General features: G+C 45.6%; 1 protein-coding gene and 2 non-coding genes across 4 annotated transcripts; 2 read left to right on the top strand and 1 right to left on the bottom strand.

Annotated features, from left to right (window-relative positions):
* The first annotated feature begins 27,206 nt into the window (after window positions 1-27,206).
* LOC123389499 lies at window positions 27,207-27,314 on the top strand. Its single transcript, XR_006604094.1, has one exon. It is a non-coding gene; the product is annotated as a U6 spliceosomal RNA (small nuclear RNA).
* Window positions 27,315-41,416: 14,102 nt separating this feature from the next.
* On the top strand, window positions 41,417-102,839 carry IKBKB (inhibitor of nuclear factor kappa B kinase subunit beta). 2 transcript variants are annotated; one of them, XM_004775703.3, is made up of 22 exons: window positions 41,417-41,596; window positions 42,251-42,373; window positions 56,409-56,503; window positions 57,437-57,554; window positions 60,357-60,426; window positions 78,386-78,474; window positions 79,626-79,715; window positions 82,035-82,159; window positions 85,570-85,677; window positions 86,840-86,969; window positions 87,340-87,534; window positions 88,184-88,298; window positions 90,001-90,124; window positions 90,690-90,841; window positions 91,015-91,076; window positions 92,160-92,269; window positions 93,883-93,932; window positions 94,021-94,120; window positions 94,329-94,476; window positions 97,786-97,913; window positions 100,365-100,455; window positions 101,514-102,839. In XM_004775703.3, exons 2-22 carry the CDS (start codon window positions 42,269-42,271, stop codon window positions 101,577-101,579), a joined length of 2,271 nt encoding a protein of 756 aa, XP_004775760.1. In that variant the 5' UTR covers window positions 41,417-41,596; window positions 42,251-42,268; the 3' UTR covers window positions 101,580-102,839. The 2 variants fall into 2 exon arrangements, with proteins under 2 accessions (XP_004775760.1, XP_012902877.1); XM_013047423.2 differs by lacking the exon at window positions 41,417-41,596 and adding an exon at window positions 43,529-43,645 and having other exon boundaries at window positions 42,259-42,373.
* On the bottom strand, window positions 45,679-45,785 carry LOC123389498. The gene has a single exon (XR_006604093.1). It is a non-coding gene; the product is annotated as a U6 spliceosomal RNA (small nuclear RNA).
* Window positions 102,840-103,345: the final 506 nt, after the last annotated feature.

The following is a 103,345-nucleotide window of genomic DNA, read 5'->3' as shown; positions in this document are numbered from 1 at the left end:
GGCCAAGGGCCTCCCCCTACTAGCAGGAAGGGTTTGGAGAATGTCACTGATTTCTCAGAGTTGAACAGGACTTCATGGGGGACCAGGGGAACCCCTGGGTGGTGGGGGAGATCTCCTGAGGGGTGCGGGAAATGGGTTCTCGAGAAGCCCAGGCACAGGCCAGTCACCTTGGGGAGTCGGGTGGGGAGGGCAGCAGCTCCCTCCTGGCACCAAAGGGTTCCCACAAGGCTGGCCGGGAGCCAGCTGAAAGCCTGGTTTGGGGGTGGGGAGGGTGGGGAAAGGGCGTGCCTTCACTCCAGTGTCTGAGCCCTGGAAGGGGCGCAGAGCCCAGCTGCTGTTCTCTATTGCCTGAGGTCATGAAGTGAGAGGAATTCCAGAGATTCCTGCTGCGCCATCATCCCTGGCTCATCTCCTTCCTGTGCTGACTTTACTTGGTTGCTTGGTTGCTGAACATTTTGGTTCTTTGGGTCCGCTCTCTGAAAGTGAGGGTCATTCACCAGAGCAGGTCTCTTTTTCCTCCACCATATGTGCCAGGCATTTATTTGGTAGGTGTTCAGTAAATATGTGTTGAATTCAGCAATTAATATTAAAATATATCATTCGTACAAATGTCTTTTATTTGAGTTTTCCACGCTTGCTCCCCATAAGACCTTCTGAAGCCATTCACGGAGGTCTTTCCTTGAGAGAAGTCTGGCTTCTTCCAACCCCAAGAGGCATGGACACCAAGTGTGAGAACCTCAGGCCCTTCCCCAGACCTAATAAATCAGAATCTTTAGTCTAATGAGATCCCCAGGTGAGTCGTATGCACATTTGAGTTTGAGAAACAGCAGTACATGATTTGGCAACTGCACTTAAAAATGGTGTCTAATCCCAGACTTTAACCTCAAAAGCAATGTTCTTCATATATTCTGAATCCAGCTCTAGTTTGAGTCCAGAGACATTCTTAACCCCCACAAAACTCTCCCCCTTCACGGTTTTTCCCCTTGCCTGTATCTGTCCCCTTCCTGCTTCTAGTGACAATGAAGGGTGGCTAGTTAAGAAGGAAGTGAGAGTAGAAAATTTTAAAGTGACACATTTGAGAATCAGAGCCAAATACCTCACCACTGAAATTCCCATCTTTCATAGGCTACGTATATCCTGTGTCCTGTTTCTGGATTCCTTTGCCAAACCTTTAGAGGTTCAAAGTGAAGGTGAAGGGACTTGTCCAAGTTCACACGGCTAGTAAAGTGGCAAAGGCTGGGCAGGGGAAGAGAGTTTCTCTAGTGCCCCCCTGTCCCTGGAAAGACAGCAGAAGTCCTACGGCCCTTGGTCCTCAGCTCAGCTCCTAAGCACAGAAGGCAGGCTTTCCTCATGGCCATCGCCTGGGATAAAGGGAAGAACACCAGCCTCAGGGGCAACACACTTGTTTTGAATCTTAGTTTCCCAATTTGCCAGCACTGTTGCCTTGGGTGAAGTGTACGCTCTCTGTGGCTGTTCCTCGTTTGTGAATCGGGGACAATATTCACTTTGTAAAATGGCTGTGAGGTTCAGAGAAAGAATATCCACCAGGCCTACACAGAGCCTAGCACATCCAGGATGCCCCAAATGAGCTGCTGTCATTGCCCAGACAGTGGTTCTCGCTCATCTCCCAATAAAGCCTTCTTCAGACTATCACCTTCCCCCAGAACATTCATTGGCTCCCTGCTACCTATGGGAGACCGCCTGATCCCCAGCTCACCTTCAGCCTTCTAACCTACTTTTCTTTAATAAAGTTGTGCTTACAAATCCGATTTTCTTTCTTTTTCTTTTTTAAAGATTTTATCTATTTATTTGACAGACGGAGATCACAAGTTGGCAGAGAGGCAGGCGGGGGGTGCGGGGGGAAGCAAGTTCCCCGCTGAACAGAGAGCCCAACGCGGGGCTTGATCGCAGGACACCTGAGATCATGACCTGAGCCGAAGGCAGAGGCTTAACCCACTGAGATACCCAGGCGCCCCACAATTCCGATTTTTTTATTTCTAACTTACATAAGCATTATTTCTTCTACAAATGTATCCAATGATCTGTTAAGGAGTACTGGTTGATTATCAGAATTAAGCGACTAATTGATGCATGCTGTTATGTTTACTAGGAATTTTTGGCAGTTTTATTTATTAAAAAAGAATATATCCTATTTTGAAAGCCCTCCACCTTCTTTTTCTGTTAAATTAGACTTGAGGTCATTATTGCTGAAAGTGCATGTAAAGTTTAACCTGAATCCCTTACTAATAACCCTTCTCACTATATTGCGACATAGATGACTTCACGGTATTAATCGTTCATGAGTTGTTCACTTAGTTACGGGATTTCAAACCGGTAAGATTTGGGGTGTATGGTTCTGGTTAATTTTTTATGCCAAAGTTGCAAGTTTTAGCTTTTGTTTACCTTCATAATTCCTTTGCCATGTTCTTACAGCACTTTCTTAAAATCGTCCATCTTTTTTTTTTTTTTCATTTCTATGAGTGAACTTGAATGTTTGAGGAGATGTTAAGCACACTGTAATGCAACTTAGGAAAGGACAAGGGTAGTCTGGAGTAATTAGGAGTCCCCCAAATAAATAAGTTACAGCTGGGTTCATTCAAGTGTACCTTTCAGTCTCCTTACCGTGCTCTGACTCATCTCCTCTACAAGGCCAAATGGGATACATGATTTACGTTTGTATTGCCAAAAATTCCTAGTGAACATAACAGCAGACATCAATTAAGTGGCTCAATTCTGATAATCAACCAGTACTCTTTAACAAACACCTGACAGTAAGAAATAAGAAAATTAGATTTGTACATATTTTTCCTTGAGGAGAGAGTGAAGTGATGTATGAGTGCTTTATAGAGTTTTTCTTTTTCGTTTTTTAAATTTTATTTATTTATTTGACATAGAGAGTGAGCACAAGCAGAGGGAGGGGCAGAAGGAGAGGGAGAAGCAGTCCCCCACGAAATAGGGACATCAGCTCTCCCCCCCCCCCCCCCCCCCCCCCCCCCCCCCGCAACAAAGGGCTCTATCCCAGGACCCAGGGATCAGCTGAAGGCAGATGCTTAACCAACCGAGCGACCCAGATGCTCCTATAGAGTTTTCCTTAATTATTAGATCCTCCTTGGAGACTTTCATAAGTTCTGTGCTCTAGAGAACATAGCTGATTTATTCTTAACCCAAATGCTGCACGTTTTTTCTGAGAAAGCCCAGGAAGCCCATCTGGGCGTTTCCATTGTCCCACTTGAGTATAAGTTTAATTATAATGCTAACGTTTGCATGCTGTGTCTGTAGCAAAGCATAACTTCAGGTGATTTTATAGCTATGTTTTATGATTATACTTGTGCTTATTCTGCTGCTGAAAGAAAGCTTTGCTGATATGGGGGCAAAGAAACTCAGGAGTAGAAGATTACCAATTACAGAACAGACTCTCAAAGCGATATAAGAACCACACGTGATTTGAGTTTTAAGCCATTACTAGCAATTCTTCACCAAAAAATGCATTGTTTTTGTTAGTTTAGGATAAAGCATGGTAAAGTATTTAATTCTTTTTTTTTTTTTTTTTTTTTTTTTGATGGGCGGAGGGGAGGAAGGGAGGGAAAGAATAGAAGAGGGAGAAGCGGCTCACCACTGAACAAGGAACCCGATGTGGGGCTCGATCCCAGGACCCTGGGATCATGACCTGAGCTGAAGGCAGTTGCTTAACTGAGCCTCCCAGGTGCCCCAAAACATTTAATTCTAATGAGGGTCTTGGCTTATGTATTCTCTAATATTAAAGTCATTTTCTTAAAGTTACCAATTTGTACCCCCAAATGTAATCATTTATTCAGTCACTGATCATGATCATCAATAGTTGCTAAAACCATTAGGGGAAAGATTTTTTTAGTGAACAGAATATTTTCATGGCAGCAAAGTCCTGGTCACAGAATAATTCTGAATCATAAAGAGAAATGTACCTTTACAACAGAGAGATCTGGTGGGCACCACCTTATTATTATTATTATTATTATTATTATTTTATTTATTTGTTAGAGAGAGAGACAGAGCACGAGCACAGGCAGACAGAGTGGCAGGCTAGAAGCAGAGGGAGAAGCAGGCTCCCTGCCGAGCAAGGAGCCTGATGTGGGACTCGATCCCAGGATGGTGGGATCATGACCTGAGCCGAAGGCAGCCACTTAACCAACTGAGCCACCCCAGGTGTCCCCTTATTATTTTTTAAAAGATTTTATTTTAAGTAATCTTTGCACCCAACGTGAGGCTTGAACTTACAGTGCTTACAGATCAAGAGTCACATGCTCCACAGACTGAGCAGGCCAGGAGCTCCTGGTGATCACCACTTTAATCAAGTGGTTGAAATCACCCTCCCAAATTGTGTGACAGTCTGGGTATGTGCCTCCTAATTTAATGCAAAAAGCACACAAAAGCACCCACAAAATATTGCCTAGAATACTCAACCTGAGTATAATCCAGGTTGTAAACTTAACTTCCAGTTCACAGGAAGTCCAGGGAGGGGAAAAATTGTCAAGAAGCCAATTAGACAACCCTAGGCAAATCCAGACTATGGAACATTCCACAAGACAATTATATTGGGCTCATCAAAAGGTCTAGGTCACTGAGGAAAAAAATGGGGTAGGAGAACCGCTGGACTGAAAGAGACTGAAGTATACAGGACAAGTAAGTACAAGGCAACAAAAGCTATAAAAACATTCTTGGAACAATTTAGGAATTTGAATAAGGATTGTATAGAGATATCGGTATGGAATGATTACTAATTGTCCAGGTGTGATAACAGTACTGGTACTAGTAGTTATGTAGGACATTGTTTTTATTCTTAGAGGACTCATGCTGGAATATTTAGGGATGACGTCTCATCCCACCATAATGCCAATAACTAACTCACTTTCAAATGACATAACGAAATATAAACATAACATCTATCAATCCACTGACCTATCTGTTAATCTATCCGTTGATCTACCTATCTAGACAGAGACAGAAAGAGATTGAGAGAGAGAGGGTGCACGATATGGCAGGCGAAATACTAGCAGGTGTTTAATTCAGGTGGAAGGTTTGAGGATTTTCACTGCACAATGCAGTGTGTGTTTGAAATCCAACCCTCCAACCCCGTCCTTTCCTAAAAAAAAAAAAGGGAAAAAAACAAAATATCTTCATTTATATTTTAGTGGGAACTATCCAAGTCGGTTGAATTTTCACTTCACTTTTAAAATCTTAGACATGCTTGGCTTTCTGCTCAGCGGTGATCCTGCCCCACCCCCCCTACTCTGCCTGCCTCTCTGCCTACTTGTGATCTCTCTCTGTCAAATAAATAAATAAATAAATAAAATCTTTAAAAAAAAAAAAAATCTTAGACATGCTTTACACAAGGAAGTATTGGTTTAGTTCAAGGACATGAACTCAACGACTAGGATGGAATTTACCACTCTAAGGACAGCTGCGTCAAACCTTCATTTATCCTTTTTTTAAGATTTATTTATTTATTTTTGAGAGAGAGAGAGAGCACACAAGCGGGAGGGGCGGAGGGAGATGGAGACAGAAACCTCAAGCAGACTGCGCTAATCGAGGAGCCTAACATGGGGCTTGATCCCACAACCCCGAGATCACGACCCAACTGGAAACCAAGAGTTGGACACCTAACTGACTGTGCCAACAAGGTGCCTCTCAAATCCTCATTTATTGTTTGATTTAAAGAAAAAAAAATTACTTCTGATCTTGGGGACATGGTCAAATGCAATGCAGTGAGCGATCTAATGGTGTTCTTGGTGTTAGGGCCTTTAGGTTTCCAGTGAACTAGACCTGTTTCTCATTGGTGTGCTGGGGTTTGCTCATGCAATTCTAACAATACACAACTAACAACGAAGTCAGACCTGACCTCTATGTTTACGAGCCTATAGAAGCCCATCAGGGCATTTCCATTGTCCAGCTTTAGTAGAAGCCAAAGTAACTCAGAAGGTTTGTGCATGCTGTGTCTGTAGTGAAGCATAAAATCAGGTGATTTACATGAATGTCAAAGCAAGGTAATTATTCTATAAGATACATTAGTAATTTCAACAATATTTGTACTTTTTAGAAAAAGTATTTTCTTTATTGGGGTGCCTGCGTGGCTCAGTAGGTTAAGCATCTGTCTTCGGCTCAGTCCGGATCCTGAGGTTCTGGGATCAAGCCCCACCATGGGCCCCTTGATCAGCAGGATACCTGCTTCTATCTGTCCCTCCCCTACTCTTCCCCCCCAATAAATAAATAAATAATCTTTAAAAATATATATTTTATTTATTTACTTGAGAGGGAGTGCGAGTGAGATGAGGGTAGGGAGAGCAGAGGGAGAGGGAGAAAGAGACTCCCTGCTGAGCGGGGAGAGTCACCAGACTCGGGGCTCAATCCCAGCACCCTGGGATCAAGACTGAGTGGAAGGCAGACACTTAAGCAACTCAACCACCTAGGCACCCTACAACATTTATTTGTACTTAAAAATCAATCTTTGGAGGGGTGCCTGAGAGGCTCAGATGGTAAGGGATCTGTCTTTGGCTAAGGTCATGATGTCAGAGTCTTGGGATGACCCCAAACTATTTCTAGTTTATATTTAACTAACTCATGTGCATTTGTGCCCATGTACATATCTTCATTGTGCATTGATTTTCATGAAATGAATATTTATTTTATGTCTCACAAACATTAAGTAAATAGTATTTACAGATTATATGCTGCAAGTTCTTAGACTCTATTTAGGTTTTTATTTTTTTTTTTTTTAAGATTTTATTTATTTATTTGAGAGAGAGACAGTGAGAGAGAGCATGAGCGAGTCAGAGAGCGAAGCAGACTCCCCATGGAGCTGGGAGCCCGATGTGGGGACTCGATCCCGGGACTCCGGGACCATGACCTGAGCAAAGGCAGTCGTCCAACCAACTGAGCCACCCAGGCGTCCCATATTTAGGTTTTTATAACCATGTCTGGATTACAGCATCTCCCTCATTTGAAAAGATACCATGTAGGGGCACCTGGGTGGCTCAGTGGGTTAAAGTCTCTGCCTTTGGCTCAGGTCATGATCTCAGGGTCCTGGGATCAAGCCACAAATCCCGTTGTCTGCTCAGCAGGGAGCCTGCTTCCTCCTGTCTCTCTGCCTGCCTCTCTGTCTACTTATGATCTCTCTCTCTGTCAAATAAATAAATAAAATCTTTTAAAAAAACAGACCTTATTTTAAGAGCAGTTTTAGGTTCATAACAAAATTGAAAGGAAGGTATAGAGAAGTCCCATATATTCCCGATTCCCTCTCCCGCACCCTGCCCCCGCCGATGCAGCCTCCCTCCCCCAACATCCCCCTACAGGAGTGGTTTATGTCTTAAAACTGATGAAAGTCCATTGTTGTCCTTTTTTTTTTTTTTAAGATTTTATTTGAGAAAGAAAGAATGAGCAGTGGGGAGGGGCAGAGAGAGAAAGAGAGAGAGAGAGAGAAGCAGACTCTCTGCTGAGCAGGGAGCCTCAATGCAGGGCTCGATCCCAGGATCGTGGGATCTGACGTGAGCCTCAGGCAGATGCTTAACCAACTGAGCCACCCAGGCACCCCCCACCTTTTTGAAAAGATTTTATTTACTTATTTGAGAAAGAAAAAACGAGAAATGCAGAGGGGCGGGGTTGGGGGGCCTAAATTCCATTGTTTTCATTAGGATTCACTCTTGATGTACAGATGTAGCCACCATTACAATACACAGAATAGTTTCCCGGCTCTCAAAGCTCTCCTCTGCTCCAACTCTTCATCCCTCCCTGCCCGCCAACTGCTGGCAACCACTGATCTTTTCACTCTCTATAGTTCTGCCTTTTCTAGAATGCTATGTAGTTAGAAATGTACAGTATAAAGCATTTTCAGATTGCCTTCTTTCACTTCTTAATATACATTTTACGTTTCTCCATGTCTAATCACAGCGTGATAGCTCCTTCCTTTCTAGTGCTGATATTGGGGAAGGTCACCAAAAAGACATGACTGCCAATTGATCTGTGAGCTGGAGGTCAGGGGTCAGAGGTTCCTCAACCCCTTCCTCGTCTTTGAAATGTGGGTTCCTCCTTCCTTTCTTGCTCTCAGAAGCTGCTCCAACGACAAAGTGTTGAGATAGTGATGTGGTCTTGAAGACACCACCGCAGTGTACATGACTGAACCCAGTTATATGGAGATGTAAAATTTTAAGATGTGGTGGGGGACACTGTGGGGATCCATCTGTCTTGCTGCCATCCAAGGTTGGTCTTGTATGTAAGCTCCCTCTCCTATTAAAACTGCCGCCTACCAACTTGGAGGGCCTGCTTCTTCCTTCATCCTCTCCCTGTCTTTTGACTACAGGGACCAGTTTCAGATGATAGCTGGGAACTCCCAGGATGGTTGCAAACTAACAGTTGAATAAATTTCCATTGATTAGATGTACCACAGGTTATTTGTCCCTTTACCTATTGGAGGATATCTTGGTTGCTTCCAAGTTTGGGCTCTTATACATAAAGCTGATATAAAAGTCCAGATGTGGATTTTTGTGTGGATGTTAAGTTTTCAGCTCATTTGAGTGAATACCAAGGAGCAGGATCATTGGGTCATATGGTTAGAGTATGTTTAGTTTTCTAATAAATGGCTGGAATGTCTTCTAAAATGGCTGTACCTTTGCACTCCCACCAGCAAAGAAGGAGAGATTTCCTGTTGCCCTACATCTTTGCCAGCATTTGGTATTGCCAGGGTTTTAGATTGGGGACATTCTAATCAGTGTTTAGTGGTATCCTGTTGTTTCAATTTGTAATTCCTTAATGACATATGATGAGGAGCATCTTTTCATATGCTTATTTGCCATCCCTGCATCTTTTTTTTTTTTTTTAAGATTTTATTTATTTGTGTGGAAGAGAGAGAGAGAGTGAGCAGGAGGAGGGGAAGAGGAAGAGGGAGAGAATCTCAAGCAGACTCCACACTAAGCACAGAGAGCCTGATGTGGGGCTTGATCTCATGACTGAGATCATGACCTGAGCCAAAATCAAGAGTCAGATGCGTAATCGACTGAGCTACCCAGGCACCTGTTTACATCTTTTTCAGCAGATTGGATTAATTCCAGTTGGCATTATTATTACTCTAAATAAATCAAAAGTTGAAAGAGGACCTATTTTTAAAATATAATTTTTTCGTGGATTGCTGTAAGTAGTGTTGTCTGGGCTCCTAAACAGAGGTTTTAAGCATTTTGTTTTGACTTGTTTCCTTTTGTTTATTTTCTCTAAGGGATATTAGATTCAGATAGTGTAAACAAACCCTGTTCCTGCTCTTTTCCTGGAATGAGGTAAGGCTGTTAGTGGTGGAAGAATTCTACAGTAGAAGGCAGTCATGACCAGAGACCACACCAGGGTGATTTCTTAGGTACTTCAAGTTCCTAAAATGGATAGCCGCATACAGTTGATCGTAAAAATTAGCTAAAAGCTTATGAAGTAGGGTGCCTGATGGCTCAGTTTGTTAAGGGTCTGACTCTTGATTTTGGCTCAGGTCATGACCTGAGATGTGAGATCAAGCCCCACAATGGACTCTGCACAGGGCATGGAGTTTGCTTAAGATTCTCTAAATCCCTCTGTCTCCTTCCCCTCTAAACAAAAACAAAAACAAAACAAACTCTTATGAAGTAGAGTTAATTATAAATTTTTCAAACCATGATTCAAACCTGACTTTTTTTAAAAAACATTTTATTTATTTATTTGACAGAGAGAGATCACAAATGGGCAGAGAGGCAGGCAGAGAGAGAGGGGGAAGCAGGCTTCCCACTGAGCAGAGAGCCCGATTCGGGGCTCAATCCCAGGACCCTGGGATCATGGCCTGAGCTGAAGGCAGAGGCTTAACCTACTGAGCCACCCAGGCACCCCAAAGCTGACTTTTTCAACACAGTTACAGGGAACTACTTGGAGGAGATGATATATGTGCATCTGTTTGAATATAGTATTAACCAATCCAATTAATAACATGACATGACTTCTATGCTTTCTTACTCCATAAAAGGATTGATAATATTGTTTTTTGTTTTGTTTTGTTTCAAAGATTTTGTTTATTTATCAGAGAGAGAGAGAGCGCACAGGCGGGGGAGCTACAGAGGGAGAGGGAGAAGAAGGCTCCCCACTGAGCACGGAGCCCAAAGCAGGGCTCCTTCCCAGGACCCCGGGATCATGACCCGGGCCAAAGGCAGAAACTCAATTGCCTGAGCCACCCAGGTGTCCCAAACAGATTGATAATATTAAGAGTAATTAATTATAGTGATTACAAATGAGGGTAAATATTTAAAGTAATTGATTAATATTTAAGTAAGTACATAGTCATTTTTTCAAAATTTCAAAATTGACCACATCATTAAAAGGGCAGTAGGAATAAAGGTTACTGAACTATAATAAAATTTAACACTTTTCATTAGCCTAAATACTTGGTTATTGAGCAATGCAGGTTTGAAAGAGTGATCATCTATCCTGCATTTCTAAATGTAAGACCAGGGACAAGACTCATGATAAGGGCATGGAGAATAACTGATGGGGAGTCAAGCAGACTCCCTGTTGAGTGCGGGGCCTGACACTGCCCAAAACCATGACCCGAGCCAAAATCAAGAGTCAGACACCCAACCAGCTGAGCCACCCACGCATCTTGAGAATAACTATTTTAAGGTAAAGTGAGTATTGATATAATTTGTTCAAATGTGTGAATAATGTAGTAAAAGTGGTCATTGGGTTAATACAATTAAAATATTAAATATATGGGGCACCTGGGTGGCTCAGTGGGTTAAGCATCTGCCTTTGGCTCAGGTCCTGATCCCAGGGTCCTGGGATGAAGCCCCATGTCAGGCTCCCTGCTCAGCGGGGGGGTCTGCCTGTCCTTCTCCCTCTGCTCCTCCCCCTCCCACACCCTACTTGTGTTCTCCCATTCTGTCTCAAATAAATAAATAAAATCTTTAAAAAAAATAATTATAAATAAATATTCAAGATAATAACACTTTTTTATTTTTTTTTATTTTTTTTTTTTTATAATTTTTTATTTTTATAAACATATATTTTTATCCCCAGGGGTACAGGTCTGTGAATCACCAGGTTTACACACTTCACAGCACTCACCAAATCACATACCCTCCCCAATGTCCATAATCCCACCCCCTTCTCCCAAACCCCCTCCCCCCGGCAACCCTCAGTTTGTTTTGTGAGATTAAGAGTCACTTATGGTTTGTCTCCCTCCCAATCCCATCTTGTTTCATTTATTCTTCTTCTACCCACTTAAGCCTCCATGTTGCATCACCACTTCCTCATATCAGGGAGATCATATGATAGTTGTCTTTCTCTGCTTGACTTATTTCGCTAAGCATGATACGCTCTAGTTCCATCCATGTTGTTGCAAATGGCAAGATTTCATTTCTTTTGATGGCTGCATAGTATTCCATTGTGTATATATACCACATCTTCTTGATCCATTCATCTGTTGATGGACATCTAGGTTCTTTCCATAGTTTGGCTATTGTGGACATTGCTGCTATAAACATTCGGGTGCATGTGTCCCTTTGGATCACTACATTTGTATCTTTAGGGTAAATACCCAGTAGTGCAATTGCTGGGTCATAGGGCAGTTCTATTTTCAACATTTTGAGGAACCTCCATGCTGTTTTCCAGAGTGGCTGCACCAGCTTGCATTCCCACCAACAGTGTAGGAGGGTTCCCCTTTCTCCGCATCCTCGCCAGCATCTGTCATTTCCTGACTTGTTGATTTTAGCCATTCTGACTGGTGTGAGGTGATATCTCATTGTGGTTTTGATTTGTATTTCCCTGATGCCGAGTGATATGGAGCACTTTTTCATGTGTCTGTTGGCCATCTGGATGTCTTCTTTGCAGAAATGTCTGTTCATGTCTTCTGCCCATTTCTTGATTGGATTATTTGTTCTTTGGGTGTTGAGTTTGCTAAGTTCTTTATAGATTCTGGACACTAGTCCTTTATCTGATATGTCGTTTGCAAATATCTTCTCCCATTCTGTCAGTTGTCTTTTGATTTTGAATAACACTTTTTTAAAAAGATTTTATTTTTATTTATTTGACAGACAGAGATTACAAGTAGGCAGAGAGGCAGGCAGAGAGATTGGAAGGGAAGCAGGCTCCCCGCCAAGCAGAGAGCCCTATGCGGGGCTCGATCCCAGGACCCTGAGATCATGACCTGGGCCGAAGGCAGAGGCTTTAACCCACTGAGCCACCCAGGTGCCCCGATAATAATACTTTTTAATTTCGAGTATTATCTAAAACCAAAACATAGCTATCATTATCTAAAGCTGAAAAAACAAAACCACTGTTAAAAAAGTAACAGGGACTAGAAATTCTTAAAATCTTTTTTTATTTTTTGGGACGCCTGGGTGGCTCAGTTGGTTAAGCAGCTGCCTTCGGCTCGGGTCATGATCCCAGCGTCCTGGGATCGAGTCCCACATCGGGCTCTTTGCTCCACAGGGAGCCTGCTTCTCCCTCTGACTCTGCCTGCCACTCTCTCTGCCTGTGCTTGCATTCTCTCTCTCTCTGACAAATAAATAAAAATCTTTAAAAAAAATTTTTTTTAAATCTTTTTTTATTTTTTAATTTTTATTTGTTTAGTTTTTAAAGATTTTATTTATTTATTTGACAAACAGAGCTCACAAGTGGGGGGTAGGCAGGGAGCAGGCTCCCTGCTGAGCAGAGAGCCCGATGCAGGGCTGGATCCCTGGACTCTGGGATCATGACCTGAGCCGAAGGCAGAGGCTTTAACCCACTGAGCCACCCAAGCACCCCTTAAAATCTTTTTTTAGACAATAAGAAGTAATAAATTTCTACTAAGTTTGCATCACAATCCAAGGTTTAATTTAGATTATATTTATAGTACTTGAACCCAAGAATAATTTTAAGGTTAAGTTACAGAAGAGAGATTACATGTAAATTTACGTATGTTTATATATAAAAGATGGAGTGGGGGCCCCTGGGGCTCAGTCAGTTAAGTGTTTGCCTTTAGCTCAGGAAATGACCTCAGGGTCCTGGGATCCAGCCCCATGTTGGGTTCATCCGGGCTCCCTGCTCATCGGGGAGTCTACTTGTCCTTCTCTTCTGTTCTTCCCCCCACTCACTCTCTCTGTTTCTAAAATAAATAAAATCTTTAAAAAAAAAATCGTAAGAGAAAATGTATTTGCAGTACTGTACTGTATTTATTTTAAAAATCCACATGAGAGTGAATCCACGCAGTTCAAACCTGTATTGTTCAAGGATAGGCTGTACCCTTACTGTGGCGGTCATTTCACAATATATACACATATGTGATCATTATGTTGAACATCTGAAACTAGCATAATATTACATGTCAATTACCTTTTAATTAAAAAAAGAGAGAGAAAGGGGCGCCTGGGTGGCTCTGTGGGTTAAGCCGCTGCCACCGAGCAGCTCAGGTCATGATCTCAGGGTCCTAGGACCGAGTCCCGCATCGGGCTCTCTGCTCGGCAGGGAGTCTGCTTCCTCCTCTCTCTCTCTCTCTGCCTGCCTCTCTGCCTACTTGTGATCTCTCTCTGTCAAATAAATAAATAAAATCTTAAAAAAGAAAAAAATAAAAAGAGAGAAAGGACAGAGGAACAGGCTAAATGACCCAAGGAGTCAATCAGTCAAATCCATACAAAAGGAAAATCTATATTTAATATGCTGTTTTATTCAATAAACACATGGCCTGGGGAAAAGATGGGAATAGGAAAATGTAATCAAATTTTTAAAAACTTAAGAGACCTATCAACCACATACAATATGTGAACCTTGTTTGGATCTCAATTCAAACAAACCAACTGTAGGGTGCCTGGGTGGCTCAGTGGGTTGGGCCGCTGCCTTCGGCTCAGGTCATGATCTCAGGGTGCTGGGATCGAGTCCCGCATCGGGCTCTCTGCTCAGCAGGGAGCCTGCTTCCCTCTCTCTCTCTCCGCCTGCCTCTCTGTCTACTTGTGATTTCTCTCTGTCAAATAAATAAATAAAATCTTTAAAAAAAAAACAAAAAAACAAACAAAAAAAACCAAACCAACTGTAAAAAAAAATTTCAAGGACAATTGGGTAATATTAAACACAGATTGGGCTTTAGGAATATTAATAAATTATTGTTAATTTTGTTATAATGGTATTGTGATTATATTTTTTAAGGCTTTATCTAGATATATACATTCTGACTATTTTTGGGTAAAATCAAATGATATTTTGGAGTTGCTTTAAAATAATCCAGCTTTTAAATTTTTTTATTTTATTCTTAAAAGATTTATTTATTGGATGCCTGGGTGGTTCAGTGGGTTAAAGCCTCTGCTTTTGGCTCAGGTTATGATCCCAGGGTCCTAGGATCGAGCCCCACATTGGGCTCTCTGCTCCGAGGAGAGCCTTCTTCCTCCGATCTCTCCCTGCCTGCCTCTCTGCCTACTTGTAATCTCTGTCTGTCAATTCTGGATTCTTTAGTCTGGATGAATAAAATATTTTTTTAATTAATTTATTTATTTGAGAGAGAGAGGGAGAGTTTGAGAGCAGGGTTGAGGGGGGATGGGAAGTGGGTCCAGCAGAATCCACACTGAAGGTAGAGCTCCATGCAGGGCTCAATCTCAGGACCCTGAGATCGTGACTTGAGCCTAAATCAGGAGTTAAACGCTCTACCAACTGAGCCACTCAGGTGTCCCAAGCTTTTTTTTTTTTAAAGTGTGGGGAGCAGATGAATGAAGAATGGCCAGGTGTTCATAGTTTGATTTTCTCTGCCTTTGTGTATGGTTGAAAATTACCATAAAATACTTTTTTTTTTTTTTAACAAACGAAACAAAACAAAACAAAAATCAGCTGAGTGGGAAACCTGGACTCCTAGCCTCTCCTGACTGTAATGAGGCAGTACCCCCACCAACTCACATTAAGATCCTCTGTGAGAATTATATCAGAAGCAGGGAGCTAAAATACAAGGTTAAAAACATCCAGAGCCTCATAATGTAACACTCCAAATGCCCAGGTTTTGATTAAAAAAAAAAAAAAATCACTCATCATATCAAGTATCAGGAAGATCCCAAACTGAATGAAAAAAAGACAATCAATCAAGAAATGCCAAGACTAGGGCACCTGGGTGGCTCACTGGGTTAAGCCTCTGCTTTTGGCTCAGGTTATGATCCCAGGGTGTTGGGATCGAGCCCTGCATCAGGCTCTCTGCTCAGCAGGGAACCTGCTTCCCTCTCTCTCTCTCTGCCTACTCGTGATCTCCCTCTGTCAAAAAAAAAAAAAGACAAAGAAAAGAAATGCCAAGACTGAGATGACAGAGATGGCAGAATTATCTGTGGAAGATTTTGAAGCAGTTTCAGGGAGCAGGTAGAAACACAACCGGAAACAAGTGAAAACCAAGGAGAGTCTTAGCTATTTGTAGTAGAAAGCGGTGGGGTTAGTATGGAAGTGGACGCTCATCTGTTTGTGAGCCGAAGGTAAAGCCGTGTTGTTAATCTGGTGGAAGAGGAGGGAGGGGTGGGACTCCGCCTTAGCGCAGAGCTGTTCACTTGCATCAAGTAGAGGGGCTCCCGAAGGTGGCAAAATAAAGAGCATCAATTCGAAGTAAACATGGTTAAGGGCATCCTATGGTTGGGAGAAAAATGTCTAGCACTGAAAAATAGTTCAGAGGCGCCTGGGTGGCTCAAGTATTGGACAAATGCCTTCCAGTTGGGTCATGGTCCCGGGGTCCGGGGATCGAACCCCGCCTGGGGCTCCCCTCAGCGGGAAGTTCGCTTCCCTCTCCCACTCCCCCTGCTTGTGTTCCCTCTCTGTCTCTCTGTCAAATAAATAAATAAAATCTTTTAAAAAATAGTTAAGATTTTGAACAGACCCAATGTTGCAGGTATCTGGTGGTCTGATTAGACAGCCCCTCCCCCCACAGCAGCACTGTGTCCAGAAAGTAATAGAAAAATTAGAGATATTAAGGTAGAGGTTGCCAGGAGGATATGTAAAGGAGGTAGGGCCCCTAACAGCAATAAGAAAGGTAACATAAAAACTCCCTCTGTGTGCTTGGTCAATTAACAGCGGTCTAGTTTGTAGGGGTGGGGGAGCACTCTGGCCCAGGCTATTTTCTGCCACCTTCCAAAAAGATGTCAACCTATTCTGCCTTGTTACTGGTCATCGTCCTCACTCTGTCGCACCTGCTGCTGCCATCCACAGTCCTTCCATGGCCTTGAGTTTATAAAGCCAATGCCACGTCTGCTAATGGTGTCCCCTTTCCTCTCTAGTCCTCAGAGCCTCTCCCAGCTGCTTCTGGTACTTGCGATGCTCTCCAGGAGGGTTAAAGCACGCTGGGGACCAGAGACACCCTGTCGCCATGTTCACAAATGTCTGCTGTGGTAACAGGCTTGTTGACAACGGGCAGCTCACTTTGAACATAAGTCTGTGTCTTCTCTGTCCTGGGAGCCCTAACACATCTCCAGTCCTAACCATAACCCTACATCGTGATTAGGATTTTTTTTTTTTTTAAGATTTTATTTATTTATTTGACAGACAGAGATCACACGTAGGCAGAGAGGCAGGCGGAGAGAGAGGAGGGAGCAGGCTTCCTGCTAAGCAGAGAGCCCGATGCGGGTCTCGATCCCAGGACCCTGGGATCATGGCCTGAGCTGAAAGCAGAGGTTTAACCCACTGAGCCACCCAGGCGCCCCCGTGATTAGGATTAATAGCAATATTAACTGTTGATCAACATGAGAGCCGGCAGAATGTCAGGATGTCCGCGAGCCTCGTATGGGCTCCCTTGCGCTACTGCACGAGTGCTGCGTGAGGCTGAGTCAGATCCCGGGACAGGCCTGGTGGGAACCTGAAGATTGTAAGGACAAGTGAGTACAGTGAAGGACTGGTGTTCAGAACAGGAAAATAAGAATATATTACGCTGCTTCTGTGATAAATAATTTTAAGAACATTGGACACATAATATTGGCGCTTTTAAAATAGCCTGTGGTCTAGAATTTTGTTTATATTGGACAAATTAGAATATAGAGAGAAATTGGACCGAACTCCGTGTCGGACTTTAATTATTGAACATATCTTGCTTTATTAGCAGTTACCCTGTAGGGGTATTCTACTCTGACTTGAAGGCTATACTATCTTATATAAAATCCAAAACAGGTTTCCTCTTATTTTCGGGGGTAACTACTTCCAGTAATCAGGTTTTGGTCTCATGGATGATACAGAAACACTTTTCACTAAGTAATACTAATGATTTTATTCAACAGGTTTGTCATACGTTGAGGCCATCCAAACAAGACATGGAAATCCAGGCCCGTACATTTGTCACATGAGCAGGTAATTTTGTGATTACTTAAAGCATCATAGTTTTCTTTTCTTTTTAAAGATTTTGTTTATTTATTTGACAGAGCAAGAGCTGGATGCGAGACTCAATCCCAGGATCCCAGGATTATGACTTGAGCCAAAGATAGACACTTAACCGACTAAACTAACCCGGGCATCCTGAGCCTCATAGTTCTCTAGTCTGACCTCTACTCGACACAAGGTGGTTAATCACCCTATGGGGAGAAGAAGATGGTAAAACCGTCCATTCTGGGTTTCCCATCTGGAAAATAAGGGAGGATACCCGCTGCCCCAGCACTGTAAGATGTTATAAATGATGCTTTAGACAAACAGACCTGATGTAAGTGTGCCCAGTGCTTTTTGCTTCTTTTACTTATTTAGTTTTAAGATTTTATTATTTATTTATTTTAAAGATTTTATTTTATTTATTTACCAGAGAGAGAGCACAAACAGGGGGAGGAGCAGAGGGAGAAGCAGACTCCCCACTGAGCAAGTAGACCAATGTGTGACCCTGGGGTCACTACCGAGCCGAAGGCAGACACTTAACCAACTGAGTCACCCAGGCATCCCTAAGATTTCATTTCTAAGTAATCTCTATACCCAGTGTGAGGCTCCAACTCCCAACCCGGAGACCGAGAGCCACAGGCTCCACTTTAATCTTTGCTCCCTTTAATCTCCTTTACTGTGTGCCTGTGTTGGAATAACAATTATTCAAAAAAGGAATTTACAATTAATAGTGTATATTAAATTATCAGCTAGGAATGGATTATCCAGCCACACGGGACTGCTCTCTATAATCAGGCCAGGGATTGGAAGACTTTGAGGACTATTTCCTAAACTCTAGCAGGCCAGGCTGCACACCAGCTCTATCCCTGCACTCTACTTTATACCCTACAGAGGAAGGTCTCCTGTTGCATTCAAGAGATTGATCTGACAGTGTGTGGTTGCCAAAATGATTTATGTTCAGTACTCTATGATAATAATAATAACTATGATAGCAATAATAATAATATATTTGCTTACTACTTTAATGCATAATTTGTGTTTATTTCTCATTTCATCCTCATGCCAACCTAGTGGGACAGTTATGATCCCCCAACTTTATCAGGTTAGAGAGGCTGGCCTCATGTCAGAACCAGGCCTGACCCAGGGCAGCTGTGCACGAGGCCCAGCTGTGAGGCAGCATCCTGAACCTCTAGGTGAGGGTGTTGAAGACAGCAAGCAGGCTGCTGACGGACCGGGCCCATGCTGCAAAAACAAGATGTCTTTGCGATTTGTTTTTTGTTTCATTTTATTTTGAAGATTTTATGTATTTATTTTAAAGAGAAAGAGAGAGCGACATGAGCCGGGAGAGGAGCAGAGCGGAAGGGAAAGGGACAAACTGACTCTGTGTTGAATGTGGAACCCAACTTGGGGCTCGATCCCAGGACCCCAAGACCATGACCTGAGCCCAAACCAGGAATCGGGTGCTTGACTCACTGAGCCACCCAGGCACCCCCATTTTTAATTTTTTTTTTTTTAATTTTCAAGTAATCTCTATATCCAATGTGGGGCTTGAACTCACAACCCCAAGATCCAGTCTCGTGCTCCACTCACTGAGCCAGGTTGGCGCTGTGGCCCATTTGATTTTCAAAGTCCTGGCTTTCACTTTTCTCACACAGAGGACCACTTGGCTATTAAGTGGACTTAGGAATCATCTGAACCTGTCAAAAGGCAGATTCCTGGGGCGCCTGGGTGGCTCAGTGGGTTAAAGCCTCTGCCTTCGGCTCAGGTCATGATCCCAGGGTCCTGGGATGGAGCCTCATATCGGGCTCTCTGCTCAGCCGGGAGCCTGCTTCCCCCTCTCTCTGCCTGCTTGTGATCTCTGTCTGTTTTTTTAAAAAAAGGCAGATTCCTGGGCTCTTCTTCCTAGAGTGCTATCCCATAAGTCAGGGGCGAGGCCCAGGAATCTGAACTTCTAAGAGACTAAAGGTCTGTGGGGCACACTTTTGAGAAACAACGTAGGCTCGACATTGAAGGAGAGCTAACGTGGACTGTTAAAATTTTTAAGTGTTGGGACGCCTGGGTGGCTCAGTTGGTTGGACGACTGCCTTCGGCTCAGGTCATGATCCCGGAGTCCTGGGATCGAGTCCCGCATCGGGCTCCCAGCTCCATGGGGAGTCTGCTTCTCTCTCTGACCTTCTCCTTTCTCATGTTCTCTCTCACTGTCTCTCTCTCAAATAAATAAATAAAATCTTAGAAAAAAAAATTTTTTTAAGTGTAGTAAAATACACAAAATATAAAATTTGCCGTCTCAGCCATTTTCAGGTGTATAGCTCAGTGGCATTAAATATATTGACATCTTTGGACATCCATCACCAACACAAATCTCCAGGACTCTTCATCTTACAAAACAAAAACTGTACTCATTAAACAACAACTCCCCACGCTCCTGGGCAACCACCAATCTACACTATTTTTATGAGTTTGATCTGCTAGGAACCTCATACAAATGGAATCATACAGTCTTTGTCTTTTTGTGACAGGCTTGTTTCACTTAGCATAATGTCCTCAAGGTTCATCCATGTTGTAGCCTGGGTCGAATTCCCTTCCTTTTTAAAGGGTGAATAATTTTCCGCAATGTTTATGTACCACTTATGTTCATCCATTCATCTGTCAGTGGACACTTGGGTTGCTTTCACCTTCTGCATATTGTTAATAATGAACAAAGTTGTCCAAATATTCTTCAAGTCTCTGCTTTTGGCTACTCAGGGTTTGTATCCAGAAGTAGGTTTACTGGACTCACATGGTAATGCTGTTTTTAATTTTTTGAGGAACTGCCGCACTGTTTCCCACAGATGCTCTACTGTTTTACACTCCTACCAAGAGCTTACTAGGGTTCCAGTTTCTCCACGTCCTCACCAGTACTTGTTATTTCCCTTTTTTTTTTTTTAAATATAGCCATCCTAATGAATGTGAGGGGATATCTTATTGTGGTTTTGGTTTGCATTTCCCTAATAGTGATGTTGAGCACTTTTTCATGTACCTATTGGTCATTTGTATGTTTTCTTTAGAAAAATGTCTGTTCAGGTCCTTTGCTATTTATTATTTTATTTTATTTTATTTTATTTTATTTATCTGACAGAGACACAGCAAGAGAGGGAACACAAGCAGGGGGAATGGGAGAGGGAGAAGTGGGCTTCCCATAGACTGGTAAGCCTGATGTGGAACTTGATCTCAGGACCCTGAGATCATGACCTGAGCCAAAGGCAAACACTTAACGACTGAGCGACCCAGCACCCTCTTTGTCTATTTTTTAATAAAGATTTTTATTTTTAAGTAATCTCTACACCCATTGTGGGACTTGAACTTACAAACCTAAGATCAAAAGTTACATGCTCCCTGACTGAACCAGCCAGTCCCTTTGCCCATTTTTATTTATTTATTTATTTATTTATTTTTAAAGATTTTATTTATCCATTTGACAGACAGAGATCACAAGTAGGCAGAGAGTCAGGCAGAGAGAGAGGAGGAGGGAGCAGGCTCTCCGCTGAGCAGAGAGCCCGATGCGGGGCTCGATCCCAGGACCCTGGGATCATGACCTGAGCCGAAGGCAGAGGCTTTAACCCACTGAGCCACCCAGGCGCCCCCCTTTGCCCATTTTTAAATCAGATTATTTGGGTGTTTTTTTGTTTGTTTGTTTGTTTGTTTGTTTTTGCCATTGAGGTGTATATGATCCACTTTCAGTTAATTTTTGTGTGTGATATAAGGTAAGTGTTCAGTTTCATTCTTTTGTGTGTAGCTATCTGATTTTTGCAAGACCATTTGTTGAAAAGACTGTCTGTTCCCTAGAGTAAGTTTTAAATCAGTAAGACCTGGGTTCAGATACTGACTGCCATAATGGCCACTCCAGCAATATATAGGAAGTCTTCAGGAAAATCTCCTACAAATGAACTTGCCCTCTGAATGGAAGTCAGTGGGATACAAAGGCTGTGGTCTGTTTTCCTAATGCAGCTGCACCAAGGTCTGTGTGCCTTTTCCCAGACAGAAGGTACATTTGTACCCAGGGTGCGAGATCAAAGGACCTTGGGAAAACCATTGGCCTAATGGGGCTGTTAAGCCTTTGTTTGGAAATCACACTTTTTACAATTCTCTGCATGTGAAGAGTAGCTCTCTCTTTTCCTGTTGATCCCTCCCAGAAGTGAAAGCGTTGTGATCGATGACACCAGGGGTCCTCAACTTCTGATCTGAGGAAAGCGGCAGGTCTAAACGCCCCATCCCCTCAGGACCTCCACTGACTGTGTCCACGAAGGCTCATCGCTGGCCGCTGGCCACCTGTCAGCTGTGTCCAGGGGCCACCCAGCTCTGGGGCAGAGAACCTGTTGGGTGGTGGACAATCCCATGGGTAGGCAGAGAGCAGTGTGGGCTTTACCTGGACACCACTTAGTAAGCATCGGATAGAAAATAAAAGAAGAGTGAGACCCTGTCTCCAGGATCCCATAGTTTCATCTTATTGTGATCAAAAGAGAATTGCAGACTCTTCTGCAAGAGGCCAAGAGGGGAAAGGCATCCCTTAGTTTATCTGGCGCAAGAGCCTCATCTGGAAAATGCCGGAAAACATAAACATTTTTGGAAAGCAGTTTAGCAATAACTATTACAACATTTATAGCTGCATACTTTTTGAACTCGCAATTCCACTTCTAGGAACGTCTATGAAGTTCTTGACGTGTGTGCAAAGGTACACATTCTAGGATTTTTTTAGAATGATTTTTATTTATTTGTTTGAGAAAGTAAGCACAAGCAGGAAGAGGGGCAGAGGGAGAGGGAGCAAGAGACTCGCTGCTGAGCAGGGAGCCCTATGCGGGGCTCCATCCCAGGACCCTGGCATTGTGACCTGAGCCAAAGGCAGACACTTAACTGACTGAGCCACCCAGGTGTCCCATTACATATTCAAGAATGTTGGGGCACCAGGGTGGCTCAGTGGGTTAAAGCCTCTGCCTTCGGCTCTGGTCATGATCCCAAGGTCCTGGTATAGATCCCCACATCGGGCTGTCTGCTCAGCAGGGAGCCTACTTCCTTCTCTCTCTCACTGCCTGCCTCTCAGCCTACTTGTGATCTCTGTCTGTCAAATAAATAAATAAAATATTAAAAAAAAAAAAGAATGTTTATTGCTGCTTGTATAACGGCTGACATTTGGAAGAGCCATGAATGGGTAAGAAGTGATACATCTGGGGCACCTGGGTGGCTCAGTGGGTTAAAGCCTCTGCTTTCAGCTCAGATCACGATCCCAGGGTCCTGGGATCAAGCCCCGAATCAGGCTCCCTGGCCAGCTTCCGCCTCCTCCTCTGCCTGCCTACTTGTGATCTCTCTCTCTCTGTCAGATAAATAAATAAAATCTTAAAAAAAAAAAAAAGAATTGATACATTCATCCAACGGGCTATGAAGCTACTACTGAGAAGAATATGAATGGACAGAGATATATTTTCAAGATATTGATAGTATTAAGTAGAAAAAGATGGCAGAAAACGATCTCTGTGAGTGGCCTTCTGGGCGTTTTCACTTTCTGTACTAGACATTGCTGAACTGTTCTGATTATTCCCCCGGGGATACACCGCTTTACATTTTAAAAATGCATTTTAAAAAATTTATTTATTTGACAGAGATCACAAGCAGGCAGAGAGGCAAAGAGAGAGGAAGGGAAGCAGGCTCCCCGCTGAGCAGAGAGCCCAATGCGGGGCTGCATCCCAGGACTCTGGGATCATGACCTGAGCCGAAGGCAGAGGCTTTAACCCGCTGAGCCACCCAGGCGCCCCTACAAAATGCACTTAAACAGGAAAAGTGTATGTCTTAAAACTTATGTATGGTGATCTGATTTATGAATGTATGGATTTATATGAAGCCCCTTGCTCAGATCAGCCATGGATGGATGCTTACCAAATCCTAGCTCTGCAATACCAGGAAACATCTGGGAATAAGAGATATTTCTTGACCTTGTTGCAGAAAATCACAGCATCCCAGTAAAAGAGCCTGTTTCTCCAGCGGTTTTTCTGCCCTTTGACTGTCCCTCCACAGCAATTTCACGTTTAGTGACTAAGGAAGATGAACTAGCTGTTTAGACCGTTGATACCATCATTTGTCTGACTGCTTATTTCTGCCAGACGACTGTTCAGAGACTATCAGATGCTGGCAAAATAAGAAGATGTTCCCCAGGAGACTCTGATCTCTATCTTATTGCTTCTTTCACAGATATCTTTGATCTCACTGCATACTGACCATAGTAAGAGGACGGGTGTGCCTCTTTTTAAGAGGCCCTGATATCTTCTCCAAATACGAATTCCAGAACAGATAAGTGAAGTATAGAGACTGCTTTTAGGCACCAGCTTGAACCATGGAAAGCTGAGCATGATAGAAGGACCCACAGAGATCCCCGCCCCCCCGGCTGAATACAGAGAGACCCATCAGGTCACCCACTTCAAAATAGCCATAAGCCCGAGCTGACCAGTGGGTTACTTACTGCTGGACCCAGGTACCAAAGGAGGAAAATCCCATACGTTCCCATACCTCCTCCCCTTCCCCCTTTAAGGACAGCCCCTACACCGAAGCCTCGTGGGGACATTCTCTCCCTCGCTGTCCTGTCCACTGCTGCTTGCAGTGTATTCAGTAAACGTCTCTAGGGGCGCCTGGGTGGCTCAGTGGGTTAGGGCCTCTACCTTCAATTCGGGTCATAATCCCAGGGTCCTGGGATCGAGCCCTGCATCGGGCTCTCTGCTCAGCGGGGAGACTGCTTCCCTTCCTCTCTCTCTGCCTCTCTGCCTACTTGTGATCTCTCTCTGTCAGAAAAATAAATAAAATCTTTAAAAATAAAACAAAACAAAAGAAAATAAACATCTCTCTCCTTTGTTCTGCCTCCGTGAATTCTTTCAGGCTCGCATACTGCTGCTGGCCCCCGCCCGATCAGTCACCCCACATTCGGTGGCCCCATTCGATCCCCATAGGAAGGAGGCCCCACATTCGGTGGCCCCATTCGACCCCCATAGGAAGGAGCAAATCTAACAATCGCAAAAGGACTCTCCTTTATAGGAGATCTTTAAAGGGTTCTTTTCAACAGGGACTCTTTATCATTCATAGGAAAAGGATTCACTTTATAAAAATTGGTTAGCACAACATTTCAGAAACATCTATTACTATCTAAGATTAACTGCAAGACCTTTATTGTTGGAGGGAGCAGGGAGGGATGGGGCAGGCGGCCATGTTGATGTTCTCCTGAATCCTCATGAGACATCAGAACCTGCTAAGCCCTGTTACAAGGCAGGGCTTATCAAACAAGTCCTGAAGGGGAATGAGAAGCTGGCCTGAGTCTCCACATCCTACTAACTTCTCTGTAGCCTGGAGTCAGTCGCTTCACCTTTTCTCCTTTTTGTCACTAGCAGTGATGGATAACTATCTTCGTGTATTATCTTCCAGATATTAAAACATATTATGAAGCTATAATAATTAAGATAATACCCTTGACCCTGGAGAATAAGAGAAAGCTGAACTGAACAGAATAGAGTTCAGAAATAGACTCAAAACAAATGAGAATGATGTTTCTGTTAAAGGTGGCATCTCAATGAAGTGAGAAATAAGATGGATATTTAATTTTTAGAGATTTTATTTACATATTTGAGAAAGGGAGGCAGAGGGAGAAGGGGACTCCCTGCTGAGCAGGGAGACCAATGTAGGGCTTGATGTGGGGCTCAATGCCTGGACCCTGGGCTCATGACCTGAGCCGAAAGCAGACACTTAACCGACTAAGTCACCCAGGAGCCTCAGTAAGATGGATTTTTAAATAAATGGCTGGAACAATAAGCTAACTCCTTGCGGGGGGGAAAGTATTGAATCACTACCTTATGCCTCATACAAAAAGAAATTCTAAATGGATTACTAACCCTTTAAAAAAAAGAAGAAGAAAGAAACTATAAAAGTACAAAGAGAAAATTAGATTTTTTTTAAAAATAATCTTGTGTTAGGGAGGCTTGTCTAAACAGGATATAAAGCCCAGAGGCCACAAAGCATCAGTAAATGGGCTATCATAAATGTTTAAAAGTTTTTCATAACAAAACTAATCAGTGTCAGAAAATAAGTTGGGAAAAATTTTGTCAAAAGACTAATTTTCTCAGTTCACAGGGAAGGTATATATATATATATATATATATATATATATATCAATAAGAATAAAGAAAATATATACTAATGAGAAAAAAATGTGAAACACACAAGGCCAACCAATGAAATTTAGTCAGTATCACTTGTGACACAGGAAACCGCAGCCAAATTGACAACATTTTAAAATGTTGTAAGTATTTAGAGTTACTAAGATTTGGTCTAACAGACACTCCCATACCTCACTGATGGGAGTATATGGAAATCAGTACAATTTTCTATTCTTTTCAAGGAATAATTGGAAGCATATCATATTTTGAATGTATAAACTTGATCTAGCCTTTCACTGCTAGAAATTTGCTCTACGGACATATTCCCAAATGTAAGCCAAGATATACATTCAAGAACACTCATAGCAGCACAGTTTTGTATTAGCAAAAAACTGATAACGTTCCAAATATGTCCATGAGAGGGGACGGGTGATATAAATCATGTTACATACACACCATAGAATAATGCTCGGCTGATACGTCAATTAGGTGGAAATGTACAAGCTGCTGGCAGCCAGATTTCGGTTTCCAAATATCATCTCCACCAAAGGGAACCAGGACACCGGGGAGAAAAGGCTGATTCCAGGGCTGCTGTCGAGAAAGTATAAGATGATCCTAAAACATCTTTTCATGCCAGAATGTAAAAAAGTGCTCAAAGAATGATGGGGACAGATCAAAAGGACACTTAAATTTGAAGTGGCTTTCACTGGCCGTCCGGAGCAATTTGATTATCAAAACAAATAAAAATAATGGCATTGGATTCTAACACATTGAATAATATAAGAATCTAAGAGTTGGGGGCTCCTGGGTGACTCAGTCGTTAAGCGTCTGCCTTTGGCTAGCTTGGGTCATGATCCCAGGGTTCTGGGGTGGAGACACCCACCCCCTCACTTCCCCCCTACCTCCTACCCCCCCACTCCGCACTGGGCTCCCTGCTCAGTGGGGAGTCTGTTTATCCCTCTCCTTCTGCCTGCCACTCACCCTGTTTATGCTTTCTCTTAAAAAAAAAAAAAAAAAAAGAATCTAAGAGTTCACACTAATATAAACACACAAATATATAAATGTCAGAGAAAGAAAAGCTCTTTTTTAGAATGCCAGCTAAAAAAAAACACCTTCTTTACGTAGAATTCCATCTATAAGATGATAGTAGGAAAGTCATCAGTGGATGCTGAGTTGAATGGATGAAAGTCTGATGAGGAATTAGACATTTACACAAATCGCCTTAGTTACAGAAGGAAAATAATAACTTTACAAGCATGGAAATCTGGCAGACCTCCCCTTAGCCAAGTGAGCAAAGTCCAGGGCACCAGTAGTGGGTGAGATACAATGACATCCTGAACCCCCTGAGATTCTACTCTGATACGGGCACAACGTCACGTCAGACAAACCCATATTCTACAAAATAACTGGCATGTGCTTCCTAAAAATGTTAATGTCAAGGAGTACAAAGAAAGCCTGGGGAATTTTTCCAGATAAAAGGAGATGACGGGATAGGAAAATTAAATGCAATGTGTGATCCTGGATAAGGGGAAAATAGCTAAAAAGAATATTAGTGGAACAACTGACAGAATTTAAGTTCAGACTGTGAATCAGGGATCGGCATCAATGTTGTCTCCTGATTGTAATAATTAAACTGTGGTTACGTAAGAGAAGTTCCTATTCTTAGTAAATATACACTGGAAATGGGCAGGAGGGGTACAGTGTCCCCAACATGCTTTAAAATGTCTCGGGAAGGTGCTCGCTTCGGCAGCACATATACTAAAATTGGAACGATACAGAGAAGATTAGCATGGCCCCTGCGCAAGGATGACACGCATAAAATGTCTCGGGAAAAATAATATGTAAATGGAGAGATAGATACAGAGAAAATGATTAAATAAAAGGGGTAAAATGGGGGCACCTGGGTGGCTTAGTGGGTTAAGCCGCTGCCTTCGGCTCAGGTCATGATCCCAGGGTCCTGGGATGGAGTCCCACATCGGGCTCTCTGCTCAGCAGGGAGCCTGCTTCTCTCTCTCTCTCTCTCTCTGTCTGCCTCTCTGCCTACTTGTGATCTCTGTCTGTCAAATAAATAAATAAAATCTTTTTAAAAAAGGGGGGGGTAAAATGCAAATGATTAGTGACTCTGGGTCATGAGTTCTATTATTCTTGTAGGTTTTCCATAAGTTTGAAATTATATCAGAATTAATATATATGCTGGTGTGGAAAGCATTCCAAGATGAATTCTGGGGCGACAAAGGGTCGGTACAGAACCACATGTATATTATGTCGCTTTTAAACAATATCCCCTCTCTACGTTGTGCAAAGGACACACAAATGATGTTTGACAGTGTTGACTCTTGGGGGACAGGCTAGGAAAAATCAAGACCTGGAGAAAAGTTTTCACTTTTCATTTTGCATCTTCCGTCCTGTCGAATTTTTCCTTCCCTCTGGTAAAAGATGTTCCATACCTGTTAATTTACTTCCTTCTTCTCCTCCTTCCAATTAAAATTCAAATGCTCCAACAAAGGGCCCCACTTGGGCCTGAACTTGAAGATGGAGGCCCAGGGGAGAAAGGAGAAAGGGGTTGGGTGCCAAGCACTCAGATAGAGCCCCGGGGCTCCTAAGCCAGGAAGTTGGGGCAACCTGGGGACCAAGACCCAGTTTGCCTGTTTGGCGATCTGGTGGCCCTGAGCCTGGCTGGCAGCCTCCTGCAGAAAGGAGAAGCTGGGACTGGCAGGTCGGTGGGACCGAGGCCTGACAAGAGGAAGTGCTGAAGGCAGCCTGGGCTTGGGATGGATTTGGGTCTGACAGTTGAATTGCAACACAGCCTGGGTCGGTGATTAAATTTCCCATCTCAGAGGGCTGTGTGGCCTTCCTCCGTGCTCCCCACACCCCCACCCCCACCCCCGCCCCCTGCCCGGCCAGACTGTGTGCTGGCTTTTCCCTTTCCTCTCTGTTCCTCATTCTTGGCACAGGCTCTGCAGGCTCCGTGATTAGCCGTCCTTCCCGCCTCAGCAAGCTCAGCCCTGCGTTCTTCTGGAGCCCTACCCTGTTGGGTCAGTTTTTTTGGTCATTTCTGGCCTCTGACTCTTCAGCATGAGAAATCCAGCCCAACCCAGCATTCTGACCACAACTTAGCAGTTCTCTAGAAATTGCTAAGAAGTTAAGTGAAAATGGGCCAGACTGTTAAACTACTGTGACTGCATCAGTGATTGCCAGGGGTTGGGGTCAGGAGCGAGGGGAGGGGTTGATGGCAAGAGAGTCTGGGGGAATCTTCTGGGGTGATAGCCCTGTCTATAGAGTGATTTTCTCATGATAGTGACTAGGCTATATACACTTGTAAAATAACTCGTTAAATGGTACGCTTAAAGTTGGTAAATTTTATTATATGTAAGTTATACCTCTATAAGTCTAATTTTTTTAAAAGGACCAAAATAAAATGGAGCTATTATCTGTGTATTTAAATTATCTGACATCTCCTGATAATAAAATGAATGAAGGAATGAATTATCCCTCTGGGTCACGCTCTTTGCCCACTGGGCAGACCTGCCCACTGGACCAGTGTGAATTGATTCAGATTGGCATTTCTAGCTTCTAAGGGGAGGCATAATTCATAGCAAATCACTACAGGTCTCCTTTCCTTTCTTTTTAAAGAGTTTATTTATTTATTTGACAGAGAGAGACACAGTGAAAGAGGGAACACAAGCAAGGGGAGTGGGAGAGAGAGAAGCAGGCTTCCCTCCCGGCAGGGAGCCCGATGCGAGGCTCGATCCCAGGACCTTGGGATCATGACCTGAGTGGAGGGCAGACGCTTAACAGCTGAGCCACCCAGGTGCCCCCGAGTCCATTTTTCTTACCGAAAGTGGAGGCTGGGCTGGGACAGAGAGAGATATTAGATACCACATACATGGCCTGTTTAGCTCAGAACTTGCTCATGCCAAGGGGAAGATTTCCAGGGGTCACAGAGGGTCTGAGTATGTCATGTCAGCCCAAGAAGCTGCAGCTAGGAGCTGGTGGATGTGGCATCAGCAGCAACACAGGACAGGCTTTGGGCTAGAGCCTAAGGCATTGGGAATCAGAATGGAAGTTAGAAGCTGTGCTGGGCAACTCACAGTTCCTGGTTGCAGGCTCCTCTTTGGGACTGAGCTGAGGTTGGGGGTTGTTGATGAGGAGAGCTGACTGCTCAGGAACCAGAAAGGATCTGTTCTTGGTTCAAGAGCAGGAGGTCTGGAAGTTGGGGGAAGGGCTGGTGGGGGCTAAAATCCAGGTGGTAGAGATAGGAGCTTCTAAAGAGAAGTTGTCCGATGTTTAATTTCAAATTGCTGGGGCTCTGTGATGGACCTTCTTCCATCTCTCCCGACTTTTTGGTGAACTCTGTGAAATACCAACTCCTTCTGTGAATGATCACTTGGATGAATGGGAAGGAAAGGACTGACTTCCATGCCTGGGCAAAGAACAGGATCCACGAGCCCAGGATGGCAACCTGAGCCCGAAACTGATTCAACTTTTCCAATACAGAAAGAATTATAAATGCATTATTATTATTATTATTATTAATTAATACACGGAAGCCTGTACTTGGTGATGTTGGGCACCAAAGAGGCAGGCGAAAAGCTAACAGTATTGGAGGAGGCAGGTAATAACAAACTAATATTGTGTCAAAATTAGTGGGAACCCCCTTTCTGCAGCTGTGCTAAGGTGCTCAGACCTCCCGAGGAAGGCCGGGTTGGAGTAAGGCCCTCACTTCCTCTGGAAGCTAGCACCTTGCTCGGACCTGCTAGCCTAGCGCTCACCTGCTAACTATGGCCTCGCTGAGTTCACCTGCATCCGCTCAGCCCTTGACAGGGATTGGAATACGTGACCCCAAAGTACGCCACTTTGACTTTTGGATTATTTTGAGCTGAAGGCAATCAGGACCCAGCTGACTCAAGAAAAACGTTTACTGCCCCCTTAACTATTAAAAGAATTAAGATAGGAAACCTAGCTCAGTAAGAGAGAGAGAGCTATTACCAGAGAAAACTTCTCTGAATGACCTATCTGGATGGCAGTGTAAACCTCTTATTACCAAACATTTGATCTTCTTATTGCCTGGTGACTCACCCTGGCCAATGTCAATATCAGGCAGGTGAGGAGAAGGGCTGGTGCTTTACCCCAGCAGGAGATCCAACCACCTCTATGGCTGCCGCCTCAGTACCAGAGAAGAAACTGGAAGCAAGGAAAGAAGCAATCAAGGGGTCCAATAATAACAGAGACTTTGTTCTTTATGATTAGATCTCTTTGGTAACAGGTTCCACAAACAGATGAACTCTCTAAAAAAAAAATTAGCGGTGCCTAGAAGGACTGCACTAGACATGTAGGAACAAAATACCCAGTATTTATTTAAATACTATTTAAAAGGGGGACCTACTTAAAAAGGGGGATTAAGAATTTTGCTGGGTGCCTGGATGGCTCAGTTGGTAGAGCATACAACTCTTGATCTCGGGGTCATGATTTTGAACCCCACATTGGGCATAGAGATTAGTTAAAAATAATTTTTTTTAAAGATTTTATTTATTTATTTGACAGACAGATCACAAGTAGGCAGAGAGGCAGGCAGAGAGAGAGGAGGAAGCAGGCTCCCCACTAAGCAGAGAGCCGGATGCGGGGCTCGATCCCAGGACCCTGAGATCATGACCTGAGCCAAAGGCAGAGGCTTTAACCCACTGAGCCACCCAGGCGCCCCTAAAAATATTTTTTTAAAAAGATTTTATTTATTTATTAGAGAGAGAGCCCACAAACAGGGGGAGCAGCAGAAGCAGAGGGAGAAACAGGCTCCTTGCTGAGCAAGGAGTCCAATGTAGGACTCAATCCCAGGACCCCGGGATCATGGCCTGAGCTGAAGGCAGATGCTCAGATGACTGAGCCACAGAGGCATCCCTAAAAATAAAATCTTTAAAAAAAAAAAAAAGAATTTTATAAAAGTGGGAGGTCAGAATCAAAGGTTAACTAAGATACATGCCACCCACCTCACCCACCATCATACACCACCATCTCCTACACCAAATTCCTGGAGAAATGTGAAAGGTGAAACGACTGCCCTTTTACTGTAAGGGGCAGGGAAAGGTTTGAAACTCTTTCATTGTGAATCACAGAAGACAGGGATCTCAGCTGAAGTCAGGATGATTGCATTTTAAAGGTAACAGTATTAATAACTACCATTTAGAGAGGGCTTAACAAGCACCGGGCTCTCTGCTAGGCACCTCATGTATATAATCTCACTTATACCCGGGAACTGTGAGGAATAGGTTTTATTAGCCCCCATTTCACAGATGAGAAAACTGAGGCTCAGTGAGATTTTGTAAACTGTCTGAGTTCTCAACGCCAAGGAAATGCAGAGTCAGCATTAGAACTCATGTCTCTCTGACTCCACTCACCTCGGATAATCAAGTGCTGAAGAATACAGTGTCTTTGCATTGGCCAATTCATTCATTCATTCATTCATTCAGTAAATTTACATTGAGTTACATCTCTATCGTGTACCTTCTATGGAGTAAAAGCTCATAATGAAAATGAGATAAGAAAGACACCTACTAGGTATGTTTAATAGGTATAAACACTCAGGCCCAGCCTGCATTCCGTTTTTCCCTGCCACCATTGCCAAGGGTTGGGCAGCTGTCCTTTTGTTATTTCTTTCTCTTTCGTTTGATTTACTGGAAGAAAAACACGTGCGTGGAAAAATGAAGGGAGCATGGGGGATTTCCTCCTCCCAGCTCTCTTCCTCCAGAAAGGGTGACTCAAGGGCCCTAAATCCTCAGCTTTCTGTGTTTCACGTAATATTTGAGGCACGGTGGCCTGGCAGGCTCTGCTTCTGGCTTCTCTGAAGTTTCCCTATTGGCTCAGATCTCATTCACAGAGATGGAAATGAGCGGCTTTTTCTTCCTTCTTTTGCAGCGAGCTCTGTGCTGACACCCCCCCCCCCCAGGGCGCTGGCTGTTGAAGTTCACGACCACCCTCCTTCTCCACCAGCCCTTCTGCATCTCCTGTCAGCTCCCCTAGAAGAAAAGCCGTTTCTTCATGTCTTTCAACTAATGAGTTTTCCAACTTTTCTGGCAGAAAATTTTTGTTGGTTCAAGGAGCAAGATTGGACTTGCAGAGTCTTCTCTCTGCAGGGCTGGAGTATAACAAAATTGGAAAGATAATGAGAGTTGCTGAAATCACTGAACCAGAGCTGGCTCTCTGAGGGGCCGGCTGAGGGGGGAGGCGGTTGCTGGGGGTCTGTTTCATTGGCTTCCTATCTGTTAATCTGTCTTCTCTTACTTACTTTTTACTTCTCTTACTATGTATGACTCAGCTCCCAGATTGTTCAGAAAACAATTCTTTCTTCTCTCAAAAGAGCTCAGTGCTGCTTTGCCTGGCTGCTATTAGGGGAGAGAACAATTTTCTCAACTGATGACATGAAAAGATTGCGTAAGAAGATAGTTATCTTTGCTTTATCCTCAGAAGAAGATTTTATTTTAAAATAAACCCTTTCGAAAATGTATCCTTATCGCTAGTATGGTTCTGCCTCCACATTAATTAGGACAGATTTTTTTTATTGCCTCAGCCTTGTTACTCATCAGTTGATGGCTTTCCGTGTATCTTACGTCCTCAATACAATTCTGGGTATCTCTGATGAGTTACATTACTGGTATCTCCTGGGTTAGTGGTGCCCAGGACTGTGCCAGGCACTCAAGCTGCTTGGTGTTTTTTGATTAACCTAGAGTCATTGCTAAAAAGCACACTAAAAAGCAGCAAGGAAAGGGGTGATTTTTTTTGCTCTATCTGAAAATAATTTTTTGTAAATGGTCTGCTCATGTCTCTAGAACAGGATAGAGACCAGACGTAGGCAATGGACATGTCTTATCTTGAGGGAAAACAGGGCTTAAGATGATAAATATGGTGGGATATGATAAAATCTGGGGGCCTCTTCCTGGGCCATCACCAAAATTCAAACATCTAAATATATGTTACTTTATCAGGGAGATTGATGTTCCATTGAAAACCAAGTTATTTTGAGCTGGGTATTGAGAACTCTTAAATTATAATGGAGCAGAATAAGTCTTTGGCAGGGCTGTGGCTGTCTTGCTAAGTTTCTCAGGGATAGGGATTTGCAGAAGTGACAGGATTAAAGAGAAATTTTTTACTTTTTCTTTTTTAAAGATTTTATGTACTTATTTGATAGAGAGAGAGAGCACGTGCACATGAGCGAGTACAAGCAGGGGGAGTGGAGGTGGGGTGTGGGAAGCAGACACCCCCCCACCACCACCACCATTAGCAGGGGCGCCATCCCAGGGCTCGGAGATCATGACCTGAGACCTGAGCTAAAGGCAGAACACTTAACCCACTGAGCCACCCAGGCACCACCCAGGTGCCCCTAAAGAGAAATTTTTTGTGATTTCGTATGGCAAGCAGACTTTATATAGGGCCCAGAACATCTAGGTGCTCAATAAATACGTCTTAGTTTATTTGTTAAACAAGCACCTATGTTGTGCTTGGAATGTGTCGGGAATGATTCTAAGCACTTTACAAGGATTCATTCAGTCATGCTCCTTTCTCCTCCTGCTCTGAAACCGAGGGTGCTAATTAGCACAAAATGGTAAATACTGGGGTATGTAGGCCTGGCCACCTTTGACCTGATGCCTGATGACCCACCTGTTTGGTTTGACGTATTTATATGGAGAACAAATGTACAAGGAAATGTAGATAAAATTAAATTTCCTTGTAACCCATTGACAAACACTTGAAGCAAGCCAAGTGTGACATTCCTCCAGGAAGCTCTCAGCTGCCTTAATGATACTTTGCTAGAGGGAAAAGCAACCTTAGGTTGCGGATAGCAAGGCCTCCAGTATCCTGTGAGTCTTCTTTAGCATATGAATGGTTTTTTTGGTTTGTTTTTGTAAGCAAGGGAAGCAGCAGGGACTGGGAGAAGCAGGCTCCCAGCTGAGCACAGAGCCCAAAGCTGGGCTGCATCCCAGGACCCTGGGAACATGAGATGAGCCAAAGGCAGACTGAGCCACCCAGATGCCCCTGAGTTTTCAAATACATAAAGCTGTTTGCAGTATACTGAAAATTTTCTGAGCCACTCAGGTGTCCCAAAAGTCCTTTTGGAAACTTCCCTTGGTCTTTACTTCCCCAGCTCCCCAAAATATAATTGGCTGTGCCTCACAATCCTGGGACAGCATCTCTTTCCGCCTATGACTCCTATCCCCATGCTTTAATAAAACCTTTGCACCAAAGACGTCTCAAGAATTCTTTCTTGGCTGTGGACTCCGAACTCCACCACTTCAAACCATAGCACGCCGGCACCCTATGTGGGGCTTCGGGTCTTTTCATCTGGACTTGGAGCCTTGGTGAAAATTTAGTGAGTACTTCCTCTCCTCTTTCTTTACTTTCTTTTCAAGGAGTGTGGTCTTACTGGAACAGTTTCATGTCAATTTCTCAGGCTGAAATCCTCTAGCCTGTGGCTTCTCTATAGGGACGAGAAAGCCTACCTTTTGCCTGGATGTTAGTACCCTGGCCAGAATGGTAATAAGACCCAGAAACTTGATGCCCTCTCTTCGTTTCTGTCTTTATACACAATTGTCTGTCTTGGGCACAGGACAGTCACCTAAGTCATCAGGATGGCTGCCCATCTCAAGACTCCCGTGTGAAGTTTCCTCCTCATTGGTCTAATGTGATCCTCCCAACATCCCTGATCTAGCTGCTTCTGGCCGAGGGAACGCCACTCGGAACCAGCTGAAACCAGTACCCAATGTAATGAAAATCCAATCAGAGACTGTTAACTAGAGAATCTGGCTGCAATGACTACATGTTTTGGAGCGTCACTTAAACCATGGTGGATTTCTATCCTTACTGTTACTCTGGCCTGGCATGGACTACCTATTTGCACTTTGGTGGGAAGAAAAACATGGTGTCTGCTCATCTGCCTGAGCTGACAAGTGTTAGAACGGGAGCCCTTTTTCTCTGCCTTCTGGCAGCACTTCACCTCGCCCTCTTCCTCCTGTCTCTGCCCCATCTCAGGTGCAGCCTGCATACATGAACCACTTCCGATTTCCCCAGTGACATCCCAGGTAAAAACTGAAAATGGGGAACAAATTGATTGACTCTGAAGTGAAGGTTTGTTGAAGGTCAGATAAGCTCACGTTGTCTCTGTTGCAATTTGTCAGCAAAAAGAGGACTTAAATGATGGTTAATTTTGTCTGTCTCAAAGTTTTCATGGGTAAGTGATAAGAGAGCTTTCAAAGTCTTTGATAAACTGAAAATTTAAAGTTTTGCTTGGATAATAAATGGGATTGAATTCATAGGACATCTAGGCTTTTTCCAAATGGGATAAAATACTGAAGTATTGATTACCGGACTTAGGTTTGTGCTTTTGACTTCATATTGCTGAGGATACGTGGATCTGTTGGTAAATATGCTTTGTGCTTTATTAAAAGATTATGCTATTAAAAAAAAACTGATGTTTTTAAAATTGTAAAATGTATTTTTAAATTTGCTATTGAAAAAAATCTGGCATAACAGTTCACAATGGGTTACTATTTAGTTTTTACTGGAGACTAAGTTTTCCAAGAATGCAAAATTCTGCTAAGTGTAGTCAAGACTGATGGAAATAGAGGAACCAACTCTGAAAGAAAAAAGTTGTAGAAGTTTATATACACAAATCTTTAGAAAGGAAGTTTTTTTTTTTTTTTTTTTAAGATTTTATTTTTGGGGCGCCTGGGTGGCTCAGTGGGTTAAGCCGCTGCCTTCGGCTCAGGTCATGAACTCGGAGTCCTGGGATCGAGCCCCACATCCGGCTCTCTGCTCAGCAGGGAGCCTGCTTCCTCCTCTCTCTCTGCCTGCCTCTCTGCCTACTTGTGATCTCTGTCAATAAATCTGTCTCAAATAAATAAATAAAATCTTAAAAAAATAAAAAAAAAGATTTTATTTTTTATTTGAGAGAGAGAGTGAGCACAAGCAGGGGAAAGGCAGAGAGGGAGAGGGAGAAGGAGACTCCCTGCTGAGCAGGCAGCCCGATGCAGGACTCAGTCCCAGGACTGTGGGATCATGCCCTGAGCCGAAGGCAGAGGCTTAATAAACTGAGCCACCCAGGCACTAGTTAGCAGGTCTTTGATTACATAAATCTCAGTGTTAAAGGAGGTAAGTTTTGTTAACACGTATATAACACTATATATCTGCATTTTGACTCTCTTATTGTCCCTTGGTTAAAGGTTAAATAAATAAATAAGTTATAAGCTTTGTAATGATCTGTAATCCACTATTCAATCATGCGCTTTATAACTTTTTGAGTTTTTTTTTTTACATACTTCCTTAGGTTTAAATGATAAATGAAGTCTTATTTTTACCAATTAGGCTTGTTTATTTGGTATGTTAAGTTTCTCTGGAAGAAGTGTAAAACAAATAAAAAGACTTAAGTTGTATTGCTTGGGTAAATGCTATGTATTCTAGAGATTATATGCAATTCCCAAATTAATACGTTCTGGTATAAGGCCATCACTTTATATTCTGATAATTGATGTGCTATGTGTCCCAGAAATGATCAGATTTCCTTGTCAGTTCTTTTGTAACCTCTCGTCAGATCGTTAGTCATGTCCGTTTTTCAGTCTTTTATCACTGATAGTTATTATTCTTATTTCCTCGTGAAATGTGTTTCATCTTCAAGGAGATTCATAAAAAAGGTTTTTGACAAATACAAGTTTTTGATCTTTAAAATCCAAAAACTAAAATTGGCAAAAATGTACAGAACTAGCTAAAAACTGCCTTCACATGGAACCAAGAATTAGTAACATGAGACTAAATGAACTGAAGAAGATGATTATGGTTTTTGTGACTCCATTCCCGGTTCTGTACTTTTTGTTCTTCCAAATTAAGGAAACTTTCTCTTAAAAGATATCCATGACGTACAGAAATAGGATAAAATTGTTCACAGAGGAACAAATTGAAGCATTTAACTTTTCTCTCTAGTGGAACCCTCTAAAATTCAAAAGGTCTCAGTAAGATTCCATGGCAATCCTAGTCATTTGCATGGGTTCAATAAGAATCTGTTCTCCCACGGGGCACATGGGTGGCTCAGTGGGTTAAAGCCTCTGCCTTCAGCTCAGGTCATGATCTCAGGATCCTTGGATCAAGCCTCGTATCAGGCTCCCTGCTCAGAGGGGAGCCTGCTTCCTCCCTCTTTCTCTGCCTGTCTCTCTGCCTACTTGTGATCTCTGTCAAATAAATAAATAAAATCTTTAAAAAAAAAAAAGAATCTGTTCTCCTTGTATAGGACTTCATTAGAAACATTAGTTATTTGACCAAGGCTTTGACTGGAAGGTCACATTTGAGAGACCTGCATAGACTCAGATGTGACCCGACAGCTTTAAGGAACTAAGGCTGACTTTATGAAGCATGAAGCCAGTAGGGCTCCATGGAAATGTTGGCCCGATACCTTGCTTGCAGAATTTCCAGCAGCCTTACCAGGTGAGTAAAAAATGTCACTTCCTGGCTGGTGCAGGAACTGCAGGATACCTTGGGGACCTGAGCAAGAGGAATTTGCCCACATCTACAGGTACTGCATCTCTGAAGGCAAGCATTTGGCTTGGTTTCTGGCCTAGAGACACTACTAAAATTCAACCTGGAGATTCCTTACAAAAAGTTCCAGCAAAGCAGATTCTAAGAGATCTATATCACCAATCACTATTCTTTCTGAGCTTATGTAAATAATAAGGCCAAGTTTGTTGCAACTGGACTTGTTTTTCAAATGAATTAGTCTTGATTTGGCTATCTTTGATTTTAAAAAGGAGGGTGATTATAGACTACAGAGAAAATGTTTCAATAACACATCTTTGTAGATATTCTATTTTAAGCATTGTGATTCAAGAAAACTGGATTAATTTTTTTGGTTAGGGCTTCTCTGAGTGAGGATAGCCCCCAAACAACCACTAGGGTTAAGTTCCTTTGAGTTACTATATGAAAAACCGTTTCTCACTGAATACCTATCAATAGATGGGAAGTATGATGCTCTGTTAAGTTATTCACTTGAGGCCAGGTTAATTCATAATCTCTAAATGAATATGCAAACTATATCCTCCCTAAACCTGACCTGATCGTCACTAGGAACCAACTCCTTATAAACCCCAGAAAGATGGTTTATTTAAAGGATTGGAAGTCCAATACAGCAGGAAATTTAACTCCAAAATGGAAGGGCCCCTATCGGGTCATATTATGTACACCCACTTCAATACAATTAGAGGGGCACCTTCATGGGCTCCTAGATTTAGAATAAAACCTGTACCTCCTTCACTGGAAACCAATAAGCAAACTAACGTGTCTTCTTATTCCTGTGAACCTGTGGAAGATCTCAAATTTCTCTTTAAATGATAATAAAGTACTGGAGTAAAATTTTAGTTAACTATCAATATCATTTAAAAAAAAAGATTTTATTTATTTATTTGACAGAGAGACAGTGAGAGAGGGAACACAAATAGAGAGAGTGGGAGAGGGAGAAGCAAGCTTCCCACTAAGCAGGGAGCCTGAGGCAGGGTTCAATCCCAGGACCCAAGGATCACCGCTTGAACCCAAGGCAGATACCTAACAGCTGAGCCTCCCAGGCACCCCATCAATGTCATTTTTATTGGGCTCCTCTTTCTCATTATAATATTAACCTTATTTTGTTGTTTTTTCTGGTGTTTCCCTGCTTGATGCCAAAACTTCTTCACTGCCGTGCCTTCCAACTGACAGATAATCCTTTCTACTCAAGGATGTTCATGTATGTTGTCTACCTTGGCTTGGTTGCCTCTGACTTTGATAACTCCTATACATATAAATTCCTCATCTAACTAATGTTGACCCACAGGTAGGGATACCTCTATGACCCTATTTAGCTGGAAGAAGTTACAGAAGATAAGCCCTTTCACCCTCAACAACCTTAAAGATCTAAGGGTCAGAATTGTTCAGGGGGTATGATGAGGGGAACAAAGGCAGAAGGAAATGTAGATAAAATTAAAGTTCCTTATAACGTACAGCCCATTGACAAACACTTGAAACTGGCAGAGAATAACATTCCTCCAGGAAACTCCCAGATGTCTTAATGTTAATGTTTTGCTAGAGGGAAAAACAACCTTGGCTTGACAATATGCAAGGTCTCCAAGATTCTGTAAGTCCTCTTTAGAATCTGAAAGTCCTTTTGGAAACTTCCCTTGGTCTTTGCCTCCCCCAGCTCTCAAGTATATAACTGGCTGTCCCTCACAATCCCAGGGAAGCAGCTCTTTCTGCCCATGGGTCCTGTCCCCATGCTTCAATAAAACCACATTTTGCATTGAAGATGTCTCAAGAATTCCTTCTTGCTGTGTGCTCCCCGCCCCACCATTTCAAGTAACATCAATATGCTCCTAAAAGTTAACTTCAGCCTCAGGTTCTGTACAGGTGGGAGTGTCCTCAGTGTTAGGCATGGCTATTACCATTCATTCCTTTGCTACAACAACCCTGTTGGTTCCTTTCTCTGACTTGCGTGCCTGCCCTCCGGTCTTCCCTGAAACTGATGAAACCACTGATGTTTGTTGCTAGTATTTCAACCATTTCTGTTTTATTTTTTAAAAAAGCAATTTCATGTGATTCAACCTAATGTTGCCCACATTTTAAAGAAGAGAAATGGATGCTTGGAGTGGTTAAGTAATTGGCCCTAAAATCTCAGAGTAGTCAATAGCAGTATTAGAATTCAAAATCCAGTTTGCCTCCTTCTGAAATTGGTATACTTTTAACCAGATATTAAGAGCTTGGACCTAAGAACATGCCACTTGGTTTGGAATATCAGTTCATCTACTTACTAGCCCATGCCTTTGACATATTTTCCTCTCTGCACATCCGTCTTCCCATCTGCAAAATGGGGATAACAATAATGCAGGGGCGCCTGGGTGGCTCAGTACTTAAGCATCTGCCTTTGGCTCAGGTCATGAGTCCAGGGTCCTGGAATGGAGCCCAGAGACATTGGGCTCCCCACTCAGCAGGAAGCCTGCTTTTCCCTCTCCCTCTGTCCCTGCTTGTGTTCCCTCTCGCTGCTCTCTCTGTCTGTGTCAAATAAATAAATAAATATATTTTTTTAAAAAATGCAGTTATTATCCCATGTGTAGGGGTTGTCCTGAGTATTTGAATGAGGAATTCTAAGTACAGAGAACATTTTATAAATGTAGTGTATTATCTTCAGGTTTCCTTTAATGCTTTTTTTTTTTCCTGGTTGAGTAAATCTACCAACACACACCACCTTTGTGTGATAGCATAATGCCACGGAACTGAGAAATTTTATAGCAAAAGACCTTATTATAATGTCAAGTAGGTAGGAGTTGAACGGTGACCCCCCAGGGCTGTGAGCTTCTCTCACAATTTCCCTACATCACTGCGGCTGAAACTGCAGTTTCGCGTTAGCACTACGAGATTCCCCCCGCCCCTTGCCCGCTAGATTTCATTTTTTAAGGGGATGGGGGTGGGGGCTGACACTTCCAGGGAGTGCGGCTGTGATTTATCCTTCTTGACACGGGGCCCCAAATCCTCCAGATAAAGGGGACGCAGCCCGAGGAGAGGAGGCGCGGCAATTCTTGTAAACAGTCCCTAAATAAATCCTGGCGAGGGCTCGGGAAATTCCACCCCGTTAGAAGTCTAGGAAGCGGTGTGGCGTTCACCCCGGGAGGGCTCCGGGGAGGAAATCCCCATCTCCCCCGTCCCAGAAGCCGCAGCAGGTTCCAGTCGCTGCGTAGAGAGAGTTGGGCGCGCTCCGGGTCGTTTCAGAGGCACTCTCTGATCTCAAGGAGCGCCGCGGGTCCCAGGTCACGGGGGCCGTCTAGAAGCACGCAGCCCTCCCAGGGTCACCTGGGCGAGGACGAGGAGGTGCCCCGGGGCGGCCCCCCGGGCAGCGGGTGCGGGGCGTGGTCTGGGCGAGCGCCCCCCGCGGCTCCTTTAAGGGCGGGCCCGGCCCACGTGCTCCGTGACGTCAGAGCAGGAAGTGTTTGAGGAAGTCGCGCTGGGCCGGCAGGTTTAAGATTCCCGCATTTTAATGTCTGCGGGGAGGTGCCAGAGCCCCCGGTTTCGCCGCCCCAGCCCCCGCCTCCCCCTCCCGGGGGAGCGGCTCCCCTGCCCCGCACCCCTGCCAACAGGTGAGTCCCCCGGGCGGCCGCGGGGTGGGGGTGGTGACACCTGCAGACCCCCGTCTGCTCTGCACCGGCGAGCTCGCGCCTCCCTCCTCCCTTGTGGCTCCCGAAGAAACTTCTGTGGAGTTTAAAAGTCGGGCTTTCCGGGCATACGAGCCTTTCTCTCGCGCGGGTCGGAGTGGGGCGGCCCGGGACAGCCCCTGCCCGGTGGTTCCAGGTGGCCTCCTGGAGGTGGTGGCTTTGGGAGAGAGTCACGATGCGTTTGGACTGTGTGAAGACACACGTGACCGTAGGGAGACCCAGTGTTGGCCTCTGTCCCTGCCGCCTTGAGCGGAATGGGCGGGGGCAGGGCGCCCTTGCTGGAGTCCAGGCTGGGAGGCCCCCTCGGAGTTCAGGGGGTGTGCAGAACGTCTCCTTCGAGTGACTTTCTTCCCCGCCTCCTTCCACCACAGCTGAGGTGGGGGTGCGGGAAAGCGAGAAAAACAAAAGTTCGCTGCCAAAACCCGCACACCAGACACCCTGGTTTATTTACAAAAAGAAAACGAGCTGAGTTTTTTCGTCTCTCGCATGTTCTCTCTTACCTTCTCCATCTCCTTGAGTTTCACCTTTTTCTTAATTAATGTTAATTAATCTTTGTCCCCCACACCAAATTGCTTACAGAGTTAGCACGGCATCAATATGAGCTGGTCACCTTCTCTGCCAACCCAGACGTGTGGGGCCTGGGAGATGAAAGAACGACTCGGGACGGGGGGATTTGGAAATGTCATCCGATGGCACAATCAGGTAGAGCCTCCGTGGGGCTGGGAAGAGCGAGGGGCGAGCAGGGGTGGGAGGGGAGGCGGAGAAGATAGGTTTCCCTCCAATCGCCTCTGCCCCACGCTGCTGGGTGGGGGGATGGGCCTCACCTTTGGCCATGGGCTTGTTGCGAGAGCGTGAGAACCGGGAACTGGAAAGGGGCCTTAGAGCTTCTGAACTGACTCTAAGTTAGTGATCTCCAGACTTTACTGACTATGCTCCCCAAGTAAATAGTAAAGATATTTTAAGTTTTCAGACTCAGTTTTATGTATCTTAAATTATATCTGTGCTACCATCATGCTATCTGTACTAATACATTGCATGTTACAAAACATACAAAAATAGAACAATTTAAAGGATGGTCGTAGTAAAATATATTTAAGTGTTTAAAAAATCGGTTTAAAAAATATTTCAAATATGTACTCATTATGATGCCTTCCCAGTATTGTTTGCAGTACTGCACAGCACGGAATATACAGATCTATATGAAAGTGAGAATTGGGTGCCTGGGTGGCTCAGTGGGTTAAGCCTCTGCCTTCCGCTGGGGTCATGATCTCAGGGTCCTGGGATTGAGCCCCAAATCTAGCTCTCTGCTCAGCAGGGAGCCTCCTTCCCTCTCTCTCTCTCTCTGCCTGCTACTCTCTGCCTACTTGTGATCTCTCTCTGTCAAATAAATAAAATCTTAAAAAAAAAAAAAAAGAGAAAGTGAGAATTTTATCGTTAAGAATAGTGGATGAAAACCCATGTTTCAAAGAATTTTTATAATTTGGAGTTATTTGGGCTGATTTCTTTTTAGATTTGATTAGATCCTCATTGTTTTACTCCTGTGTCTGAAATGAGTTGCGTACAATATAGAAGTGTTAGTTCTTGCATATTGCTGTTTGCTTGCACCGAAGTTCTCCGCAGGAATCTCTTTAGGTACTTGTCCATTTTATGAGAGTCATTTTATTGAAACTGGGTAATAAAGTCCATGATCTACCTCAGCTGGAGCCCTTATCCACCAGTGCCTATGGAATGCTCATTTTCCTCTGTGTACCTCGAGGCCACAAGTGAAGTGTTATCTTCTGAGAAGTAAACTCAGGAGGCTGTCCTAAAGCTAATATCAGAAAAGTGTAATTTCTTTTTAATTTGTTTGGATTCCAGTCTTGGGTCACTGTGATGCACATATACCGAATTTGGAGACCACTGCTCTAGGGAACCCTCAGTCACCAAGTTAGCTTCCTGACTCCAAAATAAGACCTGTGAAGTCCTTGATGGAAGGTACCTGCTTTTTTGATTGGGGACTGGTGAGCCCCTTGTTGGACTGAAGGGATGGCAAATTGTGCACCGCTTCCCAGGAGCCAGCTGCAATAGCCCTTGGGAGAGTCATCAAGGCTACTGGTCAGCCACAGGAGAACGTCGTTTCAGATAGCAATCTTTATCAGTTAGTTGGAAGACATTCTAGACCTTATCCTGAGTCTTGTTAGCTCTAAGCAGATGGAATGACCCCTGGAGGAATGTGGGAGCCAGAGTTGGAGGGCAGAGTACAATTCTGGAGGTGGTCATTCCCACATTCAGCTGGGAAACCAGTATTCCAGCAAACCCTATGGCCGAGTGGGCCACAGAAACACAATTGGCTCAAACGTGTTCTGGTCTGAGTATAACCACGGGCCTGGCATTACAACATAAGAGTCAGATCATTCTATGGCCATACATACATACCTGGGCTGGGCTGCTTCTAGAGAGGCCACAGCTTTTAGATTCTTGACCACAGCAACTGTCTTGCAGCAGCTGAACTAGAAATGTTTGGTTTCCCTCAAAAGGAATTCTGTCCAGCTGTGCCATATGTCTGTCATTTCCAACTAAAATGGCCTCTGTCTGCTCTGTGAGTTTGGAGAGCTATTGTCAGATGGAATTTGTTCCAGGCTTTATAGATACGGGCCTGAAAAAATGTGTGTGTGTGTGTATGTAGATTGGTCTTCTAAAATTACTACTTTCAAGTTCCTTCCCTTGTTCAAAAACCTTGTTTTTCATTTTTATTTTATTTTTTAATTGAAGTATAGTTGGAGTTCACTTTTTTCCTCTTTTTCTTTTTAATAGTTTTAAATTTTTTTTATAAACATATAATGTATTATTAGCCCTAGGGGTACAGGTCTGTGAATCACCAGGTTTACACACTTCACAGCACTCACCATAGCACATAACCTCCCCAATGTCCATAACCCCACTACTCTCTCCCTACACCTCTCCCCCTGGCAATCCTCAGTTTGTTTTGTGAGATTAAGAGTCTCTTATGGTTTGTCTCCCTCCCGATCCCATCTTGTTTCATTTATTCTTTTCATATCCCCCAAACCTCCCATGTTGCATCTCTACTTCCTCACATCAGGGAGATCATATGATAGTTGTCTTTCTCCAATTGACTTACTTTTTGCTCAGCATAATACCCTTAGTTCCATCCATGTCTTCGCAAATGGCAAGATTTCATTTCTTTTGATGGCTGCATAGTATTCCATTGTATATATACCACATCTTCTTTATCCATTCATCTGTTGATGGACATCTAGGTTCTTTCCATAGTTTGGCTATTGTGGACATTGCTGCTATAAACATTCCGGTGCACGTGCGTCTTCGGATCACTACATTTTTATCTTTAGGGTAAATACCCAGTAGTGGCATTCACTTTTATATTAGTTTTAGGTGTACAGTGTCATGATTTGGTAATTCTGTACATTATACAGTGCTCACTGTGATATTCTCACCATCTGTCCCCATACCCATAGATGATATCAACACCATCTGTCCCCAAGTGTTGTTACAGTATTAGTGACTATATTTCTTTCTTTTTTTTTTTTTTTAAAGATTTTATTTATCAGAGAGGGGGGGGGGGGAGAGAGAGAGCGAGCACAGGCAGGCAGAATGGCAGGCAGAGGCAGAGGGAGAAGCAGGCTCCCTGCCGAGCAAGGAGCCCAATGTGGGACTCGATCCCAGGACGCTGGGATTATGACCTGAGCCGAAGGCAGCTGCTTAACCAACTGAGCCACCCAGGCGTCCCTAGTGACTATATTTCTAATGCTGTACTTTTCATCCCCCCATGACTTACTATGGTACCAAAAGTTTGTATCTCTTAATTTCATCACCTGCTTCACCTGTCCCCCAACTCTTTCCCTTCTGGAAACCACCAGTTCTCTGTATTTATGAGTCTGTTTCTACTTTTTTTTTTTTCTATTTTGCATAACAAGTTTATTTTTTTAAAAGGCATATAGACAATAAACAAAGTAAACAATCAGATCTTCACTTCTACCCAGTATTATCTGAAAAATATGGAACGCTTCACGAATTTGCGTGTCATCCTTGCGCAGGGGCCATGCTAATCTTCTCTGTATCGTTCCAATTTTAGTATATGTGCTGCCGAAGCGAGCACTGTTTCTACTTTTTTTTTTGTTTATTCCTTCATTTGTTTTGTTTAGACTTCCCATGAAGTGAAATCATGTGATGTTTTTTTCTCTAACTTATTTCACTTAGCATGATACTCTTTATGTCCATCCATGTTGTCTCAAATTGCATGACTTCATTCTTTTTTATGGCTGAGTAATATTCTATTGTGTATGTGTATATATATCTATACCTATCTATCTATCTATATATCCCTCTACACATATGCCACATCTTCTTTATCTTCTTCATCCATTCATCTGTTGATGGACCCTTGGGTTGCTTCCCTGTCTTGGTTGTTATAAATAGTGCTGCAGTGAATATAGGGGTGCATGTATTAGTGTTTTCAAATTGGTGGTTTTGTTTTCTGTGATTGAATAAACAGCAGTGGAATTACTGGATCATGTGATAGTTCTGTTTTTAAGTTTTTGAGGAACTTTCACTCTGTTTTCCACAGTGGCTGCATTGAGTTTACATTTCTACTAACAGTGTACGAGGTTTCACCCTTTTTCACATCCTCGCCAACACCTGTGAGGTGATATCTCATTGTGGTTTTGATTTGCATCTCCCTGATGATGAGTGATGTTGAGCATCTTTTCATGTATCCGTTTTCCATTTGTATGTCTTTGGAGAAAGACATATTTAGGTCTTCTGCCCATTTTTTTTTTTTTAAGATTTTATTTATTTATTTGACAGAAAGAGAGAGAGGTCATAAGTAGGCAGAGAGAGAGGGGGAAGCAGGCTCCCCGCCGAGCAGAGAGCCCAATGCGAGGCTGGATCCCAGGACCCTGAGACCATGACCTGAGCAGAAGGCAGAGGCCCAACTCACTGAGCCACCCAGGCGCCCCACTTCTGCCCATTTTTTAACTGGATTATTAGTTTTTTTGTGTGTTGAGTTGTGTAAGTTCTTTTTATATTTTGCATACTAATTACTTATTGGCTGTATCATTTGTAAATATCTTCTCCCTAGTTTGCCTTTTCATTTTGTTGATCATTTTTCTTTCTTTTTTCTTTTCTTTAATCTGTATTTTTTAAAAGCCAAACTCACATCATTCTGCTGTTTGAGGCCTCTTCACAGTCTGGCCTCACCCCGTCTTTCTAGCATTACCTCCTCTTGTTGGCTCCCAACAAGTTGGTTGGCTGAGCCTTCTCTGGGACAAGCCTCTGCTTCCTGGACAGCTTTATGTGCTTCTGCCCATTCCTCCAGGATCAGCTCCAGACCACCTCCTCAATAAACCTCCCATGGACTCCTTCATTCTATAAAAATTAGTTCTTCTGTTGAATTCCCCAGCTCCAATCATTTGTCATGCTTCATATCCTGCCCTTTTGTCTGTGTATAAGAATGTATCTTGCCATGGCTCTAAGTTCCTGGTCAGCCAGGGCCCTGTCTGGCTTTGGCTTTCTTTCAGTTCTCCCATAGCAATTTTCTTTATGTTATATGTGTGTTAGGTGCATAAAGTCAGTCACTTTCCGTAAAGATCTTTTTGGAAAAGGGAAAGAGCTATTAATCAGTCATTACAAATGTAAGCTCCTAACTATCATTAAGTCTGACACAGGAGAGGGGCTCATGGCAGTGATACCTTATACCAGAAGGTGTGATCAGTCTGGAGGTTGGGGCGGGGGCAGGGGGAGGCTTCTTCAAGGAAGTGGCTCTTAAGTGCAGACCTGAGTTATTGGTAGAAGGTAGCCAGGCTTTGCCGGTCTAAGAATGTGGGAGGAGGGTTCCAGGAAGAGCGAGCAGCCTATTCAAAACCCCTGTGCTGGGGCAGGTCTTGGCAAGCAGGTAGAACAGAAAGGTCCTGCTGACCAGAAGGGAGGACAAAGGGAGCTAGGTGCAGGGGAGGCTGCTACATAGAATGTGACAGTGGGACCCTGCCAAGAGCTTTTGGTTTTCATCTGAAGAGCAACAGGAAGCTGTTGGAAGGGGGTCTACTCAGACTGTGGGAAGAGTTTGGAAGGGGCCCAGGCAGTGATGTGCTGGGAAATCGAATTCCCGAATATTTAACAATCCGCTCTCAGAAGAGCTGGTACCAGGACACCACTGGCACCCCCTATCACGTGGGTTTTGGAGATTGGGACAGGTGAGGGATTGGATGGGGCTGATGGTGGTTGGCGATGGAGAGAAGTGGGCAGATCTAAGAGCTATTTTAGGATTTAGTGGGGGAGTGGAAGGTGAGGGCTGAGGGAGCAGGAGGAGTCAAGTTTCACAAGTACCTAGTGAAACCTTGCTGATGAGCCTGGCTCAGTCGGGGAAGCTCTCCATCACCCTTCTGGTTGTTCCTGGGGTGGGGGTGGGGGAAACTCTTAGGTCTCCTGTGGGTGCAGTTCTTTAGCTGATGTCCAAGATCAGAACAGGAGTAGTGTCTTCTTTGGTGGATGTCCCAGTGTTCAGAGTCTTGAAGAAAGATAGTGGGATAAGTGGTTTTGACAGCTTAACTCCACTCAGTATATAATAATTATACTTCGCAACAGTGTACATTTCTAATAGTCCATATACTTTATATTGTCTACAAGAGAGACTTTTTAGTTTATCACAAGAACAATTGTATAAAAGAGTCTAGGCATTGGTATCCTCAGTCACATAAATGATGCCTAGTAATCAGACCTATCATTTATTGAGAACCTAGCATGTGCCATCAATGGGCTAGGTATTTTACATGTTTTATCTTCAGTCTGCATAACCCTAAAAGGAAGAACTGTTACCTTTTATGGTTTTTAAGTTTATTTATTTAAGTAATCTCTACACTCAAAGCGGGGCTTGAACTCATGATCCAAGATCAAGAGTCCCATGTTCCTCCAACTGAGCCTGCCTGTTGTCTTTGTTTCTGTTTACCCCTGAGGAAATTGAAGCACAGAGAGGTTAGGTCATTTACCTGAAGAGGCTAAGCTAGGAAACAAAGAGCTGGAATCTGAAAATCCCAACTTCCTGCTTTCTCCACTATGGCTTGTGGCTTTTCCATGGCAGGCGATCAAAGCTTATGGACACCCCTAGAACATTTTCAGTTCTCTTCAATCAGTCTAAACCATTTTGAAGGGGCACCTGGGTGGCTCAGTGGGTTAAAGCCTCTGCCTTCGGCTCAGGTCATGAGCTCAGGGTCCTGGGATCGAGCCCTGCATCGAGCTCTCTGCTCAGTGGGGAGCCTGCTTCCCTCTCTCTCTCTGCCTGCCTCTCTGCCTACTGGTGATCTCTCTCTCTGTCAAATAAAGAAAAAAAAAAAGTTGCTTTTAAACCATTTTGAAACGCTAAGGGGAAAACTCTGATTTGGAAGACAACATGCGTAAATCTTTCTAAAACAAATATTTCTTAGTGAGGAAGGGCAGTGTACCAAATGTCCTTATCCCTGTTTCCCTGAGTTTTTGGGATCTGTTACCAAGCATGGGCCTTGGCAGTCCTTGCTGTGTCTGAACTACCTTAAATCCTCAGCCCAGGGGTCAGCACAAACCATTTATCAGTATGGTCTAGATAGGCTGATGTTTTCAACAAGACCTTTACAGAAGAAGAAGACCTATACAGAAGAAGAAGAAAAAGATGACCCGGGTGACCTCAGCCTACAGCCCCTTTTGGGAATATGGGGGAAAACCACATGACTCCCAGTCACCCATACCTGGGTTCCAGTCCTGGCTCTGTTTCTTGCCAGCTTCATGGCTTTGAGCCCAACGCCCCCCTTGGATTTTTGAGGATGCTAAGATATTGATCTCCTTGGCTCTCAGCATGTCTAAGCATGAAATAGGGCCGCGGCTTTCTGAAAGGATCTGGACATGTCCCAGGATGCCTTGCACTATTCTCTGTGCACTTTGCTGTGAAAGAGGCTGGGAATTGCTGCCTGGTTTCCCAAAGGACGCCTGTGAGGATGACATGAGGTAATGTACGGAGTGGCTCGTGTAAAGCTCTAAGAGGCACGGTGTTACCGACTCTTCTATGAAGTGGTACCGACTTTGACTTGTTTCCTTACTGGACAAGATTAAGCTCACTTCAGCTTATGTGTGTATTTTGGAAGTGGTAAAGACCTCAGTCAGTTCACTAAGAATTTATTGTGCACAGACCTAGGGTCCATTGGGGGAAAAAAGAAACCACTTTGTCTTCAGTGTGCTTATGCTCTCAGGAGGTAAAATGAATGCTCCGCTGTCTATGAAATAGGTCTAAATATGGACACCAAATTGTGTAGAGATATGAATGACTGCTGTTTATTGAGAGTGTCCTTTGCCAGCTGTGCTCGCTGCTTTATCCATATTCTCTCTTGAGTGTTCAGGGGAGAGGGAAGGCTTCTTGAGGAAATGGAACTTGAGCAGAATCTTGGAAGGAGACGGACTGTAGCGTCTGAAGAGAAGACAAATCGAATGGATAGAGTAACATCGACACAAGGCCAGAGAAGGGAAATGCTGCTGCTGTAGTTTGCTCAAGGCTCTGTATCGAGCACTCCATCCCATTTTGACGGAGGGGTAGCGTCCCCTCTCCCTCTTCTGGATAAAGGCCCAGAAGCTAAACTAGCAGGCTCAGTGTCCCACATACAGCAGGTGAAGGATGAAGGAGTTACACCCTGACCTCACCCCACAAGCCTCTGTCTTGGTGAGTTTGGAGGCCACTGTGCGTGTTGGCTGTTTACACCAAAGGGAGTGGGTTGAACTCAGAGATTTCTCAGCATAGACTGGTCAATGTGGTTGAGTCAGGGGTGAAGCTGTAGTCAGAGACCCTGTACCTTTTGACTCTTAGGCCTGAGTTCTGTCCCGAGGATCTCTCTAGGCCTAGCTCTGTACTTCCTCTCTGAAGTTCATCTTGGAGGGCAGGCCTGAGAAGGAACGAGCTGGTTAATAATAATTAGCCCCTTTTACCACAGTGGCCTGTTGGGTGGTTGCCACGGTAACAGGAGACAGGTTTCCCAGCCAAGAGTTTGAATGGACCTCTTGGCTTTCAGCCGGTTTCCCCTCCTCGTGTGAAGAAGGCTAGCTTTGGGAAGCTGGGCCAGCTCCTGAGTGGACTGGCCTCCAGCTCACTTGTACTGTCATGCCTTCTGGTAGCTCTCAGCCATCTGAGGAGGTACCTCCGCCCCCCCCATTTTATACACAAGTTTTATGTTTTCATGTACAAAAGAATCACAGACTTGAGGGACCTTCATGATAAATTGTATTCACTGTGGCTAACACTGTTGCCCCCTGTCAGCATTTTCTCAAAATACAGACCGATTTTAAATTTTGTTCCACACCAGGAGTCCACTTACCAGAAGTAGGAGGCTGATACAGTTTGGGCCAAGTCTAGGTTTCTACAGAACTGAGCTAAGACTCAAGGAGGTTCCAACCCAAATAAAGAAAGTCATCCGCTGCTCTTGGAGTTTCATTGCTAGTGAAGATCAAACTCCCCAGGCTTTCAAAACCGGTATTTTTAGTCTGTTTTTGAACTGTTTAATTGAATTTTGCTTTCTAGAGCCAGAATGTTTTTAGCAACAGAAAGTCATTGTGTTTGGGTTTCTGTTTCAAATGAAATATTACTCATGGAAAACTGGAATGTTTTAGAATACTGCCTCAAGGCCCGCTGTATAAGAAAAGTTTAAGTGTGTCTATATCTGTGTGAGACATTCCCAAGCCCCGGAAATTGTTAGGATTTCCCCTGCAACGGTAGGACTAAGCTGATCTGTCCACAAATAGAAAGTGACTTTTGGTATCTGTGCATTTAGTCCACAATATGTTTAGTATTCATATTGGGAAGTTCACTTCTTAGTTTGCATGAGGATACTGAGGCTGATATCAAATCTTCAATCGTTAATATCAGTCTTCGATATCGACATCTATTCCTGGACTCTGGGTTGGGCCGGGTAACAGCTATGAGTTAGATCCAGTGTTTGTGTTGAACAGATCACAATTGTCTACAATTATCCAATGTGTAGATAGATTACCTAAAATATGTTCTAAATCACTTAATAAATCTACCTCTGGGGTCTATTTGTCATTTTTTATGAAGGAAGCATACTGTCTGTGGTAGGCAGAATAATGGCCCCTCCCAAAGATGGCTGCATCCTAACCCCTGAACCTGTCAGTATGTTAGGGCACCATGGCAAAGGGGAATGAAGGTTGCTTATTGGCTGACATTAGGTGGGAAGATTATCCCATACTGTCTGGGTCAGCCACGTGTGGTCATGAGGGGCTTAAAAGTGGAAGAGGGAAGGGCGCCTGGGTGGCTCACTGGGTTGGGTGTCTGCCTTTGGCTCAGGACGTGATCCCAAGGTGCTAGCCTTGCACTGGGCTCCCTGCTCAGCAGTGACCCTCCTTCTCCCACTCCTCCCCGCTGGTGTTCTCTCTTGCTATCTCTGTCCCTATCTCTGTCTCTCTTAAATAAAGTCTTTATTTTTTTTTAAAGATTTTTAAAATTTATTTGAGAGAGAGAGACAGTGAAAGAGAGCATGAGATATGAGAAGGTTAGAGGGAGAAGCAGACTCCTTGTGGAGATGGGAGCCTCATTTGGAACTCAATCCTGGGACTCCAGGATCATGACCTGAGCCGAGGGCAGTTGCTTAACCAACCAACCCAGGCGCCCCTTAAATAAAGTCTTTAAAATAAAGTGGAAGGGGTGTCTGGGTGGCTCAGTCATTAAGTGTCTGCCTTTGGCTCAGATCATGAACTGAAGGTCCTAGGATAGAGCCCTGCATCGGGCTCCCTACTCAGCAGGGAGCCTGCTTCTCCCTCTCCCACTCCCCCTACTTGTGTTCTCTCTCTCTCTGTCTCTATCAAATAAATAAGATAAAATAAAGTAAAATGAAATGTATCCTTTAAAAAAAGTGGGAGAGGGAGGCAGGAGAGTCAGTGCCAAAGTAATGCAATGTGACAGGAGTTAGCTGGTCGTTGCTGACTTTGGGCATGGAGGGAGGGACCCTGAGCCAAAGAATGCAGGCAGCTTCTATAAGCTGGAAAGGTCAAGGAAATGTATTCTTCCCTAAAGTTTCCAGAAAAGACCATGGCCCTGGTGACGTCTTGATTTTAGCCCAGTGAGATCTGTACCAGACTTCTGACCTCCAGAACTGTAAGGACATAAATTTGGGTCTTAAGCCACTAAGTTTGTGGCAATTTGTTTTGTTTTGTTTTTTTAAGATTTTATGTATTTATTTGACAGAGAGAAATCACAAGTAGATGGAGAGGCAGGCAGAGAGAGAGAGGGAAGCAGGCTCCATGCTGAGCAGAGAGCCCGATGCGGGACTCGATCCCAAGACCCTGAGATCATGACCTGAGCTGAAGGCAGCGGCTTAACCCACTGAGCCACCCAGGCGCCCCAATTTGTGGCAATTTGTTAATATCAGGAGTAAAACAAAGCAAAAAACTAACACACTGTTCTGTATACTCAAGTTAAAATAGGTACAGATCTTAAATATCTTGATTTAAGCTCTGAGTCCTTCTGAGATAACAGACCAAGAGTTGCATTATCTTGTTCTAAACTGTTATTTACCAGACTGTCCATCAAAACCTTACCTGCTGAAGGGACTCCCTCAGCCCTGTGACCTTGTTTGACACTTGGCCCTTCAGTTTAGAACTGTGCAGTCGAGTCTCAGTTTCCATGTGATCCCACCTGACTGGAGACCAGCATGTCCAGTGGCATGTCAGTACCACTACTGATGAAGTTACCCTAGAATTGGGCAAAAATGTTTGAGTCTGAACACTCAGGGGAAGTGAAACTTGAAAGCAAATTTAAATCTGTTTGAGAACCGACAGGAATTGGGAAATTCATGATGTAGGGGGTATAACATTTTGTGAGATTAAACACCAGTCTGTACATCAGTGAAGAAACAGAATTTTCACATGTTCCCTAACTTGTGAAAAGTACTAGATGGATTTCTACTGAGTTCACTTGTTACAACTATACTGGTTGGTTCACTAGCAACAGGATTTATGAGTTTTGAAGAGGTCAGCTCTTCAGGGAGTGCCTCAGATCTGGGCCAAATATCGGGGTTCTGATAGCAGTGTGTGAACCGTCTGTCAGGACCCTATCAATGCCTGTTGCCACGGGCTGCACCAGGGAGAGTGTCGTTACAAAAGCGGGCATGTGGCTGCCGCATGGGTAGGCCTTGAAAGAAGCCATCCCCAAAGTCCCCATATCGTGGGATTCCATCTGTGAAACGTTCAGAACAGGCGAATCCATAAAGGTAGGGGTTGCCTTTGCTCAAGGGGATGGGGGAAGAGTGACTGCTCGCGGATGTGGGGTTTCCCGGGGGATGGTGGTGGTTGATGAACATGTTCTAAAATTGATGTGTGGCTTTGGTCGCGCTATGCCAACCATACCCCCGTACCCGTGCGCTGCGCACCATGAATGGATCAGTCGTGCGGTGCGTGAATTGTATTTCAGTAGCCCTGTTAAAAAAAAGAAAAAGTAGGCACATGAGGTAATTGCGTGACATGCAGCAGCAGTGTTGGGCTTTGGTAGAAGCTCCTTCTGCGAGGATCGTAGAGGTGTTGAACCTGTTCTCTGGCATCCGAGTTGGGAGAGGCAAAAGGTGGTTCCACCGTATTTCCAAAGCTTCTCTTTCACGCATATCGGATTAGGGATTGGTCTGTCAAGAAGAGAGTTAGTGGTTTTATTCGACAACTTGTGCTCATGGTTGGAGACTTCATTTTCCTTTTTCTTACTGGGTGGGTGTGTGTTCCTGCAGGGATCACGACCAGTCTGGTAAATGCATGCCCGCGTTGTAGTTCTGCTGCTGCGAGACTGTCGTGTGCACGCGGGGAGGGCTGCCACAGTTCTCTGTGTGTCTTTTCCAAGATTGTATTTATTCATTAGAGAGAGGGAGGGAGAGACAGATGCAAGCAGGGGGAGTGGCAGAGAGGGAGAGGGAAGAAAAGAATCTGGAGCCGACTACCCACTGAGCCCAGAGCCCTGAGATCATAACTTGAGAGGCAGCCCAAAGTCAGACCCTCAACCAACTGAGCCCCCTGGGTGCCCCTCGGCGTGTCTCATTCAAGTCCCATTCAGCACTGTATGAATTGCTCCAGTTAGAAGAATGAGGATTCTTTTGGGGATGCATTTTCCTAAAATGACAAAACTAAGAAAATGGTCTGTTACAGCTTCTAGGATATCCATCTTCAGTTGGGCAAGTAGTAGAATTTTGGTACTGTTCTGCCGTCTTTTCTTGTGGAAATATCCTGCAGGCGTGGTTCTCACCTAGTCATAGGGCTGTTGGGGAGGTCATTCGCCGCTGTACGGACCAGAATATACAGGATGCTGGTAAAGTCCGCTTGCTCACTGACGGCGGGCCCGGCTTCCAGGCCCCTGCCACCAGAGGCATGGCTAGGGCCACCCAGTATGCCTCAGCCATCCTGGAGGCCCCTTGGGGCCTGAGGAGGTAGCAGCAGTGCATGGTTGCCCCCTGTGGTGGGCTGAGCACCGGAGGCCAGAGCCACTGTCCCTGCTGCCTCTAGCACTGTAGCTATAGGGCTCGCCCCATTCAGTCTGTCCCCTGGGGCTCCTTGGTGCTGCCTAGAGGACCAAGAAAAGGGACGAGTTATCCTCAGGACCCAGGCAGTCAGTGAATTATTCAGAAATGTTTTACGGATTGCCTTCACTTCCATTCACAAAATCTCAGCTGAGGGCATCATGCTAGTTACTGGAGAAGTGCTTAATGTGCATGAAGATAAGCCTGTAATTTAACCAAGAAAAGAGAAAATAACCCTGTGACTCTACAGAACATAAGTCTTTGGTAGCTGTGTGTGTGAAGGAGTGGCCTGTTTGGAGAGCAGAGCCACAGCCCCTTGAAGTGGGCCCTGCAGCTCCTGCGCTCCCACGCAAGCAAGAGCGCAGACCCGAGAAGCAGGGGGCTGGACAGGCGGTCAGAACCAGCTGCAGTGTCCGATGGCTGGGGGCCTCTCAGGAGAGTGGCTGGAAAGCCAGGGTGAGCCAAGCTGCAGGGGATCTTAACGCCGGGGTTCTTGCGTGACCTGGGTCTGCTCTGCTCTCCGCAGTGTTACTGAACACCTGCTAAGGGCTGGACACTGCTGGCTGCTGAGCTTCAGGATAGCTCCGAAAGGGGGCTGTAGGCATTCTTATTTTACAGATGAAGAAACTGAGTCTGACCAAATGCTTTGCCCCAGGTCACAGAGCTAGTAAACGCTAAATTGAATCATCCTCCATGTTCCAGCTACCATGCTAGGTTTGCCTTCTCTCTGGAGAAACGAAACTCTTACATAAACTACGGAGGCAGTGTGGCAGTAACTGTTATGTTGAATCACAGGCAAGTGCCATTGATGGCAAGTGCCATCGGGTCAGAATGGTCAATACCGGCAGTGTCCTGTGGTTCTGTCTAGCAGCTGGGGCACAGAGAAGTGAGAGATCTCTTCGGCAGGAGTGGTGAGCAGAGGTTTCACGGAGGAGGTGGAAACCAAACAAGGCGTTGGTGTAGACTCTGGTTGGCTAGAAGGGAGAAAGTCCTGGAAGAGGTGGGGGTGTGGAGGCCAGCCTGAGAGGCTGGCAAGTGACTTGGGGACATCTATCAGAGGATACATATGTGGACCTTGGGATCGCAGAGGTCCCACAATCCATGCTTTAGGCCCTAAGGAGACAATTTCATATTCGACCCCTGGCTTTCTTGGTGGGCTTGGTCGTGAGTTCTGCTCATCCCCTCCCTGTGCTTGCTCTCTGCAGGAAACAGGTGAGCAGATTGCTATCAAGCAGTGCCGGCAGGAGCTCAGCCCCCGGAATCGAGAGCGGTGGTGCCTGGAGATCCAGATCATGAGAAGGTGAGGGCTCGTCACTGCAGGTGGACGAGGAGACTGCGGGGAGCTGAGGGGCCTTGGGACACTGCTGTGAAGTTGGAGGGAAGCCCTCTGAGCTTTGGGATCTGGAGCAACAGCCCCACCTGCTGTATCTGGAAAAGTCATAAACCTCAGTCCTGAGCTCAATCAGGGTAACAGATGACTTCTAGAGGAATGGCCCTTAGTGTCCAACTCTGGGCTTTCCCAAGGGCTTTTGGTCAGTTTTATTTCTTGTATTAAATAATTTTAAATGGCCATCACCGTGACTTTATCTTTGTCACAGCAGAGATGCTCTTTTTCCCTCCTGTATTTCTGGTTCCAAGGCTGTGTATGGCTCTCCCTGCTGTGAACCGGTGGCAGATACTTACTCCCCCAGTGGGGGACAGGGATGGTCTGTCAGGCCCTGGCTGGGCGCTGTACTCCCAGGTAGTGAGGGGTTTAGGTAAGCATTTAGCAACCTAGTCATTCTAAGGCCTCAAACAGGTGCTCCCTGCGTGAACTTCTTAAAAGGGAGACATCACCTTGTTTCCATACACGTGCACATGCACACACACACACCCCATCCCTGCTTAAGTGGCCTGAGGCTGGAAGTCCCTCTACTTTCTCTGCTTTTCAGAGCAGCTTTGAAGTTCAGTGAGGACTTGGTATGGGACACTCTTAAGAAAATTTAGTTGCACCTGAGGCCCTCACAGTCCTTGAGCTCACGGTGCTGAAAGTAGAGCTGGGTGAATGCTATTGGACCCAGGGCCGAGGTGACTAGTCCGTGCCTGACCTCCATCCTCCCACTTACCCCAGGGGGGCCCTCGGCTAGTCTGGGCCTTTGTTGTAAAGCTTTGCTGAGACACGGATGGAGCGGGGAGCAGGGAGCGGGTTTGAGCCAGAGCCTGGGTTTTTCCCTCACTGCTGTCTCCTTCCTAGGCTGAACCACCCCAATGTGGTGGCTGCCCGGGACGTCCCCGAGGGGATGCAGAGTTTGGCTCCCAATGACTTGCCCCTGCTGGCCATGGAGTACTGCCAGGGAGGAGATCTCCGCAAGGTGAGGCTTCCGCGGTGGCTGGGCGCAGGGTGGCTGGGTGCAGCCCGTCTGGGCAGGGAGCAGCAGGGATGACTTTTGCCCCCTTCCTTGTCAGGAAGCTCAGGCAGCCGTGGTGCCTCCGGCGGGCTTGCTTTTCCTTCCCAGATGCCCCTCTTCTGTGCTCAGGGTGGGGCGATGTGCGTGATATGAATCAAGGGACTGAATCAGGAGCTCTTACGGGAAAGTCAGGGAGGGGCTCGCTGAATGTATGTCCTGCACGGTGATTCCTGAAATGACAAGAAAAAGTCACCAGGTTTGGAGGATGGGGAAAGACTGGACCAGTTCCAAAACAAACTTTCTTTCCCTGAGCATGTTAGGGCCACCGCCGTCCTTCAGCGTACGCGTCACCGCTGTGCTTATGGGGAAGGTTCTGTCCCCCAGATGTGGCCGCACTACAGACAGGGTCACAGAGTGGAGCAGGAAGGGAGCTGGCTTAGTAAGCAGGGAACTGGGCTGCTGTTCCAGAGCCACCACTGACTCACCATCTGGGCGTTTGTCCCTCTAGCGCATTTACTTCTCCTTACCAGAGCACGTCCTGCAGGGTCGGTGCCTGCAGCCCTCCCTTGTCTCAGAGACGGTTGTGCCCGGCCCCCTCCCCAGCGTGGTCTCCAACGCGTTTATACAGCCTGCTTTTGTACTTGGCCTTGTTGGATTTTCCACATCCCTGTGATGCTGGTACCACGGGAAGGCTGTAGACCATGGCCCAGGCTGGTGAGGCAAGTTACCAGGCTTGGTGCAGCTGCAGTGTGGAAGAGCTTGGGTCACAGCCCATGGGATGCCAACTGCAGGCCCCTCTCCACCCAGGACGCTGAAGAATGCCACATAGGAGGAAGCAAAATAAAAGTTGTCTCTGGACAGCGAAGTTGTTTTTGTGTTGAAAACGAGGTTGCTCTTAGTGCACATCTCCTGAACTCTTCACTTTAGAAGAAGGGTCACAGTATTAAGGGGGGTTTGGTGGGGGGGGGTGGGAGGCAGGATACCCAGGCACTTTTTCTGTCTTGACATGGCAGTTTCTTGGACCTAGCTTCGTGTGCTGTTTCCATGACTATTCTGGCACCTTCCGCTTTCTTTTTGTAGAGGAAACTTTCCACAAGGGTTCTTCTGCCTGAGTGGTTTTCTCCTGCCACGGGAGCTAGGCAGGTCGCGGGAGTGGCACAGCAGGATGTGAACAGTCATTGGCGTGACCTACAAGCCGGGGACTGATAACGGATGAGAAATGGGGAAGTTGATAATGCTTCACTTTTCCTCTTTATTTTCCTAACCTTTGACAACCATCCGATTACTGAATGCAGTTCTTTCTTTATTTTTTTAAAGATTTTATTTATTTATTTGAGAGAGAGACAGAGAGAGCATGAGAGGTGATAAGGTCAGAGGGAGAAGCAGACTCCCCATGGAGCTGGGAGCCTGATGCGGTACTCGATCCCTGGACTCCGGGACAGTGACCTGAGCCAAAGGCAGTTGCTTAATCAACTGAGCCACCCAGGCGCCCTGAATGCGGTTCTTTAAAATGGGAGAGAGAGTCATGTTGTTGCAGTGGAACCGGTGGTTCTTGGAGGGCAGCATGGGAGTTGGTGGGATGTGACCTGATTACGGAGGGCTCAGAAGCCCAGCAGAGAACTTGAGACTTGATCTTGCAGGCAGCAAAGAGCCAGTCAGCCAGGGAAGAAGGTGACGCACGCTGTAGCATGACTGACCCGCCACGGGGCACAGGATGACCTGGGGGAGACAGGAAGCCCTTGCGCCCTGAGGGGCCTCTGTCCGTGGGGCCCCCCATGATGGGGGGTAGGGTGGGTAGTGCAGGAAAGGCACCGCTGCCCACAGTGCCTGGGACCTGTATTCTCCAAATGAGGGAGCCTGTCTTTCCCTCCTCTCAAGAGTTCAAAGCCTCCTCCCCTAGGCACCAAGAGACCAGCTAGGCCAGCGCTTGAGCAAAGGTAGAAGCCAAAACCGATGAAAAGAGTGAAGTCTGTATGCCCAGCTCACGAAACGGGCTCTTCAGTGTTCTTGAATATAAATGTTCCTTACTGACTATAACCCTCAGCTGGGAAGTTATCTTCTCCATGGTTTTCATTTGAGGCCAGCCGCCAGCCGCGGACTGAGCCAGGGCTGGGAGGGCAGAGAGGGCGAGTGTTTGAGCTCAGGCCTCAGCTGCATATCCCACGGCCGCGCTGGAGTGGCTGTGTGAGCAGGCCTTACTGAAGCCCTCCGGTCTCCGGCTCCTCACCTTTGAGGTGCAGATGCCGACCTCCCTTGGTGGCAGTGGGAGCTCAGCCTCTATGTAGGTAGAGCTTCACTGAGCTAAACTGTGCAGAGGTTTGCTGGGTCCCAAGCACGTGGTAAGCGCTCATTAACTACTCCCCCATCATCGTCCCACTGGCCATGCTGGGGGAGTGGTCAGAGTGTGGAGTTTACTGAGTGCCTTCCACCCAGCCCTCTGTGGGACTCTCAGGAGCAGCATTCCTCTGGCCTGCCTCCCTCAGAACGGGCAGCTCAGGTAAGCCTGAAAAGCCCTCCTTTTAGAATGACTCAGACACCTCACCTGTGAGTGCCTTAGCACTTCTGGGAGTTCTCACTTCTGCTTCCTCCTCCTCCACCTTGGGCCAATTCCTGCCAGTCCTGCTGTTAAGGCCACCTGTTAACCCAGGTCCCCAGATCCGGGGCCTGGGGTGAGCCCCCAGATGACTTCAGCTGGGAAAACACACTGTGGGCTTGTTGGTGGTCAGGGACCGCTCACTCTGATGCTTCTTTTCACCTTCTTGACAGTACCTGAACCAGTTTGAGAACTGCTGTGGCCTGCGGGAAGGACCCATCCTCACCTTGCTGAGTGACATTGGTAAATCCCAGCCCTGGAGGTCGGGCTGTGCCTTCTGGGGAGAGTGTGTGGTGTGCCTATGAGTCCTGGTGGAGCACAGAGGGGAGCTATTTTGGTCCTCTGTTCCTTACAGAGGGTGGGGTGGAGGGGGCGCAGAGGGAGTGGGCAGGTCAACAGGGGACTAGTCAGGCAGGTGCTGAACTCAAATAGATTTCCCTTCCTTCCGGACTAAGTCATGAAGTGAATTATGGTATATATAGAATAACAGATTTCCTTCCCATGAAAAAGCTCCACTCCCTATTTTCCTGGAATGGCCAGCAATGGAATAGGTTGTCATCTGAATGAATTTCGTCCTTTGGCGACTTATTTTTCCACTTCCACATTGGCAGTTCTTTTTCCAATTATAGGCATAGGAAAAATTGCTCCCGTTTAATCCTTGGTGCCGTTATGTCCTCAGACAAGGGTGTCTGCCTCTGTCTCTGAGAACATTGGGGAAAAGAATGATCTCAGGTCACAGAACTCAGATGCAGTCTTCTGGACCCTGGTGCGTGCTCTGAGGGAGCACGGAGGGCGATCTCCGCTGGTCAGCACATGGCCGGCCCCAGCCGAGAGACAGACGATCAGACATGAGAGAGGGCCTGACCAAGCCTCCTTTTTTTTTTTTTTTTTTTATCTCCAGGGTTGTTGGTACAAGTTGATAGTTTAAGATTTAAAGTTTAAAGTTATCCAGAGCTTACCACTGTTTGCCCCTAGACGTGGGAACTGGTACAATTTTCATCACTCTCCATTGCAGTCTCTTTGAAGCTGCATGCTTTTTTTCTTTTCGTTGGTTCAAACCTTTTTTTTTTTTTTTTTTTTTTGGAAAATGTCAAGTGTGCAGAAAAGTTGAAAGAGTAATACAGTGAAACCCACAATGGGATTCACCAGTCATTACTGTTTTGCCACATTTGTAAATCTGTTTTCCAACTCTTGTCCTGGAAGGGTGGGTGGGTCTCCAGTCTCTCAAACACTTTGCCTCGTTAGTGTGGGTCCGCCTCCCCCTTACCCTGTGCCACCTTTCACAGAGGGTGGGCAAGAAGGAAATGAAGGTAGAGAGAGCAATGACATCAATTAGGATCCAAACAATCTTGACATAGAAAATTCCATCTCCCTCTGTTTCCCATGTTTTTGTCCTCTGGATGGAGCACACTGTGCGGACAAGTTGACATTGCACTGATTCTATCTGACTTGAATGGCGTCCATCACTAGCCAGGCTGATTCCTGCATGAGTTGGCCTGGGTGGGTCTATGGAAGGGCCCTCTTTGTCTGCCTAGTGGGTCTAGTCCATAGGTTAAGAATCCTACCTGTTCTTCTGAAGCTTTGCCACATAGCTCGCTAAGCCATTTTGCTTAGACAGTACTCGTCTTGTTACCCCAGTGGCCGGATTACTCATTTATTCTCTGTTGAGTTCCATTAATGGCAGATTCGTAGGTTGGGGAATATTCTTTTGCTCTTCATGGGAAACTTTATTTATTTTTTAAATTTCTCTCTGGTTAGAGCTTTGAGTCATTTTTTAGAATGTTCTCCCAAATATTTTTCTTTCACTGATGAGATTATTTGTGCATTCAGCAAATAGTTAAGAACGTCTCAACTTTATTGGCTGGAGTACCCAGACCTTTCTACTTCCTCTTACAACTTTTACTTCCTCAAGTGATTCTCTAGTGATATTAATAGAGCTTCTACTGGTTGCGTCTTCTTTGCTCTGGGCACATTTTGTATCCAGTTACCACTGCCTGGTGTGCCAGCTTTCATATCATGCACTGAAGTTGTAGGTGTGTGTCTAAGTCGTACGTAGGTCAGAATAATGAATGCTGGTAAACTCCCGAGTGCAAATGTAGTTCCGCTTTCCCGTAGGTAAATAAACATTCGAATTCTTGAGGTCACTGAGTCCCTATCTTTCCTCTTCGTGACTCTGAATTGGACACAATGCGGCCTTGAAGTACAGATACACTAGAATTAAATTCTTGAAGGCAGAGACTCGAGTCCTTACTGGATCTCCATCATCTGCAATAGTGGCATCTTATGTAGCGGATTCTCTGTAAATATCTGTCAAGTGAATGGTGCAAATCCCAAAGGAAATTAAAGTAAGTAGGGACCTATTTTTTTTTAAAATGGCCACAGTATAATTAACAGTCCCAGGTGAAATACTCACTCCTCCACTTACTGGCATTGTGACTTAAGGCACATTACCTAGTTTTTAAGAACATCTTGGAATATTCTATATTAGCTGTAGAATGAGCTTGGCACTCACCTCATTAGAATTGTTACGAGGATCAAATGAGGTGAGTCCAAAAGCGGCCAGCATGGTATTTTCTGCTCTGAGCATTACGTGCGGTCAGCAAGTTTGTTCCATTCTCATTTCCTTTCCCCTTGCTATTAATTTGGATTAATAGCATCCCTTTTGAAAAACCTCAGTCACCCTGATTTGGGATCTGGTAAGCCAGGCTGCTGGTTGCCTTGTCGAAACTTCCCTTCCTGGAAATGGTTACCCGTCAGACCTGTTCCTGTGTCAGTCACTTTTCGGGGGGCGGCCACATCCCCTGGTATTGTGGTTGCGGTGGAGGTGGTTGATAAGCCTGTATTTTACTTTCATTCCCATTTCTGACTTGAGTACAAGATTTATCAAATTTCTTTGTTTTGTAAGGATCTCACCACTCAGAGTTCAAAAGCTTTTCTTGGAGCTCATCTAACATAACTCTTTTGTATTTGGAAACATTTCCTGAGCATATTTTGTTCCAGTTTGTTCCAAGTGCTGGCCTCACGTTTCCGTTGTTGGAGCTGCCACTGCTGTTCTCTCCTGGGTCCACTTTAGATAAGCGGCTGAGCCGCACCCTTGACCCTGGGTCCAGAGTCCATCACCTTCTCCTCTGCCCTAAACCTGTTTTAACGTAGCCTTTTCTGTGCCACTAACCTTACAGAGATGCCCACTGAGAACAGCATCAAGATAATGGGCAGAAAAAATTTTTCCAATGAACTTTACATTGGCTAAGAAGATACTACAGGAGAAAATGAGCCATTGCTTGGTGAGCGTGTGCCAGGACAGACCCATTAGACAAATAACTTTTTTTTTTAAGATTTTATTTATTTATTTGAGAGAGCAAGCAAGCACGAGCAGGGTGGGGGAAGGGCAGAAGGAGAGGGAGAAGCAGACTTCCCACTGAGCAGGACACCCGATGCTTAACCAACTGAATCACCCAGCTGCCCCTAAACAAATTCTCTTAACGCTGGTAAGAGATCTGGAGACAGGTCAGAAGCAGCCGGAAATGATCTGGATTTCCACATAACCCTAAAATAGCTCAACGAAGTTACATCTAAGTGGACTCTATTTAAATGGTTTTGCTCATTATCCTTTGGAAAATGTTGGAGTGTGTGTCCTTCTGCTGGCAGAGGCACAAACTCCTGAGCACTCGAGGTTGAGGGACAGATGGATACACTCACTCTCTAATGGGGACCTGCCTGGGCCATTAGTCACGTGGGCGGCCCTGTTGTGTGATCTCATCACCTTACTGGGTCTTAAGTCTGAGTTCATTTTCCTTGATCCTCCAGATGGCCAGTTCACTGTGGGGACTGACCATCTTGTCCTCTGAACCTTCAGGAATCCCGCTCCCCATCTCCTCTGTGCTGTATTCTCAGGGACCATCCTGGTCCCTATTGGAGCTGCTCCTTGCAGCAGCAGTACATCAACATTAAAAAGCAGAGAGGGGTTCAAAGAGAACACAGGGCTCTAGAAAAGAGAACTTCACACTATGAATCAGAGAAGTGACCTCTCTATTTCTTATTTCTCTCTAACTGTGGATTTTATGACATAAGAGGATTACCTGATTTCAGAAATTCCGATCATTGGTATATAAAGTATGTTGGAAAGCATAAATGAGCTTTACAATAATAAAAAAGAAGACAACTGGCTTTCAGTCCTGGCTTCTCCATGTTCCCAGCTCTGTCACCCCGGTCAAGGACCTTTTGGTCTCTCTCTCTCTCTCTTTTTTTTTTTAAGATTTTATTTATTTATTTGATAGAGATCACAAGTAGGCAGAGAGGCAGGCAGAGAGAGAGGGAGCCTGCTTCCTCCCTGTGGAGCAGAGAGCCCAATGTGGGGCTCAATCCCAGGACCTTGGGATCATGACCTGAGCTGAAGGCAGAGGCTTTAACCCACTGAGCCACCCAGGCACCCCACCTTTTGTTCTCTTTATCTCTTTGTTTCTTCTCTGTGAAAAACTCTGGTAACTTTCTGGGCCTACGTGTCCTCAACTTTAAAATGAGTAGTTTGAGCTAAGTGGTCTCTAAGGTCCCTTCTAACTAAATATTCCATTTTTATTATTCAGGAGGCTGGTTTTCAGAATGGGCGCCCCAGGATGTCTTTGGGGCGTTTTTGACACCCTCTCCGCTGTCCCAGCCTGACTGCGTGCCCGATGTCTCTCACCTCTCCCTTAGATGCGTCCTCTTCCCCCAGTTTTGCCCAGATGCTTTCTGATCACTCCTGCTCCGTCCCCTTTGTCCTTCTCTGCACCGGACTGGCTGCCCACTGCTCTCCAGTATTCTTTTGCCAGGCTGTTCTCACGACATCTTTATCAACCGTATTCCCTCCAAAGTCTGTGCATTCAACCCTGAGCTCTAGCCTCAACTCCATACCCGTGTCTATATACTTCTCCCTAAGTCATTACCAAATGGAAGTCCTAGACGTCTTTCTGAAGCCAGATCCCTTACCAGCATCCCTTTCTTGTGTCACCAGCCCGTCTTGCTATCGGCAACCCAGACACAAATCTCATCTCTTGTAACCTGCCCTCTTCCTGCTCTGTACCCTTCCGATCAAAGGCTCCAGACCCTTTCAGCCCTCCTTCGTGTCACATATCCCATTTTTTCTCTCTGTTCCTGCCGCCCACACAACTTCAGTGTCAGAGCACATCACTGTCCTAACCCCTCGCCTGGCCTCCTTAGCCCCTTCTTACTCACCCATTTCATGCTTTGGAAGAGGACACTTTTGTCGTCATCGTTCAAGGCCATACCTCTTCAACTCACACTGCTCTCAATCCCCTGCATCTGTATGGCTTTCAGAAGCCCCTGATCCTCAGTCATCCTGCTACCATGCACTCATGGCCACTCCCTTTAGAACGCTGCTCCTGCACCTCCCCGATGACCCTCAGCTTCCTGGCTTCCAGGACACAGCTCTAGACCTGCCCTGACCTGTCACTCACAGTGCTTCTCCTTCTCCTGGCTTGCCTCAACCCTGCTGCCTCCCGCACTGACTTGGTACTTGGTCTCTCTGCTCTTGCCCTGGGATCTCAGCCCATGCTTGACAGTGGAGACTGACTTCTGGTGGGGGAGCCTCTGGCCAGACTCTGCAGTGAGTGAAGAAAATGCCTTGGCTTCCGTGACCCATTTTCCACGATACCTAGGAAGTACAAGCTACCTTATCAGTACTTGCTGAAAGAACGAGAATGGTTGTGCCCTTTTCTCCAGCACCCGTGTGACTGTTTTGTTACCTTGCTGATTAGTCCTAGGGGCTCTTAGCCAAGAAACCCTCAGCTGGGTGAAATCTTTGTCCACATGTTCACACTTGGCCTTCTAGTATGTTTTGTTTGGAAAGGCCAGTGACAGCAGAGTGACTGATACATAGTAGTATTAAATGTAAAAAAACAAAATTCAGCTGAATCGATTTTAAAGATCTTATTGGCTTTATTCAGTGATTCATGAATTGGGCAGCATCTGACCTAGCAAACAGAAAGGAGCCCTGAAGAGTTGTACGAAATGAAAGACTTTGATAGGCAGAAGGGGGCAGGACAGGGAAGTCACTAGCAAAGAATGGATTGTTTCAGGTAAGGTCACCTTTCTTTGGAGGATGGCAGGGGTCCCGTCAGGCAGATTACCCCATTAGTGCTGACCCAGTAATTCCAGACTATGATTACATTCTTGGGAGAGGCTGAATCTATGGTTAGGTTAGGTATTAAGTCTCGGTTTGGTGATGTGGGCCTAGCACAAGTGACTCCATTTGGGTCCTGTTGTCTCTTTTTTAACAATTCCTCCCTTTTGGTTAGACTTTCAGCTTAACCTAGAGATGTGAACAAATTCTAAGACATCAGCGCCTCTCCCAGCTATTGCTCTCAAGTTCTTACAGTTTTCTTGCCGAATCTCTGTGGTATTCACAGATCATGACTTCAGGTTCTCATTTTTTTCAATCAGTAGCTCTCCTCGTTCTTTTTTTGACATTCCAGTCTTAGGCAGATCTTTGGTGGTTGGTGGCTATGAACATGCATTTAAAACTTTTTGAGGAAATACAGTGCACCAGGGAGATTACAATGATTATTATACACAGTGTGATTTCTAATGTCTAGAGTGGACTTCAAGCCATGGTCCCCAAGACCCGTACCAAATCAAAATCGAAGACCGTGTTGAGTCCCTTTGTTAAGCCAGGTGGCTTAGTTCAGTGATTTTATGTAGCTGCCCCTGGGTCTGGATGCCATCTGGGTGGTGAGGAGGACCTGGAGTCTCTTCCAAGGGATTCAAGGGCAGTCTTTGTCTTTTTGATTCCAAATCAAAAGGCTGGAAGAAAAATTAGAAATGTTAGTTTGGAGGGCACCTGGGTAGCTCAGTGTGTTAAGCCTCTGCCTTCAGCTCAGGTCACGATCTCAGGGTCCTGGGATCGAGGCCTGCATTGGGCTTTCCACTTGGTGGGGAGCCTGCTTCTCCCTCTCTCTGTCTGCCTACTTGTGATCTCTCTCTGTCAAATAAATAAGTAAAATCTTAAAAAAAAAAAATGTTAGTTGGGAGAGTCATTGCTAGATACTGGAAGAAATTCAGGATCCAGTTCAGTTTACAGGTATATAACAGAAGCTCAAAGAAAATTAACAGGATTAGAATCTAATATCTACAAAAGTGCAGACCATTTTTCTTTACAGTTACCCCCATTTTTAATTAAAAATAATTACCACAAAAACTAATTTGTTTTCATTAAAATTGGCCTGATTACTTAGATAAATGCAACAAGAATAGTGATTGGTCATATAAGCTCCGTTTAAGACTGCTTTGTGGAAGGAACTTTTCATAAAGAATCAGATTGAACTCCTAATAGCCTCTGAGGCCAGGAAGCCATTCCAAGGACTTACCATCAGAATTTACCAGCAGTACCAATAATTTGGGTGAATTTCTCTCTTCGTAAGGTTCCCCCAAATAACCTGAGATTTCTGGGCCTGCTAGGAACTGACCTTTCTTACTCATCTGGTAAGGCTGCTAGGAATCTTTTATAAGCAAGATACCAAGTGTTTTTTCCCAGCAGTTCCTTAAACTGTCTGTCATATCTGAGTCTATATATATCGCTCTTAAATATGACATTTCAGTCAAGTCCTCGGTAATATAGCCCGTGTTTTTAATTTTGTTCTGTTACAAGGAGAACAAGTCTTACTGAATTTACACAAATACCTAACTATTACCATGAAAAGAATGCTCGAGAGCTTCTGAATTCTGGAGGGAATAGGTAGGGAGAAAAAGGAAATGTTTCATTCATACTTTTGTTGCAAAGGTATGCTTTATCAGACTGCCGTAAGTCAGAGGTAGCTTAAAAAATTTGGAAAAACAGAACATTGAGAGGAACCAGCAGTGTCTCAAACAAAAAGCCGTAATCCTCCTCCAGTCATCCAGTCATTTAATTAACATCTGTTCTGCCTGAATCCGGTTCTGGTGTTCTGGAAATTCTTACCGAGGACAGTTGTATGATCTTAAAGTGATCAGAAACCTGTACTTGCCGAAGTTCTTCCCAAAGTACAAACCTGTTCTCTCTGAAGATGGAGCACTTGAGCAGAAACTCTTTCTTTTTTCTTTTTTAAAGATTTTATTTATTTATTTGAGAGAGAGAGAGTGAGAGCATGAGGGGGAGAAGGTCAGAGGGAGAAGTAGACTACCCGCGGAGCTGGGAGCCCAGTGTAGGACTCGATTCCGGGACTCCTGGATCATGACCTGACTGTAGGCAGGCGCTTAACCAGCTGAGCCACCCAGGTGCCCGAAACACATCAGAAGAGCATCAGAGTAGAACAGTAACTCTCTGCAAGTGACAAAGACTTAAAAATGTGCATTACTGAAGATCTGATGAGAGTTCATTTGATAAAGAAATTTAGTAATTTCTGTGATAAACAACATTTTAGGATAGTAACTAGAATTATTACTGATAATTTTCTAGAACATGCAGATTTCCAGGCATTTCATACAGTTTCTGGAACACTTGCATACCTACACAAGTACAGAATAAAGCAAGCTTAGGATTTTCCCCGTTTGACAATGCTTTCCATGTAATTTAACATAGCAAATAAGCCCAGTTAGTTTTCCTTACCCCTTTGTATGGAGAGAATAAATTTTTTGAGATGTTCCAGGAGCCCTCTGCTAAATACCAGGTAGTTCAAGGTCATAAAGACTTCATTTAGACCAATAGTCCAAGAAAACTTTGTCCTTTTAACAGAGAGAAAACCAAATTCTAATTTTGTACCAGCTTATTTTTTATCTTAAAACTGCTTTTTTGTTCAAATAAATTCATTTTAATCTTAGCCAACTTGACCACGCATAAAATTCCTTTCCCAAGATTTCCTTTTTTACAAACCTTCTACATCTTTTTTACATTCAGATTTTGTCCTGTGTTTTTCCTCTTTTGCATTCTGAAATAAGTAGCCTCACTTTAGGAGAAAATGTCTTCTCCCTCAATAAAAATGTCTCTCCATTCCTCAAACCTTTTCTTACCAAAAACCATACCCTGCTTTCCTTGCGTATAGAGATGTTTCTCTTATTATTTCCAGTAGCTTTGATTACATATTATTTAGAATTTTTAACCCTTAGAAACTTTAGTTTCTAGTGAAAACTAACACGTAAGCAGTTGTGATCTGCCTGTTACACCAGTATTCATTACGTTGGCAAATGTATGAATATATTTAATAATTTTTAGAAGCATACACTTTTGTTTCATGACCCAGGGAAACTTCATGAGACATTAGACAAAGTCAGTCTTCATTCTCTCATTTTTCCTGTTGACGATATAATATAGCTATCATATGTTTGTATCATATTATCGTGTAGATAATATCAGGTTATTTTAATTGTAAACCTATGTAGACTAAATGTATGTCGGCATTATATTTAATTCTGACAACACTGAAGACATGTCTATTTTAATTGAGTCAACAAACTTAAATTAACTTTAATTCCGAATATTTTCTCAGAACATGTGAACCTGAAAGGCATTGGGGTTAATTTCTATTTTATTTCTGAGAATTTTAGGAATATTTGATATAAATGCCTGTTTGTTTTTAAGCCGATTAAATAGAGCCCTTTTGCATATGAATTGTGGCAGTACCATTCAGAGGAAGAATGTACCATATATCTATGACACACATATGTATAGGCCCCCGTAAACATACAGGCATATGCCAACAGAGCCCTTATAGCTTTCACTTTAAAATTCTAGCAATAAGATGGGTATGGGAATGCGAAACTCACTAGTTTATAAAAGAGCATTTGGATCCAAATCAGGTTTCTGGCAGATAAAATAAGGTTATCTGCTTAGATGTCTAAAGCTTTTTCTACCAATATTTGTGGGGATACACTGAAGATTTATAGTTGTCCTTAAAAGTAAATGTATGGAAACTGCCGACCAGATTTGGAACAAGGGAGCCTCTACAGCAATTTGTATTTGTAAATAGCCTCCCCGCACTTCTTTCTTCAGTCCCAGGAATTGGGGAAGGTCTAGATGAGAGTTCCTGGAGACAACCAGGTAGAGCACTTCTCTCTCAAAGGCTCAGGGAAAGAATGCAAGTTCCTCTAAGAAGTACTTTTGAGGGTGCCTGGGTGGCTCAGTCAATTAAGTGTCTGCCTTTGGCTTGGGTTGTGATTCTGGGGTCCTGGGATCGAGCCCCGTATCAGGCTCCAGGAAGCCTGCTTCTCCCTCTTCCTCTGCCACTTTTTCTGCTTGTGCTCTCTCGCTCTCTTTATGTCAAATAAATAAAATCTTTAAAAAATTAAAAATTAAAAAAAATTTTTTTAAAGAAGTACTTTTGTTCCCTAAAGTCTGAATTTTCCTACTCCTTACAAAACTTCTGAGAAAACTCGGGGAGGTTTGGGGTCGGTAAAAAGGACAGGTGGACTTGGAATTGCTTCCAGAGCTGCATTTCTGGTTTTGTAAAGATTTGTAAGGGAAGGACAGACTCTCTTAATTTCTCAAGGAACTGGGCTGTAACTTAAATGATAGCATAGGCTGATCTCCCCATGTAAACTGCGTCATCTCTAATTTGCTTTTTTTTTTAATATCAAGAAAAAGATTTCTGATCAAAGTCAAAGGATTGCTGTGTTCTGGATTTGGAGCCGTTTGTCTTTGGAATGTTTTAGCAAATTCTTCTACAAAGGCTTCAGAAATTTTTTACTTTCACTCTGGATACATAGTTTTATTTTCATTTAGGGGAGAAGGCCTTAAAAAAAAATTCCTATCAGCCTCTGAGTATCAGCTTCCAATTTGGCCATGTTCTGATCACAGTGAGTTTACAACCTTTGATCTCAGGGCTGTAAGTTCAAGCCCCATGTTGGGTGTAGAGAGATTACTTTAAAAATAAATAAATAAATAAAGTTTTCCCAAATATTTTGTCAAGTTGGAGCTAGAACAAACAGTAAATATTCCTGGCAGTATTGAACAATCCTTTGGAATCAAGAGCCCTCCCCAGGGAGGTTGCGGAAGATAATTCCTTTTTCTTTCTCTACTGATGAGAGAGACAGCAGGAAGAGCCTCTAGTAGGAATTCTTAGTTTAGCTGGCTTCTGCCAGTCTTTGAGGGTCCCATCTATAGACTCTGCGTGGGGTTTAAAGAAGAGAATGTAGCTCCAGTGTCTACCAGAACTTGGCAAGGATTTTCATTAGTTTTGAGTTTCCCCTTAGTTAAGGGAATAACATAGCACTTTGCCAGAAAATCCCACAGAGTTGCGTCACTGGGGACCTTCCTACAGAGGCAGATATGTGAAGGACATGCCCAAAACCTTTGAGAAAACCTCTTTTCCAGTGTCTCACTTGATTGCCAATAAAGCATTGATTTCCAGGCCAGCTTTTTGATCACGTGCCCCTGGAAGGGTCCAGTGCGGAAGACCTAGGTGTTTTATTTATTTTTTGAGCAAGAGAGAGGAGCATGGCAGGGGAGGGACAGAGGCAGAGGGAGAGAGAATCCCAAGTAGACCCCACATTCAGCATGGAGCTCACTGCAGAGCTCAACCCGACAACCCCAAGATCACAACTCAAACCAAACTCAGGAGTCAGACACTCAACCAACTGAGCCACCCAGGTGCCCCTAGGTGGTGTTTTAGATGCCTTTGTGTCTGATTTTTCATTAGCCTTTTTGCAGTGAAACTTTCAATGAAGCTATTTTGGATTCTTGAAACCTTTTGGAAGCTTCTGTACATCTGTTAAAATAGGTATCCTGTTCTATTTGTTTGATTTGGGAACCCTTGCTTTTAAGAAGTACACTTAAAAGCAAGGGTTCCCAAATCAAACAAATAGAACAGGATACCTTGTTTAATTGGAATGTTTCCCACATTGGCCATTGTAATTCTAGGTTGTTTTTTAGTAAGATTTTACTATTTTTATAGATATTTATAGCTTCCCAAATCATAGTTCTTAACCATTAAATAAGCAGGTTGCTGGAAGGTAGTGCCCTCAACTCTTCAGAATTTAAGGGTTTTTATTTGTTTGTTTGTTTGTTTAAGCTAAGGTTTTGATGCCCTTGGAGCCAACCTAATACCTAAAGGGAACATGTTGCTCGTTTGGTAGTTATAAGGTGCTGTACAGGATACCTCATCACATGGACATTTTCTTGAGGTTGCAGGTGCCCTAGTGTCAATGTGACCCAACCTGTAACCAATTTATTCTTTAGTTAGGTGACTAGCCTAAGACACAGGAGTCTCAAGAGTTAGGTAGCATGCGTTCTAACAGCTTTCACATGCTTGGTTGTGCTCACTAGTTTCGTGGATTTGGGCCTCTGAGATTAACAGTAGCCTTCATCTACACAAATCACTTTGGACCCAATCTGAGTAACCACCAGCAATTCCTCACGTGGAACTGGGGACTGGGGAAAGGACAAAAGGAGTAGACTCCAAAGAATGGGGACAGATGGGGAACTGTGAGCTGAACCGCCAGCAGTTCCCAACGTGGAATCCGGGGACTGAACCAAGGGCTGGGGTTGCCAATCAAATGGAGGATCTGTGGAAAGCCTGTGAGGTGGGGAGCCATCTTACCGCCCATTAGTACAAAGAATCAGACTCACAACCAAGAGGGACTTACCAATGGCCCTTGGACCGCAAGGAGAACTTGAAGGGTTCGAGGGTATCATGTTTGTGTTTCTTGTTGTTCCCGAAGTTATCAGAAGTTTCCTTCAGATCCCACAGTTGTCACCAATTATGTTGAAGAACAGAAGACAGCTGAGTAAATTCTCAAGATCTTGTTGGGTTTGTTCAGCTACTCATGAATTGGGCAGCTTCCCATCTAGCCAACAGAAAGGAGCTCCAAAGAGCTGTACAAAATGAAACACTTATAGACAGAAGGGGGAACGACACAGAAGGCACTTGCAAAGAGTGGATTGTTTCAGGCAAGGTCACCCTCCTTTGGGGGATAGCAGGGGTCTGTCAGGCAGATTACCTCACTAGTGCTGACCAGATAGTTCTAGACTAACTAGTTAAGATTATATTTCTAAGATAAGCTGAAAATGCAGTTAGGTTAGGTCTTTTTTAAACTTTTTATTTTTTTAATTTAAGATCTTACTTTTCTTTTTTTAATTTTAGAGAGAGAAAATAGGCAGGGGAGGGGCAGAAAGAGAAGCAGACTCCCTGCTGAACCAGGAGCCCTATGCAGGGCTCGATCCGAGGACCCCAGGATGCCTGACCTAAGCTGAAGGCAGGCGCTTAGTTAACTGAGCCACTCAAGTGCCCAGTTCGGTTAGGCATTAAGTCCCTGTTGGTGATGTGGCCTTAGTATCAGGGGCACCATTTTGGACCTCTTTTCTTTCCTTTCCTTTCCTTTCCTTTCCTTTTCTTTTCTTTTCTTTTCTTTTCTTTTCTTTTCTTTTCTTTTCTTTCTTTCTTTCTTTTTAAATTTCAAAGATTTTATTTATTTATTTGACAGACAGAGACCACAAGTAGGCAGAGAGGCAGGGAGAGAGGGGGAAGCAGGCTCCCTGCTGAGCAGAGAACTCAATGCGGGACTCGATCCTAGGACCCTGAGATCATGACCTGAGCCAAAGGCAGAGAATTAACCCACTGAGCCACCCAGGCGCCCCCTATTTCTTTTTTAACATAGTCAGTTTTTATTGAGTGAGCAAACATCCTGTTGTACTTCTAATCTAATCTCTCTCTCTCTCTGTTTTTGGTCCATTTATCCTCCCATTTATTTTCTATGGAATGTATCCCAAACAAGAATATTCCTTTTTTTTTTCTTTTTAAGATTTTATTTATTTGAGAGAGAAAGCACAAGCAGTGGGGAGAGGGAGAGGGAGAAGCAGACTCTTCACCAAGCAGGGAACCTAACATGGGTCTCTATCCCAGGACCCTAGGATTATGACCCAAGCCGAAGGCAGATGCTTAAAGGACAGGCACCCCAAACAATTAATGTTCCTAAGGGAGTTTAGTAATCCCTTTAAATTTGGGGTGTGGAAAGTAGGGATTTATCAGTACATCTCTTACAAAACTGCTTTTCGGCATGGAAATCTAGCTGGTCCTGGCTGATCCCTGAAAAAATGTGGGAGCTTTGATTTGAAATTCTGGTTCATCAGTAAGAACTCGAGTGTCGCATTCTTCGGTTAGATATTTGTGTCTTCTCGTGAGCTAAGGGAAAGCTGGGGTAACTACCCAGATGCCATTCCTGACAAGGATAACAAAGAAGGCTGTTGTTCTCCTGTGGCAAATCCTTAACCTGGACCCTCTCTGCAGTCTATCCTAGGAAGTGTCACTGTGTAGCTTAGAAGTTCACAGAGTCAGTGCTTCTTATATAACTCTTTTCTAGAATTAGAATGTGAGAAAGTAACTTTTAGGCTTTATGTTCTATGACGTGGTTTTCAATTTTTATACACCTGTATTATCACTATCACTAAGGCTTTAGATTAAAAAAAAAAAGATTTTTTTGTTGTTGTTGTTGTTGTTTATCCAACAGAGAGTGAGAGAGCACAAGCAGGGGGAGCAGCACAGGGAGAGGGAGAAGCAGAGCAGAGAGCCTGACGTGGGACTCGATCCCAAGACCTGAGCCGAAGGCAGAAGCCCAACTGACTGAGCCACCCAGGTGCCCCAAGGGTTTAGAGTTTTAACAGATTTTCAGGTGCGAAAGTATTTTTCTTCATCTCAGATTCTCATTTTCCATCCAATTAAATTAGGTTCTCCCAATTTGAGACAATTTTGACTCATTTTGTGACACTGCACCTCAGGTTCTGTTTTGTAAAATGTAACACAATCAGGCTGTGCCTTTTACAGATGGATTCAGTAAAGGGAGCTGTTCTGGTTGTTGCCAATCGAAATTTCGACTATCTTATTCACTCCAGCAAACTACATGTAATAATACCTGAAGAATTCAATATTTCCAGATGCAATATAAAGTTGACAAAATTATTTGAGAACAAATGTCCTGAGACGAGGGTTAAAGTTTGCTGTGCACAGTTGCTTAAACGTGAATCGACAGCTGTTAATGTGGCTCACTTAGCAGCTTGCGTCCGTCCGCACTGAGGGTCAGATGACAATTCCCGATCAGGCCTGTGTTCGGAGTGGTGCTTGCAGGACGATCTGAATGGTCTCCTCCATCCCTGGGGGGCTCCTTGGAACATCTCCCCAGCTTGTGGGCTGCGGTATATGCAGTGAGATGTGCACATCTGACTTCAGAGGAGTTTCGTTAGCCAGGGTGTGTGTACTTGCTCAAAACACAGTGCGTCGTCTTAACTTCCATACATTCTGCTTTGGAACAGACCAGCCCACATGTTTAGAGATCATGCCCTGACACTCTGGTCAGATACCAAAATGGGCCTGTTGTGAGTCCGTCAGCATGCACACTTGTTGAGTTGCTGCATGCAGGGCTGGCGGCCAGCCACAAGATCTGCTTCAGCTGCCCTGTTCCTGCCAGAAAGGTTGTGTTTGCACAGTTATTCAAATGTTTGACTATCCTTTGTCTTGATCCTTTAATAAGAATTAGGGAAACGCAGGGGCACCTGGGTGGCTCAGTCGGTTAAGCATCCAACTCTTGATTTGGGCTCACGTCATGATTTTAGGGTTGTGAGATCGAGCCCTGAGTCAGGCTCCAGGCTCAGCATAGTCTGCTTAATATTCTGTCTCTCTTTCTTCCTCTGCCCCTTTTCCCCCCAGCCTCCTCCCGACCCCTGCACTCTTTTTCTCTAAGGAAAAAATTAGTAAAACAAATGAAAGTGCTGGTCAGAAGCATCGATCTTTTTTTTTTTTTTTTTTGAAAGATTTTATTTTTCTATTTGAGAGAGAGAACAAGGCGGGGCAAGTGGAGACAGAGGGAGAAGCAGATTCCCTGCTGAGGAGGGAGCCCGATGCGGGGCTCAGTCCCAGGACCCTGAGATCATGACCTGAGCCGAAAGTGGATCCATAACTGACTGAGTCCCCCAGGCGCCCCCCAGAAGCATCCGTCTTTAAAAGTTAATACAATTGGGAACAAGATAGAGTGGAATATTGTGCAACGTGTCTTTCACTTCATTCAGACATTCGTTGGACCTAAGCTGGTCCTCTGTATTCAGTTATGAAAGAAAAGAAAAAGAGGGAACAAGTATGAAATACTGGAACTGTGTGGTCAAAGCCTGGGTTAAAAGGGCAACTGTACTTAGACGTTTCATAATTAACTTAATATTTTGCAATGGAACTCCCCTAGTAAGATGGAAGTCACTTGTTTATCTGGGTTGGACTTTGAGATGTGTTTTCAGGAAAGAAAGGCTTTATGCAGTGTGTTTGGCAATCTGGTTTCTGTGGAAGGCCTTCTCCCGCTCTGCAGAGAAGACAGGAAATGCCCACATCCCTGGTTTGCCTACATTCTGTCTGGGGTGATGAGGGAGAGAGAGAGAGGAGGGAGAGAGAGAGAGGTGGCGGGCAGTGGCAGCCCAGGAAGCCTCACTGTTGAACATCTTAGTGTTGTCTTCGCTTATTACCTTTTTTAATTTAATTTTTTTTTTTTTTTAAGAGAGAAAGTGCAAGCAGGGAGGGGCAAAGGGAGGAGGAGAGGGAGAATCCCGAGCAGACTCCAGCCCCAGCATGGAGCCCGACACAGGGCTCAATCTCACGACCCTGAGATCATTACCTGCGCCGAATTCAAGATTCGGATGCATAACTGACCGAGCTATCCAGGCATCCCATTGTTTACTACCTTTTTAAAACAAACAAAAAACCGCCATCTTTGTCATCCTCCTGACTCGAATTATCTGTATCTGAGTTATATTCTCTGTAAACTTAAAAGATTTTGAGACCGGTGTCTGCCGTAACGTGGCTCTGTCATCGTTTGTCAGCCGTTCCTAATTGATGACTTCCAGTTTATTTCGAAGTATTTTTCTCCAAGCCATGCAATAAGCATCCTTATGTGTATGTTATGGAGCTTTATAAGCTAGATGACTAGACTTTATAAGCTAGGTTACCAGAGGTAGAAATAATGGGTCAAATAATATGTACATTTTTAAGACTTAATAGATATTACCATATTTCCCAAAAAGGCTGGCAATTTTTCCTCCTTCCAGCCATGTAGGAAAATTTGCCCTTTATTTTTCATCTAAAATTCTTTCTGGCTGAAGAGGTGGAAAAGGGCATTTTGTTTTGCTTTATTTTTAAAAATTTTTTAAAGATTTTTGGAAAGATTTTATTTATTCATTTGAGACAGAGAGATACAGAGAGGGAGTGTGTGAGCAGAGGCAGACACAGCGGGAGAAGCAGACTTCCCACTAAGCTGGGATCCTGACTCTGCGATTGATCCTAGGATCCTGGGATCGTGACCTTAGCCAAAGGCAGACACTTAACTGACCGAGCCACCCAGGCGCCCCTCGACTATTGAGTTTCTAAGTACAGAGTCATACCATCTCCAATAATGATAATTTTATCACCTTCACGTATTTCCTCATTTTTGTCTTTTGTAGTGCAATGAGCTAGGACTTCTGTTAAGTTATTAAACTTCTTTCATGGGTGCAGATGACATCGGGCTTGGAGCCCGGCTGCAACAGGAGCCCCGGTGCTGTACGCCATGACCTTCCCGTACAACAGGCTCACATCAGCCAGGGTCGCGCAGGCTCCTTCCTTCCTTCCCAGCTGGATTCTGAGCTCTTGGGTATCATGCCTCTTATTTTATGTACCTCCCAGAGCCTAGCAGAGAACTGAGCACATAGTAAAGCCATGTTGAACCGTGAGGTGCGTGGAGTGTGCACATAGTCTCTTCTTCCACTTCTTCCTTTAAGCCGGCTCGGACATCCGTGGACTTCAGATCCGATGAGCAGAGTGGTCTCTGCCCAGAGGGCCCTTCTCCTTTACCCTCCCTGTGGAATTTAGACTTTTGAGCCTCTACACCAGAGATGTTCGCCTTCTCAAACTTCATCAGCATCACCTGGAGATCTTGTTAAAACACCTCTAACATTTCTGAGCTAGTAGGTCTGGGGTGGGATCCCAGAATTTTGCATTTCTCACAAGCTCAGACGCTTCTGGTCTGGGCAATGCAGTTGGGGACCACTGCTCTAGACTCATTGGTGACTTTGTATGAAAAAGTCAGATTCTTGTTCTCCAGATTTTCCAGTAACCAGGACTCCTTTCACGTCACCCTGGGAGCTTCTGCCCCAGGCCCTGTCCCTCCCTCCGAATCTGCACTGAAAGTCAGAGTGCATGTCAGGGCACAATCTTTCACAGGACAGGTGATTTTGAAGTGAAGCACATTTTTTAGGCTTAATGAAAATTGACTCCCCTTTCCACCCTCTCAGCCTCTGCACTCAGATATCTTCATGAAAACAGAATCATCCATCGGGATCTAAAGCCAGAAAACATCGTCCTGCAGCAAGGAGAGCAAAGAGTGAGTGACCTTACGGGAAAGTCCTGGGGACCGCCTCGGGGGAGCTGCTCTCCTAGAGAAAGAACACCCTTTGTGTCTTTGTTTATATTTGCATTTCCTTGACTTTGTATTCGCTTTGATTCTGTGGGAACACTTTTGATTTGAAACAGAATTCAGCAAAAAGCTCTTGCTGGCTAGTGGAGGCAAGTTTGAATGGGCCACATTGTTAGTTTCCCCAGTTGCAGGAATCTGATAAGGAAAATCTTGTTTCTCTTCCTGCCTCTGCCCCAGCCTTTGAGACCAGCGCCTCCAAGAAATCGACTTTTCGTTTTCTGTGTGTTCGAGAGTGCAACTTTTGACGCTAACCTGGAAACCAGCTCTGAGCTGTTTCTGCTTGTGACGCAGGGGAGGCATTTGGAGCTGGTACCTGCCCATAGGGCTTGGCCCAAACTGCAGTCTTGCGGACCCTCCGCAGGGGCCCTCCTGCTTGGGTGTGGCAGTTACCTCCCCATGGGCTCAGCACGTGCCCTCTTGCAGCCTTGTTCCTTTAGCTGGGGGAGACTAGCAAGGGCTCAGCCAAGTGGGATGTAGTAACCCAACCTGTGGGCCACTCAGTCTCTTCTGGGGAGAGAGACAGTGAGAGAGAGCATGAGCAAGGAGAAGGTCAGAGGGAGAAGCAGACTCCGCATGGAGCTGGGAGCCCGATGTGGGACTCGATCCCAGGACTCTGGGATCATGACCTGAGCCAAAGGGCAGTCGACCAACCAACTGAGCCACCCAGACGTCCCCGGTTCACACTCATTCTTGCCAGTGATTCTAAGATTTGAGAACTATGGGCATTCACGGAGCAGGTCTTTCACATTATCATGGCAGGTTTAGCAATCTTGAGGGCTGATGCAGAGTCTGTTCATTTTGCCTTCCTCTGGTGAATAGTTGCAGAGCAAACGAGAACATGTACTTTTTGGAGCATTTTTACCGTGTACATTTCCTCTTGCTCTCTATCTGCCGTGTTGAAGGTGGTTTCTTGTGTATTGAGTGGTTCTTAGGAACTCAGGCTCTAACACAACCTGGGAATTCAGAGTATCCTCTGCTCTGGTCAGCGATCAGTTCTTACAGGAAGACAGGGTACCCTCATAATCCTCCCGATTTTTCCTTTTTTTTTTTTTTTCCAGTTAATACACAAAATTATTGACCTAGGATATGCCAAGGAACTGGATCAGGGCAGTCTTTGTACTTCCTTTGTGGGCACCCTGCAGTACTTGGTAAGAAATGGGGTTTACATGTTTGCTTCTCAGCGGTTCCCTGGTGGCTGTCCATGTGTGGCTCCTCTCTATCCTTGCCTTCTGGCATCTAAATCTTTCTGGCTTTCTTGAGGCTTCCCAGATGTATAGGAATTGTTGTACGACAGAGACATACTCTGTTCAAGTTGGTGCTTTTTGCTAGACCCAATGGAAGGATGGGGTCATTTTCTCTGATGTCAGAAGGGCGTTGCTAGCATGTGCTCTCACACACATCCTGTAACATCATAGGCTTCAGTATTTGAAAATAAAGAGTTTAGACTAGATTCATGCTGGTCTGTAGAAGCCACAGTTTCTATGACATGTCTCGGGCCAGCAAGAAGGAGCTGAGCTCTGACCCCCCCACCCCTTCTTTACATTACTTGGTCTGAATACTGGGCTTCTATGTGAGTCACTCATTCATTCAGGAAGTCCTGACTGAGTATAGTCTATGTCTGTCTGCCAGGCACTGTGCTGGGAGCTTGCGATCAATGGGAAAGAAGACCAGCATTTCCCTGGTCTTTAGAAGCTCAGAGGTTAGCGAGAAAGCAGGCATTAACCCCACGCTTACAACAGAGAACTAAGAAGTTAAAATTGTGACAAGTGCTACAGAGGGAAAGTGCAAGGTGTTATAAGAATACGGGTTAGGAGGCCCTCACCTAGTCTGGGACCTGAAGGATGCGTAGATGCAAGGAAGGGCCAGGGGTAGGGGAAGGGAGAGGAAAATGAAGCAAAGGATGTAGTCCATGGAGGGCCAGAAAGACACTGAAGGGTTTTAATTTGGAGAGGGATCCGGTTTAACCTTTGAAGGGACCACCCTTGATGCAGCATGGAGGGTGTATTGCACTGTACAAGCGTAAGTCGTGGGGGAGGTAAGGAGGCTGTTGTGACAAGCAGCTCAGAGCCGCTGGTAGCATGACGGTGTAGAAAATAAGTCAAGAAATGCCTAGCAAGAGACTCCGTTAGACTTGGTCATAGATTGCCTGTGGATGGTAACAACCAGTAAAATTTTGATTGAAAAAAAGGGTCGGCAGTTTAATAAGCAAAAAAAGGTTGAAAGCCACTGGGCTAAATGAGTTTAAATATTTTATTGAGTTCTTTTTTTTTTTTTAAAGATTTTGTTTGCCAGACAGAGAGCACAAGCAGGGGGAATGGCAGGCAGAGGGAGAGGGAGAAGCAGGCTCCCCGCTAAGCAGGAGGCCTGATGTGGGACTGATCTCAGGACCCTGGGATCATGACCTGAGCTGAAGGCAGCTGCTCAGCCGACTGAGCCACCCAGGCGCCCCTATTTTATCTAGTTCTTAAATAAAGAAGAAAAAGGTTCTTTGAAGTCTGAGTTCATTTCTGCTTCCTGCTTAGCCCACCAACTAGGGGACTGGCTCCCTTTCTTTATGACCTGCTCAATGGAATAGAGGTTTCAGAGTGGTGACCCATGGGGCGCTATGATTCGGGTCCTGTGTCTGTATCACGTAATTATGTAGGTCCTTCTGAGCATCCTCTGAAATCCTCATGGGCTCAGCAACAGTTAAGTGGGGGAGCCTGTGCTCAGTCACATCCTTCACCTTCAGGAACTAAAACTTATGTTCATAACCAGATATAGAGACTAATTTGCCCATCCCCCAACTTTTCCTCATGCTTTGCACTCTCTGGGTCTTCCATAAGTGACACTGTCTAGCTAGACTGTGTACAGCCCAGTCTCCCTGCCTTTGCTTGTGATGCTCCTTCCTAGTATGTCTCCTCGCAAACCCTAATGTGAAGAGCCTTCTTCTGAGGCAGGTTCCGTTCCCACCGTGCTTCAAAGCTTTGCGTGGTCCCTCCAACTCTCTCTGCTTGGACAGCGGTCGTGCATCTGGCTTTTTTCCTGCCCAGTTGTAAATATCCCGTTCCATTGCATGACCACACATCCTGAGGCACATTGGTTTAGGAGACGCAGTCAGCATTTAACATGTGTGTTATGCATGCGGTGTGCCTAGCCTGGTGTCCTTTTCCTCTGTGGTATGTAACCTACCTTCCCACCTGGACATGGCACCCAAGGAAAGGGTGTATGCTGTGCTCTGGCCTACCTAAAAATACTCCTGGGGGCCCTCGTATCAGCATCAGGAGTGAATGAGGTACAGAGAACTTGTAGATACCACCAGCTACACGTGTGGTCACCTCCTCCCCCCTCAAGTGGACACACCAGTGTTCTCTGGATGGAGTCAGGGGAAGAGGGGGACGTGACGAGAAGGACAGGTTGCCCCTCCTGCAGAGGCCCCCTAGCAGCAGGAGCCCCTCAGTGCTTCCCCAGCACTTGTTTTCCCACAGGCCCCAGAGCTCCTGGAGCAGCAGAAGTACACGGTGACCGTGGACTACTGGAGCTTCGGCACCTTGGCTTTCGAGTGCATCACCGGCTTCCGCCCTTTTCTCCCTAACTGGCAGCCTGTGCAGTGGTGAGTGAGGGACTGGGGCCTGCGGGTGGGTCCAGGAGTGCCCCCTGAAGGGGGGAGTGTGTCCCTCTGTCTTTGTCATGCCCTTCACCTGTTCCTATCTTACTGGGTGCTCCCAGCCCGAGACGTCTATCATCTGTCCCCCATAGAGGATGTCCCATTAGGACTCAGCATGCAGGTGGTCCAGGCTCTGCAGTCCTAGAAAAATAGAGCAGTTTTTAATGTCTTTAAATGTAACACCAGGTGAATGTTTGCTGTGTGTGTGCAATAGCAGCATGGCCGTGTTCACAGCCCGTTGCACACATTGGTGCACTTCCACTGAGGATGCTGTGTGTTAGTAAACAAATACAGGACGTGCACACATGACAGATGAAAAGTATTTACGCAGTAATGTATTATGGACATATTTTACTGTACCGTGAAGGAGATTTTTGTTTCAAAAGCACAAGAAAGTGGCTTAAAATAGGAACCAATATGTACATAAATACGTTACCCCAAAAATATGTTTTAATAAAAAAACTAAAGGAGACAATTAAGTTTTAAAAAACTTTTATCTTTACCTTTTTTTAATTACAAAAACGAGGGTTTGTGGTATATGTGATGGCTCATCATTACCGAAATGCACAGTTCAAAAATGGACATTCCCGTGAATCAAGTTTCACTCAGAGTGTTCCTTGAGAGGCCACACGCTAATTTAAATAATGCTACTATTTTTCCAAATTTTGTCTTGATTTCCAGTTTTTGTCCTTCTGGAGCAGTAATAAGTTCACATGGTTCGAGCTTCCAAAAGTAATAGAAGAATATGCACTGAGAAGTCCTCTCTGACCGGCCTCCCAGCCACCTGGCTTCCTTACCCCCACCCCAGGCACCTGATAGCACTGGCTTTTGGTGTACTTTGGGGGTGGTTACAAGCAAATTGGCCTCTGTTTGTCTGTTGGTTCATTTATGGGTTTCACACCTTTTTTCCATCAGTGATAGTGTAGTATGAACTGTCTTGCATGTGCTCCCAGAGCATTTCTGCACATGAGAATTTCCTTCACACAATCCGGAAACAACCACTATGAATGTTTGTGTGAGTCTCCAGGCCCTTCAGTGTATCTGCTATACCTTAAAACAAACAAACAAACAGAAAAACCCCACAAATAAATTACTACAAACATCCTCATATAACCTGCCTTTCAGTCTGGCTATTGAAAATGCTTTATGTTTTTCTGTTATTTGTAATGTCTGTTTGGTATTCAGCTGAGTGGCTGTACTGGAATTTTTTTTAACTTATCCCCCTGTTACTGGAAGCACGGGTGTTTTATAATTTTTACTTCTTAAAAGAACACCAAGAATAGTGTCCTTGTGTGTCCTTAATTATTTCCCTAGGATAATTCCTAGAAATGGAATTAACTGATCAAAGACTACGCACATTTTAAAGGTTTTGATGTGTATAGGAATGCTCAACAGAAAGGCTATCTAAATAATATTTCCACCAGGAACATACCAAGCTGCCTCTTTCACCACACCACTGCCAGCACTGGCTGTTACCATTTTTCTATATACCTTTCTGGAAGTAATGAAAACATTAACTTTTTCAAAGGATAGGTATTTGCATCATGAATTATTTATTTATAAGATGTAGCCTTGAAGATCCATTCCAGAAAAGTGGTTTTTGTGATGGCAGTCCATTTTAGTCAACATATAGAAGCCAAACACTGGCAATGGGAAGATGATTGCAGCCAGGGTCCCTGCTCTTAAGGAGTCTGCCCCCCTGTGGTGATTGGTTTTAAAACAAACAATACTTGACCTGCATAAGCTCTGGAATATTGAGGAATTAGCTCATTCATTTATAGTCACACCTGATACTGTAACCAGCATAAAAATAACAGTATCTGTACGTCAGTAGTGTTTTTAACAAACCAAAGAATTACTGCATTTCTGCAGCTCAAATGTTGAGTTTTTCCATTGTTTTTAACAAGGTGAGTTAAAATCCATTTGAACTGGAAGGACAAGTATTTGAAAACATTATGCCTAATGTCTCAGCATCTTTATGTAAGTGCGTTGTCTGCAGAACCAGCTTCTTAGAACTCCGCTCACCAGTGCTGAAGACCAGGTGACACTTTCAGGTAGCCCTCTTGGATGCCCAGTCAGGAGCTGTTCAGTGGAGTAGTCTGTGAGAAATGTCTGTCCCATCTGCCTTGTAATGCCTCATACGACTTTTTAAAAACTTCACTCTCTCATCGCAGGTGGCAGGTGGACAGTAATTTCAGGACAGATGCAATCTGAGCTTCGTAATTTTCTTGTAATGCTACTTTGACATACATTTCAGGAACTAAGCAATAAGCATTTTATTTACTATCTTATGTTTATAATTTCCCACTGACAGACTAAGTTTGCCGTTAGAGGATCATCTGTCTCACTTGTCCGTCATGACGCTCTTGGTGCTCCTGCCTTACAGTCACAGTTCCAGCCGGAGCTGTGAACGGCAGCTGCTGCCTCGCACCAGCGCCAGCGCCTTTCCTGCATGCTCCCCCCAGTCCAGCTCACCCCTTGCCGATGAGAAGCCCTCAGGACTAAAACATTTGTGTTTGAATTTCCCAGGCGTTTTTGGAAAGGAAAGACTGGGACATTCAGACAGAGTAGAAAGAACAGCAGATGGGGGTTCGAGTCCCCCATTTCTGCCACACTGTAGTTGTGTGAACTTGGGTGACCCTGCGGATCTCCGTTTCCTTCCCACTGCACAGGAGACGAGAAACAGGCTCTCCCACATGGGGTAATTGTGGGAAGGAGTCCGTGTTCAGTGTCAAAGTACTTGGTCCTCTTTGAGGCATAATTCACACTTACTTTCTTTTCCTCATCACTGAAAAGCTTTGAAACTAGTTGGGTTTAACACTTTGTCCCTTCAAATACTATTTTGGATGCATCCACACATCTGTGAGTTCTCTCAGTTGGGAAATGTAAAGCTCCTTCCCCGCAGGAGGTAGTGTGGAGCTGCCTGCTTTTAGAGGGAAGTGCGTTGTGCGGGCACGCATCCCACATATTTCCCATCTATGCGATCCGCGTGCAGTGAGCCTGGTTCAGAAGTTCTCATTTTATCCTCTGTCAAGATGTAAGTTTTGCCAGTGATAAAATGAAAAGTAGGGGAAATGATGAAGACATGCCAAGGGTGAGGTCAGGAGTCGGTGGTGCTGGCTGTGGCGCTCTGGGGGCGGGATGGTCGCTGCCGCCACCCCTGAAGGTTGTTCAGACTAGCCTCTGGCTCCGAAAGAATCCATCCCAGCAGGATACTGAGGCACTGTCACCCAAAGACAAAATCGCGACCTATGGGTATCACATACGGTTGTAAAGTGGATTTGTTACAGATGTAAAGTGTGTCTTGCCCGCTAAGTGACTTAGAGGCTCTAATTAAGGAGATGACCCGTTGGCAGGCACTCCAAAGTCCGGCAGAAGAGTGAGATGGACATCGTTGTCAGTGAGGACCTGAACGGAGCCGTGAAGTTTTCAAGCTCCTTACCCTACCCCAATAATCTCAACAGGTAAGGCCCAGTGGTGCTTCTCTATGTAGTTCTCATCCTCTTTTGCAATTAAATATCTGTGATGGCACCAAATAGCTTTTAAATAGGTTATTAGGATAGCCTCCCATGTCTAAGGACTTGACATAACCATCTCCGTCTTAAACTTAAAATGGATTACCACCCCTCATCCTATCTAGAAATCCTCTTTCCTAAATTCACATAACAATTTATCTATACCTCTTACCACCTTTACTGGCTTCTGCCTTGTGTGTTACATCAGTTTTGCATAGGGTTTATCTCCTGGTCAACCGGAAGCCTTTTCAGGGTAGGGAATTATGTTTGACTTCTCTTTGTACTCTTGTGTAGCCTTGTACTGTGTCACAGTCAACAAGTCTTTGTAGTTTGAACAGCATTACAATCTAGTCTTAGAGACTGAATGTGAACACTTAAATAGTAAGATCAGCATTGGTAGTAGTACAAAAGAAAGAGCAGTGCAGTCATGCACAACTGAGTAGCATGGATAACAATTACCCTGAGTATTCAGAGAATGGGGAGCGAGGTATCGTGTGTACTAGAACTCTGTGGAATGACTTTAGATGCGCTGGAACTTTCTGGAAGGATCTGGAAAGATGTACAGAACATGGATAGATGAAGAGGAGCGAAGTTTAAGAGGGAAGGAGTGAGGGGAACAAAGGCATGTGAGAAGGGAGTTGGTCTCTGGAGGCTGAGAACAGCTATACGAGGTGGACCTGTGTTTGGGAAGGAGCGTGACCTTTGTTGTGGGACCATGAGTGTTTATTTCGGTGGTGGGGTGGGGGGTGGCAGATTGACAAATCTGGCAGGATGGCATCTAGATTGTGTGTGGGGCTTGCCTGGAGGTGGGACATGCCTGCAATGTTTAAAGAGCTTCATCGATAGATCATTCTCATGCAGCCAAGTGGAGATGAGTCTGTTGACCCATCTGTTGAGAAGTCTTGGTTTTCAGAGGTTATTGTAGCAGACAAGAAGGGATGAGCACCCAGATTCTCAGTTTGACTGGAAAATATTCGCTTTCCCTCAGGTTAATTCATTTTCAGTAACCCCATGTCGGCTGCCGCAGCTGTGTATAGCGGTGCATGTATGGGAGGCCGCCTGAGAAGGGCGCGGGAGCCGTCCCCTCTCACCGTGCTCTGGTTCTCCGCAGCATCCTGGCACAGCGACTGGAGAAGTGGCTGCAGCTGATGCTCATGTGGCACCCACGACAGAGGGGCACTGATCCTGTGTACGGGCCCAACGGCTGCTTCAAGGCCCTGGATGACATCTTAAACCTGAAGGTGAGTGCAGAGCCAGGTTAGCCTCGAGGCAGCAGGTTGGGTTCCCCATGAGCGGTGGCAGGGCTTGGGAAGAAGAAGAGCGCCTTAAAGAGCAGGTCCTGGGCCATCCAAGCAGTGGGAAGGGAGGCCCCTCGAGAGTGCCTGCCCCCCGGCCAGGTGACCTTGGCTGTGAGGCGGTAGCTGTGGACAAACAGGAGTATTGAAGACCAGAATGTATGAAGCTCGGCACTGGGGCTCCCTTCCCCCTGCTGGCCCGGCCCTTCTCTTTGTGCGGCTGGGAAATGTTCGGAGCAGCAGATGATCCAGGCAAATAGGTGGGCCTCTCTGGAACGATGGGGTTTTTTCCAGTAACATCTGGGTTGTGTTGCAGCTGGTTCATATCTTGAACATGGTCACAGGCATCATTCACACCTATCCAGTGACAGAAGACGAGAGTCTGCAGAGCTTGCAGGCCAGAATCCAGCAGGACACAGGAATCCCCGAGAAGGACCAGGAGCTGCTACAGGAAGCTGGGCTGGCGCTGATCCCTGACAAGCCTGCTGCTCAGTGTATTTCAGACGGCAAGGTGAGCCTTGCTCCTCACTGAAGCCCCTGTGCTCCTCGCACTGTGCCGCCCAGCTGTTGGGATTTCAGCTCTGCTTTGTCACACGGAGCACACTGCCTGTGTTTTCAGTTGGAACGTCCAGTCCCCTGCGTGGCCTAATGGGAGACTCGAATCCCTCCACGCTTGACTTGTTACTTCCAGTCCGCTCACAGCGCCTCTCTGTTGCCTCTGTTGCCAAGCAATGCGTCGTTCCTCCGTGTCAGCCAAAGCTGTTTCCAGTGTATTTCTCATGTACAGAACCGTGCGGACAGCCACCACTGTGCACGCCACAGTCCCTGCCCCAAGGATCTGGGAAAGCCAACGTAGGAGAAACAAGCATGGGCTAGGAAGGGAGATGGCGAACATCTATGTGCAGGGTAAAGACAATGGAGAATAGATAGAAAGTAATAAGTCGTAAATAAGGCTTATGTTTGGATAAATGTAAAAGGAACAGGAACGGGAAAGCCTAGGCTGGCATCATTAAGAAAGGCTGCATGGGCGCTCGGTACTTGCCGGCTGAAGGTAATGCTATTGGTGAACAGCGGGAAACGCTCTGAAATCCCCGTGTTTTTACTTGGAAAAAGCAGGGATGGGATCCACAAGATTTCATCTTGTTCTTGTTCCTTTGCAGCTGAATGAGGGCCGCACGCTGGACATGGATCTCGTCTTTCTCTTTGACAACAGTAAAATCGCCTATGAGACTCAGATCTCCCCCCGGCCCCAACCTGAAAGTGTCAGCTGTATCCGTAAGAACATCACTGTTTTCTTAAAAAAAATAGTCACAGGGAGAGACATGGACCAGGAGAGGGGTCCACACCAAGGAGATGAGCTTATCTGGTCCCCAGGGCAGCCTTCTTTAGTTGGAGCTTAGTAGTCCAGCCAAAAAAGAGGAAAGAAAGTCTTCAATTATAACGTGATCAGTAGAACTTTAAACACAGGACAGAGAATACTGCCTGCAGCTCTCTGAACTTGATCAATTCAGATTTTCGAAGTTTTGTTTATATTTTAATAATTAATACATGTATGCAATACAAAAAAGGCAAAAGGTATGGAAAGAATAAACCGTGAAAAATAAGCCATCCTGTCTTCCCAATTTCCCAGTCTCTTCCAGAGAAACTGCTTCTGTCAGATTCTTGGGTATATCTTCCAGGAGTATTCTACTCATTTACTCCTCATTTATAATTTATAAAATATGTATAAACACACACACACACACACACATATATATATATATATATCTTTTTTCTCCAACAAATGGTAGCATATGACATATATTGCTCTGCCCCTGCTTTTTTCACTTAATATATTTTAGAGATTTATCCCCTGTTGGTTCATATAGAACTCCCTAATTTCTTTTTTTTTTTTAATAAAACTTTTTTTCTAAAGATTTATTCATTCATTTGAGAGAGAGGATGTGGTGGGAGCAGGGGGAGGGGCAGAGGGGGAGAGAGAGAATCCCCAAGCAGACTGCCCACTGAGCTCAGAACCCCAAGCAAAGCTCAGTCCCAGGACCCTGAGATCATGACCTGAGTCAAGACCCAGTGAACTGGAGCACCTGGGTGGCTCAGTGGGTTAAAGCCTCTGCCTTCAGCCCAGGTCATTCCTGGGATCGAGCCCCACATCGGGCTCTCTGCTCAGCAGGGAGCCTGCTTCCCTTCCCTCTCTCGGCCTGCCTCTCTGCCTGCTGTGATCTCTGTCAGATAAATAAATAAAATCTTAAAAAAAAAAGAAAGAAAGAAAGACCCAGTGGGCTGCTCAAGCAATAGAGCCACCAGGTGCCCTGAGCCCCTAATTTCTGACGCTTGTGTGGTATTCCATTGTATGAGTGTTAGATGAACATACTGGTGCATCCCCCATTCCTGCTACCGCACACACATTTAGAATAAACAGATCAGGAGTCCAAAGTCTTCATTCCAGACTTCCTGCCTATTTAAACATGTTCTAGTACTACTGGTTGAAGCTGAATTTTTAGAAAACTTCATATGACCTTAAATGTTATAAAGATTTATTGAAAACATACGAGCTTATATGCATGTGAGTGTCTGTACATGGATCACAAACTGTTTCTTCAAATCGATACTTGTAGGTATTTATTGACTGGTCCATGCTGGTGCTGTTAATGGGGTACAAAAAAATACGTGTGACAGTAACCAGACTTCTCACCCAAAAAAGTTATGCAATAGGATAGTAGTTCTTTTTTTAAAGGATTTTCTTTATTTATTTGAGAAAGAGAGGACAAAGGAAGAATGAGAGGGAGAAGCAGACTTCCCTCGGAGCAGGGAGCCTGACTGGAGCTTGATCCCAAGACCTGGGGTCCTCGCCTACTGAGCCGCCCAGGCGCCCTGCATAGTCACTAAAAAATGTAAAAACACCAGTGATGTCGCGAGGCAGGACATGGTTAACCTCAGGGCAGTTATTTTCTGACAGTCATGTATGTCTCTGTTCCAGTTCAAGAGCCCAAGAGGAACCTGTCTTTCTTCCAGCTGAGGAAGGTGTGGGGCCAGGTCTGGCACAGCATCCAAACCCTGAAGGAGGACTGTAACCGGCTGCAGCAGGGACAGCGAGCTGCCATGTACTGTGCCAGGCGCTTTGGGACTTATTTTAAATTGCTTGGTGGCTTTTGCCACAGGGAGGTGGCGGAGGCAGGGGCCCAGAAGCCACTGGTAGGAGAGACAAGAGGGAGACACTGGTTTGGATGGGCAGGAAGTGGTTGGCTGGGCGGGATTGAGGGGGAGGCCCTTTTAGACTTTACGAGGTGAGGGAGGTCAGCACATGGAGCAGGAGTGTAAACTGAGGGCTGGGCTGGCTGAACTAGGAGCTGAATTTGGACTCTGGAAAAGCTCCTTGGAATTTGGGTTAGCAAAACTCCTCTGACTCATGCCAGGGACTGCCCAACTCCCTCTCCGGGTTGTTGCCCTTGGCATGGCACTGGGCTGAATTCCAGTTTTGGTAGAGAACCGCATGCTCGCTGAGGGCTAGGAGATTGTCTTTATGATTAGAGGGGGCTGCTTTTGTTATGACAATAATAATTACAGTAGGGACCTGCCTTGGTGTTTGAGGTGGTTTCAGTATTGTCCAGGAAATGGTATTTGGATCCCAGAGATACCAGAAGGTTCTGTTTCTTGTGGTCCCTGCAGGATGAATCTCCTTCGGAATAATAGCTGCCTCTCCAAGATGAAGAATTCTATGGCTTCCATGTCTCAGCAGCTCAAAGCCAAGTTGGACTTCTTTAAAACCAGCATCCAGATTGACCTGGAGAAGTACAGTGAGCAAACGGAGTTTGGGATCAGTGAGTAAACTCTCTGCATTCCGCTTGGAGAGACGACTCCTGTCTTTTTTTTTTTCTTTTCTCTTCTTGAGGTTTCTTTTGCCTCTTACAATTGAGTTGTTTGTTTCTATTTGGATTTTGTGGTGTTTTCATTTTGTTTTTCTTTTTTTCCCCCTATTTTATTTTTCCCCCAGCGTCAGATAAGCTGCTGCTGGCCTGGAGGGAAATGGAACAGGCTGTGGAGCTCTGTGGGCGGGTAGGAGACTCCTGCTTCTAGACTCTTGTCCTTACTGAGGGAGGGGCTAAGCCTTCTCACTGCCTTTTCTTACTCTCTCCTCAAACACTGGATCAGTTCATGAGTCCGAAATCTGGTTGTCCTCGTCGTGCTCTCTTACCTTGACTAGGCCTTGCTAGAAAGAGGCTGGGGTGGGAGCCAGTAAAGCGGGCCCCTCGAGGGCAGACGGAGGAGCCGCCCAGACCCGGCGCAGCCGTGAGTCAGGAGAATGGGCACGTCCTTGCAGGCAGCACAGACCCCCTTCCTCTTAGAAAGGGCCTCGGATGAATGATCAGCGCTCCATCCCACCAGGGGCTTTGCCTAGTTTTGTTGAGACACTAAATCGATAAGACAAAAATCGACTTGGACAAAAAGCCCAAGCATAAAGTCATAGGACAGCATAAATCTATGACCACTGAAAAACGTTAATTGTGAGGTAAGGGAAGTAAGTTTAGCTTTGGTGAACCCCACACAAATGGAAGGCTGAAGGCTCCAAGGACTTTTCTGGACCTTTCTCCATTTTCTGCCGTGAATTTGGGAAGGGACCTTCACCTCTGTGTCCGAACATCAGTTTCTATGAATCAGTACCGGCACGTGTGCTTCCAGGTGGGTCTGACGCAGATGACACAGATGACCACCCCCGCCCCAGGACCCTGAGTGCCGCGACCCACCCTGGCTCGAGCTCGCCTTAAGCTCTGCAACGGGAGCCCGGGCCTGCCTCCCCACGGGGGTGGACAAACGAAGGGAAGAGAAAGGAATGTGTTTGGGCATCTTCTCCTTGCCAGGCCCGCTGCCGGGTGCTTTACCTGCCATACCTTACCCAACCCCATAGTGGCCCGTTTAGAAGCCTGTTGGGTGGCGGAGGGAGGAGACTGCGGCCTGGGTCACACAGCTAGAAAGTGAGGGTCGCGTGCTCAGAACCCCGGCCATCGGACTCCAAAACTGCATCCCTTCGAGCCAGCCAGTCGAGGGTCTTCAGTGCATCTGGAGGGTGTTGCCCCTGAAATCGCGCGCCTCAGAAGGCCCTTATTACGTCAGTTGACATTAGCACAGCTTTTTCCTTAGGAGAACGAGGTGAGGCTCCTGGTGGAGCGGATGATGGCGCTCCAGACCGACATCGTGGACCTGCAGAGGAGCCCCATGGGGCGGAAGCAGGGCGGCACGCTGGACGACCTGTGAGTAGCCCTGGGCGGCAGGCCCATCCGCAGGCGCCCCACACAGGCTTCTGTGTGGGTGTCGCCAACATCCAGGGGTGCGGGTGTGGTTACCGGGGCAGCTCTGCGACACTGTTCCTTGGAGCCTGTGAACCTCTGGCGAAGCGTCGTGGCATGTTCCAGAGATGGGCGCGGCCAGACCACCGTTGCCGCAGCCTTCATTTCCGCATCTCTTGAGTGGAGAGCAGAACTGTCTGACCTCACAGAGCTGTGAAGGTCAAATCACACGATTCAGATAGAGCAGGCGTTCAGAAACTGTAAAGGCTGTGACAGAGGCTGGGTTCGCCACGCTAACCACTGTCCGTGCAGCCCGCGCTGATCCAGGTATGGTTCAGAGACCAGAAAGTAGAACAGAAAAGGAGCCTGGCCAGTCTTAAGAGTTTGAACCCAGAGGGGCGCCTGGGTGGCTCAGTGGGTTAAAGCCTCTGCCTTCAGCTCGGGTCATGATCCCAGGGTCCTGGGATCGAGCCCCATATCGGGCTCTCTGCTCTGCAGGGAGCCTGCTTCCTCCTCTCTCTCTCTGCCTGCCGCTCTGCCTACTTGTGATCTCTGTCTGTCAAATAAATAAATAAAATCTTTAAAAAAAAAAAAAAAGAGTTTGAACCCAGAAACCACTCATTTGTATCTTTATCAGGAATTTGGCCTTGATTCAGGCGGCGGTGATAAGGTGTGCTGGCAAAGCCGTCCTCCCTGAAGGGAATCAGGGGGAGCTCCCTGGCTGCAGGTGGGGAGGGAAACAGGCGAGCGGCCTCAGACTCACAGGAGCTCTGGCTTGGGCTCAGCCGGGTCCCTCCGATGCCTTTACTAGGGTTCTCAGGCTCAGAAGCTCAAATACCAGAAATCTGGTGATCTGGAGTCTGTATTTTCTCCAATTATTTAACCCTTTATTTTCCTTTAGTTTTCAAATGAAAGTCCCTGCTGAAAATATCAGCCAGTTTCAGTGTTGAGGCCAGAAAGGGATAGAAGATGGTGTTGCCTTTGGGCTTGAGTTTTCAAGGGGGGCCCATATACTCTGGGCTTAGACCCAGCCCAGTGATGGTACTGGGGTCATTATTGCAGAAGCCATATGGACAGGAAATTCCAAGGGACAGAGTAGAAACTCGCTTCCTGAGACTCTCTCTCTCATTAAACCTTAGCGATGGTTCGGGTTTGATGACAGCGGCCATTATTTCCTTGTTGGAGGCATCACTTGTGCCATCTCCAGGGCTGATAATTTTCTCCAGTCAAGACAATGCTAGTCTTGCTTCTAAAAATCAGTAACTGTTCTGGCAGAAATTAGCTAACCAATGGTTTGGGTGGGGTTTTTTTTAAGATTTTATTTATTTATTTGACACAGAGAGACACCATGAAAGAGAGAACACAGCAGGGGGAGTGGGAGGGGGAGAAGCAGGCCTCCTGCCGAGCAGGGAGCCCAATGCAGGGCTTGATCCCAGGACCCTGGGATCATGACTTGAGCTGAAGACAGATGCTTAACGACTGAGCCACCCAGGCGCCCCCCCGCCCCGCCAAGCAGAGTTTCAAATGTGCTTATTTGACCTTGCATCTTAACAGAATTTCTCCTTCATATGTTTCAGAGAAGAGCAGGCAAGGGAGCTTTATAGGAGGCTTCGGGAGAAACCCAGAGGTATGTAGGGCCTTGTTTTGTCCTTGCACGGTGTAGGCGCTCTCTGCCGGCCCCCTTGAGGAACTGTGGGCTCCTTCCCTCTTTCTAGACCAGCGAACGGATGGCGACAGTCAGGAGATGGTCCGGCTGCTCCTCCAGGCCATCCAAGGCTTTGAGAAGAAAGTGAGAGTGATTTATACGCAGCTCAGGTATTAGCCCCGACTTCCCTTCCCAAGGGTGGAATTCAGAGGAGCAGTGAGGCTGCACATGGGGTCATCTTCTCACTCCCCTCTGACTCACTTAACCTGGAGAAAATTTACCCGCAGCTGCTGTTGGATTCATAATTCCTAAGGATTATGTTCTCCTGCTTTCTCCAGCCCCAATGCCACTGGAGTTTGTCACATTTGTTCTTTACAGTAAAACTGTGGTATGCAAGCAGAAGGCTCTGGAATTGTTGCCCAAGGTGGAAGAGGTGGTGAGTTTAATGAACGAAGATGAGAAGACCGTTGTCCGGCTTCAGGAGAAGCGGCAGAAGGAACTCTGGAATCTTCTGAAGATCGCTTGTGTGCGTGAGCCCCGCGGCCCAGCCCTTAGCCCGCCAGCCTCTCAGGGCCTTTCCATCTCTGTGCTGTCACCACCCTCCAAGGAGGGGCCCCAGAGCTAACGGCCAAGTGCTCTGCTGCCACCGCTCCTCTCTCACTGCCCTCCGCTGGCAGGGTGGGGTCCGGCCAGGGCCAGGTGTTCTAACTTCCGCCTGCATGAGTTTCCTGAGGCCACTGTAGTCAGGTGCCACCAGAGTCACTCCTTGCGGTTCTGGAACCAAGTTGTTGGTGGGACTGAGTTCCCTCTGCAAGCTCTAGGGGAGAGTCCTTCCTGGCTTCTCCCAGCTTTTGGCGGAACACCCCAGGTGTTCCTTGGCTCACAGCCACATCATTCCAGTATCTGCTTGTGTCTGCACAAGGCCTTCTTCTCTGTGTCTGTCTCTTGGGTGTCACGTATAAGTACCCATGCCATTGGATCCCCTCTCCAGGATGATCTCCTCTCAGGACCCTTGACTGCATCTGCGCAGACCCTCTTTTCCACTAAGGTCACATTCCCAGCTTCCTGGAGTTAGGACATGGGCGGATCTTTGGGGGACCTCCATGCAGCTCACTACAGGGCATGTCTGCTGGACTGGTTCACCCTCACCCAAGTCTGTGCTGCTCAGTACTGTCCCTCATACTTCCTGTGCCTGCTGTCTTACTGTCCATTTTACTTATTCATTTGAGAGGGAGGGAGATAGCGAGCACAGCCAGGGGGAGCAGCAGGCAGAGGGAGAAGCAGATGCCCCATTGGCTGGAGCCCGACATGGGGCTTGATCCCAGTACCTGGAGATCATGACCTGAGCCGAAGGTGGACACTTAACCATCTGAGCCACCCAGGCATTCTCCTCCCACTGCCACTGTCACTGTAGTTGAGATTCTGCTGCATGTTGCTCAGAGAGAAAACGGGACACAAAAAAGAGCCTAAGACAGAGAAGGAGAAGAGCCAAGTAAAGGCCATGGAAACCAGAGCTGATGGGGAGAGAGACCTGCGCCGTGCAGGCTGCAGAGAGGTTACCTGGGATGAAGACCGGTTTAGTCACTGACACTGTTTGACAGAGCAACGGGGAGAATGGGGCGATAGGTGGAAGCAGGATGCAAGGGTGGTATTTCTAAGATCATGGGCTGGATCTGTAGGCCAGGCAGAAGGGGACAGTGCGCCGGGACAGTCACAGTGTCAAAGGGCAGGAGACAGTGGAGTCTGCAAGTCATGAGAACAACAGGGTATCAGCGAGATGAACATGCATGGATGCCTCGGCCTTGAGAAGGGGTGGGTGATGTTTACTCCTGTAAGAAAGGAAGAAAAGAAAAAAGGAAAGATGATAAGGAAAGAAGATTGAGGAAGGAGAGGGAAGTTGAGGTACTCCCGGGGATGGCCTGATCTGCTTTCTGCATTCGTGTGACGTTTACTGAGCCCTGACCATGTGCCCGGAGCCTAGGAATGTGATGAAGATGGGAGGTAAAGGGGGAAAGCGGCATGGGCCCTGAGCCGGCAGCTCCTAGTCTGGGGAGGGACATGCACAGGGAAGTGAATTTGAATTGGAGGGCAGGAAATATTGTTCAGCTGCTCGAGTGCTGTAAGCTGGGCTGTAACATGAACAAAAAGAGCCTCTTGGAGGGGAGGGAGGCACGGGGAACATCCACAAGGAGGTGTTGCTTCGGCTGAAGAATGAGTAGGAATTAGGTGGGTAGGTGGAGAGGACCTTCCAGAGCGAAGACTTGGCTCTATCCGAGGCCCAGGACGTTGGCCTAAAAGAGTGGCTGTGTTCTGGGTGCTACACGCAGAGTGTTCTGGTGGGGGCGGGGGGCAGGCTGTCGTGTGGAACGAAATGGGGAGGCAGGCAGGGGCCGCACATATGCAGGCCCACTTTGTTCTGAAGGCATAGAAAACACCCCAGAATTCATCTTCGCATCTTTCGTGCTGCAGGAAGTTAAGTATGGGAATGGTATGATCACATTTGGGCTCTAGAGAAATCCCTCATGGCAGCTGGAGAACGGATTTGAGGCTTGGACAGACCTCAGCCCCCAAGAGGGAGGGACCGCTCTGGGGGTGGGTCCTGGAGTCACAGAGCCCCTGTGCTGCAAGGGACAGGGCAGTGGAAGGGCTGCCCTCCGCCATACTCGTAGGCCCGGGCAGAGCAGAGGAAGCAGACGGCTGGTTCTCTCAATAGGCGACAAGCCGCAGGGCGAAACTGGGTGCTTGACTGACAGGTGAAAGCTGGACCTTGACATTCAGCTGGAAGGAAGGATGTGGAACCAGGGCTGGTCCTCCACTTCGCAGGGCTGAGTGGGATTGAAGTCACATGGGCTGCAGCAAGGGCAGCACCAGGTCCACGAGAAGATCGCGAGACCCCCGCCAGATGAGCGACTGGCTGGAGACTCAGAGAGGGGAGGGACATGAGGTGCTGGGAAAGTTGACAGTAGGTCGCGTCTGCGGACTGCAAGCAGCCAGAGCCCTGGTTTAACCTTGACTGAGGGAGAGTGGCTGCAGCAGCCAGCGGGCCCTGGGGGGTTGGCCAGAACGTTGTGCTTTTCTTCTCGGCTGTCCCACAGATGATGCGATTCACAGAAAGCCTCTTAGAAGCTTTTTGTGTGTCTCAGTCTTCTACTTGGAAAAACAAAACCATCCCTGTCTAAATTTCTTTTGTTAGAGTTTGTTAAGCAGTCAAACTAATGAATTAAACCTGTGAATACGGGTACTCAAATTTCCCTATATTTAGAATCTTTTATCAAAAAGTACACCTGGGACGCCTGGGTGGCTCAGTTGGTTGGGCGGCTGCCTTCGGCTCAGGTCATGATCCCAGCGTCCTGGGATCGAGTCCCACATCCGGCTCCTTGCTCGGCAGGGAGCCTGCTTCTCCCTCTGCCTCTGCCTGCCATTCTGTCTGCCTGTGCTCGCTGGCTCTCCCTCTCTCTCTGACAAATAAATAAATAAAATCTTTAAAAAAAAGAAAAAGAAAAAGTACACCTATAGTGTCTACCTTTGGCTCAGGTCATAATCTCAGCGTTCTGGCTCTTTGCTCAGCAGGGAGTTTGCTTCTTCCTCTGCTTCTGCACATGTGTGCACTCTCTGTCGAATAAATAAAATCATTTTTAAAAGTACACCTATAGACAAAGATTTTCTAAGCCGAAATGTAAACTGTGGTCATGAGAAGGGATGTTGAGTCATAATTTATAGGACTAGCTAGTGTCTTGTGACCAGTTATTTCATGAGAAAATACCATGGTGGGAATGCAAAGTTGGGATCATTTGCTCCAAAATTCTGTTGATTTTCTTTTGGTTTTGTCCTTCAGAGCAAAGTCCGTGGTCCTGTCAGTGGAAGCCCAGACAGCATGAATGCTTCTCGCCTCAGTCACTCGGGTCAGCTGCTGTCTCAGCCTTCTGCTGCCCCCAACAGCTTACCCGAGGCCATCAAGAAAAGGTGGGTCACTCTCCCGTGCCAGGCGTGATAGCCACGGGTACATCGGGAGAGCATGGGAATCGAAATACTTGTTTATCATTGAGAGATCATTTCATCTATCTAACGATTTCATGCATGTTTTTCTTTGTGTTGGTTCATATGCCAGGCAGATGTGGTATTTTACTCTCCTTTTCCCGTGTAATTTGCTAGCTAAGTACTTTTCTTGTCTGAGGCCTGGATTTCGAATTGCTTAATAAAGATATGGAAAGTGCTAGTCATGTCAGCCATCATCTGTTGTTCAAAACTGTATTCCCCACAGGGCATGCTCTGGTGGCCACGCCACTGTCATCTTGCCTCTTCCTCACCCCCCACCACTCTGAGTTACCAACCTACAGTTTGCCTCCTTCTGCCTGTCCTCAACCCCCACTCCCTTGCTTTCTTCCCCAGTCTCCTGGGCCATAGCCACGAGGTGGTGAACAGCATGTTTCCCCTCCCTGCTTCCTGTCGAGTACCACCTCCAAGCCCTTTCTGTTGGAGTGAATCTTCACAGAATGCCATTGGATCAAGTTACTGTTTTGGCCGGTAACTAGTAGCAGCTTCCCATTCCCCTAGAGGATCCAAGCTGAGCTTTTTCAGGATTACACGGCCACCTCGGAGCCACTCTCCAGGTTGATCTGCTGTTCCCGTACAAACTCTTGGCCTAGCCGGCTGGTTCTGGAAGTCTGACCCAGACCAGCAGCGGCCGCCATATCTGGACACTTGTTAGATGTAGATGCTGGGTCAATGGCTCAGGGGTGGGCCCAGCAGGCAGCTTTTCAGAAGCCTGAGCTGGTTGCTGATGCTCACTGAGGTTCCAGAACCTCTGGCCAACTTCCTCCTATCTGCAGCACATATCTGCTGTCCATATCTGGTTCCCCCTCCTCCAGTGCCCTGACCATTCACACACACAGAGCTCTCTCTTCTTGGACCGCCTGTGCGGGTTTTTGTTTCTAGTTCAGCCCCCTGCAGTTTCCTCAACGCCTTCTACTCGCGTTTGGCCTTAGGCACTGGCGATGGTTAAAATCATTCTCGGTTAAAATCATTCCCGGTTAAAATCATTCCCGGGACCCAGTCTTCAGACATGGAAAATAGATTAATGATTGCCTAGGGCAGGTGGAGGGGGGCGATGGGAAAGAGCTGATAACGGGTACAAAGTTTCCTTCTAAATGATAAAAATGTTTTAAAACTAGATTGTAAAGATTGTGTCATTCTGTAAATATACTAAAACCATCCAATTAATACAGCTTAGATGGGTGAACTTTATGGCATGTAAATTACATCTCAATAAAGCTGTTTTAAAAGTCCTATTCCTGTGCTTGGGGGAGTTCCTAGCCTGTGTGTTGTGGTACTAACACGTGGCCTTAGATTCTTAACTCTCCCCAACCCGCAGTGAGCTTAAGGATGGTAACCAGGTCATGTGTCCCTCCCATTGCCCTCTGGAGCTGGCATTGAATCTTCAACCTAGTTAGGAGCCACGTGGAAGGGGCTGAGCAAAAACGTGGCCTGTGTTCCTTGCAGCAGAGTGTCAGGCTTTGCAAGGTGAGCAGTTCCAGGGCACTGTCTCCCTGCACTGGCCATAGTGCCCCCATGATATCCTGGAGGCTCTGGAGAAGTCGTTCCAGGAGCACAGGTTGTCTGTATGTGTCATGGAGCCGAGGTTGGAACAGGACAGCGGCTTATTGTACTCTCCCCTCTCTCCCCACCGAGGTTCTTGAACTGACAGGTGCATTTCTAATCCTAGAAAAGAGAGAATGGATCAAATTCAATCAGTTCTCAGGACTTACTTTTTCACAGATCTCAAGGAACTGTGGAAATGGTGGAATTACTTGGTCTACATAATTTTTTTGTTCTATTTCAAAAATTGGAAAACAGGTGATTTATGGGATATCTTCAGATTTTGGCAGTTTGGAGAGAATTAAATTCAACTATCTAGTTAAGTCAGAGTGTGCTCACTGACTTCTAACTTCTAAATTAAAAAGAGATTTTCTTTTTCCCACTGTGAACGGTAATGCTGACTTATGGCTGGGTGTGGGCTTCTGAAAAGTGCTTAGCAAGGTCAGTGAGATGACTCGTCAGGACCTGGCACTTGAAGACCCTCGGGGTCAAAGTAATTGGAATTTAATTTTTAAAATCTTATCCAAAGCTCTGTAGCCTGTTTTCTTTTTTTTAAAGATTTTATTTATTTATTTGACAGAGAGAGATCACAAGTAGGCAGAGAGGCAAGCAGAGAGAGAGGAGGAAGCAGGCTCCCCGCTGAGCAGAGAGCCCGATGCGGGACCCGATCCCAGGACTCTGAGATCATGACCTGAGCCGAAGGCAGCGGCCTAACCCACTGAGCCACCCAGGCGCCCCTGTAGCCTGTTTTCTAAACAATAGTGTTATCTCGGAAAAACCACGACAAGCATTTTCTAATACTGTGATCCTTTTCTCCAGTGGAGAGCTGGTGACTGAAGCGCACACCCTGTGTTCGCAGCTAGAACATGCAATGCAAGACACCATCAAAGAACAGGACCAGAGTTTGAGGGTAACCGGCTGCGTAAATCCCCACTATTCCGTGTCCGTCTTTTCCCTGGCAAACCAGAAAAAGAAAACGGAAAGGCAATCCAGCGTGTCTTCCGTCTCAGTCTACGCTTAACAATTTCCTAGTACATGTTATTACTCACAGCCATGCTAACAATTACTGAAGGGGGACAGGGACTTGATGTGCAGTATTTCATTTAACCCTTGCAATGCTCCATTTTTATAAGGGAGGTGATGTCATTCTGAGAACGTCTTTCTCTCTCTGCTGAGTGTCTCTGTGTGGGGAGTACTATGTGAGACTCGGGGGACAGGGCCAGACCCTGTCACAGCACCCCCTCTCAGGGGGCTTAGCGGTAGGTAGTACTAGTTACAGGGAAGCCAGCCTGACAAAAAGTGAGTCAAGACACAAGTACATTTTAAGGCAAAGCTTACGTTGCTGAGAGAACCCGAAGTCATTCCTCAGCTTTTGAAAGGCCCTTTCCTGCCAAGACCGTGACCTGCTAGCTTCCCCCTGACTTCTCAGTTGTCAGAGGAATCAGACGGGACACCACTGGTGATTGTAATCACTTCTTACTTATTCGGGTGTCCATCTCCGGTGAGGGGCTTTCTCTGTTCTGCGTCGCTGTGTGTCCTCCTCCTGACAGGGCGTATTTTGAGCATTTCATGGCCGAGGGGCACTTCTGCCAGAGGAAAGGGAAGTCTCATCCGGCTGTTTCATCTGGTAGCGTTGGAAATGGGTGGCTGAGGTAGCTCTGAGAACCACCTACCCACAGCGAGCATAAGTAAGTGCTGTGAGCCGCCGGTAATACTGAAACTCCCCGTCTAGTTTCCGTGGTCACAGCATCTGAGGGACTTCTCACTAGGCCAAGGGAAAGTTCCTGTATGGTTTTGAAAACGTAGGTTTAGCCCAAGAGTAGCCGTTAATAACAAAATTACTCTTAATGAGAGGATTGAAATTTCCTTGTAAATTATGCTGATCTAAACTGTGCTGTCCCGAGGAAGACAAACAACCCGGGGTGTAGTGGTGGCCCCTGTATTTTTAACGTGCCTGTTGACTTTCAGTCTCTAGACTGGAGCTGGCTACAGACAGAGGAAGAAGAACAGAACAGCCTGGAACAGGCCTCTTGACTGTGTGGGTGGCCTTGACCACCTGATGGGGCTGCCTGGCCTGAGGTCCTCCCATGCTGGCCCCCTGTTCTAACGACATCTCAGAAGTCGTCGGCACCCAGACAAAGGATCCTCTCACTTTCCCTGGGAGTTGTGACATTCACCGCAGGCCAGGGGTGTGGCCCTCCGTGGGCACTACCAGCAACGTCGTCTGCACACTGGAAAAGTCCTCCATCACAGAGGCTCAGCAAACACTGAGGCCAGGCATGGGCTGCTTCCCCTGCTCTGGAAATGTGCTCGAGGTACTTGCCCACAGACCGCTGGACAAATGTCTAACGGGACTCTTTCAGGACAAAGTATGAATGACACTCGATGTCAGCCTGTTCTCTCCTGACCCTCCCGATCTCCAAAGGCCCTGATCCACCTGTCCTCACAGCCAGTGTTCCATCTGGATTCGGAACCAGACAGATTTAAACGGTAGTCTTGCCTGGCCCCATTCTCTCTCTTCCTCTTTTCATTTCACTGCTGCTAAAACGTCCCTTTCCCCAGCGACTTTAGTGGTCGTGCTCCCTCGTAGGTACACGCTAGCTCTCCCCGGCCACCGTCCTTTCCACCACAGGGTTGCTCGCGAGAGCCAGCGCAGATGAGCAGCTTCCTTCCCTCGGGTCCCCGAGACCACCTGGGGGTGAGTCATCATGGGGAAGGAAAGAAGAGGGGACCTGTCAACCCCACATCTGCGGACACTGTGCCCACTCCTGCCCTTGCTCAGACGCAGCTGCGTGGGGCAGCGTTGGGCCAGGGGAGCTCCTGCTTCTGTCATCTAGCAGTATTATTAAATTGACTTACTTAAAAAATAGTTCCTCTATTTTGTAACAGAACTCAAACATTTGCACCGGACTCTACAATCTATTTTTACAATGTTTGTGGTTAGGACTTGGGAACTCAAAAACCAACTTAACGCAAAATGTCATAAAATTGAGTAGCACGTGGGTCATGTGTTGTGGGTCCGCACTTAGGACAGCTTCTTCGAGATTTCACCAGACTTCTGTGCATCAAAGCAGGAAAGCAAAACGAGTCCAGATGATCACAAATAGGTGAGTTTGATCAGAGAAGGAAGTTGGAATAGAGGAGTTTCACAAACTGGCTTCCATGGAAGCAGTACCAAGGGTTTCATGGTCAAGGTCAAGGAGGTTTGGGAGACACTTCAGGCTTTAATTGTCTCTTGGAGAGTCACACTGTACACTAGCATATTAAAGTTCTTGAGAGTCCTGTGATTATAAACAGCCTCAACTGTGTCGATCTGTTCACGGGACACATCGGACAATAGAGCCTTTCTCCTCCCCGCCCCATGTGAGTGTCACATTTCTTAACATCCCGAAGAGCTGGAATTGGAGACAGCATGGTTTTGGAAACACCGGTGAGGAGCATAGTAGGAAGTCAGACCACAAAGACAGGCTGGGATGGGGCCAGCCTGGGGAGGGAATGAATGTTGGGCTAAGGGTTTATGGGCTTATTTTATGGGCACTCAGGAGTCACTGAAGAATTCTGAACAAGAAAATGACATCGCCAGCGGAATGGTTTAAAAAGACGAATGTGACTGGAATATGCAAATTGGGTGAAAACTCAAGGTAGGACTCCGGCTCCCAAAAACATGAAGTAGATGTACTTTCCCCAGTCCTCCCTTTGAGTATAACTAAAATCCTTCCACGTTATCTACACAAGTACAAGTAGTCGCTGAAAGGTAGAAGGCCAAACACTGGCTCGAGAACTTGGACCCAAGCAGTGAC

The sequence above is a fragment of the Mustela putorius genome, unplaced genomic scaffold (genome assembly GCF_011764305.1).
Source record: "Mustela putorius furo isolate JIRA1106 unplaced genomic scaffold, ASM1176430v1.1 tig00003976_pilon_pilon_pilon, whole genome shotgun sequence".
In the NCBI taxonomy this organism is placed as follows: domain Eukaryota; kingdom Metazoa; phylum Chordata; class Mammalia; order Carnivora; family Mustelidae; genus Mustela; species Mustela putorius.
Note: the sequence above shows the minus strand (reverse complement) of the source record. Positions and strands in the feature narration are given on the sequence as shown.

What these genes read in the sequence shown, in the direction of transcription:
- IKBKB (XM_004775703.3), top strand. Translation starts at nt 42,269, where the DNA reads ATGAGCTGGTCACCTTCTCTGCCAACCCAGACGTGTGGGGCCTGGGAG. An exon ending in GCAAACGGAGTTTGGGATCA is followed by an intron (nt 90,842 to 91,014) that starts GTGAGTAAACTC and finishes TTTTTCCCCCAG; the next exon opens with CGTCAGATAAGCTGCTGCTG. An exon ending in CTGTGGAGCTCTGTGGGCGG is followed by an intron (nt 91,077 to 92,159) that starts GTAGGAGACTCC and finishes CTTTTTCCTTAG; the next exon opens with GAGAACGAGGTGAGGCTCCT.